General features: G+C 36.7%; 1 protein-coding gene and 1 pseudogene across 5 annotated transcripts; one reads left to right on the forward strand and one right to left on the reverse strand.

The window, feature by feature from the left end:
* Positions 1-4,610: 4,610 nt before the first annotated feature.
* LOC105475933 (probable C-mannosyltransferase DPY19L2) lies at positions 4,611-120,243 on the reverse strand. 5 transcript variants are annotated; one of them, XM_071095026.1, is made up of 22 exons: positions 119,790-120,239; positions 117,567-117,591; positions 115,491-115,578; positions 113,082-113,219; positions 95,849-95,969; positions 93,008-93,101; positions 77,835-77,892; positions 69,306-69,397; positions 66,540-66,639; positions 63,442-63,519; positions 62,339-62,425; positions 53,617-53,676; positions 45,612-45,692; positions 43,206-43,307; positions 41,388-41,432; positions 39,388-39,434; positions 29,486-29,510; positions 28,077-28,196; positions 26,362-26,536; positions 16,350-16,449; positions 14,835-14,960; positions 4,611-6,364 (listed from the first exon to the last, which is right to left on the reverse strand). In XM_071095026.1, exons 1-22 carry the CDS (start codon positions 120,124-120,126, stop codon positions 6,214-6,216), a joined length of 2,250 nt encoding a protein of 749 aa, XP_070951127.1. In that variant the 5' UTR covers positions 120,127-120,239; the 3' UTR covers positions 4,611-6,213. The 5 variants fall into 5 exon arrangements, with proteins under 5 accessions (XP_070951127.1, XP_070951126.1, XP_070951128.1 ...); XM_071095025.1 differs by having other exon boundaries at positions 41,361-41,432; XM_071095027.1 differs by lacking the exon at positions 14,835-14,960 and having other exon boundaries at positions 41,361-41,432; positions 119,790-120,241.
* On the forward strand, positions 102,303-103,247 carry LOC105475856 (protein S100-A11 pseudogene; annotated as a pseudogene).
* Positions 120,244-130,141: the final 9,898 nt, after the last annotated feature.

The following is a 130,141-nucleotide window of genomic DNA, read 5'->3' on the forward strand; positions in this document are numbered from 1 at the left end:
ACCACCTATGTACAGATGAAGAAACACATCCTGAGAGATGTGAACTTTAATGCAATTTCTATGAATGACATCTTTTTTTCAAAATCCTATGAAACACAATCCAGTAATTTTTAAGAAGCTGTAGCACTCCTTCCTTACACCATATACAAAAATCAACTCAAGATGGATGAAAGACTTGAATGTAAAACTTAAAACTATAAAAACCCTAGAAGAAAACAGGAAAGGCCATGGACATAGGCCTTGGCAAAGACTTCATGATGAAGGTGCCAAAAGCAATTGTAGCAAAAACAAAAATTGACAAATGGGATCTAATAAAACTAAAGAGCTTCTGCACAGTAAAAGAAGCTATCAACAGAGTAAACACACAACCTACAGAATGGGGGAAGAACACCTGCAAACTATGCATCTGACAAAGGTCTAATATCCAGCACCTGTAAGGAACTTAAATCAACAAGCAAAAGCAAACAACCTCATTAAAAATGGGCAAAAAATGTGAATAGATACTTCTCAAAAGAAGACATGCATGTAGGCAACAAGCATATGAAAAGATGTTCACCATCACTAATCATTAGAGAAATGCAAATCAAAACCACAGTAAGATACCATCCATCTCACCAGTCAGAACGGCTATGATGAAAAAGTAAAAAAATAAAATAAAATTTAAAAAATAAGATGCTGGTGAAGTTGCAGAGAAAAGAGAACACTCATACACTGCTGGTGGAAATGTAAACCAGTTTGGCCACTGTGGAAAGCAGTTTGGAGATTTTTCAAAGAATTTAAAACAGAGCTATCATTCAACCCAGCAATCCCATTACTGGATATAAACCCAAAGGAATATAAATTGTTCTACCATAAAAACACATAGACACGTATGTTCATTGCAGCATTATTCACAATAGCAAAGACATGGAATCAACCTAAATGCCCATGAATGGCGGAATGGATAAAGAAAACGTGGTACATATATACCATGGAATACTATACAGCCATATAAAAAGAATGAGATCATGTCCTCTGCAGCAACACAGATGGAGCTGGAGGCCGGTATCCTAAGTGAACTAACACAGAACAGAAAACCAAATACTGTATGTACTCCTTATAAGTGAGAACTAAACATTGAGCATACATGGACAAAAAGAAGGGAATAATAGGCCCCAGGGCCTACTTGAGGGTGGAGGGTGGGAGGAGAGGGAGGACTGAGAAAATGCCTATCAGGTACTATGCTTATTACCTGGGTGACAAAATAATCTGTACACCAAACCCCCATGACATGCAATTTACCTATATAACCTGCAAATGTACGCCTGAACCTGAAATAGAAGTTGGAAGGAAAAAAATACATTGCACAAATAGAAACAATAAAATCTACAATTTGAACATTTATTTGAATAGCTGGACGTGTCATCAGAACAACTCTTGATGCTTATTTAAGCACCCAGAGCTACCTAAAGAGAACATGAGGTTTAAGAACCACTGATGAGGAATCAAAGCCCTACTTTGAAGAGTATAAATATATATTAAGCAGTATATACATATATACACACACATATTTTAAAGAAGTATAAAATGAACACTTGTATACTTAATACTAAGAAATTGAATATTAACATTGAAGCACCCAGGGCTTCTCCTGTATTGCATTCTTCCCTAGAAGTGATCACCAGCCTGTTTTGAATTATGCCTATGCTTTCGCTATTTTGCCACACCGTATCTTCTATAATATTGTCTTGTTTGCTTTTAGGCCATATGCAAATAGCATATATATTGACATGCACACACATCCCCTTTGATGACTTAGTATTTTATCTTTAACAGTCTATTTGACATTGGTTCCTGCTGATGCTTGTGACTGTAGATCACACTCACTCCTTCACAATATTACATTGTATGGAAGTATTCATTTTGTCCATCCTGTTGGTGGGCCTTTGAGTTGTTTCCAGCTTTTTTCCCTCAGGTACAAATAATGCTTCCATGAAGATTCTTGTAATTGGTTTCCTTGGTATATTTGTACCAACATTTCTTTAGGGTGAAACTATAAATTGCAGAGACTACTTACTTTAAAACTTATTAGGTAATAATGTCTTATTTTCTAAGGTGGCTGTACCAATTTACACTGCTACTATAATTTCATGAGAGTTCTTGTGGCACCCTGTCCTCACCAATTCTTATCCAACATGTGAATGTTACCGTGTGGTTTTCATCTGTATTTCCCTATTTTCTTCTAAGACTTTAAAAATTTTGCTTTCATTTAAGTCCTTGACCCATTTAAATTTGACTTTTGTGCATGAAATTATATATATATACCTGCCCTTTTGAAAATTTCCTTATATTTCTCATATTAAGAATTTTCAAAGATTTTTCTTTCCCCTTATCTCAATCCCCATCCTTTATGAAGAGACTCAATGAATTAAAGAATATGAACCCATACGGAGCTTCAAAGATGTACACTTTCTAAAGAATATGGTGAGTTTTTCTGAACATAGACTAAATACAAATGAAAATAATAACAACTACTATGTTGGGTCTCACAAATTAGCAAAATATATTCTTAATAAGGCTAATTAACCTCAGAGTGTTGTAAAACAAGCATTGTTATACACACTATTGGTGGTGCATACAATCCAAAAGGTGCATGCATACTTTTGTAAAGGTAATTTGAGGCTAACTGCATGGAAGGCTTTAAGGGTGTCCACAATTTTTTAAGGAAATTTAACTTTATGAAATCTATCCTATGGAAATAACTTTAAAATCATAAAGTATGCACTAAGATGTTCATCTCAGTGTCTGTCTGTATATCTTAACCACTTTTGAGCTATTGCCATTTTTGCTACTATGTGTGTGTATATATGTAATTGTCCCCTTCTTTAAAATGTCCTGTTTTTTCAAAACTAATTTTTCTATGAGTTTGTCCTTCATATATAACAGAAACATGTAACGTATAAAAATATAAACATCATTTTGTTATTAAAGTACTCAGATTTTTGGTGTCTGTCAGCAGCAAAGTGGTAGGACACAGATATTATTTGTCGAGCTGTGCATTAGCTTCTGACAACTGGATGATGGAAGGAATTGTTGCAGCTTGTGTGCACCTCACTTCTGGCCATAGTTTCAGATTAGTGTGCAAAAATAGGATTCTAGAAACTATGGAAAAAGCTTCATTGCATTAAGTGAAAATCTCCTCATGTTTCAAAAGAATAAAACGTAAAATATATACAGGCAAGAATTTAGTAGAACAATTTGTATTAAGAACGAGCTGCAGCCCAGTTCTCCTATTTGATGACATCAAATAAAGGTGAGACTATTTGGAATTCTGAAATGAGCTAACCTCACTCTGTAACTTGATATTACTGAAATGGTTATTAGTGAGCTGTAGGGGGCGGTGCAGAAGAAACTAGTGTTTGTTGAGTGCCTTTATGTGCCAGGTACTTCAAAACATTGTTTCACTAATCCTCATAATGACCCTGCTAAGTAGGTACTGTGAGTTCTGCTTTACAGGTGAAGAAAGCTCATGGAGTTAAGTAACATGACCAACCTTAGCATGGTGCCTGAAATACAGTAAGTGCTCAATAAATATCTTTTGAATAGATGGTAGGCAATATACCTAACTAGTGGAAGAACCAGTATTCATACTTAGATCCATCTTATTGCATAGCTCACACTATTTCCATCATAGTGTATTGCCTTCTGTGTAAGACTATACAGAATCATTTTAAATGTCTGAGAAAGAGCACTGCCAATGTAAACATAGCTAGTAAGCCCTGCAACCCGTGATTTCTCCCTTTATATCAGAACAATTTCAATTTCAAAATGTATGCATTTTGAAGGATGAGAAAAGACAGAAAACAGGATCTTCAAGGGCTTTACTGTTACTTAACACCGAGAGTACATGAAAATAACATAAATATATACGAAAACATCATATGTGTATGGAACATTAATACATCTCATCCATTTTTTTGTTGAGTTCTACTGACTTTTTAAAATTTATTTTACTTTAAGTCCTGGGATACATGTGCAGAACGTGTAGGTTTGTTACATAGGCATACATGTGCCATGGTGGTTTGCTACACCTATCAACCTGTCATTTAGGGTTTAAGTCCCGCATGCATTAGGTATTTGTCATAATGCTCTCCCTCCCCTTACCCCCAACCCCCATCCCCAACCAACAGGCCCTGGTGTGTGATGTTCTCCCATCTGTGTCCATGTGTTCTCATTATTCAACTCCCACTTATGAAAACATGTGGTGTTTGGTTTTCTGTTCTTGTGTTAGTTTGCTGAGAACTATGGCTTCCAGCTTCATCCATGTCCCTGCAACGGACATGAACTCATCCTTTTTCATGGCTGCATAGTATTCCATGGTGTGTATGTGACACATTTTCTTTATGCAGTCTATCATTGATGGGTATTTGGGTTAGTTCCAAGTCTTTGCTACTGTAACATCATCTGAAATGTGTTACTTTAATTTTATGAATGTTAGGTATTATGTCTCTTTTCCTTTTTTGCCCCACACATCACTGAAATGGATTATTCGAAAATGCTAAAATAAGTAAAATGTGTGGCATGCTTTCTTAGATGCTTTGTCTCCTGTACCAAAATAATTTACAAATACAAAAGTTGAAAATAATTTTATTAGTTTTTAATGCATAAATCCAAACATATATTTGTACTGAATGTTTTATTAGCTAATACAGTACCATTTTAAAAATTCTACCAACTTATTTAAAATATTTCCTGTGAAAACATCATCCAAAATATACTTTGTTAATTTTTATGAATGTTAGGTGTTACGTCTCTTTTCTTTGACGCTTTCCTTTTTTATCCTGTGCTTATACCAAAAACAAATTATTTGAAAATGCTAAAATAAATAAAATGTGGCATGTTTTCTTAGCTGTTTTGTATCCTGTTATAAAATATTTTACAACTGTGAAAGTTGAAAAATAACTTTATTGGTTTTGCTGCATATAACTGCCTGTCTATTGTAAGAGAACTCATCTATACAATTAAGGCATTTTGTTATTTCAAGTACAGAGGGGCAAGAATGTAAGGGAATTATAAAAACCCCAAGATGACTCATTTAAAGTAGATGCACATTAAAATGCTATAGATCTGGCATATTTCATATTTATAAAGCAGACAAAAAGAATGTTTATCTTTGCATTTGGCAAGAGTATCTTCAAGATAACTATTTACCACTTTTCAAAGCACTATTGTTGGGAAGGTTTTATTAGGGGAGAGGACTTAGAGAACACGACTTTCCTCATCCAAAACCAAAAACAAATGAGGGCTTAAAATATATTATTTAAGAAGACAGTGGCCAGAAATAAAGACAATGACCAACAAGCTTTGGGGCCATCAAGATGAAAAGACCTTTGCTTTATTCGAGATCTAGGATCTGAAAATCTCACTTGATAAATTTAACTGGATTTTCTTTTCTGATTATGTTTAACTCCAAAATTTGGTTGTATACTGTAGCAATTTCTATTTTACCTGGATGTTAAAAGAAAAACCACTGGAATCTAAAGAGAGATGAATAACCTCTTGAGCTTAGATGGAGAACTAGCCAGTGGCAAATATGTATCTAGTGGAGTAAATACATCTGAAGAGAGTCAAACCATTACAAAACAAGGTGTTTTTAAAAACATTTCAACTTGAAATGATATATATATATATAAAGCATTAAAAGGTATTAGAGATCTTTCTTAAGGGCTGGTAAAATAAAAACACCTTAAAAGACACATGTTACAATTTCCTCACAGAGGTAAAGAGGTTGTGACCAGCATCAGCATCTTAAGGATATCATTTCAGAGCTTGATTCTTCTGCCTTAAGTGGTTCAGAGTTTGAGCGGGTACTCTCTGGTACTAGAGAAAATCTGAAGCAATTCACCTAGTTGGATGAAAAAGGACTTACATACCCTTGATTTATTAAAATTCATTGTTCTTTTATATACATTTCACTTTAAAACTCTGAAATGAACGTTTATGCAGTATGACATGAATGATTTCATAATTTATATGACAAGCTTAATAAGGCTGACATTCAATGAATAGAAAAGTAATTTACCTTTTAGTAATCAGAAAAACTTTCAATCCATTTTTATCTTATTTTTAAGTGTCTGTTATTAAAGCTTGTGATTTTTATTAATGTAAACAAGCCAAAGGGTGATTGTTTTTGACACACGGCATTGTACCATAGTGTAATGGGTAGTTTCCTTCTCAGTTAACCTTCAATACTCTGTACACACTATTCTGAAATACTGTGGTGAAGTAAGGCCTCGCATCTTTGAGCAGGACGCTACATAAGGGAGGGTTCGCTGCATTGGAAGGGTCTTCCACATCCCAGATTTCAAGCATACTGCAACCAGGCCTGAGAAAAGATAGACATATATATCCATATCAGAAATGTATTCCTGTCTAGAGAAAATAGATACATAACACAACATCCAGATTTTCAGAGACATATTTTTTAAATAAGTTAAATATTTTAAAGCATCATTTCAAAACACAATTTCAACATTTAGAAATTTAAAAAATAGAATGAAATTAAGTATGTTGCATTTTCACATCTCATTTAACCAAATGAAAGATATATCCTAATAATAAACCTTCAATATACATTCATAAATATACATTTAAAAGCTCACTTTCAAGATGAAACAAACATAAATATACTCTCCAAGTGCCATCACCATCTAAACATAAGGCCCATTTGTAGTAAAATAAGACAACTTAAAACCTAATCGAATTCCTGATGAATTTCATATTTTTTAGCATAAACTGTCTTGGATTAGCATGAAATCATCCAAGGCAGGGACAGGAGACTCTCATGGCAATTTGTTTTCTTCAGTGCTTTCCCATTTTGGGCAGCTGTATGACTGGGCTACACGAGACATTGTTCCTCCCCGGAGAGTAACCCTGCATGGCAGTCATTGAAGGGAAGGAGTCAGGCAAAACTGATGTCTAATTTTTTAACATCTATATTGAAGAACAAGTTATACACAATAAAATTCACCTATTTTATGTGTAAAGTTTGGCAGGTACGGACACATGTGTATAGATGTGCAAGCACTACCACAATCATAATACAGAAAATTTCCATCACCCCCACAAGTTCCCTGTGCCCTTTTGCAATCTACCTCCTTCCCCAAACATGGCCTCAGGCAACTACTGTGCTTTCTGCACTATAGTTTTGCTTTTTCTAGGATTTCATATAAATATATTATGTAGTCTTTTCATTTTTGGCTTTTTTACCATAGCATATTTTTGATATTCATATCTGAGCTGTAGTTCCTACAACTTCTGTTGAGGTTCAATAGTTCCTTCCTTTTTGTTGCTAAATAATATTTCATTGTATACAGAGAACACAATTTGTTTATCCATTTGCAAGTTAATGAACATTTGAGATGTTTTGAGTTTTTGGTGACCATGCACAATGCCGCTATAAACATTCATGGACAAGGCTTTTTGTGGACATATGTTATCATTTCTCTTAGGGAAAAACCCAGGAGTGGAATTGCTGGGTTGCATGGTTCTGTATGATAAAGTGTGGATTTATCTTTATAAGCAAGTTCAAAACTGTTTTCCAAAGTAGATACCCATTTTCCATTTCTACCAACAATGCATGAGAGTTTAAGTTGTATCAGTTTTTGTAATTTTAATCATTATAGTATGGTTATGGATGATTCAAAATATCTTCTTTGGTGGAATGTCTATTCAAATATTTTGCCAAATTTTGTGTTGTTTCTTATTGAGGTGTGAGAGTTCTTTGTATATTCTGCGTAAAAGTCTGCCAGATTTTTTTAGCAGATGTATTAAGGTGTAATTGCTCAATAATTAACCAATAAGCTGCACATATTTAGTTAACATATGTATACACCTGTAAAACAGCAGCCACAGTAAAAATCATGAACATATCCATCTCTCCCAAAATTTTACTTCCATCCTTTTGTAAACCTAATTGTTGCATGCTTTCTTTATTGTCTGGCCTCTTGTCCTCAGTAGAATTATTTTGAGATCCATCCGTATTGCTGTATCCATATGTTGCTCATTTTTATTAGTGAGTAGTATTTACATTGTTTGGATATTCTAGTAGTGTGTTTATACATTCATCTGTTGATAAATAAGTGGGTTATTTCCAGTTTGGGGCTATTATAGAAAATAAAGTGCTATGAACAATTGTGTACAATTACTCAGATGGATATATGCTTTCTTTTATCTTAATAAATATAGTAGTTGTATGTTTAACTTTTAATAAAATTGCTAAACTGTCTTGCAGAGTGGTTGTACCATATTACTTTTGCACCACTGGTGTATGAGTGTCCTAAGTCCTCCAAAGTGTCAGCAACACTTTGCATCATCAGGTTTTTTCTTTCAATTATAGCTATTTTATTAAGTGTTTAGTGATATCTCACTGTAATTTTCATTTGCATTTCACAAATCACTAGTAACATCAAGCGTCTTTGTGTGTGATTATTTGCCATCTGTCCATTTGTCTTTTTTTTTTTTTTTTTTTTTTTTTTTTTTTTAGACAAGGTCTTGCTGTGTCATGAAGGCTGGAGTGCAACAGCACAATCTCGGCTCACTGCAACCTCCGCCTCCTGGGTTCAAGCGATTATCCTGCTTCAGCCTCCCAGGTAGCTGGGATTATATGTGCCCACCATCATGCCTGGCTAACTTTTTGTATTTTTAGTAGAGATGGAGTTTAGCCATGTTGGCCAGGCTGATCTCAAACTCCTGACCTCAGGTGATCCACCTGCCTCGGCCTCCCAAAATTCTGGGATTACAGGCATGAGTCACCCACTGCGCCCGCCCCTGGCCTATTTTGTCCATTTTTAATTGGGTTGTTTTCTTATTATTGGGTTTTGAGAGTTCTTTATACATCTAGAGAAAGTCCTTTATCGGACATAGGCTTTGAAAATATTTTCTCCCAGACTGGTTTATCCTGTAATTCTTCCTAACACTGTTTATAAAAAAGCAGAGATTTACAGTTTTTTTTTATTATTATACTTTAAGTTCTAGGGTACATGTGGATAATGTGCAGGTTTGTTACATATGTATACTTGTGCCATGTTGGCGTGCTGCACCCATCAACTCGTCAGCACCCATCAACTCGTCATTTACATCAGGTATAACTCCCAATGCAATCCCTCCCCCCTCCCCCTCCCCGTGATAGGCCCCGGTGTGTGATGTTCCCCTTCCCGAGTCCAAGTGATCTCATTGTTCAGTTCCCACCTATGAGTGAGAACATGCGGTGTTTGGTTTTCTGTTCTTGCGATAGTTTGCCGAGAATGATGGTTTCCAGCTGCATCCATGTCCCTACAAAGGACACAAACTCATCCTTTTTTATGGCTACATAGTATTCCATGGTGTATATGTGCCACATTTTCTTAATCCAGTCTGTCATTGATGGACATTTGGGTTGATTCCAAGTCTTTGCTATTGTGAATAGTGCCGCAATAAACATACATGTGCATGTGTCTTTATAGCAGCATGATTTATAATCCTTTGGGTATATACCCAGTAATGGTATGGCTGGGTCATATGGTACTTCTAGTTCTAGATCCTTGAGGAATCGCCATACTGTTTTCCGTAATGGTTGAACTAGTTTACAATCCCATCAACAGTGTAAAAGTGTTCCTATTTCTCCACATCCTCTCCAGCACCTGTTGTTTCCTGACTTTTTAATGATTGCCATTTTAACTGGTGTGAGATGGTATCTCCTTGTGGTTTTGATTTGCATTTCTCTGATGGCCAGTGATGATGAGCATTTTTTCATGTGTCTGTTGGCTGTATGAATGTCTTCTTTTGAGAACTGTCTGTTCATATACTTTGCCCACTTTTTGATGGGGTTGTGTGTTTTTTTCTTGTGAATTTGTTTGAGTTCTTTGTAGGTTCTGGATATTAGCCCTTTGTCAGATGAGTAGATTGCAAAAATTTTCTCCCATTCTGTAGGTTGCCTGTTCACTCTGATGGTAGTTTCTTTAGATTTACAGTTTTAATGAAGTCCTATTTATCAATGTGTTCTCTTATGGATCGTGATTATGTTACTGTATCTGAGAAATCTTAGCCTAATCCAAGGTTACAATAATTTTCTTCCACATTTTCTTCTAGAAATTTTATATTCTTAGATTCTTAGTAGCAAGTTACCTTCTACTCCTAGTTTGCTGAGAGTTTTTAATCAGTTGTGGATACTGAATTGTGTCAAATACTTTTTCCTGAATGTACTGAGAGGATGATGCGGTCTTTCTTTTTCAGTTTGTTCCTATGGTGAATTCACCTAATTGGTTTTCAAATAGTGAGATAACTTTGCATTCCTGGGATAAACTCCACTGGTACATTATGTATTGTCTTTCTTTAATATATTGCTGGATCCATTTGTTGCAGTTTTATTTAAAAATTTCACATGTGTTCATGATACATTTTGATTGGTTGTTTCCTTTTACTGTAATGTTTCTCTCATGTTGGTTTCAGGATAATGCTGACCTCATAGAACCAGCTGGGAAGTAATCCCTCCTTTTGAATTTTCTGGAATAGTTTGTAGAACTGGAATTATTTCCAGTGAAGATATCTGTCTTAAAGTTTTGTGACAATTCTTGTTATTACAAATATAATTTTATTAATAGATATAAGGTCATTCATAATAAGGTAATAGATATAGGATTTTTCTATTTCTTAAGTGAGCTTTGGTTTTGCATCTTTCAAGGAACTTCTCCATTTTATCTATTTTGTCCTACTTAGTGGAGTAAAGTTGTTCCTAAAATTCCCTCATTATCCTTTTCATTTCTTCAGATCCTGTAGTGATAAAATCTTTCTTATTCCTGATATTAGTAATTTCTGTCTTCAATTTTTTAGTTTGGGTAGAAGTTAATCAATTTCATTAATCTTCTCAAGAATCAGTGTTTGGTTTTATTGACTTTTCCCTGTTTTGGGGGTAATTCACACTGATTTTGACTCTAATATTTGTGCTTTCTTTTCTTCTCCTTACTTTAGAGTTTACTTGTTCTTTTTTTCTAGTTCCTTAAGGTGAAGCCGAATGACTGATATGAGGCCTTTCTTCTTTTCCTATTATAGGCATTCAACATAAAAACAAATCTCTCTACTGTATCTGCATCCCACAAATAGCGGGATGGTGTTCTCATTTTCCCTTAGGTCAAAATACATTGAAACTAACCCTCCTTTTGTTTCTTCTTGACTATGGATTATCTGGAGGTGTATTATCTAGTTTCCAAACATTTGAGAGAACTTCCATATAGAAGTCTGTTACTGATTTCTAATTTAATTTCATTGTAGTCAGAGATTGTACTTTACATGATCTAAAGTATATCAAATGTGTCAATACTTGTTTTGTGGCCTAGAAAATGGTCTTTTTTGATAAATAGTTTGTGTGTGCTTGAATATCTATTTTGCTGTTATAGGGTGGTGTGTACTATAAATGTCAATTAGGTCATACTGGTTGATGGCATCATTCAAGTCTTCCATATTCTTACCAAATTTCTTTTTATTTGTTCTACAAATTATTTAGAGAAGGCTATGAAAATTTATAAATATACTGTAGATTTGTCTATTTTTATCAAACATAGTCGTTTTGAGTAATATTCTTTGTCTTAACATCTATCTTACTGATATTTATGCATTTTTCACTTCAGCTTTCTAATGTTTGCTCACATGATATCTTTTCCATTCTTTTTCCTTCAGCCAACATACTTATTTGTATTTAAAATGCACCTCTTGCAGGCAAGTCCATAGATAGGTTTTGCTCTTGTATTCAGTTTGCCAATCTCCGCCTTTTGTTTGGAAAAGTTTAGTCCTCTTTCACTTTGAAATTACTGATATAGGCTTGCTATTATGCTTTTTTTTTTTTAACATTTTATTTCAAGACATTTGGAGATCCACATTAAGTGAGAGATAATACAAGTAGCTCTTGTACAGTCTTTAGACAGTGTCACCTGCCATGGTAACATCTTGAACGTTTGTATAATATCACAGCCAGATAATTCACATTGATAGAATGGCGATAGAGAGCATTTCCATCACCACGGAGATCCCTTGTATAGCCACACATACTATACTTCCCCCACATTCCCACCCCACCCTAACCCCTCGCAACCACAAATCATTATCCATATCTGTAATTTTATCATTTGAAGACAGTTATATAAATGGAATCATACAGTATGTAACCTTTGGGGATTGTCTTTTCTTCATTCAAACAATTCTCTGGAGATCCATCCAGGATCTTGAGTGTATCAACAGTCTGATCCTATTGCTGAGCAGTATTCCATGGTATGAATAGATCACTATTATTTAACCATTCACCTTGCAAAAAACATCTGGGTCGTATGAGGTTTAGGCTATTACAAATAAAGCTTCTATAGACAATTTTCTACAGAATTTTGTGTGAAAACAACTTTTCACCTTTCTTGGAAAAATGCCCAGTACAATTGCTGAATCTTAAGTTAGTTATATGTTTAGGTGTTTTCCCCTTTTAGTTTTAGTTGACAAGTAATACTCGTACACACTTATGGAGTATAGAGTGATATTTCAGTGCATAATTACAATGTGTAATGATCAAATCAGGGTAATTAGGATATCTATCACCTCAAACATTTACCATCTGTTTGTGCTGGGAACATTCAGAATCCTCTGTTCTGGCTTTCTTGACATATACAATAAATTACTGTTAACTAATCTTCACTCTACAGTGCCAGAGAACACTAGAACTTATTCCTTCTATTTATCTGTAGTTTTGTATCTCTTAACCAACCTCTCCTTATCTTCTTCTCCTCCCTACCCTTCCCACCTAGCCTCTAATTACCACAATTCTACTCTACTTCTATGAGCTACTTCTTTGAGCTTCCACATGAGTGACAACATGCACTATTCATCTTACTGTGGCTGACTTATTTCGCTGAATGTATCCAGGCTCATCCATGTCTAGGCTTGCCAATATGCTCTTTCTTTTCCCCACTGTTTTATTTTTTGAGTGGTTTTGCTAGGGATGACAACAAGCATCTTTAACATATCATGATTTACTTACCATTTAAATTGGGTTATTTCTAGTAAATCATACATTTCCATGGTTTACTCAATTTTTGTGCTATTGTCATGTATGTTTAATTTCTGTCATAAACTAAAAAATAGAATGGTATCACCTTTGCCTTAATGTCTTCTAAAGATTTTCAGAGAAGAAAAACGCATAGTGATTAATATCCACATATTTACCATTTCCAGCGCATTTCAGTATTTCTTGTATATCTGAGTTACCATCTGGCATCATTTCTCATCAGCTGATAGAACTTCTTGTCCATCTTGAAGTATAAATCTGTTACCAACAAATTATCTTAGATTTTGTTGATCTGAAAAATGTATTTTTGGCCTCCATTTTAAAAAGATAATTTCATTAAATATATAATTGTTGATTTTTCTTCTTCAGCACTTTGAATTATCATTCCAGTGTCTCTTAATTTCCACTATTTATGTTGAGAAGTCAAATGTTATCATTTTTTTCTCTTATTTTCAAGATTTTCTCTTAATCTTTGATTTTACCATTTTGACTATAATGCGCCTTGCTTTGGTTTTCTTTGGGCGTACCCAGTTGGATTTGTTGAGCTCAGCAGATCTCTAAGTTAGTAGTTTTATCAAACATGAGAAATTTTTGGCCAACATTTCTTCAATATTTTTTCTGTCGTGTTCTTTTTTTCATTACATCTAATACTAAAATTTTGCATGTGTTGAACCACTTAATGTTACATAGGTCTGTGATGTTGGTTATTTTTCAATCTTTTTGGTTCCTGTTCTTTTGATTAACTATTCTCTCTTGATCTATCTTCAAATTCACTGAATTTTCTGTTCAAATGTCGTGTTCATCTCAAAATTGTTGTTGAGTACATTTAAGTAATGTTCATTTCATTTATTATACTTTTCATCTCTAGAATTTCCATGGGGGCTGGAGTGTTTCTACTTCTCTGTTAAGATTCCATCTCTCTTCACTCATGGATACCATGTTTTCTTTTAATCCATTGAATATATTTTTCTTAAGCCTTTAAATGTATTTGTAATAGTGGCTTTGCAGTCTTTGGCTGCTAAATCCAACATCTGGACCTACTTGAATTGATTTCTATTAACTTATTTTTTTCAGAGTATTGGTCATACTCTCTCATTTTAGTTTGCATCTCTGAAACTTTTTTGCACATTGTAAATGATATTTTGAAGTGACTGTAGAACCTGTTCCATTCTTCTGATTGCTAATGTGCTGTTCTAGGAGACAATTAATATGCCTGAATTTCCTGTCATGTGCAGCAGCTAGTATCTCTGCTTAGGAGCCTAAACAAAGGCCTCAAAAGATCAATTAACATCTTAGAATTTTAGGATTTTTAGGGATTCAAAATTCAGAAATTAAAAACTTTTAATTAGGAATGTTTTTCTTATAATGTCATGTTGGGTTTTGTCACTTTTCTTTTAAGTCTTACAAATCCATTATAATTCAGCTATATAGTACAGAATGGCAATATCTCACTTTGTTGTAAATGCAAATCCATATTTCAGATATCTAATAAAAATTTTCATAAATATTTCAAAAATTATGAAAAATGTTAAGTGGAAGATGTCAAATTAAATTGAAAAATCAGGATATTAAAATATACTATAATGTTTGGAATTAAATTCTACTTCATTGATAGTATAGTTTTATTTCTCTAGATGAAATAATTTAAGATACCAGGATAATATTTTAATAAATTTAAAATAAAAATTCTTAAAGAATCAGAACTACTGTAATAAACTGAAACATTTGTTGCTTAAAAATATACCATATTGGATAGCATAGGGTTAATACTCACTTAGTTCTCACAACACACCATGCCTCTTCTAAAACATAATAATTCACATGTAACTCTGACAATTTATCTCTTACTTCTTTGGCAGATTTTCGACTATATGTAGAATAAACTATTTTTGTCCGGGCCCTTTAAATTTAAACAATAGTTTAAAAGATTTTAAAATGAATGATAATAGAATAGACTAAAAAAATCTTACTAGCAAATTGAAATCTCAGTACTCACTGGATGGAACACTTATATACATGACTCAAAACAGCATCAACTATTTTGGGGATGGCAGTTTCCACATTCCTACTTATATTTTGAATGTAATAAAACTTATAGCAATTTAATTTTGCATATACTGCTCATTATTGTATAAAATAGTCTAAAGTTGTACTGGGTAGCAGACAGCAGCTTAGGATATAAAATTTTCTTCTCATAATTCACAAAGTTTTCAGAGAATATATTCTGACAGAGACTGAATGTAGTGAAAACATATCTTTAAATGCTTATTTTCATCTGAAGAAGCTCTAACAAACACATGAATTGAAATTGAGTGTATCAAATAGAACACTTAGACAATGGGCATCCAGGGTGTCAGAACAGGTAGGAAAAGCACCTTGACAGAATCTTGAGAAATGGGAATCATCACCAAAATATGGTACAATAGGTGATTTGACCATAGTGGAAGTTCTTACAATATCCTGGCAGACTATCACTTATGCATTGGATGTTGCTTAGAATTTCAAGCATATGGGATGCTCAGTCACCACAGTGGTTTCCATGCCAGTTCACCGCAGTAGAATAGAGAGAGCGTCAGGTACATTTCTAAGGTGTCTGACTCCAAGCCCTGGCTCCTAGACAGCAGACCTAAAACTTTTAAATAATTTAAATATTTGCCTCTAACAATAGGCCAAAAATCCACTTTTAAAAACGATTACCCTAACAACTACTAGAATTACCAAAAGAATTTTTTAAACCAGCCATTTAAGGAAAGCAAAACTTTTAGACATCAATGGAAATTAGAGTTCTCATAATCGGCTAGCAAAAATACTCTAAATTTTCATGAAAGCACGTAATATATAATAGCAACTTTCAAGTACTTTTTCTACCTGTCACAAAAGGCTAGTCATTGGCCACCAGTAAGATCCAGAAATCACTTCCTAAATCAGAGTAGGGCTTGTGGTGTAGAGCAGGGGTTGGCAAACCATGGCTGTGAGTAAAATCCATCCTACCTCCTCTTCCAACTACCTAGTAGTTTTACTGGAATACACACACACATCATAAATATGTCACATGTTTGTCACTTTGGGAAAAACTGGCTTTTGCATTTTTCAGTTTTCAGAGGTCAGCTTGCTCCAGAGGCAACGGGTACCTATTGTCATTTCTGGATGGTCATTGTCATTTTTTTTGAACTTCCAGCACGAAAATGAGGATGAGTTTGTGTGTGTGTGTGTGTGTAAATATTTTCCCAATTCCTAAGAATTGGGAGTCACCAAATGATTCTTGATGAAATACTCATCAGTTGCCAACCTCAAGTCTGCATCTTCGTAATGTGGATGATTCACAATGGGATGAAGTGTAGACAACTTGACACTTGCCATTGTAGGCATGGCACCTGCGAAGACGGCATCTGAAAAAAAAAAGGCTATATTCTTCAATGAAATGTTTTAAAGAAAATCAGAAGTTAAACTTACCTCTAATATGTGAACCCAGATTAAGAAGGATGATACCTATTTACATGACCATGGATCTCATTCCTTTTATTGACTCAATACTTACTCATTGTCTACTATAATAATAGCTGACTTTTGTTCAAACACTATCTTGGTGCTAGAAATTGTGCTTCATATTTTAACAAGAATTAAATAACTTAATTTGCACAATTCTAAGAGGTGGGTCCTCTGTTCTTTGTAGAATCTACAAACTGAGCATGTGTGGGGTCTGGGTTGCGCACTCATTAGAATCTAATGCCTGATGATCTGATGTGGAACAATTTCATCCAGAAACCACCCTCCATCCCCCAGTTCTGTAGAAAAAATTGGTCTTCCACGAAACCGGTCCCTGGTGCCAAAAAGGCTGGGGACTGCTGTTGTAGACGATGAAGACACAGAGCCAAGTTAAGTGACTTGCCCAAGACTGCACAGCCAGGAAGTTCCAGAGCCTGCCCTCTTAGCTGCTTCACTAAAGCTTCCTGCCATGCTAGAGCACCATGCTAACAACAGGACTACAAACACACATGAAACAAAAAGAATGTAAAATGTCATATCTGTTCCAATAATGTGAAATGCCAGGAACTGAGAGACTGCTATGAAGGGCAAGTCTCATGGGACATTTTTTCAATTTTGTGGCTTGTGAACTATGGTCCTGTGGATGTGCCATAAAAAGAGAAAAGCATTGTTTTCTTCCCTCAGATCATCTTTAATTGAGTTCTCAGAGTTACCATTTGACTTGACACCATTTATACATGCCATGAAATCATTTCATTACTTTCTGGTAGTACTTTTTGGAGTAATGACATGTATAAATTTGGTTATAACTAGAGATACATCAAAATCTGCTATCTGGCTTCCATTTCCTCTCTCAAAACACCAGAAGACCAAATGCTTACTTCTTGGTACTTTTGTATAAAAAACAATTATATAATTGTGAAGGTTATTATCATTTTTAATCAGCACAATAAAATCAGTAATAAAGACAAGACATATTTTTCAGATCCACTGTAAAAAACTGTATATTGGAGAGGAGGTGGAGCATGATAACTAAACAGAAGCTTCCACTGTTCATTCTCCGCTCAGGAACACCAAATTTGATAAGGATCTACACAAAAAGCACCTTCATAAGAACCAAAAATCAGCTTAGGTACCAGCGTGGCCGCAGTGGGGAGGAGCACCAAGAAGGTTCTTGTGGTCCCTGATTCCAGGCCTTAGCTCTTGGATGGCATTTCTCGACCTGCCCTGGGCTGGAAGAGAGCCCATTGCCCCGAAGGGCGAGTCCCAGGCCTGGCAGCACTCACCACAAGCTGACTGAAGGGTCCTTGGGCCTTAAGTGAATGTTGGTGGTAGCCAGGCAGTACCTCCCAATGGGCCTGTGGTAGTGGTGGAAATGGAGAGAGACCCCTCTGCCTGGGGAAAGGAGAAGGAAGGGTGGGAAGGACTTTGGTGGTATCAGCACCAGTTCAGCTGCAGTAGAATAGAGCATCAGGTAGATTTCTAAGGCATCTGAGTCCAGGCCCTGGCTCCTGGACAGCAGCATCTCTGGACCTGACTATGACCTGGGGGATCTTGCCACCCTGAAAGGAAGGTCACCAAAGCAAAGTCTGGTTTGCTTTGCCACCTGCCGACTGTAGAACCCTACACCTTGAGCAAACATAGGTGGTAGCCAGGCAGTAGTTACAATGAGTCTTGGGCAAGACCCAGTGCTGTGCTAGCTGCAAGTCTGACCCAACACATTCCCAGTTGTGGTGGCCACAGAGGTGTTTATATCACCCCACTCCTAGCTCCAGGCAGCTTAGCACATAGAGAGAAAGAGAGAGAGAGAGAGACTCCATATGGGAGAGAGTAAGGGAAGAGAACAAGAACTTCTGCCTGCTAATCCTGAGAATTCTGGATTTTATCCAAGACCACCAACGTAGTACCTCTAAGAGTCTGTAATAGCTTCAGTGTTACTGGGCATGGGGTGCCTCCTAGTGCAGATACAGCTGCAGCGACCAGAAACTTAGATCACAACACCAAAGTCCCTTTGAATACTTGGAAAGCCTTTGCAAGAAAGATGGGTACAAACAAGCCCGGACTGCAAAAACTACAATAAATACCTAATTCTTCAATGCCCAGACACTAACAAACAACCACAAGCATCAAGACCATCCAGGAAAACATGACCTCACCAAACAAACTAAATAAGGCACTAGGGGGCCAATCCCGGAGAGACAGAGATATGTAGCCTTTCAGACAGAATTCAAAATAGCTGTGCTGAGGAAACTCAAATTCAAGATAACACAGAGAAGGAATTAGTAATCTTACCAGATAAAGTTAACAGATTGAAATAATTAAAAAGAAGCAGAAATTCTGGAGCTGAAAAATGCAACTGACATACTGAAGAATGCATCAGTCTCTTAATAGCAGAACTGATCAAGCAGAAGAAAGAATTAGTGAGCTTGAAGACAGGCTGCTTGAAAATACACAGTCAGAGGAAATAAAAGAATAGAAAAGAATGAAGCATACTTTCAAGATCTAGAAGTAGCCTTTAAAGGGAAAAATCTAAGAGTTATTGGCCTTAAAGAGGAGGTAGAGAGAGAGATAGCAGTAGGAAGTTTATTCAAAAGTATAACAGAGAACTTCTCAAAGCTAGAGAAAATATCAATATTCACACACAAGAAGGTTATAGACCACCAAGCAGATTTAACTCAAAGACTAACTCATTTAATATCAAATTCCCAAAGGTGAAGGATAAAGAAAGGATCCTAAAAGCAGCAAGAGAAAAGAAACAAGTAACATACAACGGAGCTCTAATACATCTGGCAGCAGACTTTTCAGTGGAAACCTTACAGGCCAGGAGAGCATGCCAAGACATACTTAAAGTGAAGGAAAAAACCTTTTACCCAAGAGTAGTGCATCCAGAGAAAATGTCCCTCAAACCTAAAAGAGAAGACTTTCCCAGTCAAACAAAAGCTGTGAAATTTCATTAACACCAGACCTGTCCTGTAAGAAATGCTAAAGGAAGTTCTTCAATCTGAAAGAAAAGGACATTAATGAGGAAGAAATAATCGGAAGGCACAAAACTCACTCGTAATAGTAAGTACGCAGAGAAACACAGAATATTATAGCAGTGTAATTATGGTATATAAACTACTTATACGATAAGCAGAAAGACAAAAAGATGAACCAATAAAAAATAACTACAACAACTTTTCAAGAGACAGACAGTGCAATAAGATATAAATAGAAACAACAAAAAGGTAAAAAGTGGGGAGATGAAGTTAAAGTTTAGAATTTTTATTAGCTTTCCTTTGGCTTGTTTGTTTATGCAATCAGTGTTGTCATCAGTTTAAAATAATGGGTTAATAAGATATTATTTGCAAGTCTCATGGTAACCTCAAGTTTAAAAACATACAGTGGATATACAAAAAATAAAAAGCAATAAATTAAAACACACCACCAGAGAAAAATCACCTTCAATGAAAGAAAAAGAGGAAGGAAAAGAAGACCACAAAACATTGAGAAAACAAATAATGAAATGGCAGGGGTAATCCTTATCAGTAATAACACTGAGTGTAAATGGACTGAACTCTCCAATCAAAAGACAAAGAGTGGGTGAATAAGCAAACAAAACCCTAAGAATCTGTAACCTGTAAGAAACACACTTTACTTTTAAAGGCACATATAGACTGAAAACAGAGTGATGGAAAATTATATTCCATGCCGATGAAAACCACAAATGAGCAGGAATAGCCATACTTATATCAGACACAATAGATTACAAGATAAAAGCTATAAAAAGAGATAAAGGTCATTATATAATGATAAAGGGGTTAATTCAGCAAGAGTACATAACAATTGTAAATACATATACACCCAATACTGGAGCACGCAGATATATAAAGCAAATATTATCAGAGCAAAAGAGAGAGACAGATCCCAATACAATAATAGCCTGGACTTCAACACCCCACCTTCAGCAGTGGACAGATCATCTAGACAGAAAATCAACAAAGAAACAACGAACTTAATCTGTACTATAGAGCAAAAGGACCTAATAGATACTTACAGAACATTTCATCCAGTATCTACAGAATACACATCCTTCTCCTCAGCACATGGATCATTCCTCAAGGATAGACCACAAAACAAGGATAGGCCACAAAACAAGTCTTAAAACATTTTTTTAAAAATTGAAACAATATAATGTGTCTTCTCCGACCACAATGGAAAAAAAAAAAAAAAACCGAAAAAGTAGAAATCAGTAGCAAAAGGAATTTTGGAAACTCTACAAACATAGAAATTAAAGAATATGCTCCTGAATGACCAATGAATAAAGAAATTAAGAAGGAAACTGAAAATGTTCTTGAAACAAATGACAATGAAAACAACATATCAAAACCTATGAGATACAGTGAAAGCAGTATTAAGAGGGAAGTCTTATAGCTATAAGTGCCTACATCAAAAAAGAAGAAAAACCTCAAATTAACAACCCAATGATGCATCTTAAAAAACTAGAAAAGGGCAAACAAAACCCAAAGTTAGTAGGAGAAATGAAATAATAAAGATCAGAGCAGAAATAAATGAAATTTCAATGAAGAAAACAATATAAAAGATCAACTGGTTTTCTGAAAAGATAAAATTAACAAACCTTTAGCCAGACGAAGAAAAAAAGAGAGAAGGCCCAAATAAATAAAATCAGAGATTAGAAAAAAAGAGACATTACAACCAATATCTCAGGAATTAAAGGATCATTAGAGACTACCATGAGCAACTGTATGCTGATAAATTAAAGGATCGCAGAAATTAAAGGATCTCTAATAGACTACCATGAGCAACTGTATGTCAATAAATTGGAAAACCTAGAAATTGATAAATCTCTAGATACTAAAACCTACCAAGATTGAACTATATAGAAATCCAAAACCTGAACAGACCAATCACAAGTAATGAGATCAAATCTCTAATGAAAAGTCTCTCAGCAAAGAAAAGCCCAGGACCCGATGGCTTCACTGCTGAATTTTATCAAACATTTAAAGAAGACCTAATATCAACCCTACTCTAACGATTCCAGGAAATAGAGGAGGAGGGAATACTTCCAAACCCGTTATATGAGACCAATATCACTTTCATACCAAAACCATACAAAGACCCATCAAAAAAAGAAAACTATGGGCCAATATCTCTGATTAATGTTAATGCAAAAATCCTCAACAAAATACTAGCAAACTGAATTCAGTAACACATTGAAAAGATTATTCATCATGACCAAATAGAATTTATCTCAGTGACACAAAGATGGTTCAACACAGCAAATCAATGTGATACATAATATCAACAAAATGAAGGGGAAAAATCATATGATCATCTCATCTCCATAGATGCAGAAACATCATTTGATAAAATTCAACATCCCTTCATGATAAAAACCTTAAAAAAAAAACTGGGTATAGAAGGAACATTAATCAACATAATAGAAGCCATATACAACAGACCCACAGCTAGTATCATACTGAGAGAGGAAACATCAAAAGCCTTTCTTCTAAGATCTGGGACGTGACAATTTCACAAGGGTGTGAAAATTTTTACCACATTATTCAACATAGTACTGTAAATCCTCATTAGAGCAATCAGACAAGAGAAAGAAATAATAAAGCATCCAAATTTGAAAGGAAGAGGTCAAGTTATCATTGTTTGCAGATAATATGATCTTATATTTAGAAAAACCTAAAGTCTCCACCAAAAAAAAAAAAAAAGAAACTATTAGAACTGATAAATTCAGTAATGTTGTAGGATACAAAATCGTACAAAAATCATTAAAATTTCTATATGCCAACTGAGAACAATCTGAAAAAAGAAAATTTAAAAAGTAATTGCATTTATAGTAGCCACACATAAAATTAAATACGTAGAAGTTAACCAAAGAAATAAAAGATCTCTAGAATGAAAGCTATACAAAACTGGAGAAAGAAATTGAAGACGACACAAAAAATGGAAAGCTATTCCATGTTCAAGCATTGGAAGAATCAGTATTGTTAAAATGTCCATAGTATTCAAAGCAATCTACAGATTCAATGCAATCCCCATCAAACTACTAATGATATTCCTCACAGAAATAGAAAACACAATCCTTATTTATATGAAAACACAAAAGACCTAGAATAGCTAAAGCTACCCTGAGCAAGAACAACAAAACTGAAGGAATCACAATACCTGACTTCAAATTATACTACAGAAGTATAGTAACCAAAACATCACGGTACTGCCATAAAAACAGACACACAGACCAGTGGAACAGAATGGAGAACCCAGAAAGAAATCCATACATCTACAGTAAACTCATTTTTTACAGCAGTCCCAAAAACATCCACTGGGGAAAAGGCACTCTCTTCAATAAATGGTGCTGGGAAAACTGGATATCCATATGTAGAAGAATGAATCTACACCCCTATCTCTTGCCATATGCAAAAATCAAATCCAAATGGATTAAAGACTTAAATCTAAGACCTCACACTCTGAAATTACTACAAGAAAACTTTGGGGAAACTCTCCAGGACTTTGGATTGGGCAAAGATTTCTTGAGTAAATACCTGGGAAGCACAGGCAACCAAAGCAAAAATGAACAAATGGGATCACATCAGGTACAAAAACTTCTGCACAGCAAAGGAAACAATCAGCAAAGTGAAGAGACAACAGAAAGAATGGGTGAAAATATTTGCAAACTACCGATCTGACAAGGAATAAATAACCAGAATATACAAGGAGCTCAAACAACTCTGTAGGAAAAAACATCTAAAAATCTACTTTAAAAATGGGCAAAAGATCTGAATAGACATTTCTCAAAAGAAAACATACAAATGGCAAACAGGTACATGAAAAGGTGCTCAACATCAATGATCATCAGAGAAATGCAAATCAAAACTACAGTGAAATAGCATCTCACTCCAATTAAAATGGCTATTATCCAAAAGACAGGCAATAACAAATGGCTGTTATCCAAAAGACAGGAAAAGATGTGGAGAAAAGGGAACCCTCGTACACTTTTGGTGAAAATGTAAATTAGTACAACCACTATGTAGAAGAGTTTGGAGGTTCCTCAAAAAACTAAAAGTAGAGTTACCAAATGATCCAGCAATTCTACTCTTAGATATATACTCCAAAGAAAGGAAATAAATGTTTAGAAGAGGTATCTGCACTCCCGTGTTTATTGCAGCACTTCTCACAATAGCCTAGATTTGGAAGCAACCTAAGTGTCCATCAACAGGTGAATGGATAAAGAAAATGTGGTACACTGACACAACACAGTGCTATTCAGCCATAAAAAAGAATGAGATCCTGTCATAAAAAAAGAATGAGATCCTATCCATAACATGGATGGAACTAGAGGTCATTACATTAATTGAAATAAGCCAGGTACAGAAAGACAAACTTTGCATGTTCTTACTTATTTCTGGGAGCCAAAAATTAAGAGTTGAACTCATGGAGATCAAGAATAGAATGATGGTTATCAGAGGCTGGGAAGGATAGTGAGGGGGTGGAGGGGAACTGAGGATGGTTAATGTGCACAAACAAAATAGAATGGATAAGATGTAGTGTTTGGTAACACAGAAGGGTGACTATAGTCAACAAAATTTTACTGTACATTTAAAAATAACGGAGAGAGTATTACTGAATTGTTTGTAACACAAAGGATCAAGGCTTCAGGTGATGGATATTCCATTTACCCTGATGTGATTATTACACATTGTATGCCTGTATCAAAATATCCCATCTACCCCATAAATATGTACATCTGCTATGTACCCACATAAATTAAAAACTTTGAGAACCCTGAGTGTTTCCTTTCCAATATAACTAAGCATTCTAAATGCAACTTTGAATGAAAATTTCTTTATATGCCTCAAATTTGAAAATATGTAAGCCAATCAAAGAACGTGTATTTATTATTGGAGACTCAATAATTAATGATGACAAGCTGTTAAGCTAGAGAAGTGGTTCTCAAGCAGGCATGATTTTTGGAGCACTGTCAACTCTGGAGACATTTTTGGATGTCATGCTATGGGGAGGAGGGAGGAGATGCTGTTGGCATCTTGTAGATACAGGCCAAGGATTTCTTGTAATACACAGGACAGCCTCAATGTCAACAGTGCTAAGGTTGGGAAATGCTGGGCAAGAAGAATTGAAAGCCTTGGGCCAGGGTCTTCCAAAAAAAGACTAGGCACACCTGTCCAGCAAGAGCTGGACCCACTGAGCTGTCCTCTATGGCAGACAGAGAGGAAGAAATATCCTCCCCCTCCACCTTCTGTCTTTTTGGCTGTGAACTAAATGACCATAACAAGGAAAAATAAGGTATTTTCCTATCACTGTATGGAAGTTTCCATTTAGCCTACTACACAGATTAGAAAAAAGGTATTCCCCTGACTTGACAGAGCCCCGTTTGTACATGGCTTGTTGAGTGGACCACAAGCTGGATTTAAGCTTTCACTTACCCTCTCAACTGGTCACCTTTGTGCAGTGCACAAACTATACAGTCTTGCATGGCGGTCCTCAATAGAAGCACTAGTCCCACTAATATTACAAAACTTCATACAGCTTTTAATATGTGGTAACCATGAGATAACTCATAATAAGAGTAATTAAAAGGAGAATAAGACTGATTGAAAAGAAGATCAGAGAAGAGGCATCTAAAAGTGAGATGGGGGTTTGTGGCAGTTATCTTAGAATGATAAGTTGCCAAATGTAGGCTCTCTGTCAGGAACCCAATGCAAACACTGGAACAAAGAAAGACACAAGAAAAGATTAAAAGGGCAGATATCTTTAAAAGCTTGGGAAAAATAGCTATAACTGGGGAGGGGCAAGAGAGAGTAAAGAAAGGGAATGATTACCTTGAGCTCCTATGTGGAAAAAGTCTGTTGGGGATTACTTTTAAAATTCGAATTAAACTGGCTTGGCAGTTTAACGAGGCGCTGTCACCTACACCCTTGGAAAGCTATAGACCAAATATCTTAGTTAAAGCTTATAAAGATTTACCTTAATGATGGTTAATTAGTAAAAAAAGTGGCTATCAAATAAGAAATAAGAGGAAACAAGCTCAAGAGTCATAAGAAAATTTAAATAAACTGTAGTGAAGAACTTGTGCCAGAGAAAGTTTCTAAATATCAAAAATAATCTTAGATTTACAAATTTAGTTGCAGAAAATGTTATAGAATATACTTGATTCTCTGGAAAGATATTTAAAAATATGTATCTGCTTGAGGTAGTTCTGAATAAAGACAGGAAGAAAAGGAGCTAAGCTAAAAAGAAAATTTTGGAGTATTTAAAAGTAGGATGTATACTATCTCTGTGAGATGATTTTGTGAAGAAAATAGAATATCCAAGATTTTAACTCTTCTGCCAATGACCTGTTTACAGAATTAGAGGAGATGGCACTGACTGGAGTGACAGAGCGGTGCCAGTTCTCCCCACCATCAAGAGTATCTTCTGCTATGCCTGACACAAGGTGTGAAATTTCATTTTTAAAGATTTACTGCTCTGATTTGTCACTGTTATGGTTAAAATGCTGTAGTGCTCTCTGAGAGTTAAAGGACATAACTTGTGAAAAGTCATTAATTTCCTGGTACTAATTTAAATTTGATAATTATCAGGAGGGGCTTAAAGGGGGCCAAAATTACCTTTTGGAAGGGTTTAATTGATATTACAATAGTCTGCTCAAAGTCTGTGAGAGTATGAATGCCTATTTGTAAATCTGTCATACACACATATATCAGAAATGACAATTATACAGTATACACAAATGTGTTTGTGAGTATGTTTGCGCACAACTATGCATTAACCAAATACCTACACACCTGGTGTGGTATTGTATTTGATCCACTGTAAAAGTTCTTCCTGAGGCAAATTATTAAATTCTCCTATTATGTTCCATTGATTATGGAGGTTTGCATAACCTTGTATTGACATCACTGTTAAAATGCCAAAGATAACATTCTCAAAACGAACTCTGCGAAAAAGCCAGCCAAAGAGCTGAAACGACAGAAACCATTTATTTATAGTTTTTATATAAGAGTATTGTAGGGTCAACAATAAATTCTCACCTTGTTACTCAAACCAATGTGGATTACCCTTTGATATCAGCACACGTATACAGAATTACCATCTCCGGTTGTTTCTAAAGCAACGAATATGTTGGCATTACAGGGCCCAGGTGAAAATGGAACTTTCTCTCCCCTGGAAAGAATTAAGGAAGGAATGCCTGATCCTTCTAGTACTAATTTACTACAAAGGATTAAAATAAACAAATCACAACTGTGAAACATCTTAGAACTAAATCCTTTCATCCTTGGCTGCCTTTTGTGTACATCGTTAGTAGACAGGGAAGCCCTATTAGCTTGACATATATAGATTCTTCTCAGGAAAACAGGCATTATGGTATTTTAAGGCTATAAACTCAAACTAAGTTGTCTGTAGAAGTACCTTAGGCCCAATATTCTAATTTATCTAGTTCTTTTGTATGTTAGATACAGTGATAGAACCCCAGAATTTCTTACAGATTCTTCGAGCCAAACAGGACCGTAGTAGAGCAATTACTCTGCATCTACTCTGGTATTGGATGAGCACTTCAGGGTACTTGTGGTGAACCAGGAAACTCTTTTTTTTTTTTTTTTTTTTTTTTTTTGAGACAGAGTCTCACTCGTCTCCCAGACTGAAATGCAGTGGTGCGACCTCAGCTCACTTCAACCTCCACTTCTCAGGTTCAAACAATAATCCTGCCTCAGCCTCCTGAGTAGCTGGGATTACAGGTACACACCACCATGCCCAGCTAATTTTTGTATTTTAAGTAGAGACAGGGTTTCACCATGTTGGCCAGGCTGGTCTTAAACTCCTTACCTCAAGTGATCTGCCCACCTCGGCCTTCCAAAGTGCTGGGATTTCAGCTGTCAGCCACTGTGCCCGGCCACCAGGAAACACTTTTTTTTTTTTTTGAGACAGAGTCTCACTCTGTCACCCAGGTTAGAGTGTTGTGGTGTGATCTTGGCTGACTGCAGCCTCTGCCTCCGAGGTTCAAGTGATTCTCCTGCCTCAGCCTCCCAAGTAGCTAGAATTACAGGCACTCGCCACCATGCCCGGCTAATTTTTTAATTTTATAGAGATGGGGTTTCACCATGTTGGCCAGGATGGTCTCGAATTCCTGGCCTCAAGTGATCCATCCATCTCGGCCTCCCAAAGTGCTGGGATTACAGGTGTGAGCCACTGTGCCAGGCACTCTTACACAAACCCGAACTCCAAAAGGTTATGTTCATGGACAGGATATTAACAGAGGGGAAATGTTTGCCTAATCACTTGTTATAGAAATATCAATTAAAATCTAGAAATACTTTTCAAAGCCACTTGAAATTGTTTTTCTTGCTTATAGTGAATCATGAAGTAATATTTTAAATCCTTTAAGTTAGTTAAGTTAAAAACACTTAGTGTGTTTATATTTTGAATTAGCAAAGCCGCAGTAACTACTAAGTGTAGCTGCTATAGTTTTAACAGTATTGTTACACAAGAATGAATTCCTTACCTGTCGAGAGCATATCAAGGAAGCCATAACACACATGTGCGGCGTCAAAAACAGCTTTAGCCTCATAATTAAAATGGCAAGGGCAGTAAACGCTAACAACTGCAATGTGTGAAAAGCCAGCTACAGAAACACAAATAAGGCACAATGACATTTTTATATTTCATATTTTTAAATTAATGAAGTATATTAAAACTATATTATTCATTAAGACAAGGATCTTCTAACTTAATAATGAGCCTATTAGCATTCATTCATTCAGCAACAATTTATCGAACGCCTACTATGTTCCAGGTCCTCTTCTGGGTGCTTCAGATACAACAGTGAGCAATTTCTGCCTTTGTATTACATGTAAGTACATTTAGTAACGAAAGACAGACAATACATAGACATAGCAAATACATAAATCCATTACATAGTCTACGGTAAGGCAATAAGTGCAGCCGGCAAGAAAATGGAGCAGGCAGAGGAGCCAGGGAGAGCAGGAGGTGGTGCAAGGAGGCGGAGGACCAACACAGCGGGCCTCACTGTAAAGTGACAAAGTTACCAATGCATCCCTGATCCAAAAATCTGAAATCGACAATGCTCTGAAATCTGAAACTTTTGAGTACCAATGTGATGATCAAAGGTTATGCTAAAACAAATGCTCATTGAAGCATTTTGGATTTTGGATTTTCAGATTAGGGATCTCAACTAGTAACTACAGTGTAAATATTCCAAAATTCAATAAAATCTGAAGTCTGAAACGCCTCTAGTCCTAAGCACTTTGGATAAAGGATACTCAACATGTGTCATAAACTATCCCTATTAAGTTCAAATTCAGTTACCCACTCCTGTAAATTTGACCTTTACCTCAACACCCACTTAAAGTTCTATCAAATAGGAAATATTTCCAGCCCACACTGATCTTTTCCTTTTTATGCCACAAAATAATTTTACACCATATAAAATGTTGTCGTATTTGTCTCCTTTGTAAAATTACACATATTGAAGGGCAGCAACACTACTTTAGTATCTTTTGTATCCTTCAACATTTCTGAGCTTGTTGCTGACTGACCAGCAAATCTACGTGGTGGCAGATGGCCACCAGTCACAGGGCGAGGGGTGCCTGCCCTAATGGACTGTAGCTGATTAGCTCTGCAGGCTAGAAACCAAATGCTTGTTATTGTAAAATGAATGCAATTTAATTTAATTCTGTACTATAGTCACAAATCAGCCTTCTAGCTTTTAAATCCTTATTACTATTCAAAAGTGAGAGCAGATGAAAGAGTGAGGAGGATCAGCAGAAATGTATCACCAATGCTGACAACTCACGACTGATGGTGCGTCAGAAGCAGGTTATACCTTTGTCAATTATCCTCAAACTAGAATGTAATACACAAGTCTACTTGAGATTAAAATGAAAGCTTTACCTCACCGTGTTCAAGGAGCTGTTTTCTAGAATAAAACAAAAATATTATCTATTTACTGAATGTCTCTTATACTATGAATACATAAAAATAAGCTTCATTTGTTTGATCTTTGATTTTAAAAATCTGACTATCTTCTAAACTACTTAGGAACATACATAAAAATAAAAATATCAGATAATACTACAAAAATTACAACAATTTAAAAGTCATAATTTAGTTATTTGGTTAAGACAAAATAGATTTTACAGATCCCTGGAGATTGTACCTCTCATGAATAAATGAATAGGATGACCTTCTATTCAACCTATATCTACAGTGTATACAATACTTTAGATGACCACTGTTAAACTTTTGAGTTGTTTTCATTTTTCACAATTACAAATAGCATGGACACTCATGCATAAAACTCTGTAAGCATCTCTGAATATTTCCTTAGCATAAATTTCCAGAAGAAAAATTATTGGGTAAAACATAAATATTTTTAGTTTCAGAAAAGTTATCCCTTTACAAAATATTTATAGTGCACCTACTGTATTCTAGGCACTGTGCAATGAAATGAATACCACAGTCCCTGCTTATCCTCCGATCCTCACATTCCACTTTCAGTTACCTGTGGTCAACTGCAGTCCAAAAATATTAAATGAAAAGTTCCAGGAAGTAAACAATTCGTAAGTTTTAAATTGTGCACCATACGGAATAGTGAAATCTCAAGTCACCCTGCTTCATCCTACCTGGGATGTGACTCACCCCTTTGTCCAGCATATCCATGCTGTATACGTCACCGGCCTGTTAGTCACGTAGTTACCATTTCAGTTATCAGATGGACTCTGGTGGTATCTCAGTGCTTGTTTTCAAGTAACCCTTTTCTGACTTAATAATGGCCCCAAAGTGCAAGAGCAGTGATGCTGGCAGTTGAGATATGCCAAAGAGAAGCCGTAAAGTGCTTTCTTTAAGAAAAAAAGGTGAAAGTTCTCAAAAGAAAAAGCATCATATGCTGAGGTTGCTAAGATCTACAGTAAGAACAAATCTATCCATGAAATTGTGAAGAAGAAAAAATTAATGCTTGTTTTGCTGTTGCACCTAAAACTGCAAAAGTTATGGCCACAGTCCATGATAAGTACTTAGTTAAGATGGGAAAGGCATGAAATCTGTGGGTGAAAGACGTGAACAGAAATGTGTTCCGATGATGGTAATCAGGTGTGTTACTCTCTGCAGTTTCAAGACTGGGGGTCTTGGGATGCATCGCCCTGCAGATAAGGGCAACTGCTGTGCAGCATCAACAGTATGGACACAACACTTACCTTCATGGAGTTTATATTAGAGTAAGACAAGAGGTAGGAGACTACCTATTTTATTCTTCTCTTGAAAAGACTGGGTATTTTACTTTTATGCAAGGCTTTATAGCCTGCAGCTGCATTCTAATATGGATTTTGGGGGTGAAGAGAGAAATAAGTATGGAAAGTAAGTTCAGGGGTACGAGACCCATAGGTTTTTTAAAAGAGAAGTCAGGGGAAGGTCTCTTAAGGTAGTAGTGGAGCCCAAATTATTCTATCTCCCTTGTAGCTCCTATCCTTTGTATGCAGTAGGTTTTTTTTTTAATAGAAGACAGGGAAGGTCTCTTAAGGTAATAGTGGAGACCAAATTATTCTATTTCCCTTGTAGCTCCTTCCCTGTGTATGCAGTTAATGGAGTGGGGTTTCCCCACTTGTCCCGAAATCTAGGCACAACAGATTTCTTCTAGGCAAAACTCAGCCTGGTAGGTGAGTAATTATTATAATCACCAAGAACCCTGAAAGTAACTACTGATACTTTATTTAAATCAAGTAGGTAATTAAAAATGTGAATATACAATCAAATCCCAAGACACAAATAGCATGAAAAGGAAACACCAAAATAAATGAGTAAAAAACTTGACCTCTCATGAAACAGCTAATGCAAATGAAAACTCCAGTTATTATTTTCACAGAAGTTTAAGAGGATAATGCATCCATATAATTAAAATAAGCTCCAGTGAAAAGGAGTTTTCAGAAATTCTAAGAAAAATATATTTGCCTAATTTAAAGCCTCAAAAGAAGGTTGAAGAGCAACATGTACACAGCTGAAGTTGACAGTATTAAAGACTCAGTGATGACATTCTCTGAGAACACAGAAAGAAAAGAAATAGATAATATGATAAAAGCAGTAACAGAAATTCAAAAAAGAGAGGCTAAAGTGAAAGAATAAGAGAACAACAACGCACACGCATCACCCCTCCAAACGTTATAGATTTCCAGAGAGAAAAACTATATAGGAATTTTCATCCGTAATGCTCAATGCTAGAACACAAAGAAGCAATGTCAACAAAATGTTGAATGAAACCCACAAATATCTATTAACTAATCTATCCATCAGATATGAGGGCAAAATAAAGCCATTTTTCAGGTGAGAAAGCACCCAGAAAGCATGCCAATTCTACATGTCAAGGAAAAATAAATCAGTAAAATTTGAAGTCAAGTCCAAAGATTGCTGGTGTCTTTAATGTAAATGCTTAGAGACTTCTTAGCAGCTAAGACAACAATCTAGAAGCAAATTTCAGCATAACCTGGAAGGAAAGGGTGTGTAGGCAGGGACAAGTAAAAATATTCTGACAGGTCAGTGCTGAAGCAAGCAGGTCTCTAAGTACAGAGCCTGAGTATGAATTCTGCCTCTATTACTCACTAGCTGTGTGCCTTTTGGAAAATTACTCACCTTCTTACCGGTTTCCTCATCTGTAAATAATGGGAATAACTGACTCCCTTCTCACAAGGTAGTTGTGAGGATTTACTGAGTTAACTGGTAAGAAGCTTAAAATACTATCAGACACACAGGAAATAATAACTGTTAGCTACTATTGTTGGTGGTAACAGGTTTTAGATGCTGATGAATTCTTAATATCAAGATGAATATATTTGCTAATAATTTAAGAAAAATCACCAGGAAATATAGAAATGGGATATAGCTAACAATTCAGTAAGTATCAAGAAAATAATTTTTGAAAAGCACGATGAATAGAAAACACAAAATCAGATGGCAGGAAGAAGTACAAACACAGCAGTTATCACAGTTAATATGAAAATGGGTTAAATTCACCAACTAGAAAATGAGTATTAGAGAAATTTGAATAGAAAAAAATCTAACAATGAGAAATATACCTACACCAAAATGTCATAAAAATGTTTTTAAAAAAAGCATAAATACGGGTAAACCAGGCAAATCTATAAAAAAGAAAGCAGATGTGGCAATATTAATTTTCTACAAAGAAAAATTTACAGCAAAAACCACCAAGTAAAGCAAAGAATATCCTTTATAATAATGAAAAGCACAATCCTATAATAATCATGCAATGAACAACAGCACTATCTATATAAAGCAAACACTATTAAAATTACAAGACAATTTTGAAAAATTCATTTTTAATGTTGTATGTGAAGATAGCATTCTAAGAAAACAGATAAAGTAGAAAAATAAGTTGGTATACTAGACCATTTAGAATAGCACGTTAACAACACAATATAACATGCAACTTTGAATTTCCCCCAAATTAGAAATGAACATTTAAAACATCCTCAGAGCATTTACTAAAACTGAACATCCATCTCAATAAATAGCAAGTTAATTTTAAAGGCAAAATATACAACAGAAGAAACTAGTTAGATATTTTTTAAAATTATTATTATTTTGGAGACGGAGTCTCGCTCCATTGCCAGGCTGGAGCGCAGTGGCGATCTTGGCTCACTGCAACCTCCGACTGCTGGGTTCCAGTGATTCTCCTGCCTCAGCCTCTCAAGTAGCTGGGACTACAGGTGCAGGCACCACACCCGGCTAATTTTTGTATTTTTAGTAGAGACGACATTTCACTGTGTTGGCCAGGATGGTCTCAATCTCCTGACCTCGTGATCTGCCCACCTTGGCCTCCCAAAGTGCTGGGATTACAGGCATGAGCCACTGCACCTGGCCTAAAACTAGTTAGACATTTTAAGACATTCTTCTAATTGATTTTGGATTAAACGACCAAAACTCAAATCACAGACTACACAGAAATCAACATTAATGGTAATGCTACACACATCATGGGATACAGTGTGAATTTTCTTCAGAGAAAAAGTTATGACTTTAAATGTATTTACTAGGACACAATCATGATTGATAATAAATGATGTGAACTTTAAACACAGAAAAACAACAAAAGTGCGCCAAAAGAAAAACTAAGGACATAAAAATATAAGCAGAGATTAATAAAATGGAGAACAACCTTCATAAATATAATAAATAAAACCAAAAGCTGGTTTTATGAAAAATCCAAAACAGAATTACCTTGTTATGGACTACTGCAGTTGGCGACTTTCAGTTGAAGCCAATGTTCATTTACCACTTTGAAAATCCTGAGGCCTTTTTTCAGAATTATGCTAAATCTACTCTGCCTCTACTCTACAAATGGAACAAGCCCGGATGACAGCACATCTGTCATAGCATGATTTACTGAATATTTTAAACCCACTCTTGAGACCCACTTCCCAGAAAAAAAGATTCCTTTCAAAATATTATTGCTCATTGACAATGCGGCTGGTCACCCAAGAGTTCTGATAGAGATGGACAAGGAGATTAAAGTTGCAGGAAAGCAGTCTGGATCAACGAGTCATTTCAACTTTCAAGTCTTATTATTTAAGAAATATATTTCATAAGGCTATAGCTGTCATAGATAGTGATTCCTCTGATGGATTTGGGTAAATTTTAAACCTCTGGAAAGGATTCACCATTCTAGATGCCATTAAGGATATTTGTGATTCATGGATGGAGGTCAAAATACTAACATCAATAAGAGATGGGAAGCAGTTGATTCCAACTTATTTTCTACTTTATATGTTATTTTCTTAGAATGCTTTCTTCTCATATAACATTAAAAATGATTCCAACCCTCATGGGTGACTCTGAGGGGTCCAAGACTTCAGCAGAGGAAGTCACTGCAGATGTGGTGGAAACAACAAGAGAACTAGAATTAAAAGTGGAGCCTGAAGACATGACTGAATTGCTGCAATCTCATGATAAAACTTGAATGGATGAGGAGTTGCTTCTTATAGATAAGCAAAGAGAGTGGTTTCTTGAGATGGAATCTGCTCCTGGTGAACATGCTGTGAACATTGTTGAAATGAAAACAAAGGATTCAGAATATGACATAAACTTGGTTGATGAAGCATGGCAGGGTTTGAGAGGACTGACTCCAATTTTGAAAGTAGTTCTACTGTGGGTAAAATGCTATCAAACAGCATTGTATGCTACCAAGAAGTTTTTCACGAAAGGAAGAGTCAATCAATGTGGCAAACTTGAAGCAAGACCACCATTGAAGCAAGACCTTCTACCAGCAGAAAGATTATAACTCTAATGTACATGTCAGGATAGACATTATCCAAAAAACAAAAGATAATTAGTGTTGGCAAGAATGTAGAGAAATTGAAATCCTTGCACAGGTGGAATTACAAATGACGCACCTGCTATGGAATACAGGATGGAAGTTCACCAAAAAAACTTTAAAAAATTAAAAGTAGAACTACCATAAAATCCAGTAATCCCACTTCTAGGTATTTATCCAAAAGAGTTGAAATCAAAATCTCAACAAGATACTAGCACTCTCATGTTCACTGCAGTGCTATTCATAGTAGTCAAGATGTGGAAACCGACTAAATGTCCATCAACAGATGAATAATAAAAACGCAGCATACATAAGCAATGGAATATTGTTCAGCCTATAAAAAAAAGAAGGAAATTCTTCAATGTGAGACAGCATGGATGAACCTGAAGGGCATTATGCTAACTGAAATAAGCCAATCCCACAAGATATATAATACACAATTCCACTTATATGAGGTATCTAAAATAGACAATGTCATAGAGCCAAAGAGTGGAATGGTGTCACCAGGAGCTGGAATGAGGGGAAATAGGGAGTTACTAATCAACAGGCTTAAAGTTTCAGTTAAGCCAGATGAATAAGTTCCAGAGATCGACTATAGAATGTTATATTTAGAGTCCACAATACTGTATTATACAGCTAAAAAATTGTTAAGAGGGTAGATCACATGTTAAGCATTCTTACCACAATTTTAAAAACAAGTGTAATTATTAATAAGGAGAAAAAATATATAATAATCCCCCAAATATTTTTAAAGCCATTTTTTAAACATTTAACCTTCATTTTTTACTGCTTTATTGAGTTACAATTCACACATTATACACTTTCAACATCTGTTTTTAATTTTTAAAATTATCCTGGTTTATATAAACCAAAAGAAAACTTTCCTATTTATTTATTTATTTTGAAATTGAGTCTCACTCTGTTGCCCAGGTTGGAGTGCAGTGGTGCCATCTCGGCTCACTGCAACCTCTGCCTCCTGGGTTCACGCCATTCTCCTGCCTCAGCCTCCTGAGTAGCTGGGACTACAGGTGCCCACCACCACGCCCGGCTAATTTTTTGTATTTTTAGTAGAGATGGGGTTTCACCGTGTTAGCCAGGATGGCCTCAATATCCTGACCTCGTGATCTGCCCACCTCGGCCTCCCAAAATGCTGGGATCACAGGTGTGAGCCACCGTGCCTGGCCAAGGAAACTTTCTTAATGAAATAAAGGCTATCTATTATATACTAACAGTAAATGAAACAGTGAGACAATAAAGGCATTCTTCACTTTAGAGTCAGAAGCAAAATAAGAGCAAGCCCATTATCACTGCAATTCAAAGTTGTTCTGGAAGTTCTAGCTTCCAGAACACAAGACAAGAAAATAGAGAAGTATAAATATTAAAAAGTTATTACTATTTGTAGATTATATGATAACCTGTCTAGAAAATCCACGGCATCAATGGAAAAACTATTAGAACCAGAAAGAAAGTTTGGTAATGTGGCTAGATACAAATGTGTTGCCAAAAAAAGAAAAAAATAAAGCACCTTTCCTATAAACTAAGAGATCAATATAAGAGACAATCTAAAACAGACTCAAATACAATGAGAATTGATAAGTGATAAAAACTGACATTCGGAAAAAAGATTTATGCAATACTGTGTTGGGACAATATCTCATTGGGGGGGAAAGGTAGACTCTTCTATGTCGCTATACCACAAAATTAATGCAGGAATAATTAATCACCTATATGTAAATAGCAAATTATGAAAGAATATATGAACAAATATTTTAATGTTTTTGGTGTAGGGAAGTGTTTCTAAGCAGCATATGAACCCAGAAAAAATTATATAACAGTGATTGTACAGAAATTTTGAAGTTCTACAAAGCAGAGACCATAAATGAACTATAAGTTGACATCTTGGAAGAAACTATGTAATACACATAAAAGACAAAATGTTATGTCTATGGAAAAAGCAAAAACATAACACATGGCCGGGCACGGTGGCTCATGCCTGCAATCCCCGCACTTCGGGAGGCCGAGGTGGCCAGATCACTTGAGGTCAGGAGTTCGAGACCAGCCTGGCCAACATGGCAAAGCCCTGTCTCTACCAAAAGTACAAAAATTAGCTGGGTGTGGTGACGGGCACCTGTTATCCCAGCTACTCCAGAGGCTGGAGCAGGAGAATCGCTTGAACCCAGGAGGCAGATGTTGCAGTGTGCCAAGATTGTGCCACTGCATACGCAGCAGTGAGACAAAAAGAAAAGAAAAGAAAGAAAAGCCCACAAAACAACTTTTAGAGGTCAAAAAGAAACAGTAAATAAACACATGAAAAGCTGCAAAACTCCACTGACAAAGAATTTATACAATAAAATGAACTGTTTTTAACCTATCAGAAAAAATTAAAAGCTTTCTAACGATGTTGGTGGAGGTGCAGGGAAATGGACACTCTCATCATTATTATTTCTCAGTATTTATCAAATCCTAAAATATACAAGCCTCATAATCAGCAGTCCAAATTCAAATATTTTATACTATAGAAATACTTAGAATAAGTATACCAAGATACAGGAACCAGGATGTTCAATCCTCAAAACATTGGTTTTTTTATGACAAAAGTTATATATAATCTAAACTTTCATTGATATGGGAAAGGCTAACCACATGGCAGTCACACATGATGGTCAACAATAAAATCCTAAGACCATTATAAAGTATAATGAAGATCAAGGCAGAGGCCCAAGACACACTATTAAATACAAGTAACAAGCTGCAGATAAGAAGAATACTACAATTCTATTTTTTAAAAATACTGTGTTTCTATATGTGTTTTCTAAAATAAAACATACAAAGCTACTTACAGTCAGCACCTGGAGGAGCAGATCTAAGAGAAGGGAGTATTCCCTCTCTTTTTGATACACTGGTTTTTCAGAATGTATTACTACTAGCCCCTGCTATTATTATTTTTGGGATTTAACCCAGAACCCTCTGCCCATACACAACAGGCCTGTCACTTTCAAATATGTAATCAGTACATAAGACTTCCATATTCTGAGTAATTATCTTCCATCCACTGGCCTCTGCGAGCTGTTGCTTCCACATTACACCCTCTGCAATATATGAAGACAGTTGCCACATACCCTTCAATCTTCTATTATCCAATTAAATATCCCAAGTCCCTTCATGCACTCCTTATGGGAATAGTGTCCAGGGTTTGCCATTCATTCTTTTTTAGAATGCCAAGACACATTTCCCTGGGCTCCATCTGTCCAGAACAATATACAATGGGTCTATCATCCCCTTTATTTTGGAAACAATTTCAACAGATGCATCTAACAGCTTAATTAGCTCTTGTGACAACCATACACAGCTGTTTATTAAAAATACAAGCATGGAGGATGGGGTTCAGGGAAATTCTCTCTACTGTCTTCACAATTTTTCTATAAATCTAAAACGATTCTATAAAGTAGAAGTCACAAAATAAAATCAAATATTCTACTTACAAATATAAAATGTAACTTGAAAACTACTATTAGGTACTATGCTCACTACCTGGGTACAATATACCCATGTAACAAGCCTGTACATGTGCCCCCATATCTAAAATAAAAGTTGAACATTAAAAAACATGTCATTTGAGATATTTCCCTCGGAAGGAAATTTTCTTCACAATTTACTTCTTGAGTCCTGTAGCAATTTACTTATGTGTGACTGATATGATACATTTTGCTGGCATCTGCTTATGCTAGTGACATTACTAAAACCATCCAAAAATGTTCTACAATAAATAGTTTTAACCATAAATTTAGAAGAAAATTCATAAATATTCAGGAACACAAATAATTATATCCCCTCTGAAAGTTAAAAAAGAAAGAAAAAGAAAAGCCTGACCAACATGGTGAAACCCCCTCTCTACAAAAAAATACAAAGATTAGCTGGGCATGGTGATGCACATCTGTAGTCCCAGTTGCTTGGCAGAGCTGAGATGTGATGATCGCTTGAGCCCAGGATGTCCAGGCTGCAGTGAGCAGAGATCATGCCACTGCACTCCAGCCTGGGTGACAGACCAAGACTCTGTCAAAAGAAAGAAGAGAGAAGAGAGAAGAGAGGAGGAGAGGGGAGGAGAGGGGAGAAGAGGGGAGGAGAGGGGAGGAGAAGGGAGGAGAGGGAAGGAGAGGAGAGGAGAGGAGAGAAGGAAGGGAGGAATTCCAAAAATAAATCTTTAGCTTACTGACTTTAAATTCTAATGATATATTATAATTTATCAATTTAAACTTTGAGTTAGTTCACAAATATAAATATCTCCAAAACAAGTCCAAATACATATAAGAAATCTGTAAGAATAATATTTTTAAGAAAACATTTAAGTTTGGTTCATATCTCCTTTCTTAATCATAATGCTAAAGTTTAATGCATATTCATTTGAAAAATTAATGTTACAGTAAGTTATTTAATAATTGAATACAGTATGTTTTAAAAACAATGATGATATAATTACCTTAGATAAATGTTTGTAGCTAAAACACACGAAATATCACGAACAGTCTGTGAATAGAATCAAATCAATGAAACTTTTCTAAGGAATACTGCAATATTTAAAGAAAGAAATTGATTCATTAATGTAAACACTCCACCAAAGAAAGAAGTATTTTTTGATGTTTAAGAGAGTCCTCAGGAACAGGATGGTCATACTATACATGCCTTCCTTTTCTCCTTCCGAGAAGTGACTTCACATGATTGAAAACTAAATGACCATCAGAAGTATCCTTGGGGTGAAAAATAAGCCACAATAGGAAAAATAAAGACTGAAGAGTTTATAAGAAAGCAGAAAGGAAGGAGTGAAACTTGGCTGGCTGCAGGGATGAGAGAGAGAGAGAGTGTGTGAGAGAGAGAGAGAGTGTGTGTGTGTCTGTGTGTGTGTGTATGAAGCTTGGCCGGCTACAGGGATTAGTGTGTGTGTGTAAGTGTGTATGTGTGTATGAAACTTGGCTGGCTGCAGGGATGAGTGTGTGTGTGTGTGTGCACATTTGAGTATGTGTGTATGAAACTTGGCTAGCTGCAGGGATGTCTGTGTGTGTGTGCGTGTGCATGTGTGTGTGTATGAAACGTGGGTGGCTGCAGGGACGTGTGTGTGCATGTGTTTGTGTGTGTGTGTACGCACATGCCCCTGCTAGTGCACATGCATAGTTCAGGATGTGGTGTGTTTGAAGACTAGTAATGTATTTATAAGTCTTGGATCTTAATTTTTTTAAATATAGCAGTTGCGGATCTAGCTATCAGTTTCTCTCACATTGGCTGACTCTCTGCTGAATAGTTAATTCGTGCATTGGCCCCTCTAAGTGGAGCCTTATAAGAATAACTTGACATTTTGCCTTGATGGAAAAGAAACAGGTCAGTAGAGAAAATCTTCATTCTAAGCCAGCATGGGCCGAAAGGATGCAGGGCAGTAAACCTGCTCACATTTTACTCATTCCTCCTTGTTTCCTTTATCTTGACTCTTTCCACGTGGTCCCCAGGGAACTGGATCAAGGGTAAAACAACAGAGATGTTGAGGGAGATACCTTTCTCACTCTTAAATTATTCACATCTATGTGTAAACAAAGGAGTGAGAAGTGTGGCAACTAAAACTACATACAGAACATATGCAATTTGACTTTAAATACAGAAAACTCCTTTCAACAAGAACACAACTGGTATGGTGGTAGGGAAATTGCATTGCTATCTGCTTAAAAGTATAAAATAAATACATACTGGCTTAAGACAAGATAGCTTGTAAATAATATAAATAAAGATGGCTCAAGACTGCTAAATAAATAAATAAATAAATAAATAAATAAATAAATAAAACCCCACTGTCTTTAACCATGCTTTTAGATAAACTCTACCCAGACCAAGAAAACCTGCCACTGGTATTTTAAAGATTATCTCTTTTATTGAGATATTATTTTCTTCTGTCATGGAAACAGTGAACATGTAGAAAAATATTTTTTAATTAGCTATACAAATTTCTTCTACGCAGGCCCACTCAAAATAGATCAAGACTTCACCGTGCTTTGTATTTGAAAGATACTAATGTTGTTGTTAAGGACTTTTCTTTCATAGCACCTATAAAAATTTTAATTCTTTAGGCATTTGTGCGATTATTTGCTTCATGTTTGCACCCCCACCCCCAATAATCCAGGACTGTAAGTTCCAAGACAGGAGTGGCCACGTTTTATTTGTCTGGGTGTACCTACAATGTTAATGTAGTCTTTAATACACAGCTGGTGACTGGTATATATCTTTTGAAAGAAAAAATAAGAATACCTTTTATCATGGCTTTTTATAAAAAGATCGATAATGAAAGATCTAAATAAAAAGCAAACTTTTAGAAAGAGTTCATCCTAAAAATAACATAGAATTCTGAGCAATTTGCATTATTATAGTCCTTATATTGATGCCAAAAACAAATAATAATTTGTTTAAAAATACCTTTTTAAAGATAAAACATGTAATCACCATGACAACTGGAAGCAATAATGTCTTTGTGTATCTCAGCGGAGTCTGAAATATACCAAATTATTCAAAATAGTTACTTACAAATTTTACATTAAATTAGTAAACATCTATGTCAAACTAAGTGCCATGATAACATTCCTTAAAAGTAAAAGGTAAAATTTCTTTGTCACCAGCAGTATATATATTTATTGTCTTCCATGCCTTAATAAAATAATTAAAATTACAAAAATACTTATAAAAAGTATTCCAAAATTTTAATGAAAAATTTCTTATTTTAATACAACTAGAATTGGTATATCTATTTTTTTCTTTTCTTTTTTTAATTTACATAATACTAAGTTTTAAAATACGTGTTTACCCATCCCTGGGTCCTTCCTACATTGTAATTTTCTGTACTACATAGCTCCATTATTTTCATTAGTGAAACTAGAGCTAACAAGAAAGAAAGCTAACCAAAGTTAATTACTAAAACTATCAATAAATACAGAAATAACATTGGCTAACTAATTCTGATGACCTGTTATTGTGATAAGGAGTAATTTACCATGTAACTAAATTACACACTTCTTAAAAGCAAGAAACCAGTTCCTTTTCCTCTTTGTCGTGCTATAGCAAACTGCCTCACGGATAACTAGTGGTCAATAATAGTTTTTGAATGAATGGATGACTGGTTGGATGGATAAGAGAAGAATGTAAAATTTTATTATTTACCACTAATTCAGAATTCATAATGACTACACAAGGAATAATCAATCCAGTAGCAACTTTGTTATGTTCTATGAAAAAAATTAAGTTTCAGATAGAGGAAAGAGCCCTGGATTGAGAGTTCTTGAATCGATTAGAATCCATGTCCTAATCTTGGCTTGTGTGTGCTTTAGGCAAATCTTTTAAGCTTTTCTTTGTCTGCAAATAAAGAACTTTATGGCATGGTCTCTAAGAGCCCTTCCTGATCTTGTGTTCCATGATTCTACAAAGAGGCCAATTTTTTTTTTTTTTTTTTTTTTGATACACAGTCTCACTCTGTCACCCAGGTTGGAGTGCATTGGCATGATCTCAGCTCACTGCAATCTCCGCCTCCTGGGTTCAAGCAATTCTTCTGTCTCAGCCTCCTACTCAGGCTGGGACTACAGGCATGCACCAACATGCCTGGCTAATTTTCATATTTTTAGTAGAGATAGGGTTACCACCATGTTGGCCAGGCTGGTCTCAAACTCCTGACCTCAAGTGATCCAACTGCCTTGGCCTCCCAAAGTGCTGGGATTACAGGGATGAACCACCACATCCAGCCTATATTTTAAAGCTTTATAACATGGACTTTTTAAAAAGAATACCTTGCATTTGTATAATTTAAAATGAATTTTTATATGTTCATTAAAACTCATCAGTAGCATACCTTTCTTGGTAACACCTTGTTAAAAATGTTATAATATTTGGGGTGTTAACTGTAATAAAAGTGAATTTCTTAAAAACAGAAACAAGAATTGAGACTTTTTCCTGAATGGTCCCATATTTCTTATTGGCCTAGATTATTAAAATTGATTTGTAGTAATAGTAATTATTATGGGTCATATTGTATGTTAAACACTCTTCTCAGATTATCTCATTTAACCATCATCAATAACTCTATAAGATAGATGCTATCTTTTTTTTTTTAACAGACAAAAAAACAAGTGAGGAAGGTAGATTAGCAAAAGTTACAGTAAAAAAATAAAATAAAATAAAATAAGTTGACTGTTTCTGAGTAAAAATTTTGAGTTTCAGATTAAAACTAGAGCAAAAACTCCTATTAGTAGAGAAGGAGAAAAGAAACATTCATACCGCTTTTTCCATGAAGTCAAATTCGGGAGCACAGGTGTATATTAAAGTATCAAAATCTGTATACCTTAAGATTCTGGCTGCTATAAGATCGCTCAGGCGAATCTGGGAGAAAATAAAGTAAAATGAATTAAAATTACACAAATGATTATAGCCTATAGCCAGTAATACTTTATTGATGTAAGAATAACAAAGTTTAGAGAGCAGATAAATCCAATGTATTTAGACATCCCACTAAGAAAACAAAAAACTACAGTGAACCAAACATACGATGTGCTGACTTCTCAAGATAACTGAAAATAAAGAGAAATATCATGAAAAATGAAAAGTAGAAAGAAGACAGAAAAAAATAGAATATGATAAAGAGTGAGCTAAAATAAATATCTGCTGAGAAGAAACCATCATGTAGTTAATTATACTTTATAATACGACAATTTATGATGAAAAAGTATTTTACTTAACCTCTTTCAACATACATTGTAGGTCACAAGCTTTCTGTGCACTGTCATTTTCACAAAGCCTCACAGACTGATTACAATATTTGGTACTTCTTGATGTTTCACAGACATATATTTAAACCATTGAATATGAGACCTGATCCTCATAAGAATTACAACAATTATACATACCACTTTGATCTTTGACTTAGCTATTTGATCTCCAAGGCTAAAAATAGATACCAACAACCAAACCCAATGCAGAACTTCTATTTTTCTACTGATTATTTACAACCTGCTTTTGGTGAGACAATTATTTTTCCACAGCATCCTCAGAAGGCCAGAAAAAGGAAAATATTTGGCAAGTAAACTCTTAATTCAAATTATTTTATAGGGATAGGAATTATTTTATAACAAGTTTGATGATTATCAGTGGTTTTCATTCAGTTAATTTAACCAAACCACTATAATTTCAGGTCTTCCTCATAACTGTCACATAAAGGAAGTCACTCAGGACTACCAAGGAAGTGTGTTCGTATTTTTTTTTTTTTTAATTTGTAAGGCAGGCGTGGTGGTTCACACCTGTAATCCCAGCACTTTGGGAGGCCAAGGCAGGCAGATCGCTTGAGGTCAGGAGTTTGAGACCAGGCTGGCCAACATGCTGGAACCCCATCTCTACTAATAATACAAAAATTAGCCAGGCGTGGTGGCACGTGCCTATAATCTCAGCTACTCAGGAAGCTGAGGTACGAGAATCGCTTGAGCCCAGGAGGTGGAGGCTGCAGTGACCCAGGATTGGCCACTGCACTCCAGCCTGGGTGACAGAGTGAGACTGTGTTTCAAAAAAAAAAAAAAAAAACAGATTTGTAAAGAGCTGGGGGTCAATGTGAAGTAAGTGTGAAGTAAGTCAAGAAACATAATCATGAATAAACTTAAATAAATAAATAACTTAGAAGATCTAAATAAAGTTTATCATAAGACATATATAATGAAGTTAAAAACAATAAAAAGGAAAGGAGAATGGGGAAATGTGTCAGACATACCAGAAAACAGCAGCAACAAATAAACTAATAAACCACCATGCAAAGCTAGCAATAAATGGCATACACTTACATTTAGAAATTTTATGTAATATAAACATGTTGCATGTTATATTGCATAGAGATAGCATTTGACCTTTTAGAGAAGTAATACTATAAACCCTTGCCAAAGTACATAATTTCAGCACCAAACAGGGCCCTAACTGGATAGCATTAAATGAGGTAAATTTCAAAATTGATTATTGTATGATATACTCATGTATGCTTATTTCTAAACAGAAAGTGCTAGAAATAAAAAGTAGATTCATGCATTGTTTTCTATTCCCCAAACCAGTTAGTTAAGCAGGGACTTAGGCCTTGAAAAGGGCTACTCTTTAAGACATTAACAAACAGAAATACCACATGAGAGAGAAATGCTCTGCATGTATTTCCTAGAAAATGAAAAGATCAAAATTTTTTAACATTCTCTTTTTATATAACAAGAAAGGCCTTAAAACATCAAATCATACATTGATTTTAGTCCACAGTTACAAATAAATAAAACAATACTGAGATTTTAAGAGTTCTATGTTTTCAAAGCTGAAGACAGTCTCCCATATGTTAACATCTGCAATAAATGGATAACTTACGATGTAAACAACTAATTATTTGTATTTTTACTGAAATATAAACAAATAACTACTTAACAAACTATTAGTATTTTTTTCCTGAAAGGCCAAGTCAGCATTGATGAATATTCTTTCTTTTTAGTGGGTTGCAAAGATCACTGAACTGCAAGATTTTATTATTGACTCTGCCAGTAACTCGTCTAAAGACCTTAGAGAAGATGCTTAACCTCTGTAAAATGAAGAGGTAAGAATAGATGGTTTCAAAGTTTTCATTAAGCTGCATATTTATAAGAACTTTCATGTTTTTAACTAAAAAGTACTTACGTGGTCTGAAACGCCTAAGATTTTGGATGTCAGAAATTTCAAAATGATTGTTCCAAACCACCAGGCACTACCTTGAATTAGCTAGAAAATAAAAGAGAAGTCCAGTATTTAAAACTACAAATCACCCAGTTAAAGTATTCAATTATATCTATAAATGACATATAAAAATTTTAATTATGTGAGGTATAAATGGTGAGTTTTTTTAAAAAGTTCCTTTGGAAAATCTTGTTTAAAAGCAAAGAATTAAAACTGATGACACTGGTATAAAATATATAGCAACATTAGAATTCTACATATCCTAATTTTTTTTTTTTGTCTTACGGAGTGAAAGGTTAATAGGTAAGAATGAAAGAAGGAAAAAGAAAATAGCTTCCCATACAGAGACAGAGGGAGGGAGGATTTGAACAAAGAGAAAACCCCGTGTGCGTCAGAAAAGTGGCTGCTTATACATATCCTAAATCTAAAGGAAGTTTTAAAAGGTTACTTCCTTTTGATTTCTGTTAAGAAAAGGGAGTGTTTATGTGTTTGTTTCCAAACATTATTTCTCAGCTGAAAATCCATTTTTTAAAACACTACCTTAAAAGTTCTTCTACCACTTCTGTGGAAATATATGAGCCTATCTTCAAGAAATAAGTTTGAAATGTGAAAACTTAAGCTTTCCTTTAAGAAACAGGAATATGAACTAGAATGGCAATGAGGCTTCTGTGTTATTGTTGATTTTTTGACTAGCCTTGATTAAAAAGGGAACAATTGTGCACTTCTGGTTAAACTGGGGAAAGTTACAGCAGCCTAAATTCAAATCTTTGTATATATCAACCAAGTAGAACAATACAACCTCATATATGGAGAAAAGGTAACAGCACAAACTTCATATTACCTATGAATCGAAAAGGAAGCAACGAACATATAGAGTTATACCTCAAGTCCCTGACCTAAGCCTTTGCAGAGAATGAGGGGAGACCCACAAAAGGATAAAGAAGAAAGGAAAGACAGGGGTCAAAATTGGAACTAAAAAAACCCAAGAAAGAGAAAAGTCCACCCTATGTGTAAAAAGAGCCCTGGGAGATTGGTAAATGGGAGTACAGAGCAGGGCCTAAGAGTGAGTAGGGACAAAAACACTGATGTCAGAAAGTCATCATTTCTGGAAAGAAAGGAGGATAAAAAAGGGGAGTGCAAGAAGGAAAAAGTATCCAGCAGGAAAAACGAGAACCCAAACCAAAAGACTATCCATCACTACTGCCATTACACACACAAAAAAAGAAAAAAGTTATTCACTGAAAAAAATCACACTATGCTACATTCTCAGAAGAGGTTTGCACTTGGACTAGAAAACACAAAATAATTAATAGATGAAAAAATGCCTATATAAATATCCAAAGCTTCTTTAAGAAGATAACAAACATGAAAGTCAAATATTTCAGTTAATGAAATCCACACCACTGAACAATAAAATCTCACAAAGCAGAAGAAAATTATGCAGAATTAAAAGTTGAATTAAATATCCTCAAACAAGCATTCAGAAATATTAAAAAAGCAATTTAAACAAGAAATTCAAAAACCAAGAACAGAAATGGGGAAAAAAGCAGAAAGAAATAGTTTATTAGACATAGAAAGGGAATGGAAGAAAAGGAGATTATCATCAAAAAAATAAAAACTAAATCACAAGATGATAAAAAGAAATTCAAATAAGTTAATGAAGGAATTGAAGTAAAGGCACTAAAACAATGATGAAGAATGAAAATGATACCAGAGAAAGAAGTGAGAAGGAACAGAGAACGTGGCAGAAATGGAAGAAAGGCACATACTTACAACTGGAGCGCCTGAAAAAGAAAACCAGAGCAATGAATCAAAACTAGTGTTTAAATTATAATCCAAGGAAACTTTCCAGAAATAAAAAAAGACCGGAATCGGCATTTGGAAAGGATCCAGGGGGTACTGGAAAAAATTAATCTGGTATGGTAAACTAACTCAAGACATCTTTCAGTAGAATGATGAAAAATGAAGAAAAATTCCTCAGAACCTCCAGGCACAAAAGTCACATAATTTATAAGGGACAGGAGAATTTGGCTAGCATCAGACTTGTTAAAAAAAAACATATAAACCAAAGCAGTAGTGTAGAGGCATTTTTAAGAAACTTTAAAAAGTGAGAACCAAGGATTTTATATCTAGCTAATCTGTCATTCAAGTATGGACGTTATAAAAAAAGTTTCAAATATGCGACAATTGAGGAATAGTAACCTTCCTAAATACAAAAAGTTTAAAATAAAAGAGAATCATATACAGAAACAAAGCAAATATAGTCAAATACACATAAAACTTAACAACAAAGGTTTTCACATTATCTCACAAAGCAAAGACAGACTCAACTTATGCTACACGGGGAAGACAAACAAAAACAGATTCAGAAAGGTGAAAAATAGAATGATGGCAGCAGCATGGCAGGCAAATACCATTTCCATATGGAAACTAAGGAAGACATTTAAAGCAAGGATAAGAAACAAACTCATGGCCTCAAAAGCTTTATCAATAAAAATGAAAGAGTGAAAATAAATGAATTAAATCCTTGACTTAAAAATCTAAATAAAGAATAACAAAATAAAGCAAAAAAAGTACACAAAAGGAAATACTCATGAGAAGAATAGTCTATTATATCTACCCCTCTGTGTATCTATTTTGCTGTTTTATATTTCTTCCCTATATTCTAGGATTCCTTCTTGCATTTCCTTTTCGTTTCCAGAACTTTTTAAATTTTAAGTTCCAGGGTACCTGTGCAGGATGTGCATGTTTGTTACATAGGTAAACATGTGCCTTGGTGGTTTGCTGCCCCATTACCTAGGTATTAAGCCCAGCATTCATTAGCTATTTTTCCTGACGCTCTCTCTCCCCCACCCTCCCCTGACAAGCCCCAGTGTGTGTTGTTCCCCTCCCTGTGTCCATGTGTACTCGGTGTTCAGCTCCCACTTATAAGTGAGAACATGCAGTGTTTGGTTTTCTGTTTCTACATTAGTTTGCTGAGAATAACGGCTTCCAGCTCCATCCATGTCCCTGCCAAGAGCGTGATCTCATTTCTTTTTATGACTGCATAATATCCCATGGTGTATATGTATCACGTTTTCTTTATCCAGTCTATCATTCACGGGCATTTGGGTTGATTCCACGCTATCAAAAAAGAGCTCATATAGCCAAGACAATCCTAAGCAAAAAGAACCAACCTGGAGGCCTCAGGCTTCCTGACTTCAAACTATATTACAAGGCTACAGTAACCAAAACAGCATGGTACTTGTACAAACAGGCACATCAATGAATGGAAGAGAATAGAGAACTCAGAAATAAAACCACGTATCTACAACCATCTGGTCTTCAACAAACCTGACAAAAGAACTTCAATTAACCATTCTTTAAGGTTTGCTGCTAGCCACAAATTATCTTAATTTTCCTTGATTGGAGAATGTCTATTTCCCCTTCATTCCTAAAGGAAACATCCACTGGATATGTAATTCATCTTGACAAGTGTTCTGCCACAACCTTCTGGCCTCCCTAGTTTCACATGAGAAGTCTGCTACAATTCAAGTCAGTTTTGCCCTGTAGGTGATGTGTCATTTCTCCGTACCTACTTTCAAGATTTTTTTCTTTTAGTTTTAAAAGTCAACTTATAGTGTATCTTGGCATGGATTTCTCTGGGTTTGTCTTACTTGGGAATCGCTCAGTGTCTTCACTCTGCAGGTGTGTCTTTCACCAAATTTGGGGAGCTTTTACCAATTACTTCTTAAAATACTGTTTGGCCTCCCACTCTCTTTTTCAATTTCTTCTGAAATTTTGATGATACAAATATTAGATCTTTTGTTACTACACCATAGGTCCCGGAGGCTCTGTCCTTTTTCCTGTGATTTTCTCTCAATTTAGATTGGGAGATTTCTATTGTTCTATCTTCAAGAGCACTGATTGCTTCCTCTGTAATATAATATTCACTCTGCCACCAACTCCATTTACTGAATTTTAATTTGTTATTGTATTTTTCAGTTCTATAATCACCAAGTTGTTCTTTAAAAAAAAAATTATTTGGTAAGATTTTATAGTCTTTTCATTTGCTTCCAGAGTATTTAAAACTGCTCATTGAAGTGTTTGTATGATGACTGCTTTAAAACCCTTGTCAAATAATCCCTACATCCTATTCATCTCAGTGTTGACATCTGTTGATTGTCTTTTCTCATTCAAGTTGTTATTTTCTCCATTCTTGCTTATGATGAGTGGTTTTTCTATTGTATCCAGTACATTTTTTATATTATGTTAGAGACTGTGGATCCTATTTTAAATTTCTATTTCAGCAGACAGTCACTTTGTTTTTAGGTTTATCATGCAAGTCCTGGCCTACTTCTGTGTGCTATAGTTACAATGACATTTAGTGTTCAGAGCCTTTGCAGTGCTAGTGCTATTCTGGTCAGCTCAATTCATCTGGTGCCCTGGTACTCTGTCTCTGCCCCAAATCATGCTGCTGATGCAGGAAGAATGTACTTCCCAAGTTCTGTTGCCATGAGGTGAAGGGTGAGAGACACCAGGATTGTGGGGTAGTGAGTTGGCAGAGGCAGAGGGCTCTTTCCTGGGCTGCCTAGTCCGAGCAGGGCACCTATTAGATCCCTGCTGCTGCTACCTGCATGGGCAGCCTCCCTGGAGGGAACAGTAGATACCAGACCCACAGGATGGAGAGCATTTCCCTGGACCCTCTTTCTGAGTGTCTTCTGCCACTGGATGGAGTTTCAGGAGATGGCAGCTTGTGGTGTTTTTCTGTGAGTTCTGAGGTACCTAACTAGGCTGCCTTTCTATAGCATTGGGCTGGGTTTGGAGCTATAGTTATGAAATCATGATTTCATACACACACACGTGTGCACATATGTGCAGTGAAAGGGCCTAGAAACAAGGACACACTGGTAGTAACGAGTGCACATACCACTCAGGCCTTGTGTCCAAATACCATTCTCCTCTAAAAGGAACCAGGGCTCCTAGGAAAAAATGGCTGATTCCAAGGCTAGCACAAGGAAAATCAAGAAAAGACTGGAGCATTATAAATTTATAATGACATGTCAAAAAGACATCCAGCTTAGGAACATTCAAAACGGCTAGGCCTGGAACTGATATTTGTGTATAACATACGGTTTTTCTCATATAGACTATTCCAGCATCATTTAGTGAACAGTGACCTGCAAGACAATCTTGCTGAAATTGCTTTGAATCTGAACATCAACGGCGGAGAACTGCATTACATGAATCTTCATACATATAGATGTGTTTTATTTTTCTATTTATATCTTAAAAATTTTAAATAAATTTCCCAATACAAATACTGCATGTATTTTGTTAGATTCATTCAGATCCTATGCATTTTTCTTCCTAATACATAAGGCATATTTTTAAAAAAATGTTTTCTGTTTGTTGCCAAAGAATAGAAATGCAATTGATTTTTGAATATTAAACATATCTAGCCATGGTATTGAATTCTTCTAATTTCTAATAATTTTTGTCTGTCAATTATTTTATTCTTTCTAGGTAAATATTGATACGATAATAAATTTTGCTTCCTTCAGTTTCTTTCCTTTTCCTATTATTTACTTTTCTTGCATTACTAGGCTAGTTTGGACCTTTAATAAAATGTGAAAAAGCACATTTATCTTTATCTTGATTTTATACAGAACACTCTAAATACCTTATCATCAGTAAGACTAATGACTGCTAAAGAATTTTACTGGGTTAAGAAAACTGTTATTTATATTGTGTTAAATGTTTTCTTTATAAATGGGTGTTCAATTTTATCAATTTTATTTTCTGCATCTAATGGGATGAACATAAGATATTTTTCTCTTTTAATCTGTTAGTGTGATAATTTACATTCTTGGATTTTCCAGAAACATCTTTGGATTCCTAGAATAAGTCAGATTTATCACAAGTGGATTATCTTTATCATATAGATGGCTGTTCTTGAGTTACTAATCTTTTATACTTTTGCGTGTAAGGAATGTTTTTAATCTAAGTGAAATTTTGAATCTATGCTCGCAAGTAAGAATATCCTTTTTCATACTATCCTTATCTGGCCTTAGTACTGAGCTTTAGATTATCTTGGAGGTTCCATTTCCCTTCCTGTAATGATTCTCATGCCTCACGGCACATACAAAGTTCTCCTTTGTAAATTTCAGCATGAGCTCAATTCAATAATTACCTTGCCACCAAAAACTGGAGTCTCCCATTAAACAGTGAATTTGCTTCTATTGACGTTAAACTCTAAAGTGAATCACTTAGATCTAAAAATACCTTGTTTGGGTTGTGTGTAATAAATACTTATTTTTGCCAAAGATATACAGAGCTAAAAACAGAAAATCATACCTAGGGAGGCTTAAAAACATGTAAGCTGAACACTTGGTTAAATCTCAACTTTTCCCTCCTTAGATTTTTTGTTTCTTTGATATTCTTGAATTTAAAACTTAGTCAATTCATGTTCTTTCCAGTCTACTACTGAAAATGTTGTTGAACATGAAGACAGCAAATGTTCCTTTGAGTGCAGCCTTGGCAGAATATTTTTGATGTTTATGGACACTCTTCTATTTATTGTCATTTTTCAATAGTTTGCAACTGAAATTCTGACCTTCTTTTGATTTGAGTTATTAAATTGCTCAATTTTTCGGAAGTGAAAGAATTATATATTACAAGTGTAATGTCGATATGTGAATTTCTACAAAGCCTGCATGCCTAAGACAGGTGGCCTGGGTAAAGAGTCAAATTGGTAGAACCAATTAAAAAGACAAAGAAAGCATCATATCATTCATTCAACAACTTAGTGGACAAATCTTTCTATATTTTCACCATAAAGGATGGAAGAATGCCTCCAACAAGGAGAAAACAGCAACTCCTTCCATTTTGTTCTCTTGTATTGTGGGTTCCTTCCTCAACTTGTAACATTTCCAGACTTATCCTCTCAATATATAACATGTAAACATAACAGTTCATTTCTGCTGTCGCCCAGCATGGAGTGCAGTGGGGTGATCATGGCTCACTGTAACCATCCTGGGCTCAAGCAATCCTCCCACCTCAGCCTCCTGAGTAGTTGGGATCACAGGATCACGCCACCATGCCCAACTAGTTTTTCTATTTTTTGTAGAGATGGGGTTTTGCCATGTTGCCCAGGCTGGTCTCAAACTCCTGGGCTGAAGCTCTCTGTCCGTGTTGGCCTCCCAAAGTGCTGTGATTACAGGCGTGAGCCACTGTGTGTGGCCCAGGGTTTATTTTTTAATGGAAGTACATCACAGACCAGAGAAAAAGAATATCGTCTGTCTCATATTAAGAGAATTTAGGAGTTGCACTACCTGCCTAATAACTTATTTTACTAGGAAACCATAGAGGTAATATGGGCCATCCATCTCCATATTTGGGAAGAAGCCAAACAAAGATTAGGTAGTGGCTGAGTTCAAATTAGAAGGGGCTGGGAGACTGGAAGGAAAATGTTAAAAGGACGAAAGTAATAGAGTCTAAAGTTGGAAGCAGAAGGAAAGAGAGATAGATGATGGATAGATGCAGAGGAAAGAAAAGGAGAAAGCTGGAAAGAAACTACAAACGAATTATTTTGAAGGGAAGGTTAATTGAAGCTAAACAGAGAAACTCAAGACAAACACATTTTTAAAAGCAAGGCTGTGTGGATATAGCAGGATGAAACATAAAGGAAGAGTGGCCTGGAAGTGAGTTGTGAAATATGTGTGCTACCTTCTTGAAAATGATTTCTAGTCCTTGCTAAGGACTATTTCCTTACGTATCTATCTACCTTAGATAGTAGCTATTTGATTTCTAGTCCTTGCTAAGGACTATTTCCTTATGTATCTATCTACCTTAGATAGTAGCTATTTTTAAGTCAGTAGCTATTTATTGGCTATAAATCATTAGCATTTTAAAGATTATTAACTGTGTTCAGTTTATAGAAATAAAAAGTAGAATTTAAATAAACTGCATTAAAAACATTGAATCTTACCCAAAAGTTGAGTTTAGATACTCCCAGTTTTAGAATTTCATTTCTCTTTAGAATTATTGCCTAAAATGCACACAAGGGAAAAATGAAACAATTCAATACAATATAATTAACATTTATATTTTGTATAAATGGTACATTTCAAAAATTACATAGCCACCCTGTTCCATCTCAGCTATCACCAGCCATTTTCCTCCTTAACTGTTGATTTTAAATTTTGGACATGGCAAATTTCCTTGAGGTGAGACTTAAATGGTTTGGGTGTCAAAAAGCTGCCTCTTGAATCAAGTTATTTCTTCACTTAGATACCCTGGCCGTTTTCTGCAGGATAATTCCTCTACAAAGGTAAATGGTATATGAGCATATGACAGCATCCATGCAAGTCTGTATGTGAGTTATCCAGCAACATTAGTGAACTAAACTAACATGAAAATCCTTCCTCTCTAAACTGCCAAATAAAGTATTTAAACATGTTTAAAAAATGTTTACTGATGTGAAAGAGAAGGAACTTGTGATGCTAGAAAAAAAGATGAATTTTAAAAAATACAATATTAATTAGCAGATAACCACCACCCCTGGCAGTCTTTATAAAGGCCTGTAGAATAAGGTTACAACTACAGGCTTGTATTGTAAAGGGGAGGGCAGCAGAAGAGGCCTTGGGTCTATGAAAGGTAAGAAGTTGGAATTGAGACTAACACATAAAGCTAGGGTCCTCAAAAACTATACCTGCAGTGCTATGGACTGAGTATTTGTTTCCACCTCAAATTCATAGACTGAATCTTTATAATCCCCCATGTGATGGTGTTTGGAGGGTGGGCCTCTGGGAAGTAACTGAGTCATGAGGGTGAAACCCTCCTAAATGGGATTAGGGTGCCCGTATTACAAGACTAGAGAGTTGATGTCTCTCTCTACCGTGTGAGGACACAGCAAAAAGGCTTCTGTCTGCAAACCACCAAAAGGGCTTTCACCAAGAACCAAATCAGTCAGCACCTTGATTTTGAACTGCTCAGCCTCTAGAACCGTGAGAAATAAATTCCTGTTGTTTAAGCATCCTGTCTGTGGTACTTTTGTTATAACAACCCAAACTGACTAAGACACACAGTGACTAGAAATACTTCACCTACCGTCTCTACGAGTTGATAGGTTATTTGTTTATTCCCAAGTTTGGGGTGAAAACAGTGCTCTCATGAGAAACTGAATTCTTGGACTTGCATATTATTTAGATTTGGGTTCAAATTTTGTATCATTTAGTTGGTGTAGAAATTCCCAAAGTGAGCCAGGATTATTAAACTTCCAATAGGAAAATATAAATGTATCAGATTATTCATTGCAACATTGTTTGTAAATGCAAAAGTTAGGCAACAACCTAAATGCCCAGACATAGGAGAGTGACTGAATGACAGTAAATCCACAGTAGAATACTAGGAAACCACCAGAAAGAATGAGGAAAATCTCTATGAACTGATATCCAGGATAGGTTGTTAAATGAAAAAAAAAAAAAAGTGCAAAAGACTATCTTTAATATAAGAAGAGATGTAAAAAATATACATATAACAGTTACTAGAACTCAAAAAAGCCCAACTAAATGGGTCAGCTAAAAAACTAATGAGATTTCTTTCTTATAGGGAATAGGCAGTAACAGGGTGAAAAGAAAGGTGGAGAGAATGGGCTGGAAGGAATAGTGGGGAATATTTTCTGAGTATAATTTTATATATATATAAATATAGTCCTCATTGAAATATGGTAATGTTTCACCCAAAGTAACTAAAATCAATCAGAATGAAACTTCTGCTTCTGTCCAAGTTTGTATAACAGGAACCACATTTACTTTCTCACCCTAAAAAACCAAAATACCAAGCAAAATAGATTATAGAGACAACGATGAACAATTATATGCCAACAAATTAGATAACTTATAAGAAATAAATTTCTAGAAACATACAACCTACCAAGAGTAACTTATGAAAACACACAAAAAAACTCAACAGACCTATAACTAATAAGGAGAGTAAATCAGTAATAAAAATTTTCTCAACAAAGGAAAACCTCAAACCAGATGGCTTCACTGGAGAATTCTGTGAAACATTTAAATAAGAATTCATACCAATCCTTCTCAAGTTCTTCCAAAAAACTGAAGAGAACACTTCTATATACATTTTATGAGGCCAGCATTACTCTGATACCAAATCCAGGAAAAGATACTACAAGAAAACTACAGGCCAGTATTTCTGATGAATATAGCAAAATATATATATATATATTATATATATATATATATATATATATATATATATATATATATAATGAGCAAAAATGTTTAAATTCTTTGGGGAATAAACATTTCCCCAAAGAAAAAATACAAATGTCCAACAGGTATTTAAAATGGTGTTCAACATCACTAATCATTAGGGAAATGTAAATCAAAACCACAATGAGATACCACCTCAAACCTGTTAGGATGGCCATTATAAAACAAAACGAAACAAAACAAAACCAGAAGTAACAAGTCTGGGCAAAAATGTAGAAAAATTGGAATGCTTATGCATTGTTGGTGGGAATATAAAATGGTGCAGCCAAAGGGCATATCAGGTAGTCTACATGGAAGAGTTTGCTTCTGAGTGCAGCAATATTAGCCATAAACTAACCAGTACTTTAATTCCAGCTAACAAATCTTAAAAGCAAGGCCCGGAAAGATCAGCCTATGTTCAAGTGGCTTAACTTCATCACAGAAAAAAGCTCAAGAATATCTCTAGGAATAAGAAAATACCCAGCAGCTAACAAGGTAAAATTCACAAAGCCTGGCATCCAAGTAAACATTGCCAAGCATGCAGACACTCAGGAAAACACAACCCCGATATGAGGAGAAGAAACAATTAATTGAAACTGACACAGACGACAGAATTAGCAGGTGGAGGCACTGAGGCAGTTACTATAACTGTATTACACATGGTGAAGAAGTGGTAACAGAGAGAGAACATTTAACTAGAGACACAAAAATGCTTCAAAGATCCAAAATGAACTTTTAGATATGAAAACTACAATGACTTAAATGAGAAATACACTGGATGTGATTAACAACAGGTTAGATACTGCAGAAAAACAACTAATGAACTCTTGAAGACACAGCAATAGTAACTATCCAAAATTAAATAAAGAACAAAAATAAACAAAGACTCCATGAACCACTGAACAATTTCAAGCAGCCCACTATGCATGTAGTGAGAGTCCCTAAGTGAAAGTGAGGTGGGGAGGCAAAAAAATATTTGAAGAAATAATGGCCAAAATTTTTCCAAATTTGATAAAAATTGTAAACCTAAAGATCTAAGAATTTCAATGAATCCTAAATACAAGAAACATAAAGAAAACTATAGTAAGGCACATTATATAAACAAACTGCTCAAAATCAGTGGTAAACAGAAAATCTTATCTCCAGCTGGGAACAGCTAGAGAAGTAACATATTATTTACAGATGAAAGCGCAGGGATGTCAACAGATTTCATAAGAAAAAAATGCAAACAACAAGACAAGTCAAGCAGCATCTTTTAAATTCTTAAAGAAAATTGCTGTTAACCTGCAATTCTACACCCAGGAAACATACCTTTCAAAAATGAAGGCAAAATAAAGACTTGGTGACCAGGTGATTTGCACTAAAAGAAATGTTAAAGGAGGTCTTTCAGATAGCAGGAATACAGTAGGTCAATCTGGCTGTACGCAAGTAAAAGGCACTGAAAATGGTAACTGCAGGGTAAATATATAACATTTTAAAAATTTCAAATACTTTTAAAAGGTAATTTACTGTTTAAATAAAAAAAAGTCATTGAGATTTCTATATCATATGTTTCAGTAAAATGTATGACAATAACATGAAACAAATTTAAAAATGCACTTTATCAAAATATGTGGGATCCTGATAAAGCAGTGCTTAGAGAAAAGTTTATAGCACTAAACACCTGTGTTTAAAAAAAAAAAAAAGAAATAAAGAAAGTTCTCAAGTCAAAGACCTTGCTTTATACCTTAAAAAAAAAAAAAAAACTAGAAAAGAAGGAGAGCAAAACCCAAAGTAAGCAGAAGAAATGAGGCAATAAAGATCGAGTATAAATCAATGAAACAGAAAACAAAAACAGTAGAGCAAATCAATGAAACCAAAAGCTGGTTCCTTGAGAAAATTAATAAAATTGATATACCTCTAACCAGACTGATCAGAGAAAAAAATAGAACACAAACATCTAATACTAGGAATGAAAGAGGAACTATCACTACAGATACTATAGATACATAAAAGATATAAAATATTATGCCTTTGTCAATAAATTTGACATCATAAATAAAATTTAAAAATTCCTTGAAAGATACAAGCGAAGTTCACTCAAGAGGAAATGGATAACATCAATAGCCTTATATCTTATTAATGAAATGGAACTTGTAGTTAAAAACATTCCTACAAAGAAAGTCCTAGATGGTTTCATTGGTAAATTCTACCAAATATTTAGGGAAGAAATCATAATGATTTTACCCAAATTCTTCTGGAGGAGAGAGAACACTTCATAACTCATTTTATGAGGCCAGCATTGTCATGTAGCCAAAAAAGACAAAGATGTCATAAGAAAACTATGAACCAATTATTGTCATGAACTTAGGTGCAAAATCATAAACACAATTTTAGAAAGCTGTATCCAACAAAAAATAATAATACAGCATGACCAAAGTGAGGTCGATTCAAGGAATGCAAAGATGCTTTAACATTTGAAAATCAACCAATATAATGCAGCACATTAACAAAACAGAAAAGAGAAACTATATGATTATATCATATCTTCAAAATTCATTTTTGAAAAAACTCAGCAAACTGAACCGAAGGGAACTCCTTCAACCTGATAAAGGGCTTCTCTGAAAAATCCTATGGCTAACACCGTTACTTAAGGATGAAAGACTGAATAATTAAACAAAACTTACATTTCAAAATGAGCCATTTAAAATAAGGCATTTAAAAATACTAAAATATGTGAAAGAATGACACAAATCAAAATTAGAAAAACTGAGAAATGAGCTGACAGAAATCAAATAATTTGAATTAAAACAAAAATAATTTCAGACACAAAAAGCTAGAAGGAATATGAGGAAATGATCATCATAATAGTGCCTTAAGAGCTATGAAAGGTGAAGAGAAGAAACTTTTAGAAATAAAAAAAGAAATAAGATAAAAAGTATTCAAGAGAAAGTGATACATTTATAATGTATCCAAACTTCTAACACTTTTAATTAGCAACCCTTTTGGACAGAAGTAAAACAAGTACTCAAAGAGACAGCTGGGCATGGTGGCTCATACCTGTAATCCCAGCACTTTGGGAGGCAGAGGCGGGCAGATCACCTGAGGTTAGGAGTTTGAGACCAGCCTGGCCAACATGGTGGAACCTCATCTCTACTAAAATTACAAAAATTAGCTGGGCATGGTGGTGGGCACCTGTAATCCCAGCTACTCAGGAGGCTGAGGCAAGAGAATCTCTTGAACCCAGGAGTTGGAGGTTGCAGTGAGTCAGGATGGCACCATTGCACTCCAGCCTGGGCAACAAGAGTAAAACTCCGTCTCAAAAAAAAAAAAAAAAGAAAGAAAGAAAAAGTAAAAGTGAAAGAGACAAAAATTTTACACAGAGCCAACTTAACTTTCAAGTAAAAGGTGACAAAACAAACTGTGACAAATACATCAGAATTGAAGGAACTCTCTTGTAGAACAAGACTAAAATAACCAAGATAACTAGGAGATAACGGCATAAAGACTGCTGATAAATAAATATGTATTTGTTCACATAAAAACATGAAATAAGGTTAATAAGGCAGAAAGTACAGTATGCAGTACTCTATGTTCTGACAATATAGATACAGATTTAGTAAAAAAAAAAAATGGGTGAAGAGAATGAAAGAAGGATATGCAAAAAAATCTTTATTTCTCATAATCATGTGTGTGGTGCAGTATAGCAATTCTCATGCATACACTTTGGGAGAAGGCAACTGGATATGTGATATTCTATCATCCCCTGGCTTCTTGAGACCCAAGAGAAACAAACAAACAAAAAAGAGGTAAGTAAAAACCCTATATTCTTGAATTTGATTTGGAAATATCCATCAGAACTTGTGAGCTAGTTTACCATAAATGCATGCACACACACACATACACACACACATATTTTCATGGTAGATTTTTAAAGAAAGAGAGAGAGCCTACACCCTATGATATTTCCTACCTCTGTCCACTAAGAAGGCCTAGAAACAATGACCTACTCAGTAGCAGTGAGTATCCTTGGGTCCCAGACTGCGGTCTTAAAACACCGTTTCCCCAGTGAAGGCGAGGAGGGTGTCTTGCAGGAATGGCTTCCTCCAGGGTTTGGACAGGAGTCCACAAGAGAGACCTGGAAGAACTTGTCATACATGACACAAGTGTGCTATCAGACCACAGGGTCACGTCAGAGAACTCAGGAGAACCCTAAAGAGGCTCCCCTGGTCAACAATGAAATAATCTGAGAATGAGTAAAGATAATAATTTCAATTAACTTGAAATACATCAAAAATGTTTAAATCCCTATGTTCCGAATGAAACTTAAACACACACATACACAGCCCAAAGAGCCAACATTTGGAAGATGACAGGGAATCAATTCATTATTTTTAAAATTTGCAAATAAAGAGGTAAATCAACACTTACTTAACTTTTCCTAAATGAACTCTAGATGACGGATTGGAATGTGACCACTTTGCAATCCCTATTGAATTAACAGATCCATCATAAGGCACTGAAGTCTAGTACCATAAAGAGAGACATTACATGCCTTTTAATGAAAGAACAATACTGTAGACTTGCCAAAGTGATCAAGCCTGAAGCAATCCCAGTTTCAGATCCAGTTTCTAATATATTAAACTATGCCATGAGACAAAGGAACATGCTTAGCTACACCACAAGAACTCAAAAAGCAAAATCTGGACCATGAAATCCTCCACATATTCTGACTCCGGTTCTTCAACAAATAAATTTCATGAGGATAAAACCAGGCAGATATGCAGGAAACTTGTAGCTAAAAAGAGAAACTTAAGTGATGAAACTAAAAAGGAATGCTGGAAAGTTACTATCATAGCAATCAACACAGTCATTATTGTTTTAGGGCAGCACAAGGGAGTGCTTTGGGACGGGTCACATGGAGGGCTTTTACACTCATTTCGAAAATTATAATTTTGATATAATGGTAGTTTAAGAATGTTGGCCACATAATACATAACACAGTCAGCCCTCCACATCCATGGGTTCCAATTGCTACAGATTCAACCAACGGCAGAAAGAAAATATTTGAAATAATAATAATACAACAGTTTAAAAAGTACAAATGAAAAAACAATACAGTACACAGCTATTTGCATAGTATTTATATTGCATTAGATGTCAAGAGTAATCTAGAGATGATTTAAAGTACATAGGAAGATGGGCATAGGTTATATGCAAATAACACACCATTTTACATAAGAAACTTCAACATCTGCAGATTTTAGTATCCACAGGGGTTGGGGATGTCCTTGAATCAATCCCTGCAGACACTGAGGGGAGATTGTACTCATCAGTATTACCCAGCACTAATTCAGCACACAAAACATTGGCTTTATGTAGTTTTTATCTGTATTATATTTCAAAATAAAAAAGTTTTCATTAAAAGAGGTAGATAAGCACACTATTAGGAGTCCTCTACTCTGTAATGGTGAAATAGTTTCACAAAATGTTGGAAAGAAAGAGCATTTTTTCTGGGAGAGAAAAAGGAGGAATTACTATGAAGGAAAAATGATATGAAAAGCAAAAATGTTAAAACATAAGGGAAATACCAAAAGATTAAACCACTGCACCATACATGGAAAAGGGCTATATTTTGGCGTTACTGTAGTTGGTACCATTTCTGATCAATGTGGAGATGGGAGGTACAGGAGAATATTCTAGGCTCTAGCTTACAGATATCAGAAATATGACTACAGTGTAATAGAACTGATTTACTAAACCACCCTTCCAAACACATATCCAGAAAATGTCATTCCATGTAGTTCCTGTGAGCAGACTACACACTTATTCTAATTATCTTGCCATTGATCAAAGTAGTTTGGAACTACACTTTCTAAACTGCCTTCAGAAATAATTTAGTTATAGGTGCAAAATAATCGGTCTTATGACTTTATTGTCACACCATCATTTGAGTAAGGTCTGTATTACCCAGCCCAATCACACAAAATATTCACAAAATTTTGGTCATTTCCAAAAATCATATCCACTCTTGAAAGGCAAAGATTTGCCACCAGTGAAGACATTCTAAAGAATGTGCCGTATCTGTGAAGGAAACTCAGAGGAGTTCCAAAAATGTTTTGGGCAGTGGCAGTGTCACTGCAATGAGTACTTAACCTCCTCAAGTGACTTAGGAGAAAAGAAGTCATTTTTATCATAAAATGGGATATGATTAAAGTAAGTCTTTATTATTTTATGATAATTTTTAAATATTTACTTGGGCTTTGTCTTAAAAAGAAAAACTTCTACTATAATATTTTTCAAGGATAAGACAGATAAAAAGGTTTGCTTGGGAAGAACTGTGTCACGTTGAATGATAATCAGGAAAGGGCCTCTTTATTCTCTTATACCTGTTTTAGACAGGAAAACATGCTACCTGGTAGGTTAAAAAAACCCCAACTTTATGAACTAAACACTTACCCACGTCATTAATAAAGATGAAGAATAATAAGAAGATAAGTACATTGAATTTCCAAACATCAAAATGAAACTAAGGATAACTGAAATCTGAAAAAAAAGTGAAAAAATACATTTTGCGGTTATTACATATATTGGCATAATGCATATTTTGTAGGTATATAGCCTTTTTTTTTTTTTTTTTTTTTTTTGAGACGGAGTCTCGCTGTGTCGCCCAGGCTGGAGTGCAGTGGCCAGATCTCAGCTCACTGCAAGCTCCGCCTCCCAGGTTTACGCCATTCTCCTGCCTCAGCCTCCCGAGTAGCTGGGACTACAGGCGCCCGCCACCTCGCCCGGCTAATTTTTTGTATTTTTTAGTAGAGACGGGGTTTCACCGGGTTAGCCAGGATAGTCTCGATCTCCTGACCTCGTGATCCGCCCGTCTCGGCCTCCCAAAGTGCTGGAATTACAGGCATAAAGATGAATAACTCTTGGCCAAATGATAATAGAATTTCAAGTCACTGCTAGATTGTAAGTATTAAAATTCAAGACTATAAACTCTATCTGGCAGAAGTTCACTTTTTCTCCATCTGCTACTTGGAACAATGAAAAATAAGTCTATGATTTCTATTGTTTTAACAATAGAGTAATATACCAAGAAAGACTTAGTTATAAATACTAGTTTTACTAATCTTATTTTTGTTAGACTTCAGAACTTCTATTATTTATGAAGCTTTACTTTTTATATTTTTAAGGAAGCTATGTTTGGGACCTAAACCAAAAACAAAATTGCAAGAATATAAAATTTCAGTTAGAGTGTCATTCAGGCAAAATGCTAAAATCTCATGTCTGAGAAAGAAAAGGCAGTTTTAAAAGTAGTAATAATAATAATAAATAAAACATAAATGTTTTAGAGAATAAAACACATCTATAGTCAAGTTGAAAGTATAATCTATTATAATATGACATCTATAATATACATTTCCAGTTTTCCTTCTGGATATCACCAGTATCATATGTATTAAATATTACCAAAGAGGTGGTACCCTATAAAACAGAATCACTTCGATTTTATAAACTCTGAGAACCTATCTTAATATTTGACTTATATATATTAAAAATGTTACCATGTTCACATAAATGATCTTCTGAAATTTGCTTGGTTCAATGTATCCCACAACATACATGGGAAATAATGATGCTATCTGAAATAATACAAAAAAGCAAAAGTGAAAAAAAGTATAGAAAACTAACACTTTACTATTCATAGGCAAAGTAAATATAAGAGGAGGGCTACATTTCTAATAATGGTAAGCAAAGGAATTTGAACCAACCTTCCCACTAAGAACTAGAATGTGTAGGAAAAATATAAATATATAAATAAAAATATTTTTAAAATATGTATAAAAGCCACAGATTATTAACAAAGCAAGTGAGGAATTAAAAAGATAGATGGCAATCTATAGTGATGAGCATGACATTTTGGGCCACTTTTCTCCCAGAGGTATCTGCCATTTTCAACAGAGGCAGATGCCTGCCAGCTGAGAGGCAGCTGGGAGACCAGCAAGCTGAGCAGGCATTTCAGCAGATTCAGCAGTCAGAGTGCACCAAGAAGGGTGCTTTAGTTTGGGGTTTCAAAGGGCCATACTATAATAGTGAACCAGAAATCAAGCAGCCCTCAGAAAGACTGAAATCCATCTATGGATCATCTCAATCTGATTGCATGAAGGTGGTTCAAGATTAATTAGTTCTTTTGACTTGCCTCTCCAATTTTTCATGTATAATGTCCAGCACCAAATCAAAAATAACCCAGCATAGATGAAGATAAGACACTATCACTAACACAACAGAAACAGATTCAGAAAAGATTTATATCAGGGATCAGCACATTTGTTATATAAAATGCCAGATAATAAATATGTTATGCTTTGTTGGTCACATACAGTCTCTTGTATATTCTTTTTCTATTTTTGTTCTATATCCCTTTAAATATATAAAAACTATTCTTAGCTTGGAGATCACTCAAACACTTGTCTGGTGCAATCAGATATGTCTTTAAACTATGCTTCAAATGTTCAAGGAAATAACTGATAGGACTGAAAATTCCAGGAGAGCACAGAAGTCATTAAAAAAATTGGGCTAGCCATGGTGGCTCACACCTATAATCCCAGCATTTTGGAAGCCCAGATAGGAGGACTGCTTGAGCCCAGGAGTTCGAGAGCAGCCTGGGCAAGATGGTGCTACCTCATCTCTACAAAAAATTAAAAAATTAGCCAGATGTGGTGGCACAATGAACTAAGTTTAACCTTAATCTATGAAACACACAATTAAGAATAAAATCTTAAAGTACACCCAGAAGATAACATTGAATTATCCCTCTGTAAGCATGAAACGTACAAATACAAACAAAACTATATACATTAGTAAAGAAAAATAAAAGCCTAGTATATATCCAGAGAATGGCTAGAAAATCATTACAGCAATATCAAACTTACCCAAAGAGCTTTTTTTTTTTTTTTTGGAACTGAGTCTCACTCTGTCACCCAGGATGGAGTGCAGTGGCGCGATCTCAGCCCACTGCAACATCTACCTCCCAGGTTCAAGCAATTCTCTGCCTCAGCCTCCCAAGTAGCTGAGATTACAGGAGCCTGCCACCATGCCCGGCTAATTTTTTTGTATTTTTAGTAGAGACGTGGTTTCACCATCTTGGCCAGGATGATCTTGAACTCCTGACCTCACGATCTACCCGCCTCAGCCTCCCAAAGTTCTGGGATTACAGGCATGAGCCATCGTGCCTGTCCCCAAAGAGCTGCTTAGTTTCATCAGTACCACTGGATTAATAAATGTGCTTGCAATGAAGTGCTGCTCATTAAAAATCGATTCTACTCTGTTGGCATTTGCAAATAATGAAAACCATAGAATAATGTCCATGTTATAACCTGAAAGGAGCCAACTATTATGAAGTAAAGCAGAGGGAATACTTTAAACATGCAGCACCAACTAAGCTGGGGTTATAATTTCATTCTTTGTAGGCTATTGGCAGCAAGAGACTCTTGGCAGAATTTCTCACTTCCAATATAGAGTATTATTATTATCATCAGTATTTATTATGCAGGAAGGAGCTCTGATGGAAAATCTTAGTATCATGAAATTTCCTCAAAATTCTCCATTTACTCTCTGCTTCCCCAGTTCAGTTTCTTGGTACTAGTTATGTAGTTGCTTTAGAAACAGAATATGGGCTCAGCTCACTTAAGCAATGATGAGCTTTATGACTAAAGCTCGCAGAAATGGTGCCAGGTAAAATTCTGCACCACAAACAAAACAGCCAACATTTAGCTGGATTAGAAGCAGAACGTCCTGCTGTGAAGAGTAGGATTGGCCCTTAGAATGCTGTGTAGCTTGGCACCCAGAATGATCACCAGGACAAAAGGAAAATCTATAGGTAGATATATACAGATATTATCTCAAACACCAAAAATAACATTTGTGAATAAAAATAATAGAAAAACTCTTTCACATGTTGAGCCTTAAAACCTGTCAAACTAACTAATACAGTAAAATAATGTGGAATTATATTATTTCATAAAAATCATACCTTTATGTAAACTTTATTCCCTATTTTGAAAATCTTTTAGGGCATAAATGTAACCATATTTAAAAATTTCTATGGAAACAACCAAGGACATCTTGCATTCAACTTAATTAATATATCCAAAGGAATATAAATCATTCTATTACAAAGATACATGTGTTTGTTGCAGCACTATTGATAATAGCAAAGACATGGAATTAACACAAATGCCCATCAGTAACAGACTGGATAAAGAAAATATGGTACATATACACCATGGAATACTATGCAGCCATAAAAAGGAACAAGATCAGGTCCTTTGCAGGGACATGAATGGAGCTGGAGGCCATTAGCCTCAGCAACAGGAACAGAAAACCAAACACCACATGTTCTCACTTATAAGTGGTTGCTGAACAATGAGAATACATGGACACAGGGAGGGGAACAACACATGCTGGGGCCTGTCGGGGGATGGGGTGGGGAGAGCATTAGGAAAAACAGCTAATGCATGCTGGGCTTAATACCTAGGTAATGGGTTGATAGGTGCAAAAACCACCATGGCATACATTTACCTATGTAACAAACCTGTACATCCCACACATGTACCCCAGAACTTAAAATAAAAATAAAAATTAATTTAAAAAATCATCTTACCTGTGTAAAAAGTATAAACTGAGCAAATTGCCAGGGAAGCATAAAAGCCACATTGGAAAGACAGAGTGCAATGAAGGGCCTTCTATCATTGCTCGAGGTCCTTAATAGAGAGAATTGATACCAATAAGTTTCACCCTAAAAACAGGCTGTCATTAAAAAGAAAGACTAATTGCAAAATGATAAAATCTAAATTATTACATTGCCTTTACTATAATACAACAAAATATAGTTAACTTTTTAAAGCATACTAAAAAGAACTTGAAATACTTCATGCCTTGCATGAAGCAATCAAAATTAGAGTTTTAAAAATAACATCGTAATTTCCCACTAAATATTTTAAATACAAAAGCTCATCTTCCTCTACATACGCATGACATTAGAAATTTAATACTCCAGCAAGGAGGTCAGAAAATAGGACATGGCACTGCCCCTGCACACCTCAACATGCTTCTCCTGTATGTGCAGCAACAACTTTATATACCACCACTTTTATGTTTCAAAATACATTGAAGAGAAATGTTAAGTGCTGACAAAGTAATAAGTTAACAACTATGGGAAAAATTTGAGGAAAAGGAATCTTAAAAAATTAAAAAATCATTCTAGAATTCAGTTGAAGTGTGTGGAAGTTTAAATTGTCCATTCTCCATTACTGATATGTATTGGGAACCAGTATCTTTTACCACAGAGAATTACAATAACTTTTAGACATGAAAAAAGAAACACAAATGTTTTACATAAATAATAAAACTGTAACTGTTCCTTTTATAAATGCTATGTTGGATTTTGATGAATCTTTGTACAATCATATATAAATTTTCAAAAACAAAATTCTAAATGTTCATATTGTTTACTGTTATAAAATACTCATTATGTACTTTGTAATCTTAAATTTTTCAAACAAAAATTACTTTTGACTAAGATACAGAGTATATAGCACATGCCCTCAATGATACAACCCTAAATATTCTAATTAAGACATTTTATTCCATGAAACCCCTGACTGACCAGACTGATATTACTTCAAAAAAAATAAAAATAACCCACCTTCCTAGAAAATAAACTGGGAGTGAATAGCAAAGGGTGATGAAGAATGGGCAGCTTCCATCACCTAATCTTTGAGAGAAGGCAAAGTGTACAGCAAAGATACAGAAATCTGAATGAGGAGGAGGTTCCTAAATCCAAATTCAACCCCAGAATATACTCGTCAGGTTGGTAAGAAATCAGAAGTTAGCCTGCTCCATTCTCAAGGTTTGTGCCACCCCAGTACACTACTATTTACCACTCTTCAATTAGCTTTATATGAGCTAATTGCCACAAATATTTGCATAGATGTGTGCACCAGTGGTACTTTTAAATACATATAACTGGCTGGGCACAGTGGCTCACGCCTGTAATCCCAGCACTTTGGGAAGCCGAAGCGGGCGGATCACTTGAGGTCAGGAGTTTGAGACCAGCCTGGCCAACATGGTAAAACCCTGCCTCTACTAAAAATACAAAAATTAGCTGGGGGTGGTGGTGTGCACCTGTAATCCCAGCTACTTGGGAGGCTAAGGCAGGAGAATCGCTTGAACCCGGGAAGCAGAGGTTGCAGTGAGCCGATTGTGCCACTGCACTCCAACCTGGGTGACAGAGCAAGACTTCATCTCTAAATAAATAAATAAAAATGTATGTATGTGTGGATGATTCATAAATTTACTGTTTTAAAAAACAAGGAAGACAAACAAATGAGTTTTATATAAGGCAGAATCTGCCAGGGACTAGTAGGTGAAGAATGGGGTCCTCTGGGAGTTTGGAGGAGATAGTGATCATTATTTCATTCAGTGAGAGTTCTCATTAGTATTCTATCAAACTTATTTCTCTGATAAGGCTATTTATACTACTACCACTTACAGGTTTTTTTTGTTCATTTCTCAGACCTCTTAAATATCTAAAATGCTTATAAATGTAATCCCTACAAAAAAAGTGTATCCAAAAAAAAAAAAAAAAACTTTGAAATGAAACTGGTTGTCCTGTTGGAAACATTGGTTGTTCAGAAATGCTTCATAAATAAGAGAATATATGTACTCCTTATCCATCTAACTCCGCATTTCCCAAATTCGTTTGCACACAGAACACTTTTTTCATGACACATTCATCAAAACCACAGGTTAGAAAACAATGTCAGAGTACCTAAACTCTGAAGAGAAAATGTAATTGTTTCTCAAAAACTTTTGAATCTTGGCAAACTATATACAAACACATACCTTTTGGTTTTTTAAAACATAATGTAGTTATTTAAAACCTGTAGCCTACTCTTAAATGGGAGAGCAATTTTTACATGGCAATTTTGAATTATTTTCTTAAATCTATACTCAATACTTTTAAAATAACTAAAAAATGGTCTAAATTTAGTAATTACAACTTCATAGATTGAAGTATATATCTATAATATATATATATTTACATTTTTTTAGAGGGGGTCTCGCTCTGTTGCCCAGGCTGGAGTGCAGTGGCACAATCTCAGCTCACGGCAACCTCTGCCTCCTGGTTCAAGCAATTCTCCTGCCTCAGCCTCCCAAGTAGCTGGGATTACAAATGCACACCACTATGCCTGGCTAATTTTTGTATTTTAGTAGAGATGAGGTTTCACCATGTTGGCCAGGCTGGTCTCGAACTCCTGACCTCAAGTGATCCGCCCACCTTGGCCTCCCAAAGTGCTGAATTGAAGTATATTTTTAAAAACTTAAATTATAATTTATTTGCCTTTGTTTTATGAATCAAAGTTACCTGAGAATCAAAGTTAAAATATACATCTGAAGTACAAGGAATGGATAGGAAAAACTTTCACGGAGAGGTGGTGTCCACATCACACGGGTGGCCTGAAATCAACAAAATGCCCACTTTACATCATGTTTACTACAACAAACATATTTAAAAACCAGGGGTGAGTTTGTTTTAGTAATTTTAATACTAGGCTCACTATATCCCATTTCTGAGTGTCTGGCATAGCTTCTCAGTTTTTGAAGCTCTCTTAACACATGAGGCCATTAAGTAGAGAGCAATTAACTACCATGTCCAGAAACCAGCAACAAATATATCAGACTGAGCAAAAGGAAACCCAAGGGACAAATAAGATTGTATGTATAAGAGTTGTGAGAATTCTGTGACTGACCAACTAGATCCACAGTCCAGTCCTGTAGGTATGATCCTGGCATATGATCCTGGCATCCTAGGCTTTGGGTTATATGTATGCCAAGACAAATACCTAAACAAATGTCACCTAGGTAATTCGCAAGCACCAAGAGAGTTTCTACATAACAAGTTTGAATGAATATAAATACACACTTCGAATAGCTAAGATTGCCTCAGAATTTGTAAAATGTAACTTAAAAAAGGGTAAGTATATATTTTAAAAACAACTAGAAGTATTTGGGAACCACAAATGTGATGCATGTAATGAAAGTATTAAATGTTCATACAAACTTTAAAATGACTTCTAAGACATATGGGTCAGAGTATTAGAAAAATTTTCCATCAAAAATTCTGAAATTCTAGAAAGAATGTGAGCTCTTATTACTTTCCAAGAGTGTTAAAAGTTATTGCTCCTCTTCCAAGATCCCAAAATTGTAAATGTTGTAAGAGGAATTATGATACATATAAGAAAGTCAACTTATACCAAGTTTCCTGGCACACTCAAAGAAAAAGCTTTGTCATTATATCAGCACATTGTTGAATGACAATGCATTTGTTTGCTTAAAATTAATATATATAAGGATTTTATGTATAATTTTTATGATTCCTTTATCAAACTGATTTTTAAAAATTAACCCAACAGCAATGGATAAAAGTACTTCTACCCTGGCCGGGCATGGTGGCTCATGCCTGTAATCTCCAGTACTCTGGGAGGCCAAGGTGGCTGGATCACGAGGTCAGGAGTTCAAGACCAGCCTAGCCAACATGGTGAAACCCCATCTCTACTAAAAATACAAAAATTTAGTTGAGCATGGTGGCACATGCCTGTAATCCCAGCTACTCAGGAGGCTGAGGCAGGAGAATTGCTTGAACCCAGGAGGCAGAGGTTGCAGTGAGCTGAGATCACGCCATTGCACTGCACTCCAGGCTGGGAAACAGAGCAAGACTCCATCTTGAAAAAAAAAATGTACTTCTACCCTATGTAACCTGTGTCATAACATAAAATATTTTGCTCCCAAGAGCTAATAGTCAGAATCTCTCTGTTTTTCATTGCCATATCCTCAGCATCTAACAGAGCATGGACGTGCTATGTACTCAATATTTTGTTGAATGAATCCATCGTATTTGAAATAAGCTTCTATGAGCTCTTTTTTAGGTAGACTATGTTTCATTGGGCTGAATTAGTAAGTTAATGTCTATTTTGAATTCAGCATTTTGCATTACTGAACAGACACCATGACGTAACAGAAAGAAGTGAGGGAGCAGGTGGCAGCGTCTTAACCATGTCCTTGCTGTCAGGCAAGTTTCAGTTAGACAAGATGAATAAGTTCTAGAGATCTGCTGTACAACATTGTGTTAGTACTGTAGTGTACACTTAAAAATCTGGAATGAGGTTCCAAGATGGCCAAATAGGAACAGCTCCAGGCTACAGCTCCCAGAGTGAGCGACTCAGGAGATGGGTGATTTCTGCATTTCTAACTGAGGTACTGGGTTCATCTCACTGGGGCATGTTGGACAGTGGGTGCAGGACTGTGGGTGCAGCCCACCAAGTGAGAGCTGAAGCAGGGCAGGCATCGCCTCACCCGGGAAGTGCAAGGGGTAAGGGAATTCCCATTCCTAGCCAAGGGAAACTGTGACACACACCACCTGGAAAATTGGGTTACTCCCACCCTAATACTGTGCTTTTCCAAGGGTCTTAGCAAATGGCACACCAGGAGATTACATCCCGCACCTGGCATAGAGGGTCCCACGAACATAGGGCCTCCCTCATTGCTGGCACAGCAGTCTGAGATCTAACTGCAAGGCAGCAGCAAGGCTTGGGGAGGGGCGCCCGCCATTCCTGAGATTTGAATAGGTAAACAAAGCAGCCTGGAAGCTCGAACTGGGTGGAGCCCACCACAGCTCAAGGAGGCCTGCTGGCCTCTGTAGACTCCACCTCTGGGGACAGGGCATAGCCAAACAAAAGGCAGCAGAAACCTCAGTACATTTAAATGTCTCTGTCTGACAGCTTTGAAGAGACTAGTGGTTCTCCCAGCACAGAGTTGGAGATCTGAGAACGGACAGACTGCCTCCTCAAGTGGGTCCCTGACCCCCGAGTAGCCTAACTAGGAAGTACCCCCAAGTAGGGGCAGACTGACACCTCACACGGCTGGGTATCCCTCTGAGATGAAGCTTCCAGAGAAATGATCAGGCAGCAACATTTACTGTTCAGCATTATTCACTCTGCTGCAGCCTCTGCTGCTAATACCCAGGCAAACAGGGTCTGGAGTGGACCTCCAGCAAACTCCAATAGACTTGCAGCTGGGGGTCCTGACTGTTTGAAGGAAAACTAACAAAAAGAAAGGACATCGACACTAAAACCCCATCTGTACGTCACCATTATCAAAGACCAAAGGTAGATAAAACCACAAAGATGGGGAACAGAGTACAAAAGCTGACAATTCTAAAAATCAGAGCGCCTCACCCCCTCCAAAGAAATGCAGCTCTTCACTAGCAACAGAACATAGCTGGATGGAGAATGACTTTGACGAGAGAAGAAGGCTTCACATGATCAAACTTCTCCGAGCTAAAGGAGGAAGTTTGAACCCATCACAAAGAAGCTAAAAACATTGAAAAAAGGTTAGACAAATGGCTAACTAGAATAACCAATGTAGAGAAATCCTTAAATGACTTGATAGAGCTGAAAACCATGGCATGAGAACTACATGATGCATACACAAGCCTCAGTAACCGATTCAATCAACTGGAAGAAAGGGTATCTGTGACTGAAGATCAAATGAATGAAATGAAGCGAGAAGACAAGTTTAGAGAAAAAAGAGTAAAAGATATGTACAAAGCCTGCAAGAAATATGGGACGATATGAAAAGACCAAATCTACGTCTAATTGGTATACCTGAAAGTGACCGGGAGAATGGAATCATGTTGGAAAACACTCTTCAGGATATTATACAGGAGAAATTCCCCAACCTAGCAAGGCAGGCCAACATTCAAATTCAGGAAATACAGAGAGCATCACAAAGATACTCCTCAAGAAGAGCAACTCCAAGACACATAATTGTGAGATTCACCAAAGTTGAAATGAAGGAAAAAAAGTTAAGGGCAGCCAGAAAGAAAGGTCGGGTTACCCACAAAGGGAAGCACATCAGACGAACAGTGGATCTCTTGGCAGAAACTCAACAAGCCAGAAGAGAGTGGGGCCAATATTCGACATTCTTAAAGAAAAGAATTTTCAACCCAGAATTTCATATCCAGCCAAACTAAGCTTCATAAGTGAAGGAGAAATAAAATCCTTTACAGACAAGCAAATGCTGAGAGGTTTTATCCCCACCAGGCCTGCCTTACAAGAGCTCCTGAAGGAAGCGCTAAACATGGAAAGGAACAACCAGTACCAACCACTGCAAAAACATGCCAAAATGTAAAGACCATCGATGCTAGGAAGAAACTGCATCAACTAATGAGCAAAATAACCATCTAACATCATAATGACAGGATCAACTTAGCACATAACAATATTAAGCTTAAATGTAAATGGACTAAATACTCCAATTAAAAGACACAGACTGGAAAATTGGATAAAGAGTCAAAGCACACCCATCAGTGTGCTGTATTCAGGAGACCCATCTCACGTGCAGAGACATGCATAGCTCAAAATAAAGTGATGGAGGAAGATCTACCAAGCAAGCGGAAAACAAACAAACAAAAAAGCAGGGATTGCAATCCTAGTCTCTGATAAAACAGACTTTAAACCAACAAAGGTCAAAAGAGACAAAGAAGGCCATTACATAATGGTAAAGGGATCAATTCAACAAGAAGAGCTAACTATCCTAAATATATATGCACCCAATACAGGAGAACCCAGATTCAAAAAGCAAGCACTTAGAGACTTGCATAGAGACTTAGACTCCCACATAGTAATAATGGGCAACTTTAACACCACACTGTCAACACCAGACAGATCAACAAGATAGAAAGTTAACAAGGATATCCAGGAATTCAACTCAGCTCAGCACCAAGCAGACCTAATTGACATCTACAGAACTCTCCACCCCATATCAACAGGATGTATATTCTTCTCAGCACCACATTGAACTTATTCCAAAATTGACCACATTGTTGGAAGTAAAGCACTCCTCAGCAAAAGTGAAAGAACAGAAATTATAACAAACAGTCTCTCAGACCACAGTGCAATCAAACTAGAACTCAGGATTAAGAAACTCACTCAAAACTGCTCAACTACATGGAAACTGAACAACCTGCTCCTGAATGACTACTGGGTACATAATGAAATGAAGGCAGAAATAAAGATGTTCTTTGATACCAATGAGAACAAAGACACAACATACCATAATATCTGGGACACATTTAAAGCAGTGTGTAGAGGGAAATTTATAGCACTAAATGCCCACAAGAGAAAGCAGGAAATATCTAACATTGACACCCTAATATCACAATTAAAAGAACCAGAGAAACAAGAGCAAACACATTTAAAAGCTAGCAGAAGGCAAGAAATAACTAAGATCAGAGCAGAACTGAAGGAGAAAGAGACACAAAAAAACCCTTGAAACAATCAATGAATCCAGGAGCTGGTTATTTGAAAAGATCAACAACATTGATAGACTGCTAGCAAGAAAAATAAAGAAGAAAAGAGAGAAGAATCAAATAGAAGTAATGAAAAATGATAAAGGGGATATCACTACCGACCCCACAAAAATACAAACTAACATCAGATAATTCTATAAATACCTCTATGCAATAAAACTAGAAAACCTAGAAGAAATGGATAAATTCCTGGACACATACATCCTCCCAAGACTAAACCAGGAAGAAGTTGAATCCCTGAATAGACCAATAACAGGCTCTGAAATTGAAGCAATAATTAATAGCCTACCAATGAAAAAAAGTCCAGGACCAGACAGATTCACAGCCAAATTCTACCAGAGGTACAAGGAGGAGCTGATACCATTCTTTCTGAAACTATTCCAATCAATAGAAAAAGAGGGAATCCTCCCAAACACATTTTATGAGGCCAGCATCATCCTGATACCAAAGCCTGGCAGAGACACAACAAAAAAAAGAGAATTTTAGACCAATATCCCTGATGAACGTTGATGCAAAAATCCTTAATAAAATATTGACAAACCGAATCCAGTAGCACATGAAAAAGCTTATCCACCATGATCAACTGGGCTTCACCCCTGGAATGCAAGGCAAGTTCAACATATGCAAATCAATAAATGTAATCCAGCATATAAACAGAACCAAAGACAAACACCACATGATTATATCAATAGATGCAGAAAAGGTCTTTGACAAAATTCAACAGCCCTTCATGCTAAAAGCTCTCAATAAATTTGGTACTGATGGAACGTATTTCAACATAATAAGAGCTATTTATGACAAACTCACAGCCAATATCATACAGAATGGGCAAACCTGGAAGCATTCCTTTTGAAAACGGGCACAAGACAGGGATTCCCTCTCTCACGACTCCTATTCAACGTAGTGTTGGAAGTTCTGGCCAGGGCAATCAGGCAAGAGAAAGAAATAAGGGGTATTCAGTTAGGAAAAGAGGAACTCAAATTTTCCCTGTTTGCAGATGACATGATTGTATATTTAGAAAACTCCATCGTCTCAGCCCAAAATCTCCTTAAGCTGATAAACAACTTCAGCAAAATCTCAGGATACAAAATCAATGTGCAAAAATCACAAGCATTCCTATACACCAATAACAGACAGATAGAGAGCCAAATCATGAGTGAACTCCAATTCACAATTGCTTCAAATAAAATAAAATACCTAGGAATTCAACTTACAAGGGATGTGAAGGACCTCTTCAAGGCGAACTACAAACCACTGCTCAATGAAATAAGAGGACACAAACAAACGGAACATTCCATGCTCATGGATAGGAAGAATCAATATTGTGGAAATGGCCATACTGCCCAAGGTAATTTATTGATTCAATGCCATCCCCATCAAGCTACCAATGACTTTCTTCACAGAATGGGAAAAAATCTACTTTAAGGTTCATATGGAACCAAAAAAGAGCCCGCATTGCCAAGACAATCCTAAGCCAAAAGAACAAAGCTGGAGGCATCACACTACCTGACTTTATACTACAAGGCTACAGTAACCAAAACAGCATGGTACTGGTACCAAAACAGAGATACAGACCAATGGAAGAGAACAGAGCCCTCAGACATAATACCACACATCTACAACCATCTGATGTTGACAAACCTGACAAAAACAAGAAATGGGGAAAGGATTTCCTATTTAATAAATAGTGCTGGGGAAACTGGCTAGCCATATGTAGAAAGCTGAAATTGGATCCCCTCCTTACATCTTATACAAAAATTAATTCAACATGGATTAGAGACTTAAATGTTAAACCTAAAACCATAAAAACCCTAGAAGAAAACCTAGGCAATACCATTTAGGACATAGGCATGGGCAAGGACTTCATGACTAAAACACCAAAAACAATAGCAACAAAAGCCAAAATTCACAAATGGAATCTAATTAAACTAAAGAGCTTCTGCACAGCAAAAGAAACTACCATCAGAGTGAATAGTCAACCTACGGAATGGGAGAAAAATTTTACAATCTACCTATCTTACAAAGGGCTAATATTCAGAATCTACAAAGAACTTAAACAAATTTACAAGAAAAAATCAAACAACCCCATCAAAAAGTGGGCAAGGGATATGAACAGATACTTCTCAAAAGAAGACATTTATGCAGCCAACAGACACATGAAAAAATGCTCATCATCACTGGCCATCAGAGCAATGCAAATCAAAAACCACAATAAGGTAACATCTCACACCAGTTAGAATGGCGATCATTAAAAAGTCAGGAAACAACAGGTGCTGGGGAGGATGTAGCAAAATAGGAACACTTTTACACTGTTGGTGGGACTGTAGACTAGTTCAACCATTGTGGAAGACAGTGTGGCAACTCCTCAAGGATCCAGAATTAGAAATACCATTTGACCCAGCCATGCCATTACTGGGTATATACCCAAAGGAATATAAATCATGCTGCTATAAAGACACATGCACACATGTTTATTGTGGCACTAATCACAATAGCAAAGACTTGGAACCAACCCAAATGTCCATCACTGACAGACTGGATTAAGAAAATGTGGCACATACACCCATGGAATACTATGCAACCATAAAAAAAGATGAGTTTATGTCCTTTGTAGGGATATGGAAGGAGCTGGAAACCATCATTCTCAGCAAACTATTGCAAGAACAGAAAACCAAACACCGCATGTTCTCACTCATAGGTGGAAATTGAACAGTGAGAACACTTGGACACAGGAAGGGGAACATCACACACTGGGGCCTCTCATGGGGTGGGGGAGGGAGAAGGGGTAGCATTAGGAGATATACATAATGTAAACGACGAGTTAATGGGTACAGCAGACCAACATGGCACATGTATACGTATGTAACAAACCTGCACTTTGTGCGCATGTACCCTAGAACTTAAAAGTATTAAAAAAAAACAATAATCAGAAAAAAATATGTTAAGAGGGCAGATCTCATGTTACTTATTCTGACCATAATAAAAAAGTTGAATATATATGTTATATGTATAATATATATGTTTTCATAAAATACAACTAATTTTATAATTTATAAAATATAAATTAATATATATGTGAGGTTTTAGAGGCAGACAGACATAGAATGGGAAATCCAGCTTCATCATGTAGTAAATCGGGCATGTGGATAAGTAACTTTGTGTAAATTTAAATTTCATACCTTGTATGGTGAGGCTACCACCACCCACAAATAAAGTTTAGTGGGAATAAGTCAGATAATGTGCACGATATGATTCAACTCAAGAAGTACAGTATTTCCTTTTCTCTGCAGAATATATGTATATGTATATATTTACTAAAAACAAGGCAAGAGATTTCATGTTTGAAATTTTACCTATTTAAACATTTCAATCAACATGATTTAAAAATCAACTTATAACACATGGGTCTTTAAAATATTGTGAAGTCATAAGTAGTAATCAATTATATATTGTTTTGATGAGTATATTTCCTTGTTCCTCTACAGCCTCTTCTATTTCTTAAAAATTGCTTTCTAGAAAACAAACCTCTCCATGGTTGAAAAAGAAGCACAGTACTGTAATAACACCTCCTAGTTGAGTCCCACTGCAAAAAAAAAATAATAATAATAGAGTATACAATCAAAATTCATGTAAAATATAGTGAGTTTTTCACAAAATTACCTCAGAATTTAAAATCATAGTTTTCTATATGTAAGACATAATAGTACTAAACCATACCCATGTGGTTGTTTAAATTCTGAATGTACAATTCTAAAAAGTATACCTATAAATTAATCTCAATTTTATAATTTATTATAGCTAAAATACTTTCTAAATAAAATACACAAGGTGTGAACATAAATTTTTCTTTTTTTTGAGACTGAGTCTTGCTCTGTTGCCCAGGCTGGAGTGCAGTGGCGAAACCTCGGCTCACAGCAACCTCCGTCTCCTGGGTTCCAATGATTCTCCTACCTCAGGCTCCCGAGTAGCTGGGATTACAGGTGTGTGCCACCACGCCTAGCTAATTTTTTTACTTTTAGTAGAGATGGGGTTTCACCATGTTGGCCAAGCTAGTCTCGAACACCTGACCTCGTGATCCACCCACCTTGGCCTCCCAAAGTGCTGGGATTACAGGTGTGAGCCACTGCGCCCGGCCACATAAAGTCATTTTTAAGAAACAAGCTAGCACTTTAGAGTCTAGATCATATCGTTTGAATACTCTGAATAAAAGCAAATTTTTATCTTTTGAAATTGGATTTAAGGGACTGAGATATGAAGACAAGAGTCTAACAGTTTCATGTAGCATTAACTTAGAACTGTCTAAACTACTACAAATGTTCTTTACTTGAGTCCCAGAGAAGCAATAATGCAGAATACAAAAATCAGATGAAAGATAAAAATCATTTCTTTTGTTGTTCTTGTTTTGTTTTTTTGTTGTTTTTTGTTTTTGTTCTTCTGAGACAGTCTCGCTCTGTCACCCAGGCTGGAGTGCAGTGGCGCGATCTTGGCTCACTGCATCCTCTGCCTCCCCAGTTCAAGCCTATTCTTCTGCCTCAGCCTCCTGAGTAGCTGGGATTACAGGCACATGCCAGCACACCTGGATGATTTTGGTATTTTTAGTAGAGATGGGGTTTCACCATGTTGGCCTGGCTGGTCTCAAATTCCTGACTTCAAGCGATCTGGCTGTCTTGGCCTCCCAAAGTGTTGGGATTATAGGCATGAGCCACCGTGCCTGTCCAAAAACCATTTCTTATTCATGATCACAAATTGCCTTTTTGTGATCATGTCTGTGTATGAGAATGCAGATGCTCAATCCCACATCTGTGTAGTGTTTCTAGGCTTCCATTTATCTTCCCTCCACATACCACTTCCCTAGTCTAGCACATTCTAAGCACCATGAGGAAAAGGACAGGTTCTTTATCTGTCTTGTTCATTACTGGATCCCCAGCTTCTCACTTGGAAGATTAATAAATATTGGTTGAATTAATGAAGAAAGAAAGAAAGAAAACAACAGAGGAAAGCTAGTGGGAAATGATTTACCATTTAATAAAGCTTCACACAGAAAATCCAAAGGATGAACTTCACAGAGGAAGAAATTGAAAGAAAGAAGGTGTGAGCAGCAAGGACCAATTGTACATGGAGGAATTGGGGACATGTGGATAAATCAAAGTAAGATTTGACAACAGAAATAATAATCACGCAGCTGTGAGGGGTAACAGGAGTACTAAATGATAGTAATAACATGTAAGATAGGAGAGGATGGAGAGAGGTTCCAAGATGGCCAAATAGGAACAGCTCCAGTCTACAGCTCCCAGCGTGAGCAACACAGAAGATGGGTGATTTCTGCATTTCCAACTGAAGTACTGGGTTCATCTCAATGGGGCTTGTCCAACAGTGGGTGCAGCCCACAGAGCAGGGTGGGGCATCATCTCACCCAGGAAGCACAAGGGGTTGGGGAATTCCCTTTACTAGCCAAGAGATGTGTGATAGACGGTTCCTGGAAAATACAGACACTTCCACCCTAATACTGTGCTTTTCCAATGGCCTTAGCAAACGACATACCAGGAGATTATATCTTGCGCCTGGCTGAGAGGGTCCTGTGCCCATGGAGCCTCGCTCACTGCTAGCAGAGCAGTATGAGATCGAACTGCAAGGCGGCAGTGAGGCTGGGGGAGGGGCGTCTGCTATTGCTGAGGATCGAGTAGGTAAACAAAATGGCTAGGAAGCTCAAACTGGGTGGAGCCCACTGCAGCTCAAGAAGGCCTGCCTGCCTCTGTAGACTCCCCTTCTGGAGGCAGGGCATAGCTGAACAAAAGGTAGCAGAAACTTCTGTAGACTTAAACGTCCCTGTCTGACAGCTTTGAAGAGAGTAGTGGTTCTCCCAGCATGGAGTCTGAGATCTGAGAATGGACAACTGCCTCCTCAAGTGGGCCCCTGACCCCTGAGTAGCCTAACTGGGAGACACCTCCCAGTAGGGGCCAACTGACACTTCATACAGTCGGGTGCCCCTCTGAGATGAAGCTTCCAGAGGAACGATCAGGCAGCAACATTTGCTGTTCAGCGATATTTGCTGTTCTGCAGCCTCCGCTGGTGATACTCAGGAAAACAGGGTCTGGAGTGGACCTCCAGCAAACTCCAACAGACCTGCAACTGAGGGTCCTGACTGTTAGAAGGAAAACTAACAAAAAGAAAGGACACCCACACCAAAACCCCATATATACGTCACCATCATCAAGACCAAAGGTAGATAAAACCACAAAGATGGGGAGAAACCAGAGCAGAAAGGCCAAAAATTCTAAAAATCAGAGCACCTCTTCTCTTCCAAAGGAATGCAGATCCTTGCCAGCAATAGAACAAAGCTGGATGGAGAATGACTTTGATGAGTTGAGAGAAGAAGGCTTCACACGATTAAACTTCTCCAAGCTAAAGGAAGAAGTTCGAACCCATCACAAAGAAGCTAAAAACATTGAACATTGAAAAAAGATTAGATGAATGGCTAACTAGAATAAACAGCGTAGAGAAGACCTTAAATGACCTGATGGAGCTGAAAACCATGGCATGAGAACTACGTGACGCATACACAAGCTTCAGTAACTGACTCGATCAACTGGAAGAAAGGGTAACAGTGACTGAAGATCAAATGAATGATGTGAAGCAAGAAGTTTAGAGAAAAAAGAGTAAAAAGAAATGAACAAAGCCTCCAAGAAATATGGGACTATGTGAAAAGACCAATCTATGTCTGATTGGTGTACCTGTAAGTGACCAGGAGAATGGAACCATGTTGGAAAACACTCTTCAGTATATTATACAGGAGAAATTCCCCAACCTAGCAAGGCAGGCCAACATTCAAATTCAGGAAATACAGAGAGCACCACAAAGATACTCCTCGAGAAGAGCAACTCCAAGACACATAATTGTGAGATTCACCAAAGTTGAAATGAAGGAAAAAAAGTTAAGGGCAGCCAGAGAGAAAGGTCGGGTTACCCACAAAGGGAAGCACATCAGACGAACAGTGGATCTCTTGGCAGAAACTCTACAGCCAGAAGAGAGTGGGGCAAATATTCGACATTCTTAAAGAAAAGAATTTTCAACCCAGAATTTCATATCCAGCCAAACTAAGCTTCATAAGTTAAGGAGAAATAAAGTCCTTTACAGACAAACAAATGCTGAAGAGAGTTTGTCCCCACCAGGCCTGCCTTACAAGAGCTCTTGGGGGCAGAGCAAGATGGCCGAATAGGAACAGCTCCAGTCTCCAACTCCCAGCACGAATGACACAGAAGACCGGTGATTTCTGCATTTTCAACTGAGGTACTGGGTTCATCTCACTGGGGAGTGCCGGACGATCGGTGCTGGTCAGCTGCTGCAGCCCGAACAGCGAGAGCTGAAGCAGGGCGAGGCATTGCCTCACCTGGGAAGCGCAAGGGGGAAGGGAATCCCTTTTCCCAGCCAGGGGAACTGAGACACACAACACCTGGAAAATCGGGTAACTCCCACCCCAATACTGCGCTTTAAGCAAACAGGCACACCAGGAGATCATATCCCACACCTGGCCGGGAGGGCCCCACACCCACGGAGCCTCCCTCATTGCTAGCACAGCAGTCTGTGATCTACCGGCAAGGCAGCAGCGAGGCTGGGGGAGGGGCGCCCGCCATTGCTGAGGCTTAAGTAGGTAAACAAAGCTGCTGGGAAGCTCGAACTGGGTGGAGCTCACAGCAGCTCAAGGAAACCTGCCTGTCTCTGTAGACTCCACCTCTGGGGACAGGGCACTGTAAACAATAACAAACGTAGCAGAAACCTCTGCAGACGCAAACGACTCTGTCTGACAGCTTTGAAGAGAGCAGTGGATCTCCCAACACGGAGGTTGAGATCTGAGAAGGGACAGACTCCCTGCTCAAGTGGCTCCCTGACCCCTGAGTAGCCTAACTGGGAGATATCCCCCACTAGGGGCAGTCTGACACCCCACACCTCACAGGGTGGAGTACACCCCTGAGAGGAAGCTTCCAAAGCAAGAATCAGACAGGTACACTTGCTGTTCAGAAATATTCTATCTTCTGCAGCCTCTGCTGCTGATACCCAGGCAAACAGGGTCTGGAGTGGACCTCAAGCAATCTCCAACAGACCTACAGCTGAGGGTCCTGACTGTTAGAAGGAAAACTATCAAACAGGAAGGACACCTACACCAAAACCCCATCAGTACATCACCATCAAGAGAACAAAAAAAACCGGGGGTTGCAATACTAGTCTCTGATAAAACAGACTTTAAACCATCAAAGATCAAAAGAGACAAAGAAGGCCATTACATAATGGTAAAGGGATCAATTCAACAGGAAGAGCTAACTATCCTAAATATATATGCACCCAATACAGGAGCACCCAGATTCATAAAGCAAGTCCTTAGAGACTTACAAAGAGACTTAGACTCCCATACAATAATAATGGGAGACTTCAACACTCCACTGTCAACATTAGACAGATCAACGAGACAGAAAGTTAACAAGGATATCTAGGAATTGAACTCATCTCTGCAGCAAGCAGACCTAATAGACATCTATAGAACTCTCCACCCCAAATCAACAGAATATACATTCTTCTCAGCACCACATCGTACTTACTCCAAAATTGACCACGTAATTGGAAGTAAAGCACTCCTCAGCAAATGTACAAGAACAGAAATTATAACAAACTGTCTCTCAGACCACAGTGCAATCAAACTGGAACTCAGGACTAAGAAACTCAATCAAAACCGCTCAACTACATGGAAACTGAACAACCTGCTCCTGAATGACTACTGGGTACATAACGAAATGAAGGCAGAAATAAAGATGTTCTTTGAAACCAATGAGAACAAAGATACAACATACCAGAATCTCTGGGACACATTTAAAGCAGTGTGTAGAGGGAAATTTATAGCACTAAATGCCCACAAGAGAAAGCAGGAAAGATCTAAAATTGACACTCTAACATCGCAATTAAAAGAACTAGAGAAGCAAGAGCAAACACATTCGAAAGCTAGCAGAAGGCAAGAAATAACTAAGATCAGAGCAGAACTGAAGGAGATAGAGACACAAAAAACCCTCCAAAAAATCAATGAATCCAGGAGTTGGTTTTTTGAAAAGATCAACAAAATTGACAGACCGCTAGCAAGACTAATAAAGAAGAAAAGAGAGAAGAATCAAATTGACGCAATTAAAAATGATAAAGGGGATATCACCACCGACCCCACAGAAATACAAACTACCATCAGAGAATACTATAAACACCTCTACGCAAATAAACTGGAAAATCTAGAAGAAATGGATAATTTCCTGGACACTTACACTCTTCCAAGACTAAACCAGGAAGAAGTTGAATACCTGAATAGACCAATAGCAGGCTCTGAAATTGAGGCAATAATTAATAGCCTACCAACCAAAAAAGTCCAGGACCAGATGGATTCACAGCTGAATTCTACCAGAGGTACAAGGAGGAGTTGGTACCATTCCTTCTGAAACTATTCCAATCAATAGAAAAAGAGGGAATCCTCCCTAACTCATTTTATGAGGCCAACATCATCCTGATACCAAAGCCTGGCAGAGACACAACTAAAAAAGAGAATTTTAGACCAATATCCCTGATGAACATCGATGCAAAAATCCTCAATAAAATACTGGCAAACCGGATTCAGCAACACATCAAAAAGCTTATCCATCATGATCAAGTGGGCTTCATCCCTGGGATGCAAGGCTGGTTCAACATTCGCAAATCAATAAACATAATCCAGCATATAAACAGAACCAAAGACAAGAACCACATGATTATCTCAATAGATGCAGAAAAGGCTTTTGACAAAATTCAACAGCCCTTCATGCTAAAAACACTCATTAAATTCGGTATTGATGGAATGTACCTCAAAATAATAAGAGCTATTTATGACAAACCCACAGCCAATATCATACTGAATGGGCAAAAACTGGAAAAATTCCCTTTGAAAACTGGCACAAGACAGGGATGCCCTCTCTCACCACTCCTATTCAACATAGTGTTGGAAGTTCTGGCTAGGGCCATTAGGCAAGAGAAAGAAATCAAGGGTATTCAGTTAGGAAAAGAAGAAGTCAAATTGTCCCTGTTTGCAGATGACATGATTGTATATTTAGAAAACCCCATTGTCTCAGCCCAAAATCTCCTTAAGCTGATAAGCAACTTCAGCAAAGTCTCAGGATACAAAATTAATGTGCAAAAATCACAAGCATTCTTATACACCAGTAACAGACAAACAGAGAGCCAAATCAGGAATGAACTTCCATTCACAATTGCTTCAAAGAGAATCAAATACCTAGGAATCCAACTTACAAGGGATGTAAAGGACCTCTTCAAGGAGAACTACAAACCACTGCTCAGTGAAATAAAAGAGGACACAAACAAATGGAAGAACATACCATGCTCATGGATAGGAAGAATCAATATCGTGAAAATGGCCATACTGCCCAAGGTAATTTATAGATTCAATGCCATCCCCATCAAGCTAACAATGAGTTTCTTCACAGAATTGGAAAAAACTGCTTTAAAGTTCATATGGAACCAAAAAAGAGCCCGCATCTCCAAGACAATCCTAAGTCAAAAGAACAAAGCTGGAGGCATCACGCTACCTGACTTCAAACTATACTACAAGGCTACAGTAACCAAAACAGCATGGTACTGGTACCAAAACAGAGATATAGACCAATGGAACAGAACAGAGTCCTCAGAAATAATACCACACATCTACAGCCATCTGATCTTTGACAAACCTGAGAGAAACAAGAAATGGGGAAAGGATTCCCTATTTAATAAAGGGTGCTGGGAAAATTGGCTAGCCATAAGTAGAAAGCTGAAACTGGATCCTTTCCTTACTCCTTATACGAAAATTAATTCAAGATGGATTAGAGACTTAAATGTTAGACCTAATACCATAAAACTCCTAGAGGAAAACCTAGGTAGTACCATTCAGGACATAGGCATGGGCAAAGACTTCATGTCTAAAACACCAAAAGCAACAGCAGCAAAAGCCAAAATTGACAAATGGGATCTAATTAAACTAAAGAGCTTCTGCACAGCAAAAGAAACTACCATCAGAGTGAACAGGCAACCTACAGAATGGGAGAAAATTTTTGCAATCTACTCATCTGACAAAGGGCTAATATCCAGAACCTACAAAGAACTCAAACAAATTCACAAGAAAAAAACAAACAACCCCATCAAAAAGTGGGCAAAGGATATGAACAGACATTTCTCAAAAGAAGACATTCATACAGCCAACAGACACATGAAAAAATGCTCATCATCACTGGCCATCAGAGAAATGCAAATCAAAACCACAATGAGATACCATCTCACACCAGTTAGAATGGTGATCATTAAAAAGTCAGGAAACAACAGGTGCTGGAGAGGATGTGGAGAAATAGGAATGCTTTTACACTGTTGGTGGGATTGTAAACTAGTTCAACCATTATGGAAAACAGTATGGCGATTCCTCAAGGATCTAGAACTAGATGTACCATATGACCCAGCCATTCCATTACTGGGTATATACCCAAAGGATTATAAATTATGCTGCTATAAAGACACATGCACACGTATGTTTATTGCAGCACTATTCACAATAGCAAAGACTTGGAATCAACCCAAATGTCCATCAGTGACAGATTGGATTAAGAAAATGTGGCACATATACACCATGGAATACTATGCAGCCATAAAAAAGGATGAGTTTGTGTCCTTTGTAGGGACATGGATGCAGCTGGAAACCATCATTCTTAGCAAACTATCACAAGAACAGAAAACCAAACACCGCATGTTCTCACTCATAGGTGGGAACTGAACAATGAGATCACTTGGACTCAGGAAGGGGAACATCACACACCGGGGCCTATCATGGGGAGGGGGGAGGGGGGAGGGATTGCATTGGGAGTTATACCTGATGTAAATGACGAGTTGATGGGTGCAGCACACCAACATGGCACAAGTATACATATATAACAAACCTGCACGTTATGCACATGTACCCTACAACTTAAAGTATAATAATAATAAATAAATTAAAAAAAAAAAAAAAGAGCTCTTGAAGGAAGCACTAAACATGGAATGGAACAATCGGTACCAGCCACTGCAAAAACATGCCAAAATGTAAAGACCATTGATGCTAGGAAGAAATTGCATCAACTAATGAGCAAAGTAACCAGCTAACATCATAATGACAGGATCAACTTAGCACATAACAATATTAAGCTTAAATGTAAATGGGCGAAATGCTCCAATTAAAAGACAAAGACTGAAAAAGTGGATAAAGAGTTAAGACCCATCAGTGTGCTGTATTCAGGAGACCCATCTCTCGTGCAGACACATGCATAGGCTGAAAATAAAGGGATGGAGGAAGATCTACCAAGCAAATGGAAACAAGCAAAAAAAGCAGGGGTTGCAATCCTAGTCTCTGATAAAACAAACTTTAAACCAACAAAGGTCAAAAGAGACAAAGAAGGCCATTATATAATGGTAAAAGGACCAATTCAACAAGAAGAGCTAACTATCCTAAATATATATGCACCCAATACAGGAGCATCCAGATTCATAAAGCAAGCACTTAGAGACTTGCATAGAGACTTAGACTCCCACACAATAATAATGGGCAATTTTAACACCACACTGTCAACATTAGACAGATCCACGAGGCAGAAAGTTAACAAGGAACTCAGCTCCAAACCAAGCAGACCTAATGGACATCTACAGAACTCTCCACCCCACATCAACAGAATATATATTCTTCTCAGCACCACATCGCACTTATTCCAAAATTGACCACATTGTTGGAAGTAAAGCACTCCTCAGCAAATGTGAAAGAAGAGAAATTATAACAAACAGTCTCTCAGACTGTGGTCTGCAATCAAACTAGAACTCAGGATTAAGAAACTCACTCAAAAGTGCTCAACTACATGGAAACTGAACAACCTGCTCCTGAATGACTACTGGGTACATAACAAAATGAAGGCAGAAATAAATATGTTCTTTGATACCAATGAGAACAAAGACACAACATACCACATTTAAAGCAGTGTGTAGAGGGAAATTTATAGCACTAAACACCCACAAGAGAAAGCAGGAAATATCTAAAATTGACACCCTAACATCACAATTAAAAGAACTAGAGAAGCAAGAGCAAACACATTCAAAAGCTCGCAGAAGGCAAGAAATAACTAAGATCAGAGCAGAACTGAAGGAGATAGAGACACAAAAAAACCCTTAAAAAAATCAATGAATCCAGGAGCTGGTTATTTGAAAAGATCAACAACATTGATAGACCGCTAGCAAGACTAATAAAGAAGAAAAGAGAGAAGAATCAAATAGATGCAATAAAAAATGATAAAGGGGATATCACCACTAACCCCACAGAAATACAAACTACCGTCACAGAATACTACAAACACCTCTACGCAAATAAACTAGAAAATCCAGAAGAAGTGGATAAATTCCTGGACACATACATCCTCCCAAGACTAAACCAGGAAGAAGTTGAATGCCTGAATAGACCAATAACAGGCTCTGAAATTGAGGCAATAATTAATAGCCTACCAACCATAAAAAGTCCAAGACCAGATGGATTCACAGCTGAATTCTACCAGAGGTACAAAGAGGAGCTGGTATCATTCCTTCTGAATCTATTCTAATCAATAGAAAAAGAAGGAATCCTCCCTAACTCATTTTATGAGGCCAACATCATCCTGATACCAAAGCCTGGCAGAGACACAACAAAAAAAGAGAATTTTGGACCAATATCCCTGATGAACATCAATGCAAAATTCGTCAATAAAATACTGGCAAACCGGATCCAGCAGCAAATCAAAAAGCTTATCCACCACGATCAAGTTGGTTTCATCACTGGAATGCAAGGCTGGTTCAACATACACAAATCAGTAAACGTAATCCAGCATATAAACAGAATCAAAGACAAAAACCACACGAGTATCTCAATAGATGCAGAAAAGGCCTTTGACAAAATTCAACAGCCCTTCATGCTAAAAACTCTTAATAAAATAGGTATTGATGGGACGTATCTCAAAATAATAAGAGCTATTTATAACAAACCCACAGCCAATATCATACTGAATGGGCAAAAACTGAAATCATTCCCTTTGAAAACTGGCACAAGACAGGGATGCCCTCTGTGTTCACTCCTTTTCAACATAGTGCTGGCAGTTCTGGCCAAGGCAATCAGGCAAGAGAAAGAAATAAAGGGTATTCAATTAGGAAAAGAGGAAGTCAAATTTTCCCTGTTTGCTGATGACATGATTGTATATTTAGAAAACCCCATCATCTCAGTCCAAAATCTCCTTAAGCTGATAAGCAACTTCAGCAAAGTCTCAGGATACAAAATCAATGTGCAAAAATCACAAGCATTCTTATACACCAATAACAGACAAACAGAGAGCCAAATCATGAGTGAATTGATATTCACAATTGCTTCAAAGAGAATGTGTAGGAATCCAACTTACAAGGAATGTGAAGGACCTCTTCAAGGAGAACTACAAACCACTGCCCAATGAAATAAAAGAGGACACAAACAAATGGAAGAGCATTCCATGCTTATGGGTAGGAAGAATCCAGATCGTGAAAATGGCCATACTGCCCAAGGTAATTTATAGATTCAATGCCATCCCCATCAAGCTACCAATGACTTTCTTCACAGAATTGGAAAAAACTACTTTAAATTTCATATGGAACCAAAAAAGAGCCCTCATTGCCAAGACAATCCTAAGCCAAAAGAACAAAGCTGGAGGTATCACACTACCTGACTTCAAACTATACTACAAGGCTACAGTAACCAAAACAGCATGGCACAGAACAGAGCCCTCAGACATAATACCACACATCTACAACCATCTGATGTTTGACAAACCTGATAAAACCAAGAAATGGGGAAAAGATTCCATATTTAATAAATGGTGCTGGGAAAACTGGCTAGCCATATGTAGAAAGCTGAAACTGGATCCCTCCCTTATGCCTTTTACAAAAATTAATTCAAGATAGATTAAAGACTTAAATGTTAAACCTAAAACCATAAAAACCCTAGAAGAAAACCTAGGCAATACCATTCAGGACATAGGCATGGGCAAGGACTTCATGACTAAAACACCAAAAGCAATGGCAACAAAAGCCAAAATTCACAAATGGAATCTAATTAAACTAAAGAGCTTCTGCACAGCAAAAGAAACTACCATCACAGTGTAACAGGCAACCTACAGAATGGGAGAAAAATTTTACAATCTACCCATCTGACAAAGGGCTAATATTCAGAATCTACAAAGAACTTAAACAAATTTACAAGAAAAAAAACAAACAACCCCATCAAAAAGTGGGCAAGGGATATGAACAGATACTTCTCAAAAGAAGACATTTATGCAGGCAACAGATACATGAAAAAATGCTCATCATCACTGGCCATCAGAGAAATGCAAATCAAAACCACAATGAGATATCATCTCACACCAGTTAGCATGGTGATCTTTAAAGTCAGGAAACAACAGGTGCTGGAGGGGATGTAGAGAAATAGGAACACTTTTACACTGTTGGTGGGACTGTCAACTAGTTCGACCATTGTGGAAGACAGTGTGGGGATTCCTCAAGGATCTAGAATTAGAAATACCATTTGACTCAGCTATCCCATTACTGGGTATATACCCAAAGGATTATAAATCATGCTGCTATAAAGACACATGCACACATGTTTATTGTGGCACTATTCACAATAGCAAAGACTTGAAACCAACCCAAATGTCCATCAGTGATAGACTGGATTAAGAAAACATGGCACATATACACAGAATACTATGCAACCATAAAAGAGGATGAGTTCATATCCTTTGTATGGACATGGATGAAGCTGGAAACCATCATTCTGAGCAAACTATCACAAGGACAGAAAACCAAACACCACATGTTCTCACTCATAGGTGGGAACTGAACAATGAGAATACTTTGACACAGGGTGGGGAACATCACACACCATGGCCTGTCATGGGGTGGGGGACGGGATGAGGGATAGCATTAGGAGATATACCTAATGTAAATGACAAGTTAATGGGTGCAGCACACCAACATGGCACATGTAGACATATGTAACACACCTGAATGTTGTGCACATGTACCCTAGAACTTAAAGTATAATAATAAAAAAAAATAGATATGAGAGGATGTTTTGAAGAAAAGCATTCCAAAACTCCTTGTTTGATTGGAAGAAGGGGAAGTATATCAATGTATTTTATACTTGAAGAAATTATATCTGTATGTTAACATTTTATGGTTAGCCACCAAAAGAACAGAAGCAATCTGCCTTCCCAGTTAGTGTCAGTGGGGAGGGTAGCCATGGTAACAAATACAAACGTTTTCCACAAATTTCTATTTTGTTCCTCAAATGCCAGTTTCCAATGTCCTCACAGTTTTGATTACATCTCTACAGTCAATATTGGTTGAATCTGTATATCCTTCTTAAAGGCTAGATAGAGCCTAATAGTGTATTTTATATTCCAGGACTATATAACCGATTTAGAGAGAAATTAGCGCCTCTTTGGTAGCCCTCCCAGTGAAATATACTGATTTTTAAAAGTTTTAGTCATTGTTTTGTAACATTTTTCCATATTAAAAAACAAAAAGGATAAGAAATACAAACTATTTTGAAAAACAGAACTTATTCATTTAGTTAGTTAGTTTTGAGACAGAGTCTCACTTTGTCCAGGCTGGAGTGCAGTGGTGCAATGCCGGCTCACTGGAAGCTCCACCTCCCGGGTTCACGCCATTCTCCTGCCTCAGCCTCCTGAGTAGCCGGAACTACAGGCGCCCGCCACAACGCCCGGCTAATTTTTGTTTTTTTTTTTGTATTTTTAGTAGAGATGGGGTTTTGCCGTGTTAGCCAGGATGGTCTCAATCTCCTGACCTCATGAGCCTTCCAAAGTGTTGGGATTACAGGCGTGAGCCACTGCGGCCAGCCCAAAAACAGAACTTTTTTAAAACACATAGAGCATTTTTAAACCTGCCCAAACAATCTCAAAGCAATCCTTTTCCCTCAAAATACTTTATTGAGCTTATATTTTTTTCTATATGGCATATAGAAAGGTGCCTAAAATTTCTAGCTCATAGAACTATTGTAAAGGTAATATCCCTGTAGTCACCATATAATTAACTGAAATAGAGAAATGATTATACTGAGTCTCCACTTGCCAGCCTCCAAGATAAGAATCAGCTACTGACCTGATTTTTGAGATTATCAACATAACCATTTGTATATACATATAAAACTATGATTTACTTTAATCTGTTTTTAAACAACATACAAATGGAAGTCCATTGCTATTCTAAATAGCATCCTTTCAAAATTTCATTTTCTATTTGATGCTAAAGTATAAAATTTATAATTTTGAATTTTAATATTAATGCTTACATCTAGTAACATTGTAAATTTTCTTATTATTGCAAATACTATATCCATACACTTTAAAAATTTTTCTAGATACACTATGTAATCTACTTTTAAGAACACTTATTTCTTTTTTTTTCAAGTTTTCCAATGCTTATACTTATTACTACTTTTCTTTTTATGTACTGTGCTGGATAGTATCCCTGGTACAACACTGACTATGTCACTAGTTTTCATTGATTCTATGCTAGCCTTTTTTATGCTGAAAACTTCCTAAAAGATTGTGTATATTTATTAATCTCTATATTGACATAAGCACTATGAAAACTCAATAAATATTTGTTGAAAGAGTAAAACTATTAATTTTAATTTTAAATGTTTTGCACGACAAGAACAACATTGTAAAGAAATCTGATGATTCAGCTAGGAATATGTTCCACTGAAAGAAACAGAAAACCTAACAAAGGTGGCTTATACAATATGGACGTTGTTTATTATATCATTCAACAAGAAAATGAAAGATAAGTATCTGTTGGCATTGGTTCAGCAGCAGAAGGATGGTAGGTCAGATATATCTGCTATTTTTATGGCCTTTCCCTTATGGTCACAAGATGACTGCTGCAGCTCTGGGCATGACATCTTAGTGTAATGAAAGCAGGAAGAAACAGAGAAGGGGCAGCTAAGTCTGTCCTTTTGTGAGAAAGGCAGATACTTTCCTAGATGTAACCAAAACTGACTTCATCTTAGTTTTCATTGACAAAAACTAGCAATTTATCTCAGGGAGCAATTAAGTGTGGGGGCAAAACACATGACTGTTGAAATTAATTTCAACTTATCACCTGAGACAGGTCTCACTGCTGCTTCCCGTGGTACTCTTATCAAGATAAGACAGGCTAGCAGATGTAAGTGCCTGCCACATGTGATACACAGTTTTTCCTACTGCTTTCTTAATTTCATCCTTAGAGAATACAATTAGAAATAAGCTGCTATTACTGCTAACCAAAGATCTCCTCCAATTATTTATTAATTTTACACATGAACTAGGAGATATTCCATTAAAGCCTTTGTTAGGAAATATGTTTAAACAACAGTATAAAAGGGATGATTTTGAGATAGAATTTTAGTGACATCTCCAGTTCTGGTTACATGATATTGGTTAAGCTTCTGAAAAATCAAATAAATCCACAAACTTTCCTGATATGAATCTAATCTTGTTAATTTTCCTTTTCATTTAATCAACAAATATCAGCTAGTCTGTATAAGCCCACTGGAAGGTCTCTTAATTCAGTAGTAGTCTTACCTCAGGTATGCTCCATACATGAAGAACAATCCCATCATTAGTCCATTTAAAATAAAGATTACACCAACATAAAAGCAAGCAGGATCTCCCAATCCTTTGAAAAGATACAGATAATCAGAGTTTAATGAATATATGACTCTAAAGCAATTGGGCATAATTATCTCAGTGCTTTGCAATCAAGAGCTCATGAATTTGCTGAAAGCATTTGCTTTCCAGATTGCTGCTGTGTTTAATTCTTTGCCCTTATAAGAGTTTTTGTGTGTGTGTGTGTATGCAGACACATATATATGTGTGTGTATATATATGTGTGTGTGTGTATATATACATACACATATGTAAGCTCACTCTTAATGAGGTATTATATAGTTACACTTATACCTTACACTTTTTATAATTGCATTTGTACTTTCCTCTAAGGAATTACTATTATACTGTAATGATTTGTTGGGGATTCACATTTATTTAGCTGATGCTGCTAGTGTTCAGTGTCTGGAACTGTCTGTAGAACCACTTAATGAATACAAAAGAAAAACCATTGCATTATCTTTATCTTTTGCTAGGCTGTAGGAAGAGTTAAGATATGGTTTTGACTTCAGGGTACAGCTTTAGTCTATATGAAATGATCCAGTCATTTGATCCATTATTATGTATAGCTAGAATCTTAGTATATTCCATATAGAAGATTGTGCATGTGTGTGGCAGTATGTACTTTACAATCATCCCACATTTTTCTCAGAACAAGTTTATGATATTAGCTGGTATAAAAATACTTTTCTTATGGTCAAGAAAACAGAACATAAGATATTCAACTTGTCAAAGGTTATTTCACTTTAACTGGCTGGAGCCAAGGTCTGAAGGCTGGCCTTCTGATTCCCCCTGCCTCTCTGATCACTCCTTTCAGTCAGTTCCAGTAACTTCTCTTGTTTTATTTACCACTCTTTAATATTGGACCACATTAGGCTCTGTCAAATGCCCCCTTCATTTCTCCATCTGCATATTCTCCATAAAGAAATTCTTCCACATCCATGGCTCCAATGATCTATATACAGATGACTCCAACTCTATATTTAATCCAGAACTTTCTCCTTATTCTGATACCCAGGTAGCCACTTGATATCCACACTCTGAGGTCTCTCAAGTACCTCAAATTAATGCATACACAATGAAACATAACAATACAAACCTGCTGCTGTTCAAATGCTTCTTACCATTCAAAGGAGCTCAGTTACTTAAGCTAGAAACCCAACTGTGTTTCACATGATTCTTCACTCACCTTCCCCTCCCTTACCAAACAATTACCAAGTCTCGTCCATTCTACTTCCAAAATCTCTCTCACACCCAGGCATTTCCACATTATCTTTCCTGCAGTCACTTGCTGAGAATAGAGGAACTCTCCTGCCTGGCCTCCCTGAACCTACTTTTGTCCCTTTTCTAATATTCTTTCCATACCATTGACTAAATAATGTTTTAAAATGAAAATCTGTTAAAATTCTTCAATGGATAAAGTATAAAATCCTTCGCCAGTGCACGCCTTTCATGATCTGATCCTCCTTATATTCCCAGCACCATTTCACATCATTTTCTTCTCCATTGTTTCCAGGAATTCTAGCCTTCTCTCAGTTCTCTCTTGCTTCAGGATATTTGAATATGCTATTCCCTATTCTTAAAATACTTACCCTCTCTTACTCCTAATGTCGGGAACCTTATTTTCTTATTTGTAATATCCATCACAGTTGTAACTGCTAATAGCCCCCTTACAGCATAAACTCGATGAGGGCAAGCCTCCACGTCTAGCTGGTTCATCTCTCTGTCCCAAGTGCCAAACACAAACCTATCACTTATCGGGAATGTAACTAACACCATACTTGGGGGATCATTTTCACCACTCAGACAGGGTCACACCTTCCAGCTGACTGAATCATTGCAAAGTCTCTCATTTTATGAGGCATTTTCTCCAATCCTTTACATTGTACACAAAAAAGTATAATTGCCCCTCACACATCCTTATCAATTCTATTTTTACTGAGGGAATCAGTAAAAAATGCAAGGAAAATAAGATTTAGTTTATATTCCAAGAGTTGAATGTTGTTACAAACAAGTCTAAAAATTCTTTCATAAAATATAGTAAGTCATGTTGTTAAAAATTTGAAGAAATAAAGAAAAAACAACAGTGTTAGTGTTATGAAAAGAGATACATGTGGCTCTGAACAACAGTCTCAAGGGACAGCACGGTACTTGAATTGTAAAAGTGCTGAAATGCAAACATCCTAAATGGAAGTGACCACTATGTATCCTGAAAAGCTGTTAGATGATTCCAAAAGCGGTTCTTTGACAAATAAATAGGAATAAATAAATAATAAATAATAAAATAAATAGGAAGAGTTTTATTAATACTAATGGACTATGAACATATATAAAAAAGTAATATTTCTAAATCTATCTATTATTACATATCTGATTTTTAAATATGTATGCATAAATTTATACATTAGCTATTACAAATAGATATTTGACTAATGTATCCCCAAAATTTATATATTGAAGCTACCCCAAAAAACATCTTTCTGTATCTCGCATTCTGAAATAGAAGACTGACTTATAGTCAAGATTGCCTTACAATGGGATATGTTAATACTCAAATTCCAAAATTTGTACTCAAATTTGTAAGTACACAGCCTTCTCAGAAAACTACTTTAAAATGTAAAATACTCATGGAGGTGAGTCAGTTCTAATTTTTTTAAATCAACAACAGTATTTTACAATAATTCTTAAAAGTGAATCATAATATTATTAAATGTTGATGAATGTTTACAAATGACAGCATTTTTGGAAGAAACATGCCTTCACAGCTTTGAACTTCATTAAGAGGTTCTATTCTGGTGACATTCCAGCAGGTCTTAGTTTCTAGTCCAAATAAATTCATTATTCCCATGAATGTGCGATACCAGGAGGCTATGACTACCTTAAAAAAGATAAAAACAAAGAGATAATGAAGGAAAATACATTCTCTTCATAATAATAATCTTTTCAAAATATGATTTTGTGATGGTTGCCTTAGACATTATAAACTCTGACAAATTCATTTAGATCATTTCACTTGGGAATCAGTCACTTCAAAATTATACATTATACTTCTATATAGAAAGATATTATATATGTGGTAACCAATTCTTTAATATAAATAATAATAACTGTAAGTCAATATCAAAGTATATAATTAAAATATGGTGATTAATAGAAAAATACAAAGATTTACAGAAACATTTCATAATTCACTTCATTTAGAACCTTGAATTTATTTCTTCATAAAATGTAAAATATATTATAAAAACTGGAACAGAATGGAATAATAGCTCCTGTGCCCATTACAGTTTTAACCAAGCAGAAGATTTAATTGACCAGTTCTTTCCAATCTGCAAGCTATTTTTAAAAGTTCAAAGACAAAGGAAAAATAACAAGAGAAAAAAAATTCCAACAGAATGTTCATGTCTCAGAGGTCTTTTAAAAATAACATTATACATTCTGGAAAACTAACGTGAGATCACTGGGGGAAAAAGTCGAAAAATAAAGAGTTGAAAAGAGAAAGTAAGCACCTCTTAGAGCTAACCATTTTTAATATTTTGGTGATTGGCCAGTTGCAGTGGCTCATGCCTGTAATCCCAGCACTTTGGGAGGCCAAGGCGGGTGGATCACAAGGTCAGGAGTTCGAGACCAGCCTGGCCAACATGGTGAAACCAAATGTCTACTAAAAATACAAAAATTAGCTGGGCGTGGTGGTGGGCATCTGCAATGCCAGCTACTCGGGAGGCTGACGCAGGAGAATCACTTGAAATCGGAAGGCATAGGCTGCAGTGAGCCAATATCATACCACTGCACTCCAGCCTGGGTGACAAGACCGAAACTCCATCTCAAAAAAAAAAAAGAAAAGAAAAGAAAAGAAAAAAGTTGGTGATTATCTTTCCAGTCCTCCCCCCCTAGGCATTTAAAACATGAAATTAGAGTTACTCAATACTACCTAATGAGATCACATTATCAATGTTAATGTAATATACATCACTAAACATCATAAACATCTTTCCATGTCTCACAAGTGTAGATTTATTATGCAGCCTGATATAGCAGGAAAAACATAGCTTTGATATCAGAATTAAACTCAAATTCTGACTCTACAAGTTATAGTTTCTACGGTCTCAAGTAATCCTTCAACAGCTGTCAATCACTTCATCTCTCAAATGAGTTTAATAATAACTATTCTACAAGAGAAGTGAGATAAGAGCTCACATATACAGTCATATATGTCCTAAGTATAGTGCTGGCACATAGTATGCAGTGAATGCTTTTACCTTTTTAAAACATTCTGTTCTAAACTTACATTTTTATTTGTAAATGAGAAATTTATCTCCTGTGAACACAATAAGTATGAACATAAAATTCAACATTGCAGTACTACGTAGTGTTGGAGTAAATCTAGATCCTCTCAATTTTTTATCTCTGTGATGTGAAAAGACTGGGAACAAGTCCTGTTCTTCATAATGCTCTCAAGTTTTAAAAACAACTGAACTACATTATAATTACTTTTGACATTTTTGATAATGTCAAAGAAGAAATTGAAAACTGTGCTTACTAATTATTCAATAAATATTGTTGAATAAGTAAAAAAGAAAGTTGTCACTGAGACCATACCGAAATTAATGAAACAAGAAATAGAGAATTTTACTGTATAATTAAGATTCAGGTATAACCAAAAATTAAAAATACTAAGTATCAAACACAGAGAAATGGGGCTATTGTAATAAGTTAAACCCTCATTTTATATATACAGAGAAAGTCAACATTAACTGAAATTGAAGATACAGGAAATAGGTTTTTGCATTCAGGTTTTTGCATTTACATTAGAGTTATGAAGATAGCCATTAGAGTAAATAAAAACAGAAGAGTGCCTCCAAAGAGTAAGCAGGGATGCAGAGAAAGTTGGTACAGAAAACTGCGGCTTTAATCTTAGGCAGATCTATATTATCCAATTGTTACTATTACAAATTACATTAAACACTTACAGAAATCAAAATCTGAGAAATTTTCCAAGTACCTGGAAATTAAGCAACATGATTTTATTTTGTTATTTGTGTGTGTGTGTGTTTCTAGAAGATTTTTAAAAATTATTATTATTTTTAAGTTCCGGGATACATGTGCAGGATGTGCAGGTTTGTTACATAGGTAAACGTGTGCCATGGTGGTTTGTTACATAGGTAAACGTGTGCCATGGTGGTTTGCTGCACCTATTGACCCATCATCAAAGTATTAAGCCCAGCATGCATTTGCTCTTTTCCCTGATGCTTTCCCCTGCCCTGCCCTTCGCCTACAAGCCCCAGTGAGTGTTGTTCCCCTCCCTGTGTCCATAATAACACAATTTTAAACTGCTGATGGATCAAAGAAGAAATCACATGAGAAATTAGAAAATAATTTGAACTGAATGAAAATGAAAATACAATATATAAATATTTAAGTAATACAAATGTTTGCTATTGGGAAGACGGAGTGGATGTACTTTTCCTGATTACTCCCTTGAAGTACAACTGAAAACCCTTTGAGCTATATGCAAATCAAACATAAGAAGACTCTGAAAAGTAGAGAGAAGACAGACTTGAGACCCAAAGAACAACATGGTTATGAGTTCCATGGGCTCTCTCTGTGCCTCATTTTCTCAGATTTGGAGTTAAAGAGGCTGGCAATCCAGAAACGCCAGTGGGCACTGCTATGGTTTGAATGTGTCCCATCCAAAATTCAGGTGTTGAAACTTAATGGCCAATGTGATAGTATTAAGAGATGGGACCTGTAAGAGGTAATGGACACCTCTTACAGGTCTGCCATGTGAGGACACAGGGTTCCTCTCCTTCAGAAGATGCAACATCAAGGCACCATCTTGGAAGCAGAGAGCAGCCCTCACCAGACACCAAAACTGCTGGCGCCTTGATCTTGGACTTCCTTGGACTCCAGAATTCTTAGACTCCAGAATTGTGAGATATAAATTTCTATTCTTTATAAATTACCTAATCTCAGATACTTTGTTCAAACAACACAAAACAGACTAAGACAAATATACAAAAAGTACCAAAAAAAGTCAAAAGAAAAAAAAAAAGTGGTTCCACCCCTACCATATAAACAAAGGCCAAGTGGGGAAGTTAGATTTCCACCTTCCCTGGGCATTTTCGTTTTCTTTTCTTTTCTTTTTAAATTTTTTTTTAGATGGAGTCTCACTCTTTTCAGTCAGACTTGAGTGCAGTGGTGCAATCTTGGCTCACTGCAACCTCTTCCTCCTGGGTTCAAGCCAATTCTCCTGCCTCAGCTTCCTAAGTAGCTGAGATTACAAGTGCCTGCCACCACGCCTGGCTAATTTTTGTATCTTTTGTAGAGACAGGGTTTCACCATGTTGGCCAGGCTAGTCTCAAACTCCTGACCTCAGGTGATGCTGAAAGCAACAAGATGGTGCCTTCCCCCTTTTTCCCCTTCCTTTGCTTGAGTGATGCCAGAGATATCCAGTTAAAATAGCAGGTTTAAATAAAATCCAGTCTCATAATACTCAAAATGTATAGGTTTCAAGTGAAAATGACTCATCAAGAACCAGAAAGGTCTCAAACTGAATGAGAAAATAAATGGATTCCAATACTGAGATGAAAGAAATATTAGCATTATCAAGGATTTTTAAGCAACAGTCATAAATATACTCTAATGAGCATGCTTAAAACAAATGGAAAAATTGAAAAACTTGCCAGAGAAATAGAAAGTCTCAGCAAAAAAAACAAAAACAAAAACATAAATCAATACTAAGAACATCTCTCAAAACCACACAATTACATGGAAATTAAACAACCTGCCCCAAATGACTTTTTGAGTCAACAAAGAAATTAAGGTGGAAATCAAGAAATTCTTTGAAACTAATGAAAATAAAGATACAACATACCAGGATTGCTGGAACACAGTTAAAGTAGTGTTAAGAGGAAAGTTTACAGAGCTAAATGCCGACTTCAAAAAGTTAGAAAGATCTCAAATTAACAACCTAACATCACACCTAGAGGAACCAAAAAAGTAAGTGCAAACCAACCCAAAATCTAGCAGAAGATAAGAAATAACCAAATCAGAGATGAATTGAATGAAATTGAGACACAAAACACCATACAAATGATCAACAAAACCATGAGTTGATTCTTTGAAAGAACAAGTAAGTTTAATAGACCACTAGCTAGACTAATAAAGAGAAAGAGAGAGAAGACCCAAATAAACACAATCGAAATGACAAAGGAGATATTACCATTGACCCCATAGAAAAGCAAAAAACTCTGAGAGACTATTATGAACAACTCTATGGACACAAACTGGGAAACCTAGAAGAAATGGCTGAATTCCTGGAAATACATAACCTCCAAAGATTGAACCAAGAAGAAATGAAAACGCTGAACAGATCAATAACAAGTTCCAAGACTGAATCACCAATAAAAAGCCTACCAGCCAGAAAAAGCCCTGGAACAGATGACTTCACAACCAAATTCTACCAGACATATAAGGAGAGTGGATACCAATCATACTGAAACTATTCCAAAAAATTGAGGAGGGATTCCTCCCTTACTCATTCTATAAGACCAGCATCATTCTGATGCCAAAACATGGCAGAGCCACAATGTAAAAAAGAAAACTTCAGGCCAATATATCTGATGAATATAGATGCAAAATCCTCAACAAAATACTAGCATACTGAATCCATCAGCACATCAAAAAGCTAATCCACCACGATCAAGTAGGCTTTATTCCTAGGATGAAAGGTTGGTTCAACATAGGCAAATCAATAAATATGATCGATCACATAAAAGAACTAAAAAAAACCCCACATGATTATCGAAATAGATGCAGAAAAGGCTTTTGATAAAATTCAACATCCTTTCATTTTAAAAACCTTCAACAAAGTAGGCATTGAAGGAACATACCTCAAAATTAGAAGAGCCATCTATGACAAACTCATAGCCAACACCATACTGAACAGACAAAAGCTAGAAGCATTTGCCTTGAGAACTGGAACAACAAAAGGATGTTCACTTTCCCCATTGCTATTCAAAATAGTAGTGGAGGTCCCAGCCAGAGCAACCAGGCAAGAGAAAGAAAGAAAATAAATCCATATAGGAAGACAGGAATTCACACTATCTTTTTTCTAAACACTATAATTTTATACCTAAAAAGCCCCATAGTCTCTAATTAAAAGCTCCTAGATATGTCTTTTTAAAACTTTAGCAAGCTTTCTGGATGTAAAATCAATGTACCAAAGTCAGTAGTATTTCTATGCACCAACAATGTCCAAGCTGGGAGCCAAATCAAGAATGCAATCTCATTCACAATAGCCACAAAAAAGTAATAAAAAACTTATAAAAGAATACTTAGGAATACAGCTAAGTAGAGAGGAGAAAGATCTCTACAATGAGAATTACAAAACACTGCTGAAAGAAATCAGAGACAATAAAAACAAATGGAAAAACATTCCATGCTCATGGATAGGAAGATTCAATATTGTTAAAATGACCATACTATGGAAAGCAATTTACAGATTCGATGCTATTCCTATCAAACTACCAATGACATTTTTCACATAATTACAAAAACTATTCTAAAACTTATAGGGATACTCCTTCAACGTAAATAAGGTTAAAATTAATTAATTAATTAATTAAAATAAAACATATGAAACCAAAAAATAGTTCAAATAGCCAAAGCAATCCTAAACAAAAAGGACAAAGCCAGAGGCATCATACTACCCAACTTCAAAATATATTTCAAGGCTACAATAACCAAAACAGCATGGTGCTAGCACAAAAACAGACACATAGACCAATGGAACAGAATAGAGAGCCCAGAAATAAAGTCACACACCTAGAACCATCTGATTTTCAACAAACCTGACAAAACAAGTGAACAGGAAAAAGGACTTCTTATTCAGTAAATGATGCTGGGATAACTGGCTAGCCATATGCAGAAGACTGAAACTTCACCCTTTCTTTTCCCCATACACAAAAATCAACTCAAGATGAATTAAAGACTGAAATTTAAAACCTAAAACAATGAAAACCCTAGAAGAAAACATAGAAAATACCATTCTGGACATAGACCCTGGCAAAAATTTCATGACGAAGACGCCAAAAGCAATTGCAACAAAACAAAGATTGACAAATGCAACCTGATTAAATTAAAGAGCTTCTGCATGGCAAAAGAAACTACCAAGAGAGTAAACAGACAACCTACAGAAAGGGAGAAATATTTGCAAACTAGTCATCTGACAAAGGTCTAATATCCAGAATCCATAAGGAACAAATCAAAAGTAAAAAAACAACCCCATTAAAAAATGGGTACTCCATGCCACTCCCAGTCACAGCCTCCTGCGCATCGCTCAGCTCCAACATGGCAAAAATCTCCAGCCTTACAGAGACTGAGTGGTGCATTGAGTCCCTGATTGCTGTTTTCCAAAAGTAGGCTGGAAAGGATGGTTACAACTGCAGTCTCTCCAAGACGGAGTTCCTAAGCTTCATGAATACAGAGCTGGCTGTCTTCACAAAGAACCAGAAGGACCCCTTGACCGCATGAAGAAACTGGAATGGGCAGTTAGATTTCCCAGAATTTCTTAATCTGATTGGTGGCCTAGCTGTGGCTTGCCATGACTCCTTCCTTAAGGCTGTCCCTTCCCAGAAATGGACCTGAGGACCCCTTGGGCCTGGCCTTCAAACCCACCCCCTTTCCTTCCAGCCTTTCTGTCATCATCTCCTCCTCACAGCCCACACGTCCCCTGAGCCCAGCACACCCACCACATCATGCAGGCCCCACCTGTGGATAGTAATAAAACAATGTCACTTTTTTAAAACATGAAAAAAAAGTGGGTGAAAGACATAAACACAAATTTCTCAAAATTAGATATTTATGTGGCCATCAATCATATGAAAAAGTGTTGAACATCACTAATCATTAGAGAAATGCAAATCAAAACCACACTAACCCAATCGGAATGGCTATTATTAAAAAGTAGGGCCCGGCGCGGTGGTTCAAGCCTGTAATCCCAGCACTTTGGGAGGCCGAGACAGGCGGATCACGAGGTCAGGAGATTGAGACCATCCTGGCTAACACGGTGAAACCCCGTCTCTACTAAAAAATACAAAAAAACTAGCCAGGCGAGGTGGCAGGCGCCTGTAGTCCCAGCTACTGGGGAGACTGAGGCAGGAGAACGGCGTAAACCCGGGAGGCGGAGCTTGCAGTGAGCTGAGATCGCGCCACTGCACTCCAGCCTGGGTGACAAAGCGAGACTCCATCTCAAAAAAAAAAAAAAAAAAGTAAAAAACAACCAGATGCTGGTAAGGTTGTGGAGAAAAGGGCATGCTTATACACTGCTGGTGGGAATGTAAACTAGTTCAAACACTGTGGAAAGCAATTTGGAAATTTCTCAAAGAACATAAAACTGAACTACCATTTAACCCAGCAATCCCATTTCTGGGTATATACCCAAAGGAATATAAATTAGCCTACCATAAAGACACATGCACATGTATGTTCACTGCAGCACTAGTCACAACAGCAAAGACATGGAATCAACCTAAATGCCATCAATAGTGGAATGGATAAAGAAAATGTGGTACATATACCCCATGAATATTACGCAGCCATTGTAAAGAACAAGATAATGTCCTTTGCAGCAACATGGAAGGAGCTAGAGGCCAGTAAGCTGACTGACAGAAAACTAAATACTGCGTGTTCTCATTTATAAGTGGAGCTAAACACTGAGTACACACGGACACAAAGAAGGGAACAACAGACACTGGGGCCTACTTGAGGGTGAAAGGTGGGAGGAGGGTGAATACTGAAAAACTGCCTATTGAGTACTATGCTTATTACCTGGGTGACAAAATACTCCATACACCAAATCCCCACTGCATGCAATTCACTTATATAGCAAACCCACACATGTACCCCATGAACCTAAAACAGAAGTGGGAAGAAGAAAAAGTGTCAGCAGAAAAACAGAAGACATAAAGAAAAGTCAAAATTTTCAAAACTCAAAAATAAAATAATCTAAATAAAAAACCTTAATGGATGGTACAAGAGGAGAATGGCAGAGATCGAAGAAAATAACCAGTAAACTAGAAGACAGAACAATAGAAATTAATCTGAGTAAAAGAGAAAAAACAAATGCTAACACAATTAAAAAAACAAAAACAAAAACAAAAAAAACAGCCCTAGGAACCTGTGGAACTTTAACAAAGGATCCTGTATTCATGTCATTGGAGTCTTGGAAGGAGACGGGAAAGAGGCAGGGCTGAAAAAGAACTCAAAGAAATAATTACTAAGGCTGGTCCCGGTGGCTCATGCCTGTAATCCCAGAGTTTGGGTGACCAGGGTAGGCAGACTGCTTGAAGGAGTTTCAGACCATCCTGAGCAATATAGTGAAACCCCACGTCTACAAAAAATTCAAAAAAATTAGCCAGGTATGGTCGTTGCCCATCTCAGGAGGCTGAGGTAGGCAGATCCCTTGACTCCAGGAGTCAGAGGCTGCAGTGAGCTGAGATTGCACCATTGCACTCCAGCCTGGGCGACAGAGTGAGATCCTGTCTCAAAATAAATACATATATACATACATACATACATACATACATACATACATAAAAAAGAAAGACAGGCCGGGCGTGGTGGCTCAAGCCTGTAATCCCAGCACTTTGGGAGGCCGAGACGGGCGGATAATGAGGTCAGGAGATCGAGACCATCCTGGCTAACACGGTGAAACCCCGTCTCTACTACAAAATACAAAAAAACTAGCCAGGCGAGGTGGTGGGCACCTGTAGTCCCAGCCACTTGGGAGGCTGAGGCAGGAGAATGGCGTGAACCTGGGAGGCGGAGCTTGCAGTGAGCTGAGATCTGGCCACTGAACTCCAGCCTAGGTGACAGAGCGAGACTCCATCTCAAAAAAAAAAAAAAAAAAAAAAGAAAAAAAAAAAGGAAAGAAAAAGAAATATGACTGGACTTCCCATACATGGCAAAAGATATAAACCTAAATATTCAAGGAGCTGAGCAAATCTCAAACAGAAAAAATCTAAAGAAATCCACACTAAAACACAACATACTTTAGAAAACATTTGAACTTTGAATATTATACTTTGATACACTTTTGAAGGCTAAATTTTTAAAAAAATACTGAAAACAACAAGAGAAAAACAAAATCTTACCTAAAAGAGAAAAAGAATTCAACTAACAGTGGATTTCTCATCAGAAACTATGGAGGGCCAGAACAAAATGGCACAACACTTGCCGTATGCTGAAAGAAAGGAACTATTGACCCAGAATCCTATGTCCAGCAAAAATATCCTTCAGTAATGAAAAGAAACTGCATTCTCTGAGTTAAGAAAAACTAAAAAAAAAAAAAAAAATGCAGCCAGCAGAACTTTTAGAACAGACATCTATTCTAAAAGTATAGCTAAAGAAAATTCCCTAAACTGAAATGAAATGATAAAAGGAGGAATCTTGGAACATCAAAGAGGAAGAAATAAAAAACATGGATAAAATAAAACAAGCCTTCACTTTCTTCCTGAGTTTATAAAATATGTGTAAAACTTGAGTTTAAAATAAGTTTGATGATTAAAACATACAGTAAAATGACAGCAGCAACAGATTGTAATAAATAGTGTTGATATAATCACTAGAACCACTAAAAAAAGCTTTGTAAAGTGATATATTTTAAAAATAGATAAATCAAAATATAACTCTAAACAATGTTCAAGTAAAATGTTCTGCCACAAGAAGGTTAAAAACAAAGAAAACAGAAATTGAAAACCACGAATAGAAACCACAAAATAAAATCTCAGACTTAAACTCTAACATATTAATAACTATATTAAATATAAGTGGCCAACTGGTAAATATACCAATTAAGACATACATTGACAGATTGGATTTAAAAATATTACCCAACTGTTTAAAGAAACTCACTTCAAATATAAGAATAAAGTCAGGCTGAAAGTGAAAGGATGGAAAATGATGAATTTATCATACACACAGTAATGAAAAGAAAGCAGAAGTGATTATGCCGTTATCAGAAAAAAGCACACTTCAGAGCAAACAAAATTATCAGAGAATGAAGAAAAAGTCATCGTTAAATTATTTTTTAAAAATTCCAACAAGAAGACCCTGCAATCCTAAATGCATATGCACCAAACATAGAGCTACAAAATATGTGAAGAAAAACAGATGATGTGAAAGGAGAAATGCACAAGTAAATAATTTTACTAGGAGACTTCAGAATCCCTCTGTCAAAAAACTAGAATTAGTATTTTTAACTAGTTATTTTAGTTGATAGAACTAGACAGAAATTCCCCCAAAATTGAGACAAACTCAACAATAGTATGATAAAGACCCTGTTTAAGAGAATGAAGACAAGCTACAGACTAGAAAATATATTTGCAAGCCATATATATGAAAAATAATTAGCATCTATAATATGTAAAGAACATCCTAAGATCCAAAATTCATAAAACAAACAATTCAAATAGAAATGGAGCAAAATACATAAAGACACGTTTCACATACAGATGGCAAATAAACACAAAAAGATGTACATCATCATTAGTCAATAGGGAAATGCAAATTAAAACTATAATGATATATCACTACGTATGTGTTAGAATGAGTAAAATAAAAAATAGTGACAATACCAAATGCAGGTGAGGATACAGATAAACCTAATTTTGGTTGTGCTTAGGTTGTATCCATTGACTACTGAGTATGTAGCACAAGGAAATTTGCACAGTTTCACTCATTCAACAAATATGATATTGAATCAACTCCATATTCCAGGAAGTAGGCACCTAGGATACAGCTGGGAAATATACAATGGGCACAGGAAAACAGGAGAAAACAAGGTCATTCGCTGAGAATGAAAGGGGGTGAGGAGGTTTGGGATAACTGGAAAGAGAAGATATGAAACGGGCATCAAGGGGTTAGTAAAAGTAAGGCTCAAGGACCATATCAGGATCTGTGGCCTATTTTTGTACCAGTAATGTGAAAAGGACAGTGTTTGTTACCTTTCCCCCAGCAGTTTAAGATAAGAGAGTTTAAAACTTACAGGGGAGATAAGGAAGAAGCGGGTGGGTGGGTTTCATGCCTTTCTCTAAGTGGCTCCTGTTCTCCCAGGCTTTACCATGGAGGATGCTTTCTGAGCACTCTTGCTAATCTTTTGTCGGCACCTTATGAGATCTGTGTAAAAATGTCTGTAAACAATTGCAAATTCCCTTGCTAACCCATACTAGGCATTTACTGACTGACTGGTGAACAATTTGAGTTGAATTCCTTACCATTGTGTCTAGTGGCACGACCCGCGTAATTAAATGCTTGTTTCTGTTCTCCTTGCATGTGCTTTTTCGTTTTAATTTATTTTGGGTTATTTGATTGCCCTGTGATCTCAGCTCCCTGACTGCTTCAGGAAAAGTTGTAAATTTGAAGACTGTTTGGCTTTTATTGTTCTTGCTGCTGACATTGCTGGAAGGCCACGAGCAATGTTCTTTTTGGCTTTCTACATCCAAGGGAAAGCTGACCCAACATGATTAAATCCAACTCTCCATTTTCTCTGTGTTCATACTTGGGAATCTGATTATAGCTGGAGAAACACAATTCTGTTGGCTGGTTTTGTTCTCAGTTCAACACCATCAACCTCAAATGAAGCCCTTGGTGCTGCACAAGAAACTCACATTATATCCCTAGTCTATTCATTCTCTTAGATAAGAGGTCAGCAAGCTTTTCCTATAAAGAGCCAGATGATAAGTATTTTAGGCTTTGTGAGATAGTCTCTGTCTCATACTCTTTAATGTGTTTACATTTACCCCTAGGTTTGTATATGCATATTTGGTTTATCTATCTATTCATTCATGCATTTGTTTGGTATTTATCCTTTTTGATGCTCTCTGAGTTTCTTGGATCTGTGGTTTGGTATCTGTTACTAATTTTGGAAAATTCTCAGTCATTTATTTTTCAAATATTTATTCTTCCTCATCTTTCCTCTCCCACCGGGATTCTAATTATGCATATATTAGAATATTTGATATGGTGTCACAGCTCTTAGATGCTCTATTGTTTCCTTCCACCACTTTTTCTTCTCTTTGCATTCCTATTGACCTATGTTCAAACTCACTGATTATTTCTTCTGCTGTGCTATGTCTGTTGATGAGCCCATCTAAGGCATTTTTTACTTCTTTTTTTTATGTCTAGCATTTCCCTTTGATTCTTATAGTGTCCATCTCTCTGCTAAAATTATCTGTCTGATCTTGCATATCATCTATCTTTTCCACTTGGGTCTTTAAAATATTAATCATAGTGACTTAAATCTGTCCAGTTGTTCCAGTATCTGTATCTTCTTTGGGTCTGGTTGATGATTGCTCTGTCTCTTTGGACTGTGCTTTTTCTTACCTTTAGGTATGCCTCATAATTTTTGCTGGAAGTTAGACATATTGTATAAGACAGTAGACACAGAGGTCAGTATTTTTATGCTTGAAAATAAGAACATCTTTCTTACTGTTAGGTTTTTATTGTAAGGATTTGTGTTAATCTAGTTAGGGTGGGCTGGATTTGAAATTTGTAATTGCTATAGTTACTAAAGCTGGAGTTTGTTGCTGCTGTGGACACTAGCGATTTCAAATTCCTGTAGTGGTACCTTGTTTTGAACTTGGTTTTGGGTTTTCCTTTGTGCTGCTCCCTAGAAAGAAAATGCCTTGCAAAACTCACTTGGTCACATTCCACTGTGATTTTTACCAAAGGTTTGTTCATGTAATGGGGGAAGAGTGACAGGTTTTCTGATGTTCCAATTAAGCCTCAATCTTAGGCAGGTACTGTGAATTTGGGACTTGGGGGCTGTACCCTTCATAAATGTTCCCTTCTCAAGGAATATGACTGTTTTTTAACATTTAGGGTTTTCTTTTTTTCCTGCCTGTTCTCTTTCACCAGCTTCACTGGATAACCACCAGTGTCCTCAGACAATGGGTTTGATACCGTTCTCCCTGCAGATAATGGCTTTCTTTTCCTAGGAAAGATTTCACAACATGGGTGTGCGCAGAGTCTGAGCAATGATTGCTTTTCCTGTCCCCTAGCCAGCACCATAGGAAAGTTTTCTCTAAATACTTCCCCAATCTTCCCTGAGAGAGCCTGCTCACCTTCACATTTCATGCCAGCTCACACCAAGTCTGTAGCAGTTCATTAAAAAATTTCTGGTTTAATCTTTGTACCAGCTTATATGGCATTCAAAAGCATCTATCTCAGTCAAGCAGTTCCTATCCCAGAATGCTCAGTTCCTATTGCCTTCTGCAGGCACCTGTCCTTGAAATTCTGCGTTGGTTGTCCTCTGACTTCAGTTTTCTGAAGGGTTTAAGAAAAGGTGTTATCTTGCAGTTTGTCCAGCTATTTTCCTTGTTGTAGGAATGAGAGTGTCATCATTCCCGCTCTCTTCATCACCAAACTGACACCTGAAGCCTCCAGAAGCTAAATATATAAAGAATTAAGAGTTCTTTATATATTAGGTGTATTAGCCCTTTATCTGTGAGGTATATTGCAAATATTTTCTCCTGGCCGGGCATGGTGGCTCACGCCTGTAATCCAGCACTTGGGGAGGCCAAGGCAGGAGGATCACTGGAGGCCAGGAGTTTGAGACTAGCCTGGCCAACATGGTGAAACCCCGTTTCTACTAAAAATACAAAAATTAGCCAGGTGTGGTGGCATGCATCTGTAATCCCAGCTATTCAGAGGCTGAAGCTGGAGAATCGCTTGAACCTGGGAGGAGGAGGCTGCAGGGAGCCAAAATCACACCACTGCACTTCAATCTGGGCGATGAAGTGAGACTGTCTCAGAACAAACAAAAAGAAACCAAACAAATATCTTCTCCCAGTGTGTCAACTGTCTTTCGATTTTGTTTTTTTATTTTGTTTTTTAAACTCTGCCCATTTTGCCTTTCCCACAGAAACCCCAATAAAAACCCCAACTTAGGCTTTACCCTCAGTACTGCTTCTGCCTGACCAAACTGTATCTCTCCTGTGGCTCTGTGTGATGTGACTTGTCCTCTTCTCCATGGAAGTATTAATCATAAATTCTTCTTTTGGTGGCACTGATCTATCTGTGTCATCACTCAGTCAATCGCATAAATTAAGACCTGGGCACAGAACAACTCTGTTTCTATTTCTATAAAATTCTAGAAAATGCAAACTAAACCATAATGACAAAGAGAATATCAGTGGTTTCCTAGGGATGGGATGTGGGCAAAGAGAGATGAAGGAAGGAGGGATTACCAAGGAGCACAGGGAAACTTCGGGATGAGGGATGTGCCAATTGTTTTGATTGTGGTGACGGTTTTACAGGTGGGCCAAAACTAATCAAACTTTACACTTCATCTATATGACCAGCTATCATATGTCAATTATACCTCAATAAAGCTGTTTTAAAAACACTTAGGGTATACCTACTGAAAATAAAACTGCTTTTAATTACAGACTATATCATCATGTGCATAGTAAAATCCAAAGGATTCTACAAACAAGCTACTAGAACCGCTGACTTCATCAAGATGCAGGTACAAAGTTAATATTCAAAATCAACTATATTTCTATACAAAGGCAACAAAAAATGGAAAAATAAAAATTTTAAAATAATACCATTTATAATAAAAGAGTACTGGGGAAGACTGTACATTGAAAAAATACAAAACATTGCTGAGACAAATTAAAAATAATCAACAAGATGGAGATCTATACTATGATCATGGATTAGAAAATTCAATATTGTTAAGATGTCAATTCTTCCCAAATATGTGTACAAATCCAACATAATCCCAACCAAAATCCCAGTAGGTTTTTTTTTTGAGAAATTAATAAGCTGACCCTAACATTTAGATAGAAATGCAATTTTAAAAAGGAAAAACAAAGTGAGAGAACTATCTACTTTCAAGATTTATTGTAAAGCTACAGTAATCAAGACAGTGTGGTACTGGCATAATTATAGATCAAGAGAATAATAGAGTCCAGAAACAGATTCACACATGATGTGGTCAATTAATTTTCAACGAATGTACCGAGACAATTAATTCAATGGGGGAAAAGACAGCTACCATAATGGAGCATTTTTTGGCATTCTGAAAATGTTTTGTAACTCAATTGTGGTGATGGATATATAGCTTCATACCTTTGTCAAAACTCAGAGAATGGTACACTCACAATTGGCACATTTTATTACATGTAAGTCATACCTCAAAAAAGCTGAGTTGGTGACAAAGATTTTTTTTTTTTTTTTTTTTTTTTTTTTTTCCTGGAGACGGAGTCTCACTCTGTCGCCCAGGCTGGAGTGCAGTGGCCGGATCTCGGCTCACTGCAAGCTCCGTCTCCCGGGTTCACGCCATTCTCCTGCCTCAGCCTTCCCGAGTAGCTGGGACTACAGGCGCCAGCCACCTCGCCCGGCTAGTTTTTTGTATTTTTAAGTAGAGACGGGGTTTCACTGTGTTAGCCAGGATGGTCTCGATCTCCTGACCTCATTATCCGCCCGTCTCGGTCTCCCAAAGTGCAGGGATTACAGGCTTGAGCCACCGCGCCCGGCCAACAAAGATTTATATATGTTGTTGATAGAAGAACAAATCCAAATGCTTATTAAACATGGAAATATATTTATCCCCATAAATAATAAGGGAAGTACAAATTAAAACAAAAAGCATATCACAGTCATCATAAGAGTAAAAATCACAGGGTCTGACAATTCAAAATCTAATAATGATATGAGAAAATTCTAGACAGCAGTGTGAACTGCTACATTTGCTTCAGACAGCAATTTAGCAATATCTGGTAAAGCTGAAAAAGCACACACTCTATAACAGCAAGTCCACATCTAGGTATATCCTAGACAAAATACTGCACATATACAGAAGAAAATCACACAGAAGTGCACATTTGAGATTACATTGCTTGTAATTGAAAAATTGGAAATAATATATTAAGATGGGGAAATACATAAACTTTAGAATTATAAAATGGTTAAAATTAGAGAAATTATATATATACAGAAAGTTCAAAAATATAATTTTGAAGAAAAAATCCTACAGTGACACATTCAGTGTGAGATCATTTATGTGGACTTAAAGCACATAATAAAACAATCTCTGAAAACAGAAATTGGATGGATACACACACCAAATTTTAATAAAGGTATGTTGGACTAGAAGCAGAATAAAGGTGATTTTAACTGTATTTATAATATTTTAATTATTGTAAAATAGTTGATGCAAAAATGACAAAGATCAGCATTTATTTATTTTAGATGGTTGATCACACACATTTGAATATTATTTTCTAAGTCTCTGTAGTTTTAAGCATTTCAAAATCTAAAGAAGAATAATTTTAAAATACTATAAAAATATGAATAAACTTTTAATTAATATGCTGGATTCTGAGACAACTTTAAACTCGACAGTAGTATTTACCATGGTGTCAAATTTAGCATTTATCTTGAATTCACAAACCGAATTCACTAATTTTGTCTCCATTTTTCAAATTTTTAGTATTTGTAGACTACTACAACAACCATACTCTTTTAGGCTAAGTGTTGGAAGATAGTAATAGATTTCTGGCTGTGTGACTAAAGAAATCTTACCGTACTAACGTAACTCCAAGATCACTATTCAAGCTCATCACTCTTACTGTTCCTTCGCGTGGTCATCGTGCCCACCTATGAGGTGTCCAAAGCCAAAAGCCCATGCCCGTTTAGAACCTTTTTGGCTCCCATGACTCTCTTTTCCATTTGGCTTGTCTATTACCCTGGCCATTATTTACACACTAAGGTTCATTCTTTGAGTTCATAAGACAACAGTTTCTGAGGTCTTTAAATTTTACGAGAGGAACTTATGATATTCTGCTCAACTGTAAGGATACACAAAATTAATTCACTTGAAAGCTCCCCTCCCTTTCTTTTTAACAAGATTGTGCTGACTATTTTTATCTGATAAAGAGGATCACTCTACAAATATTATTTGTCTCAAATGATGACTCACCTCTGGATAAAGATGGAAGCGTTTTACTGTATTAATTACAAGAGGATATTCAGTAAGCCTGTCATTCATAATCATCCACAGTCCTTCCAAAAATGAAGGTGCTTCAATAATGGTCTTGAAGTAGGAATAATAAAGTCCCTTTAAAAAAAAAAAGCACATATTGTCAATGTAATTAAAACTTTAAAATAATTATTTTTATCACTTCTATAGAACATTTTTTTCCGAAAAAAAAAGGTCAATAATAAGACTTCCTAATTACTCCTCGCTGTTTTGCATTCTTGGACTTTAAAAAGCACGTATTTTCAGGTGATCACTGTAGTATACTTTCAAATTTTCTATAGGCTTTCAAACTAAAGAGTTGGAGGGATGGTCAAACGATTTAAAGAGTTTCTCTAATAATGTCTTAAAAGGTGTAGACTGTATATGTTTAATTTTCCCAAATCTGGTTTTATCCCTCACATTTGAGATGCTTGAAGGTTCACATCTGATTAATTCTGTCATAAACAGGGATGCCTTCATGCCTCTGTACAACTTTGCATATAGAAAATTACTTCTTTTTTTCCCATGCTCTTAGGAAATAAAATATAATGACCATAAGTATCATGAGCAAGGAATCCAATGCTTCTAGCTTACTTCATAGCTCCATCAAATCCTCTGTGCAAGGTGAAAGCTCAATGTCGATTGACTATTGTTGCTCACAAATGCTATATACTAAAAAGCATATTATTTTAGTGTCTTACACTTCAGCATATAAAATAAAGGCTTCATTAGGATAGTAAAAGTGCTGTTGAGTTAAAATTCATGGATTAACAACAGCATGTTGTGTCTTATTTCCCAGTCTTATTTCATCAGTTTCTTGCTTTCGCTCCTAAAATCCAAAAAGCTAAAAAGGGCCACATTGTTTAAAATGCACTTTCCCTAAAAAATGCTATATGCTATAATCATATCTGCCTCATCCAACACGAGTAACTGCTAAATTAAAGGTCTGTTTTAGCTGATGTCTGAAAGGCCATTACCTCATAGCTGATTGGCAAAATATGAGTTCATAAAGAATTTTCCTTTCTGCTTAGGAAGATAACAAAACAATACAAGAATTAAAGGATACCTAATATGCAAAAGTCTATATTTAGGGAAATATTAAAAATATAAGTTACTAATAACAGCTATTATTTTGTGTTAAGTATTCTGCTATGTGTTGCCATTCACTATCTCCCTTCATTTTCCCTAAACCCCTCTAAGGTTGGCATTGTTTTTATTGAGCAGATGAAATTACTGAGAATCTGAGAGGTTACCTGACTAGCCATCATACAGGAAAGCACAGAACTGCTATTAGAATCCAGCAGTCTGTCACCAAAGTCCAGACTCTGCCACAGTTACACTCTTTATTTAATAGTATTTTATATTCTGTCTTTGGAAATACCTTTAAAATGTTCAAATGTCATACATATGTTAATGTATCCAATGCTTTGAAACTTTATAGGGGCAATATAGGGATGAAAATTAAAAAGCAGTGACTGAGGGGCCTAGCATGGACAAATTCATAGAGACAGAAAATATAGTTGGGTGTGATTAGTGTCTAGTGGGTGGAGTTTCTGTTTGGGATAGCAAAAAGTTCTGGATGTGGACAGTGATAATATCTGCAAGACATCACAAATGTACTTAATGTCACTGAATTGTACGCTTAAATGATAAACACTGAAATTTTTTATTACAAATTTAAATCTAAATTTTACCATAATTTAAACAAAAAGCAATGGCCAGAGTGAGGAGAGCCAGTTTCAATGCTTCACTAGGCCCCCGACCAGCTGCAAGCAGATCTGGAAGATGGACGGTTGTAGTGTCTTCTAAATGTAAAATTGTGCAATTTTGGCATTCGCTATCCCACTTACTCCTCACAATAATTATGTGAGATGTGTATGGCAGAAAACTCCATTTTAAAGATTAAGTATCAAAAAACAGAAAATTATTTAAAAATTATATCAAAAGTTATCTCTTAAAAGAGATTATCTTGAAATCAAAAGACAGCCAAATAATAATCATCACCATTAAAAGACCCAGGTGAAACATGGGATCTCCCAACTGTAGCCAAAGAGAAAGCAATTTCTGATAACATCTCATTTCATTTCGCTTTATCACTTCCTCAATGCTTCCTCTGACCTCCTTCCTCACCTATTATAATTCATCTTTATTATCTTAAAAAGAAGTCTGCAGTAGGAAAGAGTGAGAGATAATGAAATAAGTAACAGAAAAATAATCTCAAACACTTTACTATTTAAATAATAAACCTGGGTTATAGCTTATGAAACAGTGCAGCTCACCAAAAGTTCGTTTCAATTCCTAATACATTTCTACCTCATAGTCTCGCTATTCTTAAACCACAAATTAATTCGTTAGAAGAAGAAACCTAACCATTTCAGTGCGAAAAGTCATCTCCCGTTCCAAAGATGAGAGGTGAGAGAAATGACGATCATTTTCAAAAAGTGTTACTAAATGTAACCTAGAAAAAAATGAAGTATCATATTACAATAAGAACAAGTTTTAAACCCAACAGTAAAATAAGTGATAAGTAAGAAAGCCATAAAAAGAAAACAATAAATTGTTATAATAGTAATTTTATAATTTGCTTACTAACTTGTATGTTTTTAAGCATTTATAATCCAATATGGCACACACCTGAAATTCCTTAACTCAGTGGTTTTTAAGCTTAATTGTGGCCTGGTGCGTTGGCTCATGCCTGTAATCCCAGCACTTTCAGAGCCCGAGGCAGGCAGATCACTTGAGGTGAGGAGTTCAAGACCAGCCTGCACAATATGGTGAAACCCCCATCTCTACTAAAAATACAAAAATTAGCCAGCCATGGTAGTGCATGTCTGTAATCCTGGCTGCTAGGGAGGCTGAGGCAGGAGAACTGCTTGAACCCAGGGGGCAGAGGATACAGTGAGCAGAGATCATGCCACTGCACTCCAGCCTGGGCGACAGAGTGAGATTCTGTCTCCAAAAAAACCCACCTTAATTGTACATCTAAAATTCATGTGGCTTTTTTCACCCTTCCTTCCATCCCAGGCCTCTAAATAAGAACAGAGGCAGGTTATTGTTTGTTTTTTAAGTTTCAAGTGATTCTAATCTACCAGCCTTGGGAAATACCTCCATAACTGTTGAAAAAGGTTCAAAATATAATTTTAAATAAAATTACTTTAGATCAAAGCAGACTTACAATAAGTATAATATCATATAAGGGATCAACTTTCAAGTGCCAAAGAATGCAGGTGTGTGCTTGAAGACATTTTAGTAGTGAATCAACAGCTGTAGGCAGTGAAGAAAGGAGCATATGTGATAAACAAAATTAGCTGCAGTCAACAATCATGCTATAGCTAACTTATGTAGTCAGTACTTGCCAGTGAAGCTGAAAATAAAGCAAAGTTCCATATATTAACCCTGTTTTCCACCAACACTTCTTTACATGTAGGACATATGCCAGGGTACCAAAAACTGCAGGAATATTCCCTACTATTGCAGCCTCAGTTCTAACATCAAAATCTCCCTGCAGACTAAATGTCTAGAGCAGCACTGTGTCTACAGAACATAGAGGCAGATCTCATACCTCCCAAGGGTAGAAATCACTGAGTACAGGTAAAAATCAAATATTCCAGAGGAAAATATTATTTTACGAAGTTTTTAAAACACCTTTGTAAAATAATATACACAGGCTTGCACACTGAAAGACTCAAAGCCATTTAACTCTGTATAACCACTGCAGAACCTTTATCTTCTTTTTTACCTGATTTCCAATTGGCAGGTGTTACTAAACTTTACCACCAGTTATTTCACTGGCTGGCTGTGCTGGCTCATACCTGTAATCCCAACACTTTGGGAGGCCGAGGCAGGTGGATCATTTGAGGCCAGGAGTTTGACACCAGCCTAGCCAACACGGTGAAACCTCGTCTCCACTAAAAATACAACAAATTGGCTGGGTGTGGTGGCGCACACCTGTAATCCCAGCTACTCGGAAGGCTGAGGCACGAGAATCACTTAAGCCTGGGAGGCAGAGGTTGCAGTGAGTCAAGATCGTGCCACCACACTCCAGCCTGGGAGACAGAGCAAGACTCTGTCTCAAAAAAAAAAAAAAAAGAAAAAGAAAAAAGTTATTTCACTAACAACATATAATTACCATAAAATAAAGGAGGGTTTTAAATGAACTACACATGCAAAATACACTAGAAAAGCTAGATATTTAAAGAAACATGTAGTGAATTATTTGGTAAAGCAAAAATATTTTAATTCATAAGTTACTAGTCCCCTAATGCATCTATTTTGTAAATGCTGTTTCATATAAGTTTGTAAAAAAGCAAAATATATGCATAAATTGGTGCACATAAAGATGTTTTACAACTATAGCCAGAAGTTATTGTTTTACTGTATGCAAAGAGTGATGGCAATTTTTAATTCAAATGTTTCTAAATATTTCAAACTGAAACTAAATCTTACCAATGTAAAATTGCCACAAAGACGGCTGGAAAAAAGAAAAAAAGGAAAGTTATTAAAAGCTGCTTTATTATAAAATACCATTTAAACAAGTATTTCAAATGTATTATTTTACATGTCTAGAAATATAGCACACAAAGCAAGATGGCCAGCTAATCCTGTCTCTGTGAGCATAGGAAAAAATCCAGGACACAAAGTAAATCCTGAACAGAGCTTACCTCTCTGCAGAGGGGCTTGACAAGCAAAGGGAAAGACTTGAGAGGGTTTTTTTACTTCAGGTAATTGGTAAGAGTGATGGAATTATGGAAGATTGTGACTTTTTTGGTGTTTTTTTTCAGTATTATTTTCTATTCCTTTATATGAAATTTTTAAAAGAAGTAAATATATACAATATGCTTCACTAGTTCTAACCAGGAGGAGCCACTCTAGATCAGTTTCCCTAGCATTCATCAGAAGACGATTAAATATAGGCAATCACTTCTTCAGCAGCACATCTAAAAGCCCCATTGTGCAACTCAACCCTTGATGAACTGCAAGCTCTTTGCAAGCGCCCAGACCTAGGAGCTACTAGATGGCCTAGGAGACTAATCTGGAGTCAACTGTGCCAGCGCCCCATGTATACGTAAGACTTCACCCGGGAGCTGGGAGACACTGCTCTGGGTATGGAGCTTTTACAGGAGCTGCAAACGCAGCCTGTGCCCCTGTTTGGTTGGGGAATTGCTTGTTTTCAAAGGTACCATGGAGCTGGAAGAGAAGAGCGGGGAATAGAACAAGTTAAAACACCACAAACTTTGCTGTTCTTATAGAGGTTCAGCAGCTTTTCTTGAATTAATGCCCTTTAGATTGTTGTAAACCTTTGCTTAATTTCCAAAGTTTTGAAGAAAATGATTTTGATAATTTTCCAAGTATTTTCACTGTCGTCATGGAGGAGTGCATTTCCTTGGCTATTCCAGAAGTCCTACCTCCCCTCTGAGATTTTATAATGGTATTTCTTATGGTGATCCCAAATATACTTGGCAAGTCATCTTATAAACCACCAATAGTAGCCTCTTAAAAATTCAAAAATTACTCCATTTGGCTAACAAAATAAATGCAAATTAATTCAATAATTATTGAAGAAATTAAAATTTTAAAAATTAAACAATTGCAATGTTGAAATTCTCAACCATGCTTATCCAGATCTTTTCCTACATCACTAACTGTCCTGGAATTATCTTAAATACTTCTCAGATTTACTTGTTTTATATCAAGATAGGCAAAGTATGGCCCATGGTGTATTTCTGGACTGTCTGCAAGTGCGGTTGCTATAATTTTTAAAAGGTTGAAAATTGTAAAAAGTTGTAAAGATGCTCATTAACTGTTATTAGGCTTCATTAATTTTAAAATATACAGAGACTATCCTATTCAACTATATTTGTATCCTATTTCTAATTCTCCTAACAATTATATACACTGGCAAAAACTCTTCAGATGATATATAAGGAAAAGGTCAAATATACTACGAAATTCATCCAGCTTTCCAAAGATGCTCAAAATCTTTGTGTCTCTCAATCCCTCCCTTAACCCACATAACACATCTGAAAAAAAAAAGGATACGGTGTAGTGATGCCAGTATTCTAAATGCTTGAAGGGCTTATCACATGCCTTTTCCAAGCTGTGACAGAAGCATGTCCCCTGGACCCGGGCATCCTATCAATCTCACCTCGGAAGGTGACCCAGCCTCATACTTCACTGAAACAGACCATTGAGTCGCCAGCACTCCCAACTTCTTTTATCTCCACTTTAACATTTCTCCGTATAGTAATCCTCGCTTTTCTAGTTCCTGCCATCTCAGAAAAGGAATTCTCTCTCCTCTTTTCCACAGTTAGCTTCTCAGAGTTGTGCCTTTAATTCTACCCTCCCAAGTATTCCAACCTTTGCTCCGCTAATTATTTCCTCTCTTGGAATCTTCATCTCATCCTCTTCCCTTGATCCTTCCCCTCAGTCTTTAAAACTCCTAGACCTTAAAACACTCTGCGATCTGACAGCCCGTCAAACTAATATACTCCCCATCTCTCTCTCTCCCCTTGTTCAGCGACAAGATCTTTGGCCAACTCCTTTCTACTCGGACCTTGCTATTATTTACTACTAGGCACCCACAAACCCTTGCTTGTTAAATTGCTCTCCTTCAAGACTCAAGAAAAGCGCCATGCGGCTCCCTCTAGGGCTCTCCTGTCTTCTCCTCACCGATGCCGAGAGTGGTCCTGCTGGAGAACCGCCGCGCCTGCAGTTCGTGCACCTTTTCCCGGAGCTGCGCCAGGAAATTATGGACGAACTGGAAGGGGCCGAGAAGAAATGTATTGGCCATCACCTCCAGCTCCAAGCCTTTTCGCGCTTTCAGATTTCGGATCCTCCGCGGGGAGGACCTCCTGGCGCCCCTTGGCAGGTTCCCGCCGCATAGCGCCGATCTTCCCACCTCCTCCTCCACCTCCGGCTCCCGGGCGGGGGAGGCCCCGCGCCGCCGCTTAGGCTGGCTGGGGCGGGAAGATTGTAGCGGCTTTGAGCTTACTCCTTGTTTTCTCATAATCCCTGGTGGAGCTGGGTCAATTTCAGGCACAGCCCAGGCGAGTCGGGCGAGGTTCAGAAAGGCCTGACTCGCCTGGCAGCCTCAACGGACTTATCCTCGCAGCCGTTGCGGACCTCCCGGTCGCCATAGCGACTGTGAAATGTGGGGTGGGGCGCGTGCGGTCGAAGCCATTCGCGCTGGCAGTCCCTGCGTGTCCGCCCACGTGCTCCCCACCGCTCGCAGCACCCCCGCCTCCGCGCTTTCCCGAGCGTGCAGCCTCGGGTGAGGGCAGCACCACGCACAGCCCACCACACCCTCCCCAGCGCCTGCAGCCCCCAGTGCGCCCAGTCCCCAAGCCCGCACGTGCAGTCGCCACCTTGCGCGCAGCTCCATGTACAGCTCCCCACACGTTGCCAGCCCCCCTGGCGCAGAACCCATCACCGCTCGCCCTTCACGCGCTTCACTGGGAGGGCATCCCCCGCCCCCCACCCCGAGCGTGCAGCTCCACGCAGCCTCTCCACACTCTCCCCAGCGCCCGCAGCACCCCGTGTGCGCACAGCTCTGCCAGTCGCTTCCCCGCGCGCCGCTTCGGGCCATAACCTTGCGCGACTAAGTCTGAAAAACTTCTCGTGGCTTCATTCCTTCGGGGTTAGTCTTAGCTTTGACATTTTAACCAAAAGGTTACACGTTAATTAACGAGGTATTAAAGGGGAAGGTCTCAGCTGCAAGAAATGACTGTAGGAAGTGTGTCAGGGAAGCCAGCGGACCCGCCCGTGGTGCACCCGGCATTAGGAACGTCTCTGCTCTCCTACGATCGCGGGGGTATCTGACAGTCAGTGCCTGTTGCCAACGCTGAGGGAACGGGCCGAGACTGCGGACAACACGTGGCAGAGCCGGCCTGAGTCCGGTGGGTCTGACCCCAGAGCCTCAAGTTGACGCCAGTTCCTTGGCACGGGACACCGTTTACTGAATCTTAAAGCAAAATGCTTTTCCAGTAAGGTTCCGAGAGGTCGTCAGCCCTAGGAGCGGTGTGCTCAAGCACTTTCAGCACCAGCCAGGACCAACTAAGAGGGGAGCGCTTAGCTCCCAGTCACCGCGCAGCCCTTCAGGAGGCCAAAGCGGCTGGCACAGACGCACTGGGACCGCTGACATTTTCCGTGTCCTCTGTCACGGCCCCATGCTGGAGCCCACACCGCTTCACTTCCCATCTGTTTGATGATGGATCAAATTGAACTCCCATATCCTAACTGACCCGTCTAAATCATGGCTCATCGTGGTCAGGTTAATTTTTTCCTGATGCAACACAGCACAAAAATGTTCATGGCTCCCCATAGCCCACAAATCAAGTCCTAGGCTTGCTCACTAATGCCTTCAATAATTGCCCCATATACATTTTCAACTTTAATTTCCCACTTTCTCAGGCACAAATCTTCCATCCCAGTCATTTCAGGTGAGGTCCACAGCCTGAGACACCATAACTGCTGAATTCCTTTACTCACATGGAAAAGTCACCCCTTGGCTTTTACATCCTCTTCTCCCCGCCCATCTGAATGCTATCACCTTCCAAGCCCCAGCCCATTTCTCCAGCCCATATTAATTATGCTTTTTCTGAAGGTCTAGAGCACTTAACTGACAGTACTATTTATCTTGTCACTCATTTAAATTCAGTAAGTGCTATTACTGTTCATATTTTGTTTTGGGAGATTTTTTCAAGGAGCATTTCTACATTCCTGGCATTGTGTTTGGTGCTCAAAATGTTTTCTCACTTAATTCATGCAATAACTATATGCACATTTTAAAATCAAGCATCAGGGATGTAGTTATTTGCCCAAGTTTTAACAGCTAATAAAGTGGAGTGATTGTTTTTCTTTTTGGTCAGTTTGTTTTTTCTGGAATTTCCAATTGCCTTTTGCATCTCTTGGTGTCCTGGTGGGATATAAAATGCTCTTACCCATGGTCTAGCCCTTGGAAGTACAAATCTGGTCATTTTTATCATTTAAAAAATTAATATTTTTATAAGAATGTTCATTGTGCTATTATTTATATCGTTGAAAAATAGAAATGGCCTCAGTGTCAAACACTAAGTTATGAAACATTCATATAGTGAAGCATTACAGCCACTAAAGTCATTTTGCATGGATATTTAATGAAATAGGAAAATAGTCATGACACAGTAGTGTTGAAGGAAAAAAGCAGGATATATTTTATGATTCATATGTTTAGTGAACACATAAAATTAACTGTGTGCCATATGCTGCTCTAAATCTCATATAGGAAGAATACTGTATAGAGGACTCATATAGGAATATTACCAATATATGACCTTGAGCTAGTAATTTAGCCACTCTAGGATTAATTTCCTCATCTGAAAAATGAAGACAGCTATATTTGTCTTACTGATGGTATGGTTGAATGAATGAATACTTATGAAGCATCAAAAACACAGCACGTGCTTAAACAAATGTTCCTTTATTATGTTCTAGACTGGCCATCCTATAGGGCACTAGTGAGTATTTTTAGGTTGGTGCAAAAGTAATTGCTATTTTTGCCAGCACTTCCAATTAATATTTTGCTCACTTGGTTTCTTTGTCATCAAGTGATATGTTAGTAATTATTGAACAGTAATACATGTTTTAGGTTCATTAGTTAACTGAGAGATAGTTGCCTAAATAATTATGTATCTACTCCTACTAAGGAGAGGAGTAGGTTTGTGTATAAGAGGGAAATCCTGACGCTTAATTTTATGTGCAGTTAAATAGAATCAGGGATGTTTTCATGTTTTTACAGCTTCTCTAACAGTGGTCCCTTATTTTGACTTTGTTATTTTGAATGGTTATTTGAGTCACATTTTAGCTGCATAATAACTAACGACAATAACTTAAAGGAGTTAGGCTGATAATTTAATCTATGATGAATTAACAATTAAAATAGCACATTATAATTAGATATGATGCAATATATTCTTGCATTATCTTATCTTTGAAACAGAGATGCCTCATGATTTAGCTTTTTTTTTTTTTCCTCAAGATAGGGTCTCACTGTGTCACACCGGCTAAAGTGTAATGGTGTTCACTGCAACCTTGAACTCCTGGGCTCAAGCGATCCTCCTGCTTCAGCCTCCTGAGTAGCTTGGACTACAGGTGCAGGCCACCACACACAGCTAATTTGTTTATTTTTGCAGCGACGGGTATCACTATGTTGCCCACGCTGGTCTAAAATTCCTAGCCGCAAGCACTCCTGCCGCCTCTGCCTCCCAAAATATTGGGATTACAGGCATGAGCCACTGCACCTGGCTGCGAATTATTTGTCTTACACAGAGATCTCTAATCCAGTTATGGATATCTAAAACTTGCCTCAGTTTTTCCTTTGTCCTTTAGTAAAACAATTGGGAATTTTAAAAAATGCAATTAAACTATGTAACCAGCAGATGGCAATAATGATCTGTAAATGAAAATTTCAAAACTTTCAGTTAATTCATTTTTTTAAAAAATCATGTTCTTATAATAAATCCATTTACTAAATATGAAATGCAGGAAAATTCCAAATGTAACCCCACATAAAAATTACATTGCATATATCATATGTCAAAATAATTAAGATATTCATCATGGCCAAGATTTAGTTTTCCAAATAATAATGACTTTGTTTTAATTGATTCAGAAAATTTATTAAAGTTTTAACTTCGCACAAATACATAGATACAAATTTAAGTGGATAGTTAAGTTCCATCTCTAGCCTCCAGGATACGTAGAGGTATTTCAGTGAAGACCATTTTGAAAACATTACAAACTTTTCCAGTTACAATTTGGTAATTTAAAGTATGAATTTCACTTTAATTGAAACTTTATGCATAAAACATTGGTTTTTACTTTTGCTGTCTCATAATTTCTTGTGCATTAAGATACTTTTCCCCCTTTGTACAGTGCAAGGAGTTGGAACTGGCACCAAAGTATTAGCCTCTAGTTTATCAGCATTAGTTATTCCCAAAGATGGTGGCAAAAATCTTGGGATCTCATAGTTATTTTATTTAGTAATTTTATTCATTTTCATTATACCTCTCTAAGACTTTTTCTACAAATTCAAACATGTTTCTGCCAGGCTTTGGTATCAGGATGATTCTGGCCTCATAAAATTAGTTAGGGAGGATTCCCTCTTTTTCTATTAATTGGAATAGTTTCAGAAGGAATGGTACCAGTTCCTCCTTGTACCTCTGGTAGAATTTGGCTGTGAATCCGTCTGGTCTTGGATTTTTTTTGGTTGGTAGGCTAATAATTATTGCCTCAATTTCAGAGCCTGTTATTGGTCTATTCAGGGATTCAACTTCTTCCCGGTTTAGTCTTGGGAGAGTGTATGTGTCCAGGAATTTATCCATTTCTTGTAGATTTTCCAGTTTATTCGTGTAGATGTGTTTATAGTATTATCTGATGGTAGTTTGTATTTCTGTGGGATCAGTGGTGATATCCCCTTTATCATTTTTTATTGTGTCTGTTTGATGCTTCTCTCTTTTCTTCTTTTTTAGTCTTGCTAGCAGTCTATCAATTTTGTATCTTTTCAAAAAACCAGCTCCTGGATTCATTGATTTTTTGAAGGGATATTTGGGTCTCTATCTCCTTCATTTCTTCTCTGATCTTAGCTATTTCTTGCCTTCTGCTAGCTTTTAAATGTGTTTGCTCTTGCTTCTCTAGTTCTTTTAATTGTGATGTTAGGGTGTCAGTTTTAGATCTTTCCTGCTTTCTCTTGTGGGTGTTTAGTGCTATAAACTTCCCTCTACACACTAAATGTGTCCCAGAGATTCTGGTATGTTGTATCTTTGTTCTCATTGGTTTCAAAGAACATCTTTATTTCTGCCCTCATTTCATTATGTACCCAGTAGTTATTCAGGAGCAAGTTGTTCAGTTTCCTTGTAGTTGAGCGGTTTTGCATGAGTTTCTTAATCCTGAGTTCTAGTTTGATTGCACTGTGGTCTGAGAGAGAGTTTGTTATAATTTCTGTTCTTTTACATTCGCTGAGGATGCTTTATTTCCAACAATGTGGTCAATTTTGGAATAAGTGCGATGTGGTGCTGAGAAAAATGTATATTCTGTTGATTTGGGGTGGAGAGTTCTGTAGATGTCTGTTAGGTCTGCTTGGTACAGAGCTGAGTTGAGTTCTTGGATATCCTTGTTAACTTTCTGTCTCGTTGATCTGTCTAATGTTGACAGTGGGGTGTTAAAATCTCCCATCATTATTGTGTGGAGTCTAAGTCTCTTTGTAGGTCTCTAAGGACTTGCTTTATGAATCTGGGTGCTCATATATTGGGTGCATATATATTTAGGATAGTTAGGAGCTTACTTATTTTCTAGGTAATTTCAAATTGGTCTATTTATAAATGTTAAAAGATCCTTTCAAATTCTTCTTCAGCAAGTTGCCTCCACTAAAAAAGTGTCTTTGGACATGTTTATTTTATAAAACAACTGCTTCAGTCTAAAACCTTTCTTGGGTTTACATATCTTGGATTGTCTCATTTTTAAATAGCATATTTGCTGCTGTTGAATTACTTTACAGAGCCTCTTTAAATTCATATTGGATGCAGGTGCTTCATCAAGGAGAAAGTGGAAAGACACCAACTTGCCGTGAAGCATACAGCAAGTTTAGATATAAATGCATATGTAAGTAATACTTTGCACTTAGCTGTCTTTTGGACTATGGGAGAAAGCCATCTGTAATAACAAGTTGGAATTTCAAAGAGTTCCAATCTGTTTTCTGTGTCCATGAGGGGGCTATCCACTCCCCACTCCTAATCGCCCCCCCCAAAAAAAAAAAACTCAAAACCAAAAAACTAGAGCTCTGTAAGCCACCCATGCCCTGGTCATGTAGTGCTCCAGGCCTATATCAGATAAGACATACCTTATAAACAACTCCAAGCCTTTATCAGATAAGACATGCCTCATAAAGGCGTGTCTTATTCAAAGGGAGGGAGGTGATCCATAAATTAATTGGGAGATTTTTTCAGCTCCAAGTAGAGAGACTGCACAATTGCATACTATATGCACATTCATTTGAACCAGATTGGTACTCAGTTATCACTGTTAAATGACTTAACCAACATATACACAACTATACTTATATACATGTACCATGCCCCCCAAATCTACAAAATCCATTTTTCCCTGGATTTGATGGTAATATACCATGTACAAACTCCATCATATTGAGATTATTTTTATTTACCACCAAAGTAACTAATATAAGAATTACTACATTCAATATTAATAAGCAAAAGCCTCTACTATATTAGTCCATTTTCCCCATTTAGTAAAAAAAAAAAAAAAGTGCAGCTTGCTGCCAGTGCTCATTTAATTTTACATAAACACTTTATTTGAGGCTGACGCAAATCTGACTGATTTTCAACATGAAAGTAAAATATAAAAACTGTTCTTGGCCGGGCGCGGTGTGGCTCATGCCTGTAATCCCAGCACTTTGGGAGGCCGTGGCGGACGGATCCCAAGGTCAGGAGATCGAGATGAGACCATCCTGGCTAACGTGGTGAAACCCCGTCTCTACTAAAAATACAATAAATTAGCCGGCCGTGGTGGCGGGCGCCTGTAGTTCCAGCTACTTGGGAGGCTGAGGCAGGAGAACGGCTTGAACCCAGGTGGCGGAACTTTCAGTGAGCTGAGATCATGGCACTGCACTCCAGCCTGGGTGACAAAGCGAGACTCCATCTCAAAAAAAACAAAAACAAAAACAAAAACAAAACTGTTCTTGGAGTTATTTATAAACAGAATTTGTCTCTAATCCTAATGTAACAGAAATGTAGATGATGATGTTACAGTAGGATTAGAGACAAGTATTTTGGGGGCAAACAGGAAATGATTTAAAGAATGGGTTTCAGAGTATTTCTCGGCATATTAAATGTAAAACATAGTAAAAGTGCCAATGATACATAATGAATCTGTGTGCTGTGTTTTACATTATATTTTAGCTTGATTTAAGATTGAACTTTGATTATAATATAGAGATGAAGATATATCACTAGACTAGGCCCAGTATGCTTTGGGTAATTTACTTTGTTTCTCTAGTTCTGATTTCCTCAACTATAAAATACTTTAGATGACATGGCCTAAATAAGGTCTTTTAAACTTATTTGATTCTAGTTGGTATTTGTACACATATTTAGGTAGATGCACCTGCTGAGTCATACAGTGGCCTGTACTAAGATCTCTTTTTACCACTTTTTCCCTTCCCTCCTCCTCTGCCTCCAGCTATGTGTTGAGACTCCACCCGGAGGGTCTTACTCTGCAATCTATCCCGCAGTTTGTCCTCCAGTACCTACACTTGTCATTGCCCACCCAGAGGGCTGAACTCATCTCTCTCTCATCTCTTCCGCCCAGCCCCAACCTGGCCTCTCCCTTATCCCTGCCTTTATTCCTCTGATTCCTTCTCACCTGCACTGCCCAGTCTCTAAGTAGGGTGGGCCTCCTTGTTCCTATTTTCTGATTACTTCTATCTACTAGCAGCCTAAATGGCAACTAGAGAATAAGGAGAGTGAGACAGCCCTAAATAAATAATAAGTATTTATATCAAGACCACCAGATTTGTTAGGGGCAGCAGAGCTCTGCTTTCACACACGTATGGACCCATCTCCTAATGATAAATATGGAACTTTAAAATGCTCTCCTCATCTTTGCTACCATCTGTTGAAACTCTTTTTGAGATACTTATCAGTGACAATTTATAATCCATTAGTAGAAAAACCATTGAGTTTTGCAGCTTTTATATTTCCTAATTAAGGCTGTATACCTGGGTTCAATAAAAGCAAGGTAGACTTTTTTAAAAAAATTAAAATTTGGAAATATTTAAAGGGCTAGTGCAGTGTCTCAGTTATAAGTGTAAACAGAATTTAAATCTCCACTATTCCTAAGAGAAACCCCATACCCACTTGCAGTCATTTCCATTCCTCCCTCCTTCCAGCCTCTGGCACACACTAATCTATTTTCTGTCTCTATGGATATTTCTATGCTGGACATTTCACATGCATGGGATCATATAACATGTAGTCCTTTTTGACCGGCTTCTTTCTCTTAGCATCCTGTTTTCAAGGTTCATCCATGCTGTAACATTTATTGTACTTCATTTTTTATAGCTGAATAATCTTCCATAATATGGATATGCTGCATTTTATTTATCCATTTGTCAGTTGATGGGCATTTGGGTTGTCTCCACTGTTTGCCTATCATGAATGATGCTGCTATGAACATTCGTGTACAGGTTTTTGTGTGGACATATCTCTTCATTTTTCCTAGGTGTACACCTAGGAGTGGAATTGCTGAGTCATATAGTAAGTAACCTTTTGTTTATCCTTTTCATGAACTGCCAGACTGCACCATTTTATATTCTTACTGACAATATATAAGGGTTACAATTTCTCCATATATATATAATTATAATTATAATTATAGCCATCGCAGTGGTTGTGAAGTGGTATCTCATTGTTGTTGTTGTTTTACTAAGAGGCTATTTTTAGAGCAGTTTTAGGTTTACAGAACAATCGAGTAGAGAATATAGAAGTCCCATATATCCCCTCTCCCCCACCCTGGCAGTCTCCCCTATTATTAAACTATTGCATTATTGTAGTGCATTTGTTACAATTGGTGAACCAATATTGGTGCATTATTGACTAAAAAGTCCATAGTTTACATTACGGCTTACTCTGAGTTGCACAGTTGCATGAATTTTGACAAATGCATGATTTCATGTATCTACTATTACAGTAGCATCATAGAGTTATTTCACTGGCCTAAATATCACCTGTGAGCCATCCCTTCATTTCTCCCTCTCTCCCCCCAAACCGTGGAAACCACCGATCTTCTTACCATCTCTGTAATTTTGCCTTTTCCAGAATGTCATATAATTAGAACCACCCAGCATATAGCCCTTTTTTTTACAAGCAATATGTATTTGAGATTCCTCCAAGTCTTTTCACAGCTTGATGGTGCATTTCTTTTTATTGCTGAAAAATATTCCATTGTATGGATAACGAATGTACCACAGACTGTTCATCCATTACCTATTGAAGGACATCTTAGTTCTAAGTTTTGGCAATTAATGAATAAAGCTGCTGTCAACAGTCATGTGCAGATTTTTAAGTGGATATAAAATTTCAACTCACTTGGGTACATACCCAGGAACATACTTGCTAGATCATATGATAAGACTATGTTAGCTTTGAAAGGAGTTGGCCAACTATCTTTTTAAATGGCTGTACCACTTTGCATTCCACCAGCAATGAATGAGAGTTCCTATTGCTCCACATCCTCACCAGCATTAGTGTTGCTAGTGTTTTGAATTGTAGCTCTTCTAATAGGTATGTAGTTGTAACTCATATTTTAATTTGCAACTCCCTAATCACATGTGATGTTGAGCATCTTTTCATATGCCTATTTGCCATCTGTATATCTTTGATTAAGTATCTGTTTAGAGAGATCCTTTGCCCATAATTTCTTTCCTTATTGTTGAATTTTAAGAGCTCTTTGTATATTTGAAATACAAATCCTTTATCAGATATGTGTTTTTGCAAATATTTACTCCCAGAGTGTGGCTAGTCATTTTATTCTCTTAACTATGTTCTTCACAGAAGTTTTTAATTTTCATGCAGTCCATCATGTTAATTTTTTTGTTACTGGATTGTGCTTTTGGTATTGTACCTAAAAAACCAAAACTACTTAGATTTTCTCCTGTTACTTTCTAGAAGTTTTATAGCTTTGCATTCTGTATTTAAGGCTATGATCCATTTAAGTCAATTTTTGCAAAAGATTTAAGGTCTGTGTTTAGACTTATTATTTTGCATGTGGATATTCAGTTGTTCTAGTACCATTTGTTGAAAAGATTATTATTTCTCCACTGAATTGCCTTTGTTCCATTGTCAAAGGTCATTTAACTATATTTATATGGGCCTAGTTCTGGGCTCTCTGTTCCATTTATGTAATTGTCTATTCTCTTGCTAATAGTACACTGTCTTTATTACTATAGTTTTGTAGTAAGTTTTGAAGTT

Source organism: Macaca nemestrina, chromosome 4 (genome assembly GCF_043159975.1).
Source record: "Macaca nemestrina isolate mMacNem1 chromosome 4, mMacNem.hap1, whole genome shotgun sequence".
Taxonomy (NCBI): Eukaryota; Metazoa; Chordata; class Mammalia; order Primates; family Cercopithecidae; genus Macaca; species Macaca nemestrina.

Coding starts and splice junctions, on each gene's coding strand:
- LOC105475933 (XM_071095025.1), bottom strand. CDS start 120,126: ATGAGAAAACAAGGAGTAAGCTCAAAGCCGCTACAATCTTCCCGCCCC. Junction 93,102..95,848: donor TGAAGTTCAAAGCTGTGAAG/GCATGTTTCTTC, acceptor ATCTTTTCAAAG/GATTGGGAGATCCTGCTTGC. Junction 41,433..43,205: donor TTGACTTCATGGAAAAAGCG/GTATGAATGTTT, acceptor GGTATATTTCAG/ACTCCGCTGAGATACACAAA.